At 45.6% G+C, this 144179-nt stretch overlaps 2 protein-coding genes across 2 annotated transcripts; both read left to right on the forward strand.

Moving 5' to 3' along the window:
• Positions 1-5484: 5484 nt before the first annotated feature.
• LOC143929925 (uncharacterized) lies at positions 5485-15962 on the forward strand. Its single transcript, XM_077453863.1, has 4 exons — positions 5485-5593; positions 9800-10474; positions 12339-12389; positions 15746-15962. The coding sequence occupies exons 1-4, from the start codon at positions 5554-5556 to the stop codon at positions 15877-15879; spliced, it is 900 nt and encodes a 299-aa protein (XP_077309989.1). The 5' UTR covers positions 5485-5553; the 3' UTR covers positions 15880-15962.
• Positions 15963-54980: 39018 nt separating this feature from the next.
• Positions 54981-92005, forward strand: CNPY3 (canopy FGF signaling regulator 3). The gene is made up of 7 exons (XM_077454765.1): positions 54981-55117; positions 63499-63598; positions 65087-65213; positions 75120-75216; positions 83751-83873; positions 87985-88102; positions 89711-92005. Exons 2-7 carry the CDS (start codon positions 63508-63510, stop codon positions 89911-89913), a joined length of 759 nt encoding a protein of 252 aa, XP_077310891.1. The 5' UTR covers positions 54981-55117; positions 63499-63507; the 3' UTR covers positions 89914-92005.
• The last annotated feature ends 52174 nt before the right edge of the window (positions 92006-144179 follow it).

A 144179-nucleotide genomic window follows, 5' to 3' on the forward strand; every position in this document is an offset into this window, starting at 1 on the left:
CTTGATCGTTCTTACGGGCGGCGGGAGGGGACGCCCCCCCTCCCGCCGCCCTCCGGTGCTTCTACCGACTCACCGTTTAAAACTAAAAAAATAAAAATAAAATTAACAATAAAAAAAATTTTTTTAAGCGTCCCTGTCCCTGTGAGCTCGCACACAGAAGCGAACGCATACGTAAGTTCCGCCCACACATGAAAACGGTGTTCAAACCACACATGTGAGGTATCGTCGCGAACGTTAGAGCGAGAGCAATAATTCTAGCCCTAGACCTCCTCTGTAACCCAAAACATGTAACCAGTAAAAATTTTTAAATTGTCGCCTATGGGGATTTTTAAATACCAAAGTTTGGCGCCATTCCACGAGCGTGTGTAATTTTGAAGCGTGACATGTTGGGTATCTATTTACTCGGCGTATCCTCCTCTTTCACATTATGCAAAAAAATTGCTGCGCAACTACCGTGCGAGATAAAAAGTTGCAATGTCCGCCATTGTATTCTCTAGGGTCTTTGCTAAAAAAACATATATAATGTTTGGGGGTTCTATGTAATTTTCTAGCAAAAAAATTAGGAATTTTACATGTAGGAGAGAAATGTCAGAATTGGCCTGGGTCTGAAGTGGTTAAATAGAAAACACATCAGAGTTAAGAATTCATAGGTGTAAACAGATCCAAAAAGCTTGGAGAACCACCTTGAAGGACCCAAGTATTTGTTTATAGAATAAGAACATGATATGATTCAGTCACAATATGGGAACATTTCATGAATTGTGTGTATTGTGGAAGTTTTAATGAAATATGGTCAGTGTTCTGAAAACCTTAATTAATGGTCTTCTTTTCAATTAGACTAGAGTTCTTTAACCACTTGCTGAATGTACAGTTATGACGTGTACACGCGGCCGGACTTTTCGACAGCAAAGGTCCGACAGAACGAATCTGTCAGACAATTCGACCGTGTGTGGGTTTCATCAGACCTTTGCTGTCAAAAAATCCGTTAGTCTGTATGTTAGTCCAACGGACGAAAACCGACGCTAGGGCAGCTATTGGTTGCTGGCTATGAACTTCCTTATTCTAGTCCGGTCATACGTCATCACGGTCGAATCCATTGGACTTTGATGTGATTGTGTGTGGCCAAGTCCGATTAGATGGAAGTCCGTCGAAACTCCATCAAAAAGTCAGACGCAATTCAGTCCGTCGAAAAGTACGGTTGTGTGTACACGGCATTACAGCTTCCATATATGTATTTTAACATTTAAATGTTTGCCTGGGGTTTAAGTTGCCAGGGCATACCCAGTACATCCTACAATGACCCCCTTGGTGTATTCCTTCTCACCAGAATCTATTGTTGGATGGCTCAGGTCACTGTCTCTATTGTAGGATAGTTCAGTCTTTGCACACACTGCTGTCAACAGTACTTTCTTCAATTTTAGCAGGCTTTCAATTGCACAAAAAATTTAAAGGGAACAAGGCAACCTCCCAGCAACAGCTTTGATTGTCTCATGGATTATAATAAAACTTGATGGTAGGTTGCTTTGAGGTTGCAGTGTACCTGCAATGTTACATAGTTACATAGTTAGTCAGGTTGAAAAAAGACACAAGTCCATCCAGTTCAACCTTAAAAACAAATAAATAAAATAAAAAATAATCGTACAATCCAGATACCCAATTTTATGCCCACAATTGATCCAGAGGAAGGCGAAAAAAAAAACCAGCAGAGCATGCGCCAATTTGCTACAGCAGGGGAAAAAAATTCCTTCCTGATCCCCCAACAGGCGATCGGATTTTCCCTGGATCAACTTTACCTATGTTAGTACCTAGTTATATTATGTACCATCAGGAAAGTATCCAAGCCTTTCTTAAAGCAGTCTACTGAACTGGCCAGAACCACCTCTGGCGGGAGTCTATTCCACATTTTCACAGCTCTAACTGTGAAGAAACCTTTCCGTACTTGAAGATGAAATCTCTCTTCCTCTAGACGTAAAGAGTGCCCCCGTGTCCTCTGGGTTGACCGTACAGAGAACAACTCAACACCAAGTTCACTATATGGACCCCTAATGTATTTGAACATGTTGATCATATCCCCCCTTAATCTCCTCTTCTCAAGAGTGAATAAATTTAGTTCCTCTAATCTCTCCTCATAGCTGAGTTCCTCCATGCCTCTTATCAGTTTGGTTGCCCTTCTCTGCACTTTCTCCAGTTCCCCGATATCCTTTTTGAGAACTGGTGCCCAAAACTGAACGGCATATTCCAGGTGAGGTCTTACTAATGATTGGAACAGGGGCAAAATTATATCTCTTTCTCTGGAGTCCATACCTCTCTTAATACAAGAAAGGACTTTGCTCGCTTTGCAAACAGCAGCTTGGCATTGCATGTTGTTATTGAGCTTATGGTCTACCAAAACCCCCAGATCCTTCTCCACTATGGATTCCCCCAGTTGTACTCCCCCTAGCATGTATGATGCATGCATATTCTTAGGCCCCAAGTGCATAACTTTACATTTATCAACATTAAACCTCATCTGCCACATAGTCGCCCAATTAGACAGTGTATTGAGGTCGGCTTGTAAATTGGAGACATCCTGTAAAGACGTTATTCCACTGCATATCTTGGTGTCATCTGCAAAGACAGAAATATTACTTTTGATCCCAGACCCAATATCATTTATAAAGATGTTAAAAAGTAAGGGTCCCAGCACTGAACCTTGGGGTACACCACTGATAACCTTAGAGCATTCAGAGTAAGAGTCATTAACCACTACTCTGTGAATTCTGTCTTCTAGCCAATTTTCTATCCATTTACAAACTGATATTTCCAAACCTGTAGACTTTACCTTACACATGAGCCGTGTGTGGGGAACTGTATCGAATGCTTTTGCAAAATCCAAGTATACCACGTCCACCGCCACCCCTCTGTCCAAGGTTTTACTTACCTCCTCATAAAAAGAAATCAGATTTGTCTGACAACTTCTGTCTTTCATGAATCCATGTTGTCTGTTGCTTAAAGTGTTTTTGTTCAGCAAGAACTCGTCAATGTGGTCTTTTATTAAACGCTCCAGTATCTTCCCAGCTATAGAAGTTAAGCTAACAGGTCTATAGTTACTTGGTAAAGACTTTGATCCCTTTTTAAATATAGGCACCACGTTCGCCCTGCGCCAATCCAGTGGGACTATTCCCGTCATTAATGAGTCCCTAAAAATTAGATACAATGGCTCTGAAATTACAGAGCTCAATTCTTTTAGGATCCGTGGGTGGATGCCATCAGGGCCAGGTGCTTTATCCACCTTTATTCTGTCTAAGTATTTCTGGACCATATCACTTTTGAGCCATTGTGGATCATTTGGGGCTGTGTCACTATCACCCCCATTATGGACATGCGCTCCCCCATGCTCTTTTGTGTACACAGAGCTGAAGAAAGTGTTTAATAAATTAGCCTTCTCTTTGTCCCCAGTCACCAACTCTAGATTGTTTTGTAAAGGGCCTACATGCTCAGACTTGACCTTTTTACTATTAATATATTTGAAGAATTTTTTGGGGTTTGTCCTACTATCTTTTGCAATCTGTCGTTCGTTTTGAATTTTTGCATCCTTGATTTCCTTTTTACATATTCTGTTAATTTCTTTGTAACATTTAAATGACACTAGTGATCCTTCATTTTTATATTTTTTAAAAGCTCTTCTCTTACAGTTTATAGCTTTTTTAACTTTGGCCGTGAGCCACATAGGTTTTGTTTTTAGCCTTTTAAACTTATTGCCCATGGGAATATACTTTGCAGTGAGGTCCCCAACAGTCTTTTTGAAGAATTCCCATTTCTGTTCTGTGCCCATTGAAGCGAATATTCTCTCCCAGTCTAAGTCCTGGAGAGTAGCCCTCATCCTCGGAAAATTAGCTCTCTTGAAGTTAAGTGTTTTTATCTTACCCGTATGTATTTCTTGTTTAGCGCTAACATCAAAGGAAATCATGTTATGATCACTGCTACCCAGGTGTTCCTTTATCTGGACATTAGTAATAAGCTCTGCATGGTTTGAGATTACCAGGTCCAACAGAGCTTCATTCCTAGTTGGGGCCTCAATAAACTGGACCATAAAATTGTCCTGTAATAGGTTTATCATTTTTTGCCCTTTAACTGTCCCAGCAGTGCCATTACTCCAGTCAATTTCTGGGTAGTTAAAATCCCCCATTATTATCACTGTCCCAGCCCTTGCAGCCCTTTCCATCTGTGCAAGGAGCTGAGTCTCCACCTCCTCATTCACATTGGGTGGTCTATAACAAACTCCAACGATTAACTTTGAACTACACCCATCTAAATGCAGTTCCACCCATAATGCTTCGGACTCATCACACTCTCCATCCACCAGGTCCTCTTTCACACTTGCTTTGAGATCACTTCTCACATAGAGACAGACCCCGCCACCTTTCCTTTTTACCCTGTCTCTCCGAAAGAGTGCATAGCCAGGAATATTAATAGCCCAGTCATGTGAGGATTGAAGCCAAGTTTCAGCAATACCGATTACATCATAGCTCTCCTCATGCACCACAGCTTCCAACTCACCTATTTTGCTTGGCAGACTTCTGGCATTGGTGAACAAACACTTTAATGCATTATTACATTTTGCTCTGGTGTTTTTCATATTATTTTTAGTAGTACAAATTGCACTATAGTTTTCAATGGCTGTTTGCAACATGGGAAATTTCTTGTCACCTGCCATATCCCACCCCCCATCTATCCCCATTCCACCCTCCATTAATGTCTGACCCCTAACTGACCTGTCTGCCCAATGTACATCTGGTTCACCCTCCCCCCTCAAACCCAGTTTAAATACTCCTCCAGCCTTCCCATAAACCTCTTCCCCAGCACAGCAGACCCCCTTCCATTCAAGTGCAAACCATCATTAGCATATAGGTTGCACCCCATTGAAAAGTCAGCCCAGTGCTCTAGAAACCCAAATCCCTCCTCCCTACACCAGGTCTTTAGCCATGCATTCAGCTCTCTAATCACCCCCTGCCTTTCCTGTGTTGCGCATGGCACAGGCAATATTTCAGAGAATATCACCTTGGAGGTCCTTCCCTTCAACTTGCAGCCTAGTTCTCTAAATTGATTCTTAAGGAGCCTCCACCTTCCATGTATACGGTCATTGGTTCCAACGTGGACCAAGACTGCAACCAAGACAACCAAGACAAGGTTGTAGTTTACAATGACTGACTACAAATAACATTTTAAAATTGTTGTTAATTACAACATGTGGTTAATGATAAAAACTGCTGTTTTTAAGGAAATATATTGTTTTGTGTGGTATGTCTAAAGTCTACTATATTTATTGAAAAATTGCTGTTTAGGAAATAAAAAAATAAAAACGTGACATTTACCAGTATAAGTGCTACAGTTAACATTTCGCACTGGAGTTCTGCCTTAAAGTGCTAATTATTCATGAGTCAGAATTGATGTGGTGGTGGTTTTCTGAGCAGGTGGCTCTCCAGATGTGAACGTGGGTTAACGGAAGACTTCACAGAAGAATAGGGACATCCCTCCATAATAATACATGCCACTGATGTCCCAGTACAGACTATGTCCTCTGCTTGTCCCCTACTACTTCTCATGATATATGGTAAGTATAATATTATTTATGTGCAATTCTGTTGAGACTGTTTGGTTTATTCAGCAGTTGTAGTTGTACGTGATGTGTTTTCAGCCTCATTTATATGGAGGAGGGAAAAGGCAAGGTTACTTGATAAAATATTGCATTTAGCACAAAAGACTAAAGGAGGCAACACACAGATTGCATTTTATAACTGATCTCTCAAATATGTAATTTACTGATGTTGTTGTGTAAGGACCTATCTTAAACATTCATTAGAATTCTGAATAGTCAGTTAAACCTTCACACTGCACAGGCTTTGCTAAATTTTGTAGATGTGACAGATCAATTGTAAAACACTATCTGATGATAGGCTCAAATCACTAAAAACTATAAATCATATGCTTTTGCCTTTAGGAGATGTATTTTCGGCATATGACTGTTCTCATTGAATGGCACTCCAATGCACCATGCCGGCTCATATAAATGTGGATTGTGTGTTACCGTGTATTACTGCAACTCATAGGTGTGGAGCTAGCCTAAAAGAACCCTGCTACAAAAGAAACATGAAGACTGCTATTGGTTGACCTTCTTGTTCTAAAAATGGCAGTTGCCTTGGTGTTGTGTTAGTGCATACTTGTTAAAGGTCAGCAGGGATTTTTTTTTTTTTTACAAAGAATCGGTGCGGGTAATATCCCCTTCTGAGTCACTGCATCTCTTCCGCCCCTACCCACCTCCGAACACTGTCCCTTGGTTCCACCCTTACCCACCTCCTAGTATCACCCCTTTTGGAAAAAACAGAACAAAGTATCATTTTGTGGTGCTTTGTAACTTGTGTGGAATTTGTTAATGATAACAAGGAATGCAGTAAAATAGATTCCGTGCACCCAGCAGAAGTGGACCCCCACAAACAATAGATCCACCAGCAACAATAGATCCCCCCAGCAACAACAGACCTCCTGCCAAAAACAATACCTCCCCCCAGCAAAACAGATCTTCCAGCAGCCAGCATCAATAGACTCCTCCCTCAATAGTAGAACCTTCCCAGCAACAATAGATCCCCCACTAGCAACAATAGTCCCCCTGCAACAATAGATCCTTCCAGAGATAACGCATTCCCCAGTAGCCAGTATCAAACCCTCCAGCACCTCCCAGCACCCCTTGCCATTACATACATTCAGTGCTAGAGGTGCCCCGCGTTCCCACCGAAAAAAAGCCCTGAGGGTCAGCAACTCAGAGCTTAAAAAAATGTACAGTCAAAGTGTAAAACAAGATTTTTTTTTTAAAGGTTTTTTTATATTGTTTTGTGTATAAATAAAATATTCAATAATGTTCAATAAAAAATGATTTGACTCAAAATGTAAAGCAACTAATTGTAAATGAGATTGTGAAAGTGTACGGCAGCTTTCCAGTCTGCATAGATCTGTTAAACAATTTAAATTTACTGCACCTTATCACTGTTTTGTACAATCTCATCCCATTTTTATGGCTATGCTGGATCTCATATGAGCCCATGTTAATTAATATATCTTTATATATTTTTTTAATTTTAGTAGATTTTATAGACAGGTTGCATCATGTGCTTTGGCTTTACTGTTATTGTAAGTTTAGGCCTCTTGAAAGTGTCAACCCCCCAAGAGATATTTCCGTTATAGATAGTTGCTAGTTGGATGAATCATTAAATCATCTGTAGGCTTGTAACCAAGTGGAAGGCTTGCTCCACAACACCATAATGGCACCCCAGGTTACTGCCCAATTATATTTGGCCCAAGGTGCACAGTTGCTACTACCAAAAACTGACTTCACACAGACTTCAGTCGATGGAGGTGAGCTCAAACAGGTAGACTATGAATCAACATACAAGGAACATCAGAGGCAAAAAAATTGTTACAATTCCATCAGATATGTGATGGTAGCACAAGAAGGCCACAGTTCAGGCCAAAGGTACTGACAAGTACAGTATTTAAACATTGTTGTAACTTTGAGAGCAGTCTAGTGGAAATAAAGACTACCCGCCAAAGACTCCAATGGGGTCTTCCTGATATTCTAGCTCTTTCCACAAGCCCCATTCCACATCCCACCCCCAGTCACCTTGGAGTTTCACTCCCCCTGGTGCATTCCCTATAGCATCAACAAAAAAATTACAGGAAGATTAAACTCCTTATAATTTATGAAGCAGTGTTGAAAACTGAAATTCTTGGCAGAGGAATCTTGCCAGAGTACCAAAGAGACAGGGGAATCCTAAGAGTAGTACTAAATGAATTTTTTTTTTTACCTTAATGCATTCACAGCATTAAAGGGTTAGTTCACCTTTACAAAAAAAACTGCCTATGCAGGTAAGTTATGCCTGTAGATAAAAACAAAGGGCAGCTTTGACCAAAATTAAAGGAGAAGTATAGTCAAAGCTTTTTTGGCTATACTTCTCCTATGGATTACAGGAGTGCAGTTAGTTCTACACTCCTGTGACCAGTTTTTAGCCGACAGAAAGCTAAAGTTGACGTAACTGAGCAGGCCCAGGCTCTGAAAAGATGGTCAGGATCCACCCAGATGCCCGGACTGGCAGCTGCCACCGCCTCTCAGTGAGCCGCTGAGACCCAGAGCCAGATGTTCACGACCCCTCCACAGTCCAGTGCTCCAGTGAGCACTGAAAGGGCAGAGCAGAGAGTCGCTCATTACCAGTTTCCTGCTCTCTGTGGGCTGAAGACTGAGAGCTGAGTGATCAGCAGTGTTTAAACGCTCAAATCAGGGGAGGCAGCAGGGGACAGCTGCAGCTGGGATCGGTGTTTCAGCCATCTAGGTAAGTATGATGTTTTTTTTTTTTTTATAATCCCATACGTCTCTTTTAAATAATGCCCTTGCTAAAGGGGTAGGCCATTTACAGTTCTGCTCATAAGTTTACATACCCTGGCAGAATTTAGAATTTCTTGGCCATTTTTTTGTGAATATGAATGATAACACAAAACTTTTCTTTCACTCATGGTTAGTGTTTGGCTGAAGCAATTTATTATCAGTCAACTGTGTTTACACTTTTTTTGTGTTATCATTCATATTCTCTGAAAAATGGCCAAGAAATCATAAATTCTGCCAGGGTATGTAAACTTATGAGCACAACTGTATGTACACCCCAATGTCTGGTTGAAAAACTTCCAGAGATGAAATAATTCCCTCCGACCTTGTTACTAGGACTTTGCTAAGACACTCTCAGCCGATTCAAACCCACTTACATGCCCCCCTTCTCCACTGTCACGGTAGTTCTGAGCTCAATGGTGCTACAATAGAGGTGATAGTGGACCACACGTGTGCAGGGTTTGAAAGCTCGCTCCTGTGATGGTGGGGATGAACAGTAGTGGCTGGGAGTGTCTTAGCAACATCCTATCAACAAAACAAGATAGGATGATGCCATCACTGTCCGTTTTTTGGCCAAGCTTCAGCAAGTTCATAAATGGCCTACACCTGTAGCTAAGGTATTATCCAACTGTAGTCAATGCTGCACAGTCTTATCTACAGACCCCTTTACCTGTATTGTCAGTTTTTTGGTAAGGGTGAACTAACCCTTTAAGGTAAGAAACTCCCCATTACATTTACAACCCCCCCCCCCCCCCATCCCCAAACATCTACTGTCCCTGTCATTGCTGCCAGGTACTCCATGATTCACTCTGTTCCCCTGAACATCCTGACTATAAAAGACAGGTGAGAGTAGTAACAGGCTCCTGCAGCTTTTGTGGGTTTAGTAACACTTTAAGGGAAGGTGAGCATGTGCTGCTGGGGAAAATGGCATTCAAGAAAACCATCAAAAATGAATTTACTTTTGTTTCTATTGGTTGAACCAGATGGACATGTGTCTTTTTTAACCTTACTATAGAACACATGCATAGAAAGACTGGCAAAAAAGAGGCCAATGCAAGCCTCCCACTTTGATGAAGAGCCTAGCTTAGTGTCCCCAGAGTCCTTCAAACTCTGTATAATTTTTTTCTGAAATCAGATAGCAGCTAAGTCTCTTGTATACCACAGTTGGATACAGATGCCACTGCGACCTACCAAATGGCCGGGCAAATCAGATCTTCCTCATCACAGTGGAGGACCAGTGAGTAGTACAAGATGTAGTGAACTGCATGGAATGAACCTTGCTTTTCATCTATTGCTTTTTAATGATGGTTTAGTTTACACCTAAAGTGTTTTTATTTTCAGAAAAACTGTCTGGTAGCCACAGTATAAACAGGTCTCTTTCATTTTTAGGGTGTTGGACACTACCTCTCCCATCTACAATGACTGTGGTCTGGAGTGTGCTGGACAATGGGCAAAATCAGTTCAATCTCGTATGTTTGGTGAACAGCAGACCAGATGCTATTTTCACAGTGTGGATATCAAATGTTAATGAAACTAATAAAGGGACCTTAGGTGGCATTCAAATGAACATTATTCCGGCATCCTCTACCCAGCAATACATCTATTCATCCGGCAATGGCCAAACTCCTGTTTTTGTAGTTCCATCTCCTGGAGGACCCGCCTCACTTTTTTCTACCAGGAATGCTGGCTTTCAACTTTCCATATCTTTGTCCATTAAGAAGTTGCCCATCATTGCCCCTTTTACTTCACTGAATACGCTTCTTCATTCTTTGGTGCCCTCCTTATCTTCTAGCAAAGAAGTCAGTAATTTTGTTCCTTCACCTTTCCGTGAAAGTGGTCTCATCGTTTTGCCAGAATTAACTGAGAGCAACAATGCTGACTCCCTTACATCAGTTTCTCAACAGGACCTCAATATTCACATTGGTCAACCTGTATTAACTGGAAATCTCCAGAATTTTGCCCATTTAAGGATACCATTCGACAGCCTCCAATTATGGGACTCAGTGGGCTCCTGTTTTTTAGGTCAAACTGAAAGTGTTGACATTAATGATATTATCCTCTCAGGTAATTTATTTCCTAATTGTTTGTTACAGTAATGTCTGATAAAGTAAGAGCAGTGAGGTACAACTCATGGAAACACATCTATTTTTATTAGTCCAATGGTGGCAACAGACTAATGGAAAATGAATAATCAACAATAATATGCTCTTTCTTGTCCCTGTCTTACACAATTATATAGTATGGTCATACATATCTATGCACTAGCATTGCCTCTATTGCCATCTATTGCTTCTATAGAAGGCTAAATCAAACCAGCCAATAACTTTTCCTGCTGAAGTCACATGTGCCAATGATGTTTGCTGAGGTTTGTACTATTAGCATATACTGTATTGTAATTATTGCCTAGTCTTTGAGGGCAACCATATCCATATCTGCTAATTACATATGCAGACTCTGCTTCCTGCTTTGCAGTGTTACATGCGGTTATGTTTTACCAATTGTTTCTAAAATATAAAGCTGGCCATACACTGTAAAATCTATAAATTTTCCCCATTCACACTAAACAGCATGGATGGACAAATCTTCCCTGCCAGCTACTGTATTTTGTGAGCCAGCACCCTTTGCTGTCAGAATACAGAATAGTGGCTGCATCTGCCTGGATGCAGCAGCTGTTTGGCCAACATTTTTTTGTCTAGCCACTTTGACCTTTAGATCAAAGTATGTTGGGTTACAGGGGGGCCAAAAGGGCCGCCAGAGCTTGAATTTTGGCCAGCTTTTAGCCAACCCAATGAAATGAATGCATTTCGATTGGGCTGTTGAGTTAAAGAGTAGGTCCAGCCCCCCCCCCTCAAAAAATTTAAAGTCAGCAGCTATAAATACTGCAGCTGCTGACTTTTAATATATGGACATTCACCTGTCCAGGGAGCCTGCGATGTCGGCACCCTAGCCATTCTTTGAATCGGCTGTCAGGGGTAGCCGCCACCTTTCCTGGTAGGGGAAGCTTTTCGGCTTCACATCCAGTTCCCTACTGCACATGCATACCACACTTTCTAATTGGTCTGGTGGCAGAGGAAGGAGGAGGGGGAAGAAATTCAGAGAGACTGGGCCACCACCCAGTTTCCCGAAAGTGGGGAACGGTACCTGTCAAAAATAGGTACCCGTTCCCCCCTCCCCTCTGAAAGGTGCCAAGTGTGGCACCGGAGGGGGGGGGGGGAGACAGATAAGCAGAAGTTCCACTTTTGAGTGAAATTCCACTTTAACTTTAGTTGCTTGAAATTAGATACTTAATGTCCCCTGCAATTGAGGATGGACTGAAAATACATTATAATTTCTAAAAAACCTAATAAATTCACTGAAAATCTGAAAAACACATTCTTAAAGGTTTCATTCTTGAATCACAAATCTACAACTTTCACCTTCAACTCCTGAAGTCAAGCTCCCCTTAATAAAGAGCCTTCAATATATCTGAAAATACACACAGATGGGAATTTACACAAAATTAAGTAGACTGAATCTGGTGCAGCTGTGCCTTTTAACCAAACAGCTTCTAGCTTTAAATTTCAAAGCTTAACTAAACAACTGAAGATAAAAGCCGATTGGCTACTATGCACAGCTGCTCCAGATTCTGCCTGCTTCAATATTTGTAAATTACCCCCACAAACTCCTGTAGGTAACTGCTTGTTAGGTATGTAGTAACACAACTGTGTTCAACCTACTTGAATATATTCACTTTGGTGAATGCTAAAAAGTCATCCCTTGAAGATTCCATTGAAGATTCCATTGGGGTGATCCCTGTGATCCTTTTTTACCTGTGGGAGCCTTTATAAACTCTTTCAGCTGCATTCCTAATTTTTTTCAGTCATTGTGAAGACTTGTATGCATGAAAGAAAAAATAGTAGGTATTACTGTAACATTTTTTTGTTTCCAGGAGAATCAAGTCACTCCTTGTGCTATGATGAAGACTTTTCTACAGCGTTGGGTATGGAAATGCTTTTGTTCTCAATACATGTAATTCTCTCTCTCTCTCTCCCTCTGTCTCTCTCTCTGTTTCCCCCCTCTGTCTCTCTTTCCCACCCCCTCTGTCTCTCTCTCTCTCCCACCCCCTCTGTCTCTTTCTCTCTCTCTCTTTCTCTCCCCCTCTGTCTCTCCCCCTCTTTCTCTCTCTCTCTCTCTCTCTCTCTCTCTCTCTCTCTCTCTCTCTCTCTCTCTCTCTCTCTTTAAAAAAAATAGAACCTACTCCTCATTCTCAACATGTACAACATGTTCCCTACTGCGCATGCGCGAGTCGCGCTGCGCTGGTTCCCCGCTGTGTCTCTGGGAACTGTGTGTTTCCCAGAACACAACGGGAGGGGCGGAGCCATGCGGCGGTGGGCGGAGCCATGTGGCGGTCTGGCCGGAAGTGGGTGCAGTTACCTGGATTATCCAGGTAACTGCACCCCCCTCCCCCCCGAAAGGTGCCGATTGTGGCACCGGAGGGGGGGAGGCATAATACTAGCGGAACTTCCCCTTTAGGGTGAAGAACCGCTTTAAACAGTTCCTAACTCAAAGTAACAGTTCTCTCAGCTGTACTATAACTTCTCCTTGTAGTTCTTCAGCCCCTTGAGCTCCGGTCTCTCACGAGGCCCTCGGATTCACTGACTCTGAATCCTCTGAGCTCCTCAAGGCCTTTGCGGTGCTATCTCCCTCAAGCATCACCCACGCTTCCCTGCTGGGTCCCTAGCTTGGCACTTCAGATACGTTCAAGCAGAGGCACAACTAGAACCTTCAGGGCCCCGGTGCAAGAAATCATGATGGGCCCCCCTTCCATCCGAGCCCCGGGCTTCCAGTTTTGGGAGGGTGGCCATGGACATCACCCATGCTTCCCTGCTGGGTCCCTAGCTTGGCACTTCAGATACTTTCAAGTTTTACCCCTGCTGACCAGCTCTGTCCCTAGTTTGGCACACAAGGCTGTTCTACAAGCGTCACCTCTGCTGGTTGGGTCCCTGACTTGATCACCGCCTAAAGTTTTCCGATTCTCCACCGTGCCAGTTCAGTGAGAATACTGCTCTGGTACTTGCTTCAGTTACTGACTATAGTCCCTGGTAAAGGCGATCGATCCCTTATTGGCGACAGCTTCCCTTCTACCTCTGACTACGACAAGTACTCCGGCCGGCAGAACTGGCACTTTTGGTTGGACTATAAGCTGCAGTCCTAACCCTGCGCTGCCCTCTTACTTCTGGATAGGCCCTCACACAGCCTGGTAGCCTGATGCCCCCAGGATAGGCCCAATCTCCAGCCTAGCAGTCTGGGGCAGATGACACCCATCCACCCAGATTGCGGTCTGGGTGGCACACAAGAACCTGGATCATCTGACCTCACCCGGATAGATAGGCTCTCCCAGCTGCCAAAGAATTAAACAAAATCCCTGCCCATTGATTGACATACCCCATATACCTATAACCTGACCTTGAGTTGTCCTTCTCAATCTAATACCTCCAAGTGCCCAGCCACCTGGTGGTAGAAGAGGAAAGTACAACCAAGCGAAACTTAGGGAGCAGGCAATGGATCTCAGATAATTGACTACAGTAACTACTCCTGACTAGGAATTTGGTGAGGAGCTACCTTACAAAACTCCAGGGCGTTACACACAGTCAACGACAATCTGTCTATGTAAACAGGGAAGATTGTCGTTCTGTCTGTTCTGCTAAGATGGAACACGGATCTTTGCCTTCCACTAGTCAAAGCACCTCCCCCACAGTGAGTAAGCACATCCCAGGCACACATTTATCCCTTTGGATCGCCTCTGATGTTAACCCCTTCCCTGCTAGTCATTAGCACAGTGACAGTGCTTATTTCTTTTAGCACTGATCACTACATTAGTGTCTCTGGGCCCCAAAAAGTGTCAGTTAGGTGTTCAATTTGTCCACCGCAATATCGCAGTCCCGCTATAAGCCAATGATCGCCGGCATTGCTAGTAAAAAAATTATATATATATATATATATATATATATATACATATATATATATATATATATATATGTAGGTTAATTGGCCTCTATCCAAAATTGGCCCTAGTATATGAATGGGGACCTTGGATTGTGGGCTCCTTGAGGGTAGGGACCAATGTGAGTGTGCAATGAACAGGGATAGGGACAATTGTAGACACTCAGGTTGAACTGGATGGACTGGTGTCTTTATTCAACCTAACTAACTATGAAACTATATATATATATTTCATAGTTTGTAGACGCTGTAACTTTTGCACAAACCAATCAATATATATATATTGTGTTTTTTTTTAACCAAAAATATGTAGTAGAATATATATTGATCTAAATTGATGAAGAAATTTGATATTTTTTTACATGTTTTTATTGGATATGTCTTATAGCACAAAAGTAAAAAAATATTGTTTTTTTTTTCAAAATAATTAGTCTTATTTTTTGTCTTATAGAGCAAAAAATTAAAAACGATCAAATACCACCAAAAGAAAGCTCTATGTGTGGGAAAACAAAAGAACAAAACTTGGATTTGCATACAGTGTCGCATTACTGCACAATTGTCAGTTAAAGTAACACAGTGCTGTATCGCAAAAAAATGGCCTGGTCAGGAAGGGGGTAAAACCTTCCGAATCTCAAGTGGTTAACATAAGCAAAATTTTCCCACTTTCCCACCCCATGTGATAGATGCTGGAGAGGCAGAATGAGTGTCCCATGCTCCCCATTTCCAGGGGTACCAGGTATTTCTTGGTTCTCTGATGGCAAATTGGAGTAGCAGGCACACTCAGAGATAGCAAATAAAGTATGGTGCTTCCCATGAAGCAAACCTGGTAAATTACCTGTAAATTACCTAGTATTGACAAAGTGCAAGGTCACTTTAAAGCAGAAAATAGCTCAAACAATATTTTTAATACCTTTTATTTAAAGTAGAGAAGGGTAAGATCTACTGTCAAGTTTTTATTACTGCCTGTGTCCCTGTCTGTGGGATTTTCCTTCACTTCCTGTCCAAGTGACTCCCCTGACATTGCCAAGAGCTCACTTCCCTGTTTTCTCCTCTCTGGAGTGCATTCCCTAAATGTATCTACAGGAAATCTACTAATCAGCCAATCACACTGTCACCAGACAGCAGTAAAAACCTGGCAGGGGATCTAATGCTTTCTCTTGCTATAGAAAACTGAAAACAAAAGGTTTGGCCTGGAGTTCAACTTTAAATATATAGGGAGGTGGGTATCTTAGAAGTTAAATAAAACAGCATTATACTGGAAACTTTGCTTTATGATTCTAGATTCATGAAATTACTGTTCACAGATATTAAAAACCTTGAATTTATGTTAAATAACTCTTGTGTTTTTTTTAGCTCTTCATGTGAAGCAAGATTTCCTCTTTGTCTTGGCCATCAGAATAATCGTCTTCAAACTCTTCATTTTCGACCTGCTGGTGACCTGGATTGCCGTGTTGCAATTGTATTCGCCTGTAGTCACTGGCTTGTAAAATGAATATGCTGCTCCCTGATGTCAACCAGAAAGATAGAAGGCAGTATATCTTACAATAAACTAGTTTGTAGTATTTCTAAATCATGCGTTAATGTATGTTATGTTTATGTTACAGTATGCATTATTATTTAGGGTTGCACCATCCGATACCAGTTTTTTAAGACCGAGTATGAGTACTGATACTTTCCCTCATGTACTCGCCAATACCAATTACTGATACCTATTTAAAAAAAAAAAAAAATTTTTTGATCAATGTTATTGCTATTACAAGGGATTATCAACATCTCGTGTAATAGCATGGGCCATGACAGTTTGTCATGACAGATTTTTATGGAGAGATCTGGGGTCTATTAGACCCCAAATCTCTCCTCTGGCCTCCAATGCAACCTATCACACACAGATCGGTCTGAGTGTCCACTACACTGACCACTACACTAACCTACCTGATTCCTATACTTACCTACCTGATCCCTACACTAACCTACTAACGACTACACTAACCTGATTCCTACACTGATCTACCTGATTCCTACTTCCTGCACTACTCCCCCCCCCCCCCCCATGTACAATGTAGATCGGTGGATTTTGCTTATCTCTGGTGGGATTGAAAGGAGGAGGCGGGGAAGGGAAATCCCACTGACAGCTGAAACGTCATCGGCCCTGCTCCTTAACGACCGATAATTGCTGGCATTCTATTGTATACATTTCAGCAGTCAGCGGGGGAATCCCACTGACAAATGAACGCAACGAACCTGAAGGTATCGATTTCTAATATCGGTGCATTTGCACGAGTACCGATACTCGTGCAAATGCTTTGTATCGGCACCGATACCAGTATCGGTATCTATGCAACCCTAGTATTATTATTTACTGTACAGTATATGAATATGTTATGTATGTACCAAGAGAAACCAAAAATTTTATTTCTTTATTTTTTTTAAAAAGGATGTTGGTTTTTAAGGGCTCATTCACATCAAAACACGGGAAACCCTTGTTCTCTGAGTGTTTCTCACACTGCGTTCAAAATGCGATTCAGGTGTGAACCGACACTTAAAGCAGTATTAAATCTAAAAACAAAAAATGTTATACTTTACAGTTTACTAATCGTTCAGAGCTTGTTCCCACATAATGTGGTGACCTGTGTTTTATCACACTGGATGAACGCAGGTCACTGCTAGGACACACAGAATACAAGTGAGTCCTATTCACACTGCAATGCAGCCCGGAGGTGCAGTGCAGTGAGCTGCAATAAAATGCAGACATGCTGGATCAAGAGACATCTCAAGATGCATCTCTATCTCAAGTGTTGCTTTTTGCAAAAGGCATACATCAGCTGTGCCTGCAAACCAGCATTACCTTACCTGCTATAGCGGCTTCCTAATTATTACCACAGTCAAGGTAGTATTTGCAGCAGCTTGACATCTGGTGCTGACAGGGAAGACTGTATGGAGCTTTGGTTCACCATCCTTCTTACAACATTCCTTTGGGTTTCTGCTCAAGCTTGCCTAAAAGGTTACGATTCATGCATGAACAAGTAGTGAGCTATAAAACCAGAAGCCATACAGGCGAGCTATAATTTATATTTACAGGCAATGGGTGGTTACCAATCCAGAATGGTGGTCATGCTGAGCCAGTGTCTTTAAAACCCTCTGATTTACTAACTCTATTGCTCTATTGTTGTTTGAAACTGGGGATTCCTCTATAGTTAGAATACACTGATCAGTAACACAGACAATTGGTTGCAGGCCAAAATATATCAGCAGTTCTATTCATCAGGAACCAGGTGACTCTTGATCAATCTATGCACGTTCCGACTCGCTAGGAGTCAATCTAAGACCCCCTTCACACTGAGGTGCCTGAAAATTGCCTCCCATTCATTTGCATGGATGCTTTCAACTGGAGAGGTGCACTTGCAAGATGGTAGAAAAAGTTACATAGTAGGGGAGGTTGAAAAAAGACATCAAGACCAACCTATGTGTGTGCAAGCAGCATCTTTGGGGTATGTTTGGAGTGCTATAAATAGCGCTTTAATAATGCCCCGTCCATTGAAATGAATGGGCTTTCAAAGTGACGCAAAACGTGTCTTTTTATCACAAGACCTTAAAAATAGCTCTACGTGAGCACCTAAAAAGTGCCGCTAAAGCACCGCAAAAATGACCGGTGTTTTAGCGGCTGTTTTAGCAGCAATTCAGTGTCAAAGAGGTCTTGTGATCGACTCCTCTTGAAAAGGACTACTGGTAAATTTTCATTCAATCAGCTGCAGCACCTATCAGTGTACCCTGTTTCACATTCCATTGGGTAATAAATTTAAAAGAGCAAACAATACTCCTGGATGGCTTAACTCCAATGTAAAAATGCATATAAAAGCCTTAAGGCCTTAAAAAAAAATACACGGTTGAAGGATCATCATCAGCATTCAGACTTTATAAAGAATGCAACAAGAAATGTAAGGGTGCAATAAGGACGGCTAAGATAGATCGTGAAAGACACATAGCGGAGGAGAGCAAAAGAAATACCAAGAAATTCTTTAAAGTGGACGTAAACCCAATTTTGTTTATGTCATAATGTAGAGTATAAGATTTCCTATCATTTGAGCCTGGTCTGGCCACAAAGAGTTAATCCAGCTCTGAGCAATCCTCTTTTATTGTTCAGTGAGATAAATCTTGACAAACAGAGAAAAACATTGTCAAATCCTCCCCCTTGCTGTGAGTGACAGGTGATTTACATATCTCGTGCACTAGCCTAAGAGAATTTTTTTATAAATCCCTCCCACTCCTTTCTTCTGCTGCTCTGCAAGGAATGGCTGTTCCACATCTCAGCATGATTTGGCATGCTGAAGTCATGTGGGAACTTTTCTGGGTTTTGACTGGATGTTAGTGATCATAACAGAAGTTCAGTGTAAGGCCGCGTACACACGGGCGGATTGTCTGCCCAACTAAGTTCGTCAGACAATCCGACAGACAGTCCGTTCAACTTTTGAATGAAAGGACTTGACCACACACGATGAGCAGACAGTCCGCCGAAAGCTTGTGCGATGACGTGTACGGCACGTACGACGGGACTAGAAATTTGACGTCCAATACACTGCAATGCAACCTTCGGCGTGTAAATCCTTTCTGAGCATGCGCCATACTTAGTCCGTCCAACTTGCCTACACACGAGCGGACTGTCCGCTGAAACCAAGTTTGGACGGACAAAATTACGGAAATTCCGAAAGACTTAGTCCGTCAGACTGTCCGCTGAAAAAGTCCGCTGAAACCCACACACGAGCGGATTGTCCGCTGAAACACGGTTCAGCGGACTAAGTTGGGCAGACAATCCGCCCGTGTGTACGCGGCCTAAGAAATACACAGGAGAAAATGCATGTTGATAAGGGGAGTGTAGAGGTGGGCGGGGAGTCTACTGACATCACGACTCCACCCACTGAGCCCTGGAAAACAGACCCACCCACAAAATCTGCAGTTTTTCGGGTCTCATAGCAGACAGTGGGGAGACATTTGACAGTTAAGCATACATGCAGGAGTCATGTATATCCTTCTAGATAACCAATATTGCAGTAGTTTAGAAAGGATAAGAGCATGTTTACATCCACTTTAAGTATGTAAACAGTAAAAAAGGGAGGACAGACCATATTGGCCCCATAAAGAATGAGGAAGGACATTTGGTTACAAAGGATGGGGAGATGGCAAAAGTATTGAATTCATTCTTCTCCTCAGCCTACACAAGGGAATTGGGGGAGGCTTCAGTAACCAAAACTGCAGTGTTTATCCTCATGACACATCACAGGAAGCACCTCCATGGTTAACAGAGGACAGAATTAAAATTAGACTTGGGAAACTTAACATTAATAAATCACCGGGTCCAGATGGTTTGCACCCGAGGGTACGTAGGGAACTCAGTCAAGTAATTGCCAGACCATTGTTCCTAATTTTTACCGACAGTCTACTCACTGGAATGGTACCAGCTGATTGGAGAAAAGCCAATGTAGCACCAATATTTAAAAAGGGCCCAAAATACATCCCTGGGATAAAGGAAGGTCCGTAGAGGTGGGGTATCTGGATTTTGCAAAAGCATTTGACACAGTTCCCCATAAACATTTACTGTACAAAATAAGGTCCATTGGCATGGACCATAGGGTGAGTACATGGATTGAAAACTGGCTACAAGGGTGAGTTCAGAGGGTGGTGATAAACAGGGTGGGTAGTGGGGTCCCTCAGGGTTCTGTGCTGGGACCAATCCTATTTAATTTGTTCATAAACGACCTGGATGATGGGGTAAACAGTTCAATCTCTGTATTTGCAGACAATACTAAGCTAAGCAGGGCAATAACTTCTCCGCAGGATGTGAAAACCTTGCAAAAAGATCCAAAAAATTGAATGGGGTGGGCAACGACATGGAAAATAAGGTTCAATGTAGAAAAATAATAAAAATAATGCATTTGGGTGGCAAAAGTATGAATGCAATCTATACACTGGGAGGAGAGCCTCTGGGGGAATCTAGGATGGAAAAGGACCTGGGGGTCCTAGTAGATGATAGGCTCAGTAATGTCATGTAAGATGAGCTTCAGAAAGTCCACATGTGCAGTGTGTCTTCATTCAGCATAAAAAGGTGATGATGTGATCCCTTCCACCAAAGAGCAAGATGGACTCCCACCTCAAACACTGGACCCCTGATAAATCAGACAGGTCAAAAAAGCATATTCCCACCAAGGGTTAATCACAAATATCAGCATACAGACAGGAGTGCTCTGGAAATGGATCCTTTTCATGTCCCATATACCAGCATAATTCCACATGAAAGTACAAAAAGACGAAATCTAGTGCTCTCCATTTCCAAAAGATTTATTAAAAAAGTACAAACAGAATGGTACACTCACATGCTTTTGCACTGATCTCCAGTGCCGAGTAGTAAGCGAAAATACAAATACAATGGATATAATACAATGGATTATGTGCGCATTCCGGCTTCTGGGGTCACGTTGGATACGTTCACCCTGTGTGGTTGACTTGCGCACAGATGTTTTTTCCTATTGGCTATTGATCAGTGTTGTTAGCTTAAAAGCGGCTGTTCGACGTCACGCCGTCGCCGCTGATGAAGTCCCGCCTACTTTCGGGGACGCAACGCGTACGGACCACGTGACATTAGACGTGACGTCCCCGCAAGCCACAACGCTGATCCGTGCATGGATATCCATTGTATTTGTATTTTCGCTTACTACTCGGCACTGGAGATCAGTGCAAAAGCATGTGAGTGTACCATTCTGTTTGTACTTATTTAATAAATCTTTTGGAAACGGAGCGCACTAGATTTCGTCTTTTTATACTTTCATGTGGAATTATGCTGGTATATGGGACATGAAAAGGATCCATTTCCGGAGCACTCCTGTCTGTATGCTGATATTTGTGATTAACCCTTGGTGGGAATATGCGTTTTTGACCTGTCTGATTTATCAGGGGTCCAGTGTTTGAGGTGAGAGTCCATCTTGCTCTTTGGTGGAAGGGATCACATCATCACCTTTTTATGCTGAATGAAGACACACTGCACATGTGGACTTTCTGAAGCTCATCTTACCTATCCTATATTTCGTTTATTTATAGATTTATCTATATATGTTATATATATTATTTTGTTAGTATAATTTTGTTAGTTTTTATCTGCGCTGTACTGTTTTTTTTTATTTTTATTGTGGGATTTGGTATTTTGACCTATAGTATTCTAGCCGCAGTATTTTAGTATATATTTTATGTATCTTAGTTTATTTGTTCAGCGCTGATTGATTTCGTTTAGAGTCAGTAATATCATGCAATGCCAAGCTGCTGCTAACAAAGCAAACAGAATATTGGCATGCATTAAAAAGGGGATCAACTCCAGAGATAAAACGATAATTCTCCCACTCTACAAGACTCTGGTCTGGCCGCACCTAGAGTATGCTGTCCAGTTCTGGGCACCAGTCCTCAGGAAGGATGTACTGGAAATGGAGCAAGTACAAAGAAGGGCAACAAAGCTAATAAAGGGTCTGGAGGATATTAGTTATGATGAAAGGTTGTGAGCACTGAACTTATTCTCTCTGGAGAAGAGATGCTTGAGAGGAGATATGATTTCAATATACAAATACTATACTGGTGACCCCACAATAGGGATAAAACTTTTTCGCAGAAGTAAGTTTAACAAGACTCGTGGCTACTCATTAAAATTAAAAGAAAAGAGGTTTAACCTTAAACTACGTAGAGGGTTCTTTACTGTAAGGCCGCGTACACACGGGCGGATTGTCTGCCCAACTAAGTTCGTCAGACAATCCGACAGACAGTCCGTCCAAATTTTGAATGAATGGACTTGACCACACACGATGAACAGACAGTCCGCTGAAAACTTGCGCGATGACGTGTACAGCACGTACGACGGGACTAGAAAAACGACGTCCAATACACTGCAATGCAACCTTCGGCCGTGTAAATCCTTTCTGAGCATGCGCCATACTTAGTCCGTCCAACTTGCCTACACACGAGCGGACTGTCCGCTGAAACCAAGTTTGGACGGACAAAACCAAGTTTCAGCGGACAAAATTACGGAAATTCCGAAAGACAAAGTCTGTCAGACTGTCCGCTGAAAAAGTCCGCTGAAGCCCACACACGAGCGGATTGTCCGCTGAAACACGGTTCAGCGGACTAAGTTGGGCAGACAATCCGCCCGTGTGTACGCGGCCTAAGACTGGCAAGGATGTGGAATTCCCTTCCACAGGCCGGGGGCATTTCTTAGTTTCAAGAAACTATTAGATAAGCACCTGAACGACCACAACATACAGGGATATACAATGTAATACTGACATATAATCACACACATAGGTTGGACTTGATGGACTTGTGTCTTTTTTCAACATCACTTACTATGTAACTATGTAACTATTTCCCCAAAAAGAAGCCCTGCCCAGAAAATAAGACCTAGCGTGTTTTCAAGGATGGCTGCAATATAAGCCCTACCCCGAAAATAAGCCCTAGATAAAGTGCTTGTAAAAACATGTAATCCCTTTTGTAAAATAATTATATAATGTGTAGTGTTTCTCCTTGTGTTACTTTATTGTGGAAAATACCTTATTTACTGCACCGCTGGGCTCTCACATGACCCACCAGAGATCTTCCCGTCTACTCCCAGCTGACATCAGTGGCCCATCCCTCTGCAGTGCTCGGAGCGGGGCTGATGTCATCGGAGATCTTGGTTCCTCCCTCTGCAGTATTCAGAGTGGGAAAGAAGAACTCCGGTGGGTCAGGTGAGTGCCCAGCGGAGCTGTAAACAAGGTATTTTTCACAATAAAGTTATACAAGGACACTGTACCTTATATAATCTTTTAACAGAACGGATTTGATAATTGTACAAGGACTTCAATCAAGGTTTTGGGGTAACAGAATGTCATAATGCTGACTCCGGAGCTGACAGGGGGAGAGGGGGAAAGAAGACAGGGGACATAGGAAAAAAATATTTTATTGTTTTATGCCAGGTTTTTTAGAATATAGAGAGTGATAAATGAAACAGTACAAGCACTGTGCAGTTTATCATGCTTTAAAGGATCAGGGTATTTTTTTTTTCCCAGAAGAGGACATGACTGTATTTAGATTATTATACATACCGTAAATAAGACATCCTCTGAAAATAAGCCCTAGTGTGTTTTTTGTAGCCAAAATTAATATAAGACCCGGTCTTATTTTTGGAGAAACGTGATATTCTGACAACAGTGGAGTCCCTGCTGTGAGAATACAATATCACAGAAGGGAGGATTGCTCCATGCACCATGCTTGTGTGGATGGAAGAATCTGTACCGTTTATATCGATCAGTCTTTATTTTATTGGGATTTTATGTGATAGACCAACACAAAGTGGCACATAATTGTGAAGTGGAAGGAAAATGATAAATGTTTTTTCTTTTTTTTTACAAATAAATATGTGAAAAGTGTGGCGTGCATTTGTATTCAGCTCCCTTTAGTCTGATACCCCTAACTAAAATCTTGTGGAACCACTTGCCTTGAGAAGTCACCTAATTAGTAAATAGAGTCCACCTGTGTGTAATATAATCTCAGTATAAATACAGCTGTTCTTTGAAGCCCTCAGAGATTTGTTAGAGAGCATTAGTGAACAAACAGCATCATGAAGGGCAAGGAACACACCAGACAGGTCAGGGATAAAGTTGTAGAGAAGTTTAAAGCAGGGTTAAGTTATAAAAAAAAATACAAGCTTTGAACATCTCATGCAGCACTGTTGAATCCATCATCTGAAAATTGAGTAAGTATGGCACAACTGCAAACCTGCCAAGACGTGGACATCCACCTAAACTGACAGGCCGGGCAAGGAGAGCATTAATCAGAGAAGCAGCCATGAGACCAATGGTAACTCTGGAGGAGCTGCAAAGTAAACAAAAAATTATTTAAAACTATCAAATAAGCCTTATTTAAAGTATCAATAAACACATGTACGGTCAGATCAGTGATTATGGCTTAGAGATGGGCTGGACCTCCCCCCCCCAGTTCAGTTTGCGCCAGAACTCTCGATAATGGCAAAGGTTTGGACTCAAACTTGAAAAATCATAAGTGTCAATTTTCAAGGTTTATATGCAAGTTATTGGCCATAAAAAGGATATGGGGGCCCGAGTAATGCAAAAACATTATTTTTTTGTTAAAAAGATCATTTTTAAAGGAGAAGTCATTTTAATGTTGCTTAAAGTGAAACAATAAGGATGAAAAGTTCCTTTAAATATTGTGCCTGGGGGTCCCCTTAATCTGCCGGTAAAGCGGTGCACCTGTACCGTGTATAGAACCTGCAGCAGCAAAACTGACATATATAAAGAAAATAAAATTATATTTAAATTGATTTTCCCTGTAATCTTTCTTTCCTGACAGACTCCATGGCACCCTACCTATGGGTTAATCCCACCTCTCATACCTCATAGGACCCTTCTCCCATAAAGCTTTGCTCCTAGCCAGAGACTGTGTTCCTTTTTTATCCTCCTCCTAGGACCAAGGTGAAGTCTTACCTTGTGAAGATTTCTGCGATCCAGTCCTGGCATTTGCACGTAAAGTGATGGATCAGGCGTTTTTTTTCTGGTGTCCAGCAATCCCAGCTATTAGCAGGGTAGACATGGCGATAAATGTGATGCCATAAAGAGCTTACATGCCTGGTCATTGGCAGGCAAGTGGCAATGCAGACAAACGTCCCAGCTATTTGCGGGTGGCCCTTCCTGAACGCCCTGGTTGTGCAATGAGGGCAACACAGCTCCCAGTCCCAGGCCGTGGTCAAGGTTGTGCCATGGTTGTAATGTATATATATGATCACACATGGCAGCAGTGTATGTATTTGTGGTATTGTTTGTCTCCTTTCCTGCTCTGGCTCCTGTTTATGGCTATGGCGGCTGAAACGCATCTGCGTTCCAGTCCACCATTTCAAGGGTCCCAGGCTGTCTGCGCAACTGCAATGTGAGATCGAGGCTTGGTTTGCACATGCGCAGTCCCAGCAAGATGGAGGCAGTCACGCATGTGCACGAGCACCGCCGGGCAACGTCGGTCCCAGTGCAGGCAGGCTGTGGGGTGTGGTGACGTCATCATCAGTGGAAAGTTTAAATAGCTATCAGAAGAGGGGCGTGGCCGGACGTGTATGGCGGCGGATGTGTATGAGGCTTGCTCCTAAAACCTTCGGAGCAATCCGCCGCCATCCGCACCACCGCTGATGATTTTTCGCCCGAGACCTGCATCATCGGGTTCGGGACACTCCTCTGCCTCCCCCCGGGTGACTATTGCGGGGCTTCTCACATCGCCACGTCCCGCGGAGCTGCGAGGAGAACCGGCACCGGCCGCCGCCATCTTGCCGCCCCCCGAGGCCTCCCGGCCGCCGCTGCACCGAGCCGCCTGGGCAGGTAGGAGACTTTCATCCTTCCCCCCCTGCCACGCATCCATCGCTAGCGGTCCGTCCTGTGGTGTTTTGGGGCCCAAACAGTACTCGGGGAGGCCGCGGCAGGCTCCGGCCTAGTGCGGCCTAGTAAGGCCTGTGGATCCCCGGCCTTTCCTAAACTCGACGCCCACGGAAGTGCACCGAGGCCGGCCCGGCCTCCTACTGTGAGTTCAGCCCTGCCGAGTAGCCGTCCTGGGGGACGTGGACTGATGATGGCCATGTGAAGACACACTGTTTGGAGCTCTGCAGGAGCTAGCCAGAGAACCGACCGCAGACTCGCCAGACGTGGTGAAAGCTACATGCCAGGAGCGCGCAGACACCGGCGGGGCTCGGGGACACCGTCAGGACAGGGCATCAGCAACGACTTTCTTCGCCAGCCCAGGCTCGACTCTCCTGCCACACCGGCCAAGATGGCGCCACAGCGTCTTTCATCCTCTCAAGGTATCGCTCCGCAGGGGTCGGGTGGTGCGGTGGGGGCGGCTTCATCCCACCCAAACCCCCCTCAGGCAGAAGAATCGTCTCCCCTGGCCCCCTCCCCTGCCTCACGGCCTCTCCAAATATGGACATTCCCTGCAGTTTAACAGGCGGGGGGGGCACGGGGGTTGGAGCGGATGGCCCCTGGCGGGACTTAGTGGCGGGCCTGCCGTCCAAGCAGGACCTGCAGGAGATGGCAGCTTCCATAGTCAGTGCCCTTTCTCGCGAGCTCCATGACCTGCGCCAGCAAGTGGACACTGTTGAGGAACGGGTCACTGTTCTAGAGACCTCCAGCTCTTCCTCGGAAAACCGCTTGGCCGCCCTTGAGTGTGGGCAGCGAGCCCTGCAGCGACACTTGATTGAAATGCAACTCCGTGTGGATGACGGCGAAAACAGAAGTCGGAGGAACAATTTGCGCCTCCGGGGCATCCCTGAGGCGACCATGGGATCTGACCTACGTGCTACAGTGGTGGCCCTGCTGAATCAGGTCCTTGGGAAGCCCCCGTGTACTGACCTAGAGCTGGACCGGGTCCACCGAATCCCAGGCCCCAGAGTGACTCCGTCAACCTCCAGGGATCCAGTAGCAGTGGACCTACCCCGCGATGTGCTTTGCAGAGTGCACTTTTTTACTGTTAAGGAGGAAATCCTACGCCTCGCCTGGGAAAGGGGCCCTATTGACTTTGATGGAGCTCTTATTAGGATCTATCCGGATGTCTCCAGGCAAACCAGAGCCCTGCGGGGCCTTATGCGCCCCCTTCTTGAGGTGATCCGACTGGCCGAAGCTACCTACCGATGGGGTCACCCCTTTCATCTAATCGTCCGGAGGAAGGGAGCAGAGTTTTTTCTTCGTTCTCCTGACCAGTTGCCGAACCTCTTCGAGTTTCTTGGCAGGCCAGCTGTTTCGGTCCCTAACTGGTTTGACTACTTCTTTCTACTACTACTACTTGCTTTCTCAGGAGGCGCTCGGACCACCTTTGCCACGGCCGCAGCGGGTGCGCCGTCCACGGTCCCGTGCACCCAGCAGAGAGGACGCTAGACGACATCCACTGGCTTCTAAGGACTGATCCTACCCCTGTCCGGGGTTGGGTAAGCAGCTGAACTTTTGTCTCATTGCCACTGTGCTACTTAGTACATTCCTTGGTGCCCAGGACTTTGTCAGTGAAGATCTGTGGGATGTTTTTGTAATTTTTACTGTCTGTCCTTTCCCACGTCTCCCTTGTTGTTTGGGGGTGTGGCTGCTCTTCTGTGTTGTGGGGGGGGTTGTATTTTTGGTGGGGGGTGAGGGTGGTTTGTGAGGGGGGATGGGTCGGTCCGTCACCCACGGCGTAGCTGGGGGCCCTGTGTCCTTTCCCTCCTCCCCCGTTGGCCGATGGTTGGGAGGCCCTTGGTCACCCCATGGGGCTCTCAGTCACCCTAACATACTTGGGTCTTACCCGACGGGTTTTGGGGTTTTGGCCCCTCTCCCAGCCCCTCTTGCCCCTCCCCCTCCCCAATTACCGCTGATTGAAGTTTTGAGAGCCACCCCCCCACTTGCGCCGCCGTGGGCCCGGACTTACCGATCATCCCCGGTCTGTTGACCATGCTGGAATTTTCATGCTCTGTGTGGGCCGCTCTTGCCCCACTGTCTCCGGTCCCAGTGAGGGGACCCGGGACAGTGCCCTGGGTGGCCGGGTATGCTATGTTATGTTCTGCCAATGTTGCCACCTGTTATGTTTTCATGTATTACTGCTATGTTTGCTATGTAGTTTTCTAGATCTTAGTTCTTATTGGCTAGTCTCCTGCATCTCCATTGTTACTGAGTTTTATCTCTCTACGTTTTCTCGTTTGGCCATCTTCAGGAATCTCAGCATTTCTTTTCCCCCCGTTAGGGTAGGCCCTGGTGTGGACACCTAGTGTGCCCAATCGTAGGGCTGCAATTTTGAGTAGTGATCACCGCAGATTCTTTTTCTTCCCATCCCTCCACCCCCTTTTTTTTATCTTTCCTGTCCCGCTTGCTCTTGCCCCCTTTTCTCCCTCTCCTTTGTCTTTATCTCTCCCGGTGATCCCCTTCTCCTCCTTTCACCCCTATTTCTCCTTCCCCTGTACTTTCTGCCCACACTCTTCTAGGGCCGCTGTGGGTTGCTCCCGCGCCGTGGGGGGGGGCTGTGGGCAGGGGACTTGCGAGCTCCATTGCCGTTGATCTCCAGTGAGGTGGAATGGGTCTCCTTAAGGTCACTTCCATGTACGGGGCCTAAACACCCCAGAGAAGCGCTCACAGCTGTTGTTGAACCTGCATAGAGGTGGGCCGCAGGTAGCATTTTTGCAAGAGACGCATTTTTGCGCGGGTTGCACACCCAGACTTACCAATGGGGCCTTCCCCTGGGCTTACCACAGTGTTTCTCCGATCTCCAAGTCAAAGGGGGTGAGTATCTTAATAGCCAAATCCGTTCCTTGGTCGTTCGAGGCGCAGCAGGCGGACGCACAGGGCCGTTTCATTTTTCTGAAAGGGACGGTGTTTGGTAGGCAGGTCACCTTTGCCAACGTGTACTTTCCTAACACTGACCATGTGCAGTTCTTGCAGAAACTTATCCCTGAGCTGCTGGAGTTTTTTAGATGGGCTGCTGGTTTTTGGCGGGGACCTAAACTTTGCCATGGACCCAGCACTTGATGTCTCTAGGGGGGCCTCCCACTTGTCATACGCGCACTTAAAACTGCTGAAAACGGATCTTCAGGCGCTGCGCCTGGTCGACCCTTGGCGGTTGTTGCATGCTCAAACCAGAGATTGTACCTTCTTTTCGCAGGTACATCATACGTACTCTCGTTTGGACTACTTGTTAGTGTCGCATAGGGACTTGCCTGCGGTGCTATCCAGCTCTATCGACGTTATTTCATTTTCTGACCATGCGCCCGTCCACCTCACCCTTCAGTTGGGGTCAGTAGCGCGCCCTCCGCCGTCATGGAAACTCAACGAGGTCCTCCAGTCTGAAGATACTCGCTTGGAGATCCAGACGGCGTTGCGGGAGTACTTCTCTATTAATGGTACTTCGGTGGCCAACCCCCTTACTGTATGGGAGGCTCATAAGGTGGTGATTAGGGGTGTGCTGATGAAAATAGGGGCCCGTCTTAAACGGGAGAGGATGCGGCGCACAGACGAACTCCTAGCCACGATCCGGAGGCTGGAGACGCAGCATAAGGCGCACTTGGCGCGGGCTGTTCTTCAGGACCTTCTTAAGGCTCGTGAAGAGCTGCGCTCACTTCTTTTCCAGAAGACTAAACAAAAGCTGGCCTGGGCCCGACGGAATATGTTTGAGTACTCTAACAAACCGGGGTCCTTACTGGCAAGGGCCTTGAGGGGCCCGCGTGCCCAGACTTACATTCCCCATATTAAGTCGGCGTCTGGTCGGAAACTGAACGTGTCAGATGACATAGCGGCGGAGTTCCAGGCCTTCTATGAAGGCCTCTACAATCTGAAAGGGGCGCCTGCTCCTGGCTCCCCTGAAGTAGCGGGCCCGACCCCTCGGTCGTATCTAGCTGCCTCGGGTATGCCCTCCCTCCCTGGGGAGGTGCGGGACGAGCTGGAGGAGCCCATTTCGGTCGAGGAGCTGGGGGTGGCACTGGTGGAGTCAAAGCCTAGGAAGGCTCCAGGCCCCGACGGCTTCACACCGACATACTACAAGACCTTCTTTGGGATACTGGGGAAGCCCTTGGTCACTGCCCTCAACTCCCTTACCGAGGGCTTTTCCTTTCCGGTGGACTCCCTCAGAGCTCATATTTCCCTCATTCCGAAGGAGGGCAAGGTTCCTCTGTGTTGTGGAAACTACCGCCCAATCGCACTGTTGAATTCTGACCTGAAGCTCTTTGCCAGAATTTTGGCGAACAGGTTGCTCCCGCACGTCCCTAGCCTCATCCACAGGGACCAGGCAGGGTTTGTCCCGGGGCGCGAACCCCGGGACAACACCATTAGAGTCCTCAACCTGCTCCACGCGGCCAGAACTTCTAAGCGAGCTCTTCTCTTGCTGTCAACTGACGCGGAGAAGGCCTTTGACCGCGTGGACTGGTCGTTTATCCGAGCTACTCTGGAGCATATAGGACTACGTCACTCCATGCTCCATTGGGTTTTGTCCCTTTATTCGAGCCCTACTGCGGCGGTTAAGGTGAACGAAACAAGGTCTCCATACTTCTCTATCAAGAACGGCACCCGGCAGGGTTGTCCCCTGTCCCCACTGATTTTTATTTTGTCTCTTGAGCCCCTTCTGTGCCATATTCGGTCAAATACAGACATTGTTGGCTATGCAAAGGCGTTGGGTATCCATAAAGTGGCCGCATTTGCAGATGACCTAATTCTCTCTTTTTTTTTTTTTTACAAACAACGTGGTGGTTTATTGAGAATACAAAAAAGAGAATGTACAGACATTGGTCAATACAGAGATCACGACAGCGGGAGAGTTAGAAGAAATACATTCGGTGTGGCAGGGGGGGCGCAGGTCCCCAATATATCAATATGAGCAAGAAGCTGAAAGAAACTAATAAAAAAAACAGACATAAATAGCAGGGGGAACAAGTCTATAAGGCAAATCCAAGGGGACACTACATCAGGGGATCACAAGTTTCAACATTGCAGTATCATCATTGCGCAGTGCAGTCCCGACCCTCCCCGGTCCAATTATGCAGGATCACCTAGCCCCTGTGAGGGAAGCTCATCGCATGTGGCGGCCTCATTCAACCATGTGTCCCAAACTTTAGCGTATTTAGAGTGACAACCCCTATGGGCATATAGTTCTTTCTTGTATGGGAGTACTTGATTAATCGCAGCCACCCATTCCTGAGGCGTGGGGGGCTGGACTTGTAGCCACTTTCTCGCCACCAGTAACCTAGCCATAAATAGAGATTCATGCAAAAATATCTTGTGGTACTTGTCCGAGTCCGGGTCAGGGAAAACACCCAAAAGGCACTGTTTGGGGCATAGCGTCAGAGGCGATCCCATTTTGTCGTGGATAAATCTGACAATTTGAGACCAGAAACACTGGATCACCGGGCAAGACCACAGGATATGAAAAAAGGTGCTTTGTAGGCTACAACACCTGGGGCAAAGGGGGCTGTAATCCGGTTTATATTTAGCAATGCGTGTCGGTGTCAAGTAGGTTCTATGTAGAATATTCAGGTGAGTGAAGCGATCTGAGAGTTTAGGTGAGACCTTTTTATCAGTGTCCAGGGCTTCTTCCCATTCGTCATCCTCAAGTCCCCCAACATCCTCCAACCATCTCCCCCTAAGGGCCTCTGTCAATACAATCGCCGGGGGTCTGATCAAAAGGTTGTATATACTAGATATCAATTTGCGTGGGTCCTGCCCCAAGAGCACATCCACTACCGCCAGGCTACTCACCCCAGGTGGGGATTGCCCAAATTGCGCCTGAAGAGCATGGCGAAGTTGGAGGTACCTGTAGAGCATGGAGTTCGGGAGCGCAAACTCCTCCTTGAGCTCTTGAAATGATTTCAGCACCCGCCCTCGATATAAGTCAGAAAGAAATCTAATCCCATGTATGAGCCAGATCGAGTATCCAGGAAGCAGGCGCAATTCACCCAAGCCGGGGTTATCCCAAAGCGGGGTGTGGGAGTGGGTCTCAGGAAAAACCAACTTCTTACCAACCACCTCCCAGATCCTGCAATGTGCATAAAGGAGTCCCCTGCGATTCCCCCGGAATTCCGCTGAGGCACAGGCTCTAAATATCAATTGGAAGGGATGGGTGATCACGTAGCCACGCTTGGGGCAAATAAATGCCAAGTATCTATCCCTGTCCTGTTTATCTAAGTGGTAGAAGTGGGACACCTGGTCCACCAGGTAGTACAGGGCAAAGTCTGGCAGGGCCGCCCCTCCCAGATCCCCAGGGCACTTCAATGCTTGCCACGATAGTTTGTGTCGCTGCGAGCCCCAAACAAAGGAGTTTAGCAGGGCTTCTATGGATTTAAACAGCCGTAGGGGCAAATAAACAGGGGATTGCCAAAACGCATATAAAAACCCCGGTAAAATAACCATTTTTACCAGGTTTATTCGGCCCAGAACGCCTAGAGGGAGCTTGGCCCACGCCTTAATTTTGACCTTCATGGAAGCCACCAGGGGATCTATGTTTAGCCTGGTGTAATCCTCGGGGGATCTGGTGACATAGATACCTAAATATTTTATCTTACTTACCCGTAGGAGAGGAGCAGAAGCCTCAACTTCGGAGGGGACACTCAGATCCATGGGCAAAATTTGGGATTTCTCCCAGTTGATTTTAAGCCCCGAGTGTGTTCCAAATAACTGGATCGTCTCAAGAGCCGCCCGGAGGGAGGGGCCTGTATCCGCCAGATACAACAGCATATCATCTGCATACAGGCTAATCCTCTCCTCCAGGCTGCCACACTCAAGCCCCCTGATATCAGGGTGCCCCCTGAGAGCCGCCGCAAGCGGTTCCACCGCTATGGCGTACAACAATGGGGATAAGGGGCAGCCCTGCCTAGTACCCCGAGAGAGAGGGAAAGGGGACGATACCCGCCCATTAACCAAGATCCTGGCACAAGGGCCGCTATACAGGAGGCAAATCCATTTAATAAAACGGGGTCCGAAGCCAAGGTGCCGTAGACAGCTCCACAAATACCTCCACTCCACTGAATCGAACGCTTTGGCTGCGTCCAGAGACACCACCGCTCTAGCCCCCACCAGGTCATGCCGCGCCTGTAGGTTCATGTGGAGCCTCCGCAAATTATAAGCCGCATTTTTGGATGGCATGAACCCCGTCTGGTCGGGATGGATAAGGTCTAGGATAACCGCATTCAGACGGATAGCCAGGACCTTGGCCAGGATCTTGATGTCCAACTGAAGCAAGGAAATAGGCCTATAGGACTCTGGGAATTCCAAATTTTTCCCGGGCTTGGGGATGAGGACTATGTAAGCCTCACGCATTGAGGGAGGAAGAGATTCCGACTCGAATATGTGAGAGAACAGTTCTTGCAGCCTAGGAGTCAGGGTATCAGCATATTTTAGGTAAAATTCGAGGGGAAGCCCGTCCGAACCAGGAGCTTTGGACAAGTTTAGCAGGGACATCGCCTCCGCGATATCATCGGTGGTAATAGGGGCCTCCAGGAGCGTTACCTGAGCTAGCGTAAGCGAGGGTAAGTCAAGAGTTTCGAGAAGCCCATCCACCCCGTCCCCAGCATTGGTGGCTACCAAGGAGTACAATGATGCATAAAATGTTCTGAACTCCTCAGCTACCGCGTCGGGATCAGAGATCAGCACTCCATCAGAGCCACGTAAGGAGACCACCGTGGGGGGCCGCTGGTCCACGTGCGCCAGGTAGGCCAGCAGGCGACCAGCCCGCTCCCCGCACTCATACACCCTTTGCTTGATATGGAATATATTTCTATCCGCCCGCTCAATATGCAAGCCGTTCACCACTCTAGATTGCAACTTGAGAAAATCAGCCTTACTCGGGGATGGGTCTCCAACGAACTCCCGTTCAGCAACAGACAGTTGGTGCTCTGCCTGAAGCATCGCCTCGGCAGACGACCGACGATATTGCGAAATTTGGTGGGCCATGAACAGCCGAGCATGTGCTTTGAACGAGTCCCAGACCAACGTAAAAGGGGCCGTACCGCGGTTCGTATCGAAAAATAGTTCCCATTCCGACCCCGCATCCTCCAGTCCAGGGGTCACCCCCAACCAGAAAGGATTCAGTTTCCAGGAATAGGACTGTGGAGGGCCTGGGAGACGCAGCACGACCCAGTACGGGGCATGATCCGAAAGCACCTGCGGGTTAAACCCCACCTCCCCCAAATAAGGGAGAAGGGGGCGGGAAATAAAAATAAAATCAATCCGTGACATAGTAGAATGCGACGCCGAAAAACAGGAGTATTGTTTGCCCGTGGGGAAACTATGTCGCCAGGTGTCCACCAGCGCAAGCTCCAGGAAGAACCTGACAAACCTTGTAAGCCCCGGTGACAGCGCGGGTGGGGGAGTCAACACAAGCCTGTCTAGATCTCTGTGTGCGACATTGTTGAAGTCCCCCAGCCACACCGCCGGGACAGTAGGGAATTGGGACATAAACGCTAAGCCCTCGTTTAGGACAGTAAACTGAAAGGGGGGGGGTATATAAATAGCCAAAAGAAGAAGTTCCTTACCATTAATTCGGGCATGTAAAAAGAGAAACCTCCCCTCAGGATCTAAATTGAGCAGGATGAGTAAAAATTGCACGGACTTGGACACCAGCAGCGCTACACCCCTGGAGTTAGCAGAGAACGGGGCCTGGTATACCCAACCCAGCCCACCCAGGGTTTTTTAAGCGTCAGTAGCAGGTGGCCAGTAAGGTGAGTCTCCACCAGGACCACTATGTCCGCTTTCTGAGCTTTGAGATAGGTCAGGACTGCACTGCGCTTCTGTTTCGCCCTGATCCCCCTAACATTCCAAGTGAGGCATTTCAGGCTACCCATTACAGAAATCTCATAGATGTATTAGAAGAGAGGAACCAGCACCCCCTCCCGCCACCCACAACACAGAAAAAAACCAACAGAATACCCAGCCCACTGTCACAAAAATACACCGACCAACATTCAATTGTCATAAACTGGCACAGCCCATACCACCATAGAAAACTTAAGAAACTAAGCATGAATAGATATACAATATAACATGCACCGGGCCGTTCGGCGCGGCCCCGGCCCGACCAAAAGGCCAAAGCCAGGGGCCGACACCTAATTTTCTTTTTAACGGATCCCCTTACGTCACTGCCTACTCTGCTGTCCTCTTTGGCGGAGTATGGCTCTCTCTCCCTTTTCCAAATTAATTTAGCTAAATCCTCCATCCTTAACATCACTGTGGGGGGAGATGTGGTTAGACGTTTACGGGGGGCATACCCGCTGAGGTGGGCTATGAGTCATATTCGCTACCTCGGTGTTGATGTTACCCCTGACCCGGCGTCCCTATATACAGCTAATTTTGTGCCATTGGTGGACCGCTTAAGGGCAGATCTCCTGCACTGGCATTCACTAACGCTGACGTGGTTTGGCCGGTGCAGTGCACTTAAGATGACTCTGTTGCCAAAAATTTTGTACCTGTTGCAGGCATTGCCCATTTACCTCCCTCCCACCTTTTTCAAATGGATAGATTCCCTGTTCCGTGCTTTTATCTGGTCGCAACGGAGACCACGTCTTAGATTACAGCTTCTGCACCTGCCTAAGCACAGGGGTGGAGTTGGTCTTCCAGACGTGAGGGCATATTACAGGGCGGTTCATCTGACCAGGTTGGTGGACTGGCATTGTCATGAGGGGGCGAAGCATTGGGTGGCCATGGAGGGGGAGGACTCTGGGGGCACGATTGGAAGCAGGCCCTGGCTATCAGCGCCCCTGCCAAGGGCTATTTTGGATCACCCCACACTGGGGGGTACCCTGCGGGTGATAAGGGAGGCCTTTCGGAACTCGGTGTCCCCAGTGCCCTCCCCTATGGTGCCGGTTCTGGGTAACCCGGACTTTGTACCGGGCCTCCAGAATCCCTGCTTTCGTCGTCTGCAGATGGGCGACAGGCGGCGGTTGTGTGACTTTATAGGCCCGGATCGCCTCGGAGGCGGGGCCAAGAGCGGTGGACCCTCCACTGGACTTTTGGAGCGGCCTGCAATTGCGGAATTTCTTACATAACTGTTTTACGTAACTGTTTGCGGACGCCGAGTATCTCTCGCCCCCTCACGGAATTAGAGCGGATTTGTCATCGGGGGGAACCGGTGCGGCACTGCCTCTCGCTCCTCTACTCTGCCCTGATTCGTCCGGCTGAGGGGTATGCCCCCCCATTCGTGGCCAAGTGGGAGGCGGAGCTCTGCACCCACTTTGCTCCAGATCAACGGCAGAAGATCCTTCATTTTGCGCAGAAATCCTCTATGGCTACACGGGCTCAGGAGACGTGCTACAAAATCACCTCTAGATGGTATAGGGTCCCATCCGTTCTCCACCGCATCTTCCCCCAGGTGCCTGCCTGTTGCTGGAGCTGTGGGGAGGCGGAGGGAACCATGTTGCATGTCTTTTGGGCCTGTCCCAAGCTGGTCCCCTTCTGGCGCGGGGTGATCGACACGATTGGTCATCTGACGGGTGTCTCCCTGGAGGGGAACCCTGCGGCCTGCTTGTTGCACCTGTCGGAGCGATCCATCAAAAAGTATAGGAACTCTTTGACTATTCAACTGCTGAATGCGGCTAAAGCCTGTATCCCTTTGTGCTGGAGATCGGAGAACCCGCCGGCCTTGGCTTTATGGTTCTCTAAAGTGAACGAATTAAGAGATATGGCAGACCTCACAGCGACGCTTCACAATAAGGAGGAGGCCTTTCGTGAGACTTGGAGACCTTGGCAACATTTCACCTACACTGAGGCCTACCTCCGGGTGGCCGCGTTAGCTGCCCGTTGAGAGAGGATCGCTGTATGCTGGCTTCTGGCCCCCCCCCCCCCCGCGGCTTGGTGTCGCCCACGGTCATTATTCTGCTCTTCCGTGTTTGGCTCTTTTGCTTCATCCTGCCTGGAGTCTCTTCTTTGCCTCTTCTATCTGGTCTGTCTCTCTGTCTTGCTCTCTTTTCCCTTCTCTCGGGCCCCCCCTCCCCCCTCTGTCTCCCCCCCTGTAGTCCCTTTCTTCCGTAACCCCTTTTCCCTTCCTCCCTTCACTTCCTCAGTCCTTTTTCTTTCATGGTTAGATTTTGCCGACTAGCCCATGCAGGATGTGGTGGGTTGCGGGCTCCCCCGGGAATGACCAGTCTTTAACAATGTATGTGCTGCCCGCTAGGGGCCCGGCCCATCACCCATCTCCCTCCTTTTCCCTTTCTTTATAAAATAACAAAATCCGTGCTTCTCACTGTAATGCATGGCCATGTGATGATTACCGCTCACCTGGGTGGGGTCAGATTGCTCATTTGGTCTCAGAGGTCATAGAGGGGAATTATAGCCCCCTGTTCGGGTATGCTTCTATGTTTAGTTTCAGCTTAATATTGGGGGTGGTCCCTATATCTCCCACCCGGGTGCTACCGAAAGGTTTATGTTTTGGAATTCTGTATGTTTTATTGAAGTTGTCCATGCGCCTGTTATTTTTTCTGGCATTAAATAAAGGAATTACAAAAAAAAAATAGCTATCAGATACAGCTATTTCTTGGATGCGCTTAGGTGCCAGCTTCGTCAGGCATATATTTGTTGGTGCCAAGGTATGGGGATTATATTGCACTTCCTGGCTGCTGATAATGGTCTGAATTATGGCATTTCCCTTCTTATGTGCATTATTGATTCTTTTCAGCTACCAAGCTATTTCTGCCACGGGCCTCACAGTGTCTGAAGATCATTGGCACCATGGTGGCCACAGCGCCTATGGTGAAATGTTTGTGAGATGCGGCCCTTCCAGAATCGTTTTCTCCAGCAGTGGGATCATTCTGTCCGGATAACCCCGTCCATGCGGGAGAGCCTTTCTTGGTGGCTGCATTGGAAGAATCTCCTCAACTGTCACTACATAGCACCCGTTTTTTGGATTACGGTTACAACAGATGCCAGCAATAGAGGCTAGGGCACTCTCTGCTTGGCGAAAGTAGCCCAAGGCAAATGGAGCTTTCCATCCCGAGGGGTAGTCTTGAATATTTTGAAGCTACTGGCAGCGTTCTGCACTCTACAGGCATTTCACCACTTGACCGCGGGAGCCTCAGTCCTCCTGAGACTGGACAACACAACAGCAGTCTCATACATTAAGAGGCAGCACTCACAGTCTGTCACTGCTTAAGGAAGTGGAGCCTATCATGACCTGAGCCCAGGTGAACTTGGCAAATCTTTCTCCCTGGAGATCAGAATGTCCAGGCAGACTCTCTTTTTCGAGAGTATCTCTGGACAACAACGAATGGGCTCTCCACACCGAGGTCTTCAAATAGTGCAATTCCAAATTGAAGAGGTATCACACAAGGTGTTGTTGTCCTCAGGCCTTCAGGGTGGATGCCCTGATGAACCAGTGGAGTTTTCACAGGGACTATGCTTTTCCCTCAGTTCCTGTCATTCTCTGGTTCCTGTCAAGACTCAAGTGGGAAGAAGCGGAGATAGTGGCAATAGTCCCGTACTGCCCAAACAGACCATGGTTTCCTCTGCCAATGCAACTCAGCTTCCGGGACCCAGTTCCTCTGGCCTCCAGGCCAGATCTCCTGTCGCAAGGGATAACTCTACATCCATGCCTGGCCCATCTGTACCCAATGGCTTGGTTTTTGAGAGGGCAAGGCTGCAGGTCCTAGGTTATCCAAGCAGGGCTATCTCTACGTTGCTGAATGCCAGAAGAGCAGGTACCAACAGAGTTTACCAAAGGACCTGGTCAAAAATTTCAGACTAAGTTTCCACCATTGAAGGTTCCTGCAATAACCCAAAGATACAGGATATCCTAGGTTTTCTACAAACGAGCCTGTATCTTTCCTTGTCAGTCAGCTCCTTATGGGTTCAAGCCTGTGCAATTTCTGCCTTCACGGGCATATCCTGGGCTAGACATTCTCTTACTAGGCAATTCTTTAAAGGAGCAATATGGCTCAGACCTCAGAGAGAGCCAAGATTTTCCAAGTGGGATCTTTCACTTGTCCTGGACTTCTTCTCAGGGAGAGGTGGAACACATGGATCAGTTTTCTATCAAGGAACTTTCTCTAAAGGTTGCCTTCCTGGTGGCCATAACATCGGCCAAGAGGGTCTCCGAAATTGGCTCTCTAGGATACAAAGAGCCATTCCTAATGTTTTTCCCTGATTGAGTAGTTTTGATTCCTATGCTGGGTTCAAACCCCAAAATATCATCTATCATTCATGAAAATCAGGAGCTGAGGACTTTAGTGTTCACCCTCTAGATTTTTCGCCAGTCTGAGCATCTGTTAGTTCATTCAGTGGGCCTATAGGGCTAAGGGTTTGGCACCTCCAGAGGTGGTGACCGTTCCTGACACGTCCCAGAAGTTATTTGCAAAGCGCCCTCATAATCTTCAATTAATACGTTCATGACACACTACTGCGCTGCACATAACCGGCCTCTCTGTCTTCGATTAATTTTGGCTTGCATATTTTGTCTGTTGACGTGCCAATTAAACCTTTTTTTCTTTGACCAACATTTGTCCCCTCTGGTGTGTATGGCTAGTTTTTTCCCATACGTAGGCTGCCATCGAGTCTGGCAGGAAAATGGAAAATTTCCTATCAAATATTTACCTTAATTTTCCTTTCCTGATGGACTCCATGGCAGCAGGAGTTCCCTCCCATTTGCTGGAGTAGGCTAAGTTATGGAACACAGCCTCTGGCTAGGAGCAAAGATTTATGGGAGAAGGGTCCTGTGTGAGGTATGAGAGGCTGGATTAACCCATACTTAGATTGCCATGGAGTCCATTGGGAAAGAAAATGACGGTAAGTATTTGATAGGAAATTTTCTGTTTTATTTTGTAAACAATGGCTTGGGGAGCCAGTCTGTTTAATTAGGCCACAATTTAGTGCACTCAGAACAAGATTAGAGATGTTTTGGATAAATTCTGGTGTCTTTGGATGGAAAAAAAAGGGGGGGGGGGGTTGACACCAACATTGCAGTCAAAAAAACTGCATCTGACAATTTAAAGAAAAGGAAGTAGGCAGGGGACAAAAAAAAGACAAAAAAAACAAAAAACTTCAAGCTGCCAAAAAAAAATATAAAAAAAAGGGGGAAGCACTGTATACAGCACTAAATGTTATGTAATGCTGTGTTAAACACTGCTCTACACTAACACACTACACTTTACTATACTCACACACTATGCTCACGCACTATACTACACTCAGGGCAGCCATCCCAAATTTTTGGGCCCCTTACACAGCTTTAGGCCTGCCCCCCCCCACAAGCCTGACCACCAACATTCCCCAGGGCTTGCCCATGGGCCATCCTACTGAATCCGCTCACCGACCACCTCACCTGTACGCATTCAGCCCCCCCTCAATCCTGTGTATATGTCAGCCTTCCTCACACCTGTATCTATGTCAGCCCCCCTCACACCTCTATAAATGTCAGCCCTCCCACACACCTGTATATACAGTATCTCACAAAAGTGAGTACACCCCTCACATTTTTGTAAATATTTTATTCTATCTTTTCATGTGACAACACTGAAGAAATTACACTTTACTACAATGTAAAGTAGTGAATGTACAGCTGGTATAACAGTGTAAATCTGCTGTCCCCTCAAAATAACTCAACACACAGCCAATAATGTCTAAACCACTGGCAACAAAAGTGAGTACACCCCTAAGTGCAAATTGGGCCCAATTAGCCATTTTCCTTTCCTGGTGTCATGTGATTCGTTAGTGTTTCAAGGTCACAGGTGTGTTAAATTTGGTGTTATCGCTCTCACTCTCTCATACTGGTCAATGGAAGTTCAACATGGCACCTCGTGGCAAAGAACTCCCGGAGGATCTGAAAAAAAAAAAATTGTTGCTTTACATAAAGATGGACAAGGCTAGAAGAAGATTGCCAAGACCCTGAAACTTAAACTGCTGTATGGTCTTGGCCACCATACTGCAGCTCAGTTAACAGGACAGGTTCGACTCAGAACACACCTTGCCATGGTCGATCAAAAATGTTGAGTGCATGTGCTCAGCGTCATATCCAGAGGTTGCTTTCTGGAAACAGGTGTATGAGTGCTGCCAGCATTGCTGCAGAGCTTGAATGGGTGGGGGGTCAATCTGTCAGTGCTCAGACAATATGCCACACACTGCATCAAACTGGTCTGCATGGCTGTCGTCCCAGGAGAAAGCCTCTTCTAAAGATGATTCACAAGATAGCCTGAAAACAGTTTGCTGAAGACAAGCAGACTATGGACATGGATTACTGGAACCATGTCCTGCAGTCTGATGAGACCAAGATAAAACGTATTTGGTTCAGATGGTGTCAAGCATGTGTAGCGGCAACCAGGTGAGTAGTACAAAGACAAGTCTGTCTTGCCTACAGTCAAGCATGGTGGTGGGAGTGTCATGGTCTGGGGCTGCGTGAATGCTGCCGACACTAGGGAGCTATAATTCATTGAGGGAACTATAAATGCCAACATGTACTGTGACATAATGAAGCAGAGCATGAGTGCTGGTGGTGTTCAGTCGAGAAGTGCCCCCCATCAAATTATGCCCAGGATGTACTGCGAATGCGCAGGACAGAACAGCACAACAGCTGATTTGCCAATCAGCTGGGCTGACATAAACACGGCGCAAGAGCACATCATAGGAGGTATCTCTCGATGGGAGATACCATTTCACATGCACAATTTAAACTTATACAAACCTCGAAGGAGACCGTAGTTCTCAGATTGTGCATCACTGCTGCTGGAGGGCCGTTAGTGCCTGTGTTGAAGAGCTGGTTTTGTCTGTGTTGCAAGCCAACCTTTCACACAGGCAAAACCGGGAGTTCAACACAGCAAACCCGCCCTGCAACACAGACAATACCGGACCATCAGCACACTGTAAAGCCACCCTGCAACAACGAGCCACAATGTGAGAAATACGCTCTGTTTGTAAAGCTTTCAATTGTGGCTGTAAAATGGTATCTCCCATCGAGAGATGCCTTCTATGATGTGCACTTGTTCCCTGGTCACGTCATTCCATCTGATCGGCAAATCAGCTGAAGTGCGGCTCTGTCCTGTGCATGCACTATTCAATTGGGGGCACTTCTCGACAGAACACCGGCACTGGGGAGCTACAGTCCATTGAGGGAACCATGAAAGCCAACATGTACTGTGACATACTGAAAGCAGAGCATGAGCCCCTCCCTTTGGAGACTGGACCGCAGGGCAATATTTCAACATGACAAAGACCCAAAACACACCTCCAAGATGACCACTGCCTTGCTAAAGAAGTTGAGGGTAAAGGTGATGGACTGGAAAAGCATGTCTCCAGACCTAAATCCTATTGAGCATCTGTGTGGCATCCTCAAATGGAAGGTGGAGGAGCGCAAGGTCTCTCACATCCACCAGCTCTGTGATGTCGTCATGGAGGAGTGGAAGTGGACTCCAGTGGCAACCCGTGAAGCTCTGGTGAGCTCCATGCCCAAGAGGGTTAAGGCAATGCTGGAAAATAATGGTGGCCACACAAAATATTGACACTTTGGGCCCAATTTGGACATTTTTACTTAGAGGTGTGCTCACTTTTGTTGCCAGCAGTTTAGACATTAATGCCTGTGTGCACACCCACTCAGGGTCGGTTCACACTGGGACGACTGGCCGCCTGACAAGTAGCGTCCCGTTCTGTACAATGGAACCGTTCTAATCGGAGCGACACAAGTCGCTCCGACTTAGAAAAAGGTTCCTGTATGACTTTGGGGGTGAATTGAGGCGACTTGCATTGACTTCTATACAGAAGTTGTTTTGCAAGTCACCGCAGTGGTCGTGTCCAGGTCGCCTGAGGCAGTCGCGCTGTAAGTCGTGCTGCCTCATTGTGAACCGGACCTCAAGCTGTATACTCACTACTTTACATTGTAGCAAAGTTTAATTTCTTCAGTGTTGTCACATGAAAATATATAATAAAATATTTACAAAAATGTGAGGGGTGTATTCACTTTTGTGAGATACTGTATGTCAGTGCCCCCCCCCTATATATGTCAGCCACCCCCACACATACCTGTATATATTTCAGCTCCCCCCCCACACACCTGTATATATGTCAGCCCCCCCACACACCTGTATATATGTCAGCCCCCCACACACCTGTATATATGTCAGCTCCCCCCCCACACCTGTATATATGTCAGTGCCTCCCCCACACACCTGTATATATGTCAGCTCCCCCCCCACACACCTGTATATATGTCAGCTCCCCCCCACACACCTGTATATATGTCAGTGCCTCCCCCACACACCTGTATATATGTCAGTGCCTCCCCCACACACCTGTATATATGTCAGCCCCTCCCCCCCCACACACACATGTATATATGCCAGCCACCCCTCCCCAACACCTGTATATATGCCAGCCACCCCCCCCCCACACACACCTGTATATATGTCAGCGCCCCCACACCCCTGCATATATGTCAGCGCCCTCCCCCACACACCTGTATATATGGCAGCACCTCACATACACAAACCTGTAAACACACAAGGCTCTGGCCCCTCTCTGTACACAAACAGCCTCCCTCCCTGTCCCTCACAGCCCCTACTTGTAAAGAATGTCTCCCTACCTAGTCTCCCACCTCATTTTCCAGACATCTCAAGTCTCCCGCATTTGACAGCGGGCTCACGGACACCCGCGAGTGTGTCACAATCTCCCGGCTGAGCCTGCCTGCACTGTCACTCACTGCCACAGGAGGCATTTGAACAGCAGCTGCGAACAAAGCTCCTGAGCTTGGCCCTCATTGGTACATGGGCGGTGCCTGCGTCAGCGAGAGGAGGGAAGAGGGAGGCTGGCCCGTGCGGTGAAATCATTCCCATTCGTGCACCACGATTGGTTGCTAAGCTCGGCTAATTTGCCTAGCAACTGAACATATTGAGGTGGGTGTACAGAAGAGTATGACGGTGATTGGATGGCCGTAGAAGATGGGGCGTTGCTCAGGCTTCTTTTGTCCACTTTACCACGTTCAGTGATGGCCCGGAGCAGAGGGCAGCTGGATGTGTGTAGTGTTGGGTGTATACTATTGTCACCAGAGAGGAATAATAGCATGGTTTGCCATGTGTGCAGCTTATGTCCTGGCACTGAGTAACATATAATAATGACAGTCAGTACAAAAAAAAAAACTTGCCCTTATTTGCCCAGCACCCTGTGTAGTCACTAGTCACAGAAAAACATAGAAAACATAGAAACCATAGGCCTCATTCACACTGGCAGCATGGACCGTTTGTCGGCGGCATAGTGGTGTAGTGGTTAGCACTCTCGCTAACCAAGGGTCGCTGGTTCAAATCCTAACCACGACACTACCTGCCTGGAGTTTGGTTAGTAGGCTAATTGGCTTCTGTCCAAAATGGGCCCTAGTATATGAATGGGATTGTGGGCTCCTTGAGGGTAGGAACCAATGTGAGTGTGCAATGTACAGGGATAGGGACAATTGTAGACATTCACTCAGGTTGAACTGGATGGACTGGTGTCTTTATTCAACCTAACTAATTATGTAACTATCTGCCCCTCACCTACATGAATGTGTCTCAGCAACATGAGACAACAGCTGATTGTAAACTCTGTTCTGCGGCTCTGTACTGTGCATGCGTAGAAACATCACGTGGACCTGCCACAATACCCTCAGTTTCTAGGCAAACAGGCAAACTAGACAAGCCTAGCAACCAATCGCAGCGAATGCACGGGAACGATTTCACTGCACAGGCCCGCCTACCTCTTCCCTCCTCTTGCTGACGCAGGCACCGCCCATGGACCAATGAGAGCCAAGCTCGGGAGCTTTGTTCGCAGCTGCTGTTCAAACGCCTCCTGTGACAGTGCAGGCAGGCTCAGCCAGGAGATTGTGCTGCACTCGCAGGTGTCCGTGAGCCTGCTGTAAAATGCGGGAGACTCCCATGAGTCGCAGGAGACTTGAGATGTCTGCACTGGTATAGCTGCATTTAATTGGCACTGATCAGGCTGTATTTAATTGGGGTGGGGGGAGTGTTCGACGCCAGCATGAAGTGTCACCTCCCTGAAATTAGTTTTCCACCTCCCTGAAATGAGCTTTTGCAGGTTGGGATGTTTGGTTTTTTAGAAAGCTGACATGTTGCTGAGAAGCACAGTGCAAATCACACAAGGGGTGCACATACACATAGTAGCCACAGGTGGCAGTAAAGAGCTGGATGCCTGAGCTCAGTGACACGAAAACAGCAGAAGCTGTGAGATCGTTTTACTGCACAGCACGGATCCCCTTCACCCATCCTGCCTTCTTCTGGCCCAGGCGGGCCCCCTTGGGCCCCTTACAGTTGTGATGGCTGTACCCCCCTGATGGCGGCCCTGCTCACACTATACTATACTGACACACTATACTAACACTACACTTAAAACTCTACACTCAGAGTCACAATGAACACACTAACTTGCTAGCAACAAACTGAGCCCTGCTCTGTCTATCTCCACTCCAACAACACACTGCAAAAGCTTCCTATGGGAAGGAACCTTTTATAGTGTGGGATGGAACTATGAGCACTGAACTGTGATTGGATAAAGTTATCATCACTTTGCCCTAATTGGCAAAGTCTTCCACCTGACCAGTGGTCTAATTAGGGCCCTAGAATGCACCGTGAAGCGTGTAGTGCATTGTTGGGAGCTCGGTGGGCAAACATCCCGTCAAGCGCCCCGCCAATTTGGGTGTTCACCAAACACACAATGTTTGGGCCAAACTTTTGCTTGCGCTACCTGAACTAAATACAATTAAAGTGCCTTATACTTGTGTAGATAAGATAAGATAATAGCAGTATTATTGAGTGATAACAGTATTAATAATAATCTATCTATAAACCATAGGACTATACTATCCTAGATACAAATTAAGGTGCCTTGTGCTTATTGATAATATTAAGTGAGTGACACACTCATAACAGCAAAAAAAAAAAAAAAAAATGATTTAAATTGTTCCACCAAGTTAATCAAAAAACAGGAATATCCAATGTGTTATAAATCATAAACTCCAAAAGTCATGTGTTTTATATAAACATAAATATCTCCAGGTAAAAGGGAAAATATTCCATAAAGTAAAATTCCTTATATTAAAACGTGCAATACATAATGCATGCTTAGACACAGAAAGTTATATAATACAGTCTTTGGTGAAATTAAATAGAGTGACCAGTGATTGTTAATTCCGTGATCTTCTTAATAAGGAGAATAAAAAAGAAAGCAGTCTATATGTGAGCTGGAATGAATAAAGTGCCCAGTGACTTGTTCAGTGCTTCTCAAAAACAGGTGCCAGCAATCGTGTTTTGTGATTCCTGTGTCTCCAGTATACACGGCACACCAGGTAGAATGGCCCCTTACCTTACTGCTGTAAGGTAAACAGCAAATCAAACAACCAACAGGGTCCAGGGATTCTATCCTAATTCCTAGCAGATGGATATTGGCCCCCTCAGTTGAGTTTTTTCCTCAGATAGTTTCCATATGAATCTTTGGCTTCAATGTTACTCCATCTGAGGAAAAAACTCAACTGAGGGGGCCAATATCCATCTGCTAGGAATTAGGATAGAATCCCTGGACCCTGTTGGTTGTTTGATTTGCTGTTTACCTTACAGCAGTAAGGTAAGGGGCCATTCTACCTGGTGTGCCGTGTATACTGGAGACACAGGAATCACAAAACACGATTGCTGGCACCTGTTTTTGAGAAGCACTGAACAAGTCACTGGGCACTTTATTCATTCCAGCTCACATATAGACTGTTTTCTTTTTTATTCTCCTTATTAAGAAGATCACGGAATTAACAATCACTGGTCACTCTATTTAATTTCACCAAAGACTGTATTATATAACTTTCTGTGTCTAAGCATGCATTATGTATTGCACGTTTTAATATAAGGAATTTTACTTTATGGAATATTTTCCCTTTTACCTGGAGATATTTATGTTTATATAAAACACATGACTTTTGGAGTTTATGATTTATAACACATTGGATAGTCCTGTTTTTTGATTAACTTGGTGGAACAATTTAAATCTTTTTTTTTTTTTTTTTTTGTTGTTGCTGTTATGAGTGTGTCACTCACTTAAAGTGGAAGTAAACCCACTTTTTTAACTTTTACCTACAGGAAAGCCTATAATAAGGCTTACCTGTAGGTAAAAAAAATATCTCCTAAACCTGTACGGTTTAGGAGATATTCCCCTCGGTATGCGCCGCTGACTGCAGCGGCGCATGCGCACAAGGGGGTTCTCTCCGCGAAAATCCGGCAGCGCTCGTCCGGCCGGATTTAAATCTCCCGCGCGCATGCGCGGGAGTGACGATATCGCGGCTCCGGCCACTCACAGCGCCGGAGCCGCGATACCCGGAAGAGACGCCGAGGGAGCATGTCGGCTTCCTCGGCGTGGATCGGGCGAGATGTCGGGGCCTCGTTCTAAGGTAAGTATTTCATAATGAGCTAGTATGCGGTGCATACTAGCTCATTATGCCTTTTGCTTTGCAGGTTTTTAAAAAAAAAAAAAAAAAAATGCGGGTTTACTACCGCTTTAATATTATCAATAAGCACAAGGCACCTTAATTTGTATCTAGGATAGTATAGTCCTATGGTTTATAGATAGATTATTATTAATACTGTTATCACTCAATAATACTGCTATTATCTTATCTTATCTACACAAGTATAAGGCACTTTAATTGTATTTAGTTCAGGTAGCGCAACACCATCTGTTTGATTTTTAATTTACTATCTGGGGGTTAGGGTTTATACCCCTGCCGGTAGTTTGCTGCAACCTACCCTTATAAATAGTTTAGGCCCTTGACGACAGCGCAAGGATACTCTAATCCAAACTTTTGCTTGGCCCAACCTGTTCACCCAACTCTGCATTAACCACTTCAGCCCCGGCGTATAGTCATATGATGCCCGCAGATGGGATCTCCCATCCTGGGTGGGTGTCATATGACATCCTCTGATTGCCGGCTGTCTAGGGAGCGCGCGCTCGGGACCCAGTGCATGTGCCCGACAGCTGCGATGTCCACCAGACTCCCGCAATTGCCTGGGAACACAGCAGGACTGTGGATCTGTGTATGTAAACAAACAGATCCACGTGTTGTCAGAGGAGAGGAGACCGATGGTGTGTTCCCAGTAAAGAGGAACACAGATCGGTCTTCTCCCCTTGTGAGTCCCCTCCCCCCACAGTTAGAATCACTCCCATAGGGAACATATTAACCCCTGAAGTGCCCCCTGGTGTTAACCCCTTCCCTGCCAGTCACATAGCACCGATCGCTGCGTAAATGTGAATGGTCCCGAAAATGTGTCAAAAGTGTCCGATGTGTCCGCCATAATGTCGCAGTCACGAAAAAAATCACAGATTGCCGCCATTACTAGTAAAAAAAAAAAAAATGCCATAAATCTATCCCCTATTTTGTAGATGCTATAACTTTTGCACAAACCAATCAACAATCGCTAATTGCATTTTTCTTTACCAAAAATATGTAGAAGAATACGTATCGGCCTAAACTGAGGAAAAAAAAAATATTTTTTTAAAATAGGATACTTATTATAGCAAAAAGTAAAAAATATTGTGTTTTTTTTCAAAATTGTCGCTCTTTTTTTGTTTATAGCGCAAAAAATAAAAAACGCAGAGGTGATCAAATACCACCAAAATAAAGCTCTATTTGTGGGAAAAAAAGGACGTTAATTTTGTTTGGGTGAAACGTCGCACGATCGCGCAATTTTCAGTTAAAGGGACGGAGTGCCAAATCGCAAAAAGTGCTCTGGTAAGGAAGGGGGTAAAATCCTCTGGGGCTGAAGTGGTTAAGGGCACATGGGTGCCACTCCCTCTCTGCTGCCACCCCCTCTATCACTAATATATAGATTCAAGCATTGCATGAATCTATCTATGGTAGGCTTGCCACCTGTCCAAGATTCACACGGACAGTTTGGGTTTGGAATCATGCGTCCAGGTTTCAGACTGCCTGAACACATTATTTGGACTGGACCATGGCTTCCCAGCAGGGTTGCTGGCTGCGTAGGTTTAAGCTTAGAGTGTCTGCTACACTCTCTTTCATGCTGCCCAAAGCCAGCACTGTAGTGAGAGGTGCTTACTGCTAAGGGGTGACTGAGCTACCCATCCATCCCTGTCTGTGACTGAAGTCTCCCCCTTTGCTCTCCTGCCTTTGAGTGAGTACACTAAGGAAAATCAGAGTTCTCAGTGCATCCCTTACGTTAGAGTCCCCAGAGTTCTCCAGTGTAAGGGAACTCTGCGAGTTCAGATGTAAAAGTGGAACTCTGTGGACTCTGATGTAAAGGGGGACTCTTGTTATTAACTTCATATGATTAGAATGTTATTTGTTAGCAAAATATATGTATAAAAAAATTGATGTGCGTCGCTAAAGTGTTCGGGTTTGACTTGAAGAAAAGGTAGCAACCCCTATCTATTGCCACCGCTACCACCCTCTATTCAGGCACCCAGCTGATTGGCTGAAATGACAGGAGTTGCGATTGGATGCCAGGCGTCCAATCATAGCAGAGGATGGGAAGAAAGGACAGGAGAAGACATGGAGGAACATCGAGGAGCTGTCCCACCGAAACAGATAAATGCAGACGGCGGGCCGGCGGAGGGCACACTGGCAGCATTTGATATGGCACAGTGGCTGCGTTTGATGGGGCACAGTGGGAACAATTGATGGGCACAGTGGCAGCAATTGATGAGCACAGTGGTGGCAATTGATGGGCACCGTTGGTGGTGATTGATGGGCACAGTGGAGGCAATTGATGGGCACAGTGGGAGCAATTGATGGGCACAGTGGCTGTGTTTGATGGCACAGTGGCTGCGTTTGACAGCACAGTGGCGGCAATTGATGGGCACAGTGGCGGCAATTGATGGGCACAGTGGCTGTGTTTGATGGCACAGGGGCTGCGTTTGATGGGCACAGTGGCGGCGTTTGATGAGCACATTGGCGGCATTTGGGCACAGTGGCTACGTTTGATGGCACAGTGACTGCGATTGATGGGCACAGTGGCTGCGATTGATGGGCACAGTGGCTGCGATTGATGGGCACAGTGGCTGCCTTTAATGGGCACAGTGGCTGTGTTTGATGGCACAGTGGCTGCAATTGATGGCACAGTGAGGCTGAAATTGATGGGGTTTTTTCAGAATTTTTCTGTTTGTTTGCGCCCCCCCAAAAATTTTGAGCACCAGCCGCCACTGTAACTAACTAGCACTAAACAGGAAGGGAAAAGCGCCCCAGTGTGAAAGGGGTCTAAAGAACTCTCTACGCAGTTTAACTACTTTCTGACCGCCGGCGCACCTATTGTGGCGGGAGGCCGCCCTTTAAACAGGGAATGCACGCGATCGTGCACGCGCATCCCTGTTTCTTCGGTGGCGACGTGTCACAAAGACACCGCACGCCACCGATGGGGGTGAACAGCCATTGGTTATGGCTGTTTATCATGTGATCGGCCGTGATGAAGTCACGGCCGATCACAGATGGTCACACCCCCACTGTGCATGGCGCATGCACGCGAGCGCGCTACGCGTCGGTGGCGGTGTGTTCCCCGGGAACACTGCTCATCACCGACGCTGGTAAACAGCCATAGGCCAGCTGTTTACCCACGTGATCGGCTGTAATCCTTTCACAGCCGATCACTAAAATGTAAACAAACCGCGGTAACGAGATGTTACCGGGTTCTCCTCCTCACACACCGATTGTGTGTGAGGAGGAGATTGCGGTAACATCTTGTTACCGCCTACAGTGTACACCAATCCCACTGATTGCCCCCCCCAATAAAGAGGACCTGTCACCACCCCTCATAGTACCTGTCACTAACAGTCCATCAGAGTACCTGTCACAGTCCATCAGAGTATTTGAGTACCTGTCACAGTCCATCAGAGTACCTGTCACAGCCCATCAGAGAACCCGAGTACCTGTCACAGTCCATCAGAAGACCCGAGTACCTGTCACAGTCCATCAGAAGACCTGAGTGTACCTGTCACAGTCCATCAGAGTATTTGAGTACCTGTCACAGTCCATCAGAGTACCAGAGTATCTGTCACAGCCCATCAGAGTACCCGAGTACCTGTCACGGCACATCAGAGTACCCGAGTACCTGTCACGGCACATCAGAGTACCCGAGTACCTGTCACGGCCCATCAGAGTACCCGAGCCGAGAACCTGTCACAGCCCATCAGAGTATCAGAGTACCCGAGTACCTGTTACGGTCCATCAGAGTACCCGAGTACCTGTCACGGTCCATCAGAGTACCCGAGTACCTGTCACGGTCCATCAGAGTACCCGAGTACCTGTCACGGTCCATCAGGGTACCCGAGTACCTGTTACGGTCCATCAGGGTATCCGAGTACCTGTCACGGTCCTTCAGAGTACCCGAGTACCTGTCACGGTCCATCAGAGTACCCGAGTACCTGTCACGGTCCATCAGAGTACCCGAGTACCTGTCACAGCCTATCAAAGTACCCGAGTACCTGTCACGGTTCATCCGAGTACCCGAGTAGCTGTCACAGCCCATCAAAGTACCCGAGTACCTGTCACGGTTCATCCGAGTAACAGGGTACCTGTCATAGCCCATCAGAGTACCCGAGTACCTGTCCCAGTCCATCTGAGTACCCGAGTACCTGTCCCAGTCCATCTGAGTACCCGAGTACCCATCACAGTTCATCTGAGTACCTGAGTACCTGTCCCAGTCCATCTGAGTACCCAAGTACCTGTTACAGTTCATCTGAGTACCTGTCACAGTTCATCTGAGTACCTGAGTACCTGTCACAGTTCATCTGAGTACCCTAGTACCTGTCACAGTCCATATGAGTACCTGATTACCTGTCACCGCCATTCAGAGTACCCAAATACCAGTCACCAAGCCATCAGAGAACCTGTCACCAGGCCATCAGAGTACCCGAGTACCTGTCACCAGGCCATCAGAGTACCCGAGTACCTGTCAGTAGGCCATCAGAGTACAGAGTACCTGTCACCAGGCCATCAGAGTACTCAAGTACCTGTCACCAGGCCATCAGAGTACCAGAGTACCTATCTGCAGCCCATCAAAGTACCCGAGTACCTATTCGCAGACCATGCCTCATAGAATATACATTGGGGTGTTTGCTTTCCAAAATGGGGTCATTTTGTGGGTAATTTCACTGTCCTGGTGGTCCAGGACCTTCAAAAGTGTGATGGGTAGGAATGAAATGAGATGTGTCATTTATGCTCCTAGAACGCCTGAACATGTTCGGCCTCTCTATGTGGCCAGGCTGTGTAAAAGTCCTACACATGAGGTATCATCATACTCGGGAGGAGTAGCTCCAGGGCTCCAAAAGTGTAAAAGTGTAATAGGTGGTTGAGAAATGAGATGCGTCATTTTTGCTCGTAGAACGTCTGAAGGTACTATATCAATGTTGGTGCTCTGTATGTGGCCAGGCTGTGTAAAAGTCTCACACATGTGGTATCGTCGTACTCGGGAAGAGTAGCAGAATGTATTTTGGGGTGTAATTTGTTGTATGCATATGCTGTGTGTGAGAAATAACCTGATAATATGACAATTTTGTAAAAAAAATAATAATAAAACAAAAATCTTCATTTTGCAAAGAATTGTGGGAAAAAATGACAACTTAAAAAAACTCACCATGCTACTTACTTAATACCTTGGAATGTCTACTTTGTAAAAAGGGGTCATTTGGGGGGTATTTGTACTTTCCTGACTTGTTAGTGTCTCAAGAAATGAGATACACCTGATGTACTGAAGGCCTAATCAAATGTGATCAATTTTCAGTGATTGGCACCATAGTTTGTAGACTCTATAACTTCACAAAGACCAAATAATATACACTAATGTGGGTTATTTTTACCAAAGATATGTAGCAGTATAAATTTTGGCCAAAAATGTATGAAGAAAAATTACTAATTAGCAAAAATGTATGACAGAAACTGAGAAAAAGGCATTTTTTTCACAAAAGTACGTATTATTTTATTTATAGCACAAAAAATAACTAAAACCCACTAGTGATTAAATACCACTAAAAGAAAGCTCTATTTGTGTGGAAAAAAGGACGCAAGTTTCATATGGGTACAGTGTTGCATGACTGAGTAATTGTCATTCAAACTGTGAGAGCACCGAAAGCCTAAAATTGGTCTTGTCAGGAAGGGGGTGTAAGTGCACTGTATTGAGGTGGTTAAGGTTAAACCTCTTTTCTACTAATTTTAATGAGTGGCCACATGTCTTGATAAACTCCCTTCCACAAAAAAGTTTTATCCCTATTGTGGGGTCACCAGTACAGTATTTGTATATTGAAATCACATCTCCTCTCAAGCGTCTCTTCTCCAGAGAGAATGAGTTCAGTGCTCACAACCTTTCCTCATAACTAAATATCCTCCAGATCCTTTATTAGCTTTGTTGCCCTTCTTTGTACTCGCTCCATTTCCAGTACATCCTTCCTGAGGACCGGTGCCCAGAACTGGACAGGGAGAATTATTGTTTTATCTCTGGAATTAATCCCCTTTTTTATAGCATGCCAATATTCGGTTTGCTTTGTTAGCAGCAGCTTGGCATTGCATGCCATTTCTAAACCCATCATCTACTAGGACCCCCAGGTCATTTTCCATCCTAGATTCCCCCAGAGGTTCTCCCCAGTGTATAGATTACATTCATATTTTTGCCACCCAAATGCATTATTTTACATTTTTCTACATTGAACCTCATTTGCCATGTAGTTGCCCACCCCATTAATTTGTTCAGATCTTTTTGCAAGGTTTCCACATCCTGCGGAGAAGTTATTGCCCTGCTTAGCTTAGTATCGTCCGCAAATACAGAGATTAAACTGTTTACCCCATCCTCCAGGTCGTTTAAATTAATTATGTATATTATTATTTCTTTTTTTGTGCCTGAATATTGAATTTGATATTGAACATTTTTAGGTTGTGCACTTATATACTTTTTCTGTACTAATGAACAATAATAACCTGATGTTGCTCAATAACAGGTGGCACCAATAGGTGACACTGATAAACAGCACTGATAGGTACTGGTAGGCAGCACTGCTAAGTGACACTGATGATGAGGCACTGATTGGCAGTACTGATGGGCACTGATAAATGGCACTGGTGGGCACTGATTAACAGCATTGCAGCGCACTAATTAGAAAAACTGGTGGGCAGAAAAGGGGCTGATGTTCCTCTAACTGTTCTAACAGTAGTTGGTAATGCCTTTCTTTTTTTCTTTGTGCTGACAGCGTGAGGATAAAAAAAAGCAGATAACCGACTTCTCTTTACTTCCATGATCAGTTGTCATTGGCTGACAGCTGATCACATGGTAAAGGGCCCACTGTGATTGGCCCTTTTCCCCCAATCTTTGATCAGCCGAGTCCCAAGGGCAGCGTGAGAACGGGAGGACGCCCATGTATGCCCTCCTGGAATTTTAAGCCTGCGCTGCAGCCATCTTACGACTATACCGCAGGTGCCAAGTAGTTACGTTTTCGAAGTGGATCTCGATATGTTTTACACCCATAGACCTATTATATTCTATATTAAGGATGAGCTCAGGCGTGTTTGCAAATACACGTGCCCGCACCCACCCTGCCAGGAAGCGCTAATCACAGCCGCGGATTGGGAAATGACTCACTGCCTGTGATTAGCACTGCGGAGTCCCAGATTCCTGGTGGGCACGGTCATGTGTAGTTGGTGAACAAGCCTGAGCTCATCCTCATTCTATATCACTATATCATTCATTTATATTTTACTGTATTATTATTTGCTATAATACTATATTAAATAATATTTTCCATATTATTATATTATTATATATTTAATTTTGCTATATTGTTATATTAATATTTTACTCTACATTACTATATTATATTCCATGTTACAATGTTATTACATTATTATTTTATTATATTGTATTATTTTGAACTTGCAATCTCTATCTCATGATGGAGCTAAAGGGAAAAATAAAACTATTTTACTTTCTGTATTCTTTTGTCGTATAGTTGATATAATGATATGGTGTTCATGAATAAACTATCACAACAGGTGGAAATGTATTCTCTAGCTGTGTTGGTCGCAGTAAGTCAGCGGTCGCCGTGGGCTACAACAAAATGGCCGCCCTGTGTCTCTGTGCACGGGAACTAAGGACATTCTAGAATTTCTTGGCTCGCTGGCCAGTAAAAGAACCTGATGCTGCACGTTGGAGGCTGCGATTGGATGAGACATATCAGGTTATAATTGGACTGCCAAGTCACATGACGGCTGAAGAGGGGAAGTTAGCGGAGAAGATCTGGAACGGTGAGATGAATGCCAGACTTGTGACCTGGAATTCTGTGTGATCGGCCTCACAGGGAGGGGGTGGGCTTTGTGTATCTTCCCGGTCATTAACTGTCTGTGTGTTGTCAGGTGATGGAGATTCCATTTCTATGGTTTGTTGTTTTCACGTCTGACGTCTTCATCTGTATGACTGACCCTATAGACGGGCAGTGTGAGGACTGGATATATACTGAATGGGGATTTATAGGAATAGTGGAATATCCTGGAAAATCTGTTATTGGTCTACAAACTGCACACATGTGGCCCTGTGCTAGCCTTATTTGGCCTTTGGGTCGCTGTTGCTCCTGCGATGGGTCGCTGTTCCTCCCGCCGGCTCCTGCGATGGGTCGCTGTTCCTCCCGCCGCCGGCTCCTGCGATGGGTCGCTGTTGCTCCCGCCGCCGGCTCCTGCGATGGGTCGCTGTTGCTCCCGCCGCCGGCTCCTGCGATGGGTCGCTGTTGCTCCCGCCGCCGGCTCCTGCGATGGGTCGCTGTTGCTCCCGCCGCCGGCTCCTGCGATGGGTCGCTGTTGCTCCCGCCGCCGGCTCCTGCGATGGGTCGCTGTTGCTCCCGCCGCCGGCTCCTGCGATGGGTCGCTGTTGCTCCCGCCGCCGGCTCCTGCGATGGGTCGCTGTTGCTCCCGCCGCCGGCTCCTGCGATGGGTCGCTGTTGCTCCCGCCGCCGGCTCCTGCGATGGGTCGCTGTTGCTCCCGCCGCCGGCTCCTGCGATGGGTCGCTGTTGCTCCCGCCGCCGGCTCCTGCGATGGGTCGCTGTTGCTCCCGCCGCCGGCTCCTGCGATGGGTCGCTGTTGCTCCCGCCGCCGGCTCCTGCGATGGGTCGCTGTTGCTCCCGCTGCCGGCTCCTGCGATGGGTCGCTGTTCCTCTCGCCGGCTCCTGCGATGGGTCGCTGTTCCCCCCCCCCCACCGGAGTTCTGCCGTATAGTGTCCGGCCATGAAATAGTGTCCGCTCTGTACTGCGCATGCGCAGTACGGAGCAGACGAAGCTTCGGAAAATCTCTGAAGCTGAACGGCGCCGTGAGTGGAGGTGGTAGCCCCACCATCCAAGCGGACATAGGGTTGTGAATTTTAGAGGGCCCCTCGCGGGCGAGCTTCGCTCGCCACGCTTCGGGCTCAGCCTTGCTGCGCTCGGCTCTTTTTTTATTCTGACTCTATGTCCACTTGGATAGTGGGGATAGAACCATGACTCACGGCGCAGGCGCCGTTCATCCTCGGCAGTTTTCGTAATCTGTGTTGCGGTGTACTGCGCGTGCGCAGTATGCAGCGGACACTATCCGATGGAGGACGTTATTTGACAAGACCCCGGCTCCTGCGATGGGTCGCTGTTCCCCACGCCGGTGTCTTGTCAAATAACATCCTCCATCGGATAGTGTCCGCTGCGTACTGCGCATGCGCAGTACACAGCAACACAGATTCCGAAAATTGCAGAGGATGAACGGCGCCTGCGCCCTGAGTCCAGGTTCTATCCCCACTATCCAAGTGGACATAGAGTTAGAATCAAAAATAGCCGAGCACAGCGAGGCAGAGGCCGAAGCGTGGCGAGCGAAGCTTGCCCGCGAGGGGCCCTCTAAAATTCACAACCCTATGTCCTCTTGGATGGCGGGGCTACCACCTCCACTCACGGCGCATGTGCCGTTCAGCTTCAGAGATTTTCCGAAGCTTTGTCTGCTCCGTACTGCGCATGCACAGTACGGAGCGGACACTATTTGATGGCCGGACACTATAGGGCAGAACACCGGCTCCTGCGATGGGTCGCCGTTCCCCCCCCGCCGCCTCCTGCGATGGGTCGCCGTTCCCCCCCCCCCCCGCCGGCTCCTGCGATGGGTCGCCGTTCCCCCCCCCCCCCCGCCGGCTCCTGCGATGGGTCGCCGTTCCCCCCCCCCCCCGCCGGCTCCTGCGATGGGTCGCCGTTCCCCCCCCCCCGCCGGCTCCTGCGATGGGTCGCCGTTCCCCCCCCCGCCGGCTCCTGCGATGGGTCGCCGTTCCCCCCCCCCGCCGGCTCCTGCGATGGGTCGCCGTTCCCCCCCCCCGCCGGCTCCTGCGATGGGTCGCCGTTCCCCCCCCCCGCCGGCTCCTGCGATGGGTCGCCGTTCCCCCCCCCCCCCGCCGGCTCCTGCGATGGGTCGCCGTTCCCCCCCCCCCCCGCCGGCTCCTGCGATGGGTCGCCGTTCCCCCCCCCCCCCCGCCGGCTCCTGCGATGGGTCGCCGTTCCCCCCCCCCCGCCGGCTCCTGCGATGGGTCGCCGTTCCCCCCCCCCCGCCGGCTCCTGCGATGGGTCGCCGTTCCCCCCCCGCCGCCTCCTGCGATGGGTCGCCGTTCCCCCCCCCCCCGCCGGCTCCTGCGATGGGTCGCCGTTCCCCCCCCCCGCCGGCTCCTGCGATGGGTCGCCGTTCCCCCCCCCCGCCGGCTCCTGCGATGGGTCGCCGTTCCCCCCCCCCGCCGGCTCCTGCGATGGGTCGCCGTTCCCCCCCCCCCCGCCGGCTCCTGCGATGGGTCGCCGTTCCCCCCCCCCCCGCCGGCTCCTGCGATGGGTCGCCGTTCCCCCCCCCCGCCGGCTCCTGCGATGGGTCGCCGTTCCCCCCCCCCGCCGGCTCCTGCGATGGGTCGCCGTTCCCCCCCCCCCGCCGGCTCCTGCGATGGGTCGCCGTTCCCCCCCCCCGCCGGCTCCTGCGATGGGTCGCCGTTCCCCCCCCCCCGCCGGCTCCTGCGATGGGTCGCCGTTCCCCCCCCCCGCCGCCGGCTCCTGCGATGGGTCGCCGTTCCCCCCCGCCGCCGGCTCCTGCGATGGGTCGCCGCCCCCCCCCCCCCCGCCGGCTCCTGCGATGGGTCGCCGTTGCCCCCCGCCGGCTCCTGCGATGGGTCGCCGTTCCCCCCCCCCCGCCGCCGGCTCCTGCGATGGGTCGCCGTTCCCCCCCCCCCCGCCGCCGGCTCCTGCGATGGGTCGCCGTTCCCCCCCGCCGCCGGCTCCTGCGATGGGTCGCCGTTCCCCCCCCCCCCCCCGCCGCCGGCTCCTGCGATGGGTCGCCGTTCCCCCCCCCCGCCGCCGGCTCCTGCGATGGGTCGCCGTTCCCCCCCCCCGCCGCCGGCTCCTGCGATGGGTCGCCGTTCCCCCCCGCCGCCGGCTCCTGCGATGGGTCGCCGTCCCCCCCCCCCCGCCGGCTCCTGCGATGGGTCGCCGTTCCCCCCCCCCCCCCGCCGGCTCCTGCGATGGGTCGCCGTTCCCCCCCCCCCCTGCCGGCTCCTGCGATGGGTCGCCGTTACAACCCAACCCCCCCCCCCCCCCCGCCGGCTCCTGCGATGGGTCGCCGTTCCCCCCCCCCCGCCGGCTCCTGCGATGGGTCGCCGTTCCCCCCCCCCCGCCGGCTCCTGCGATGGGTCGCCGTTCCCCCCCCCCCCGCCGGCTCCTGCGATGGGTCGCCGTTCCCCCCCCCCCCGCGCGCCGGCTCCTGCGATGGGTCGCCGTTCCCCCCCCCCCCCCCGCCGGCTCCTGCGATGGGTCGCCGTTAGCCCCCCCACCCCCCCCCCCTCCGGCGGCTCCTGCGATGGGTCGCCGTTGCCTCCCGCTGGCGCCAGTGATGGGTCGCCCTTGCCCCCCCCGCCGGCCTCCCGCTGGCGCCAGTGATGGGTCGCCGTTCCTCCCGCTGGCGCCAGTGATGGGTCGCTGTCCCTCCTGCACATGCCAGGGATGGGTAACTGTTCCTCCCACCGGTGGCAGCGATTGGTCGCTATTACTTTAATTGGCACCAACGATGGTGCACTGATCCTCCTACTGACTACAGGCGCTACGTAATTTATTTACTCCCATTGACCAGTAAGCCTGAGGAATTATTTATTTCTATTGAATCTGGGACATTTTCTACCTACATTGGCCACAATCAACCTCCCCAAAGCTTTAAAGTGGATGTAAAACAAATGTCATCCTTTCTAAACTACTGCCATAGGGGTTATCTAAGGATATACATGCCTCCTGCATGTATCTTTTACCTGTCAAATGTCTCCCCTCTGTCTGTTATGAGAACCGAAAAACTGCAGATTCTGTGGGCGAGTCTGTTGGCTGGAGCTCGGTGGGTGGAGTCGTGATGTCAGTAGACTCCCCGCCGACCTCTACACTCCCCTTATCAATATGCATTTTTTCCTGTGTATTTCTTACACTGAACTTCTGCTATGATCTCTATCATCCAGTGAAAAGACAGGAAAGTAACCACATGACTTCAGTATGCTCAGTTATGCTGAGGTGTGGAAAATCCAATCCTGGCAGAGCAGCAGAAGAAAGAAGTGGGAGGGAATTAAAAAATAATGCATGTCTCTTAGGCTAGTGCACGAGATATGTAAATCACCTGTCACTCACAGCAAGGGGGAGGATTTGACAAAATTTTTCTCTGTCAAGAATTATCTCACTGAACAATAAAAGACGATTGCTGGATTAACTCTTTGTGCCAAGACTGGGCTCAAATGATAGGAAATCCTATACTCTACATTATGACATCCACTTTAACCACTTGCCGACCGCCGCACGACGATGTACGTCGACAGAATGGCACGGGCAGGCATATGGGCGTACCTGTACGTCCCTGCCTTCCCGCGGGTGGGGGGGCACGATCGGGCCCCCCCCCCGGTGCTAGGGGCGGTCGGTATCCGTGCAGGAGCGATCCGGGATGAGGGGGTGGCCATTCATTCATGGCCACCCCCTTGCGATCGCTCCTGACGAATGGGAGTGAAGCATTGCATCACTTCCTCTCCTGTAATGTAAACACAGGAGAGGAAGTGATGTAATCTCTCCTCCGTGTCTGTATTTTTCGTTCCGGCACCGAGGAGAGAGGATCGGTGAGTTGCACCAACACGACACTTCACAGTAGAACATGCCAGGCACACTCACACCCCCCCTTTACCACCCGATCACCCCCCAATTACCCCTGCCCCCCCAGTCACAGTGACACCAATTGCATTTTTTTTTTTTTTTTTTTGCATTGGTGTCATTTGTGACTGTAATAACTGTTAGGGCAGTTAGGGTTAGCCCCCTTTAGTTCTAATGTACCCCCCTAACCCCCCCAATAAAGGTTTAACCCCGTGATCACCCCCCGTCGCCAGTGTCACTAAGGCTGGGTTCACATTGCAGCGGTTTATGAGAACGGATGTGATTCGCACCGCACTGCAGTGCAAATCACATCCGATCTCTGTGCGATTCGAGTTCAGCCATTCGCCGCACCCGCCGCAAATTTGCACAGGACCCTTTTTTTGGTCCGCAGCAGAATCGGATCGCATGGGTGTTCACACCATGCGATCCGAGTTTGCAGATCGCACTGCGATATGCGAACTGATCTGGGGATGTCATTAACATTTCACTGACACTCCCAGCAGTTCGCATAGGGCAGTGTGAACTGCCGCCGGGAGGCATGCGATGTGGGAACCCGCCGCGGATTCGTGGCGTTCCCGCATCGCTCCAGTGTGAACCCAGCCTAATAAGCAATCGTTTTTCTGATCGCTGTATTAGTGTCACAGGTGACGCTAGTTAGGCAGGTAGGTATTTAGGTTCGCCGCAGCTTTTTATAGCGCCAGGGACCCCCATATACTACCGCATAAAGCCCCCTGATTGCCCCCTAGTTAACCCTTTCACCAGTGATCACCATATAACTGTTACAGGTGACGCTGGTTGGTTAGTTATTTTTTTATAGTTTCAGGGCACCCGCCATTTATTACCTAGTCTCACTAGTGTACCCCTAAATTTAGGGGTGTCTACTTTCCAAAATGGGGTCATTTGGGGGGGGTTTGTGCCATCTTGGCATTTTATGGCCTTCAAAACTGTAACGCCCTTAGAAAGCCTGAAGGCGGTGCTTGGTTTTCGGGGCCCCGTACGCGGCTAGGCTCCCAAAAAGTCCCACATATGTGGTATCTCCGTACTCAGGAGAAGCAGCAGAATTTATTTTGGGGTGTCATTTCACATATGCCCATGGCATGCGTGAGCAATATATCATTTAGTGACAACTTTGTGAAAAAATAAAATAAAAAAGTTTGTAATTTTCCCGCAACTTGTGGCAAAATATGAAATATTCCATGGACTCAACATGCCTCTCAGCAAATAGCTTGGGGTGTCTACTTTCTAAAATGGGGTCATTTGTGGGGGTTTTGTGCCATCTTGGCATTTTATGGCCTTCAAAACTGTAATAGGTAGTGAGAAGTGAAATCAAAAATTTACGCCCTTAGAAAGCCTGATGGCGGTGCTTGGTTTTCGGGGCCCCGTACGCGGCTAGGCTCCCAAAAAGTCCCACATATGTGGTATCCCCGTACTCAGGAGAAGCAGCAGAATTTATTTTGGGGTGTCATTTCACATATGCCCATAGCATGTGTGAGCAATATATCATTTAGTGACAACTTTGTGTAAAAAAAAAAAAAAAAAGTTTGTAATTTTCCCGCAACTTGTGGCAAAATATGAAATATTCCATGGACTCAACATGCCTCTCAGCAAATAGCTTGGGGTGTCTACTTTCCAAAATGGGGTCATTTGGGGGGGTTTAGTACTGCCCTGCCATTTTAGCACCTCAAGAAATGAGATAGGCAGTCGTAAACTAAAAGCTGCGTAAATTCCAGAAAACGTACCTTAGTTTGTAGATGTGACAACTTTTGCGCAAACCAATAAATATACAGTTATTGACTTTTTTTTACCAAAGACATGTGGCTGAATACATTTTGGCCTAAATGTATGACTAAAATTGAGTTTATTGGATTTTTCTAATAACAAAAAGCAGAAAATATCATTTTTTTTCAAAATTTGCGGTCTTTTTACGTTTATATCGCAAAAAATAAAAATCGCAGAGGCAATCAAATACCATCAAAAGAAAGCTCTATTTGTGGGAAGAAATGGACGCAAATTTTGTTTGGGTACAACATTGCATGACCGCGCAATTACCAGTTAAAGCAGCACAGTGCCAAATTGTAAAAAGACCTCTGGTCATTGACCAGCAAAATGGTCCGGTCTGAAAGTGGTTAAGGACCATAAACTGGCCCTTTGCTTTGAAAGTTTGGAGACCTCTGATATGAGACCATTTAGAATGTTAAAGTGGACTTTCAACACCCTCTCCCATCCTTTTCCACAGTTGTAATTTTTTTTCTGTGCTGTAAATAGCTTTACATTCACAATGCTCACCTAGGCGAGGTTTCTGTATCCTGCCTCCTGGGGTGCCTTTGTCACTCATCCCAGGGGGCCGTGCACCAGATTCCGCTCATGTACCGACCCACTGCACTACCAGCTATTTGACATGTCCCAGCTGCTTGTCTGCACAGGTGTATCTGGTACATGCTCAGACCAGCTGGGGGTCACTGCCAGGACCCATATACCGCAGTGTGCTTGTGTATGCGCTGGGTCTTGGTTAAAGATGGTGGCGCAGGAGAATGGCAGAGCAAGCAGAACTTCGCCTGTATGAAGATAACACTGGACTCCATGGACTAGTAAGTAACTGGGGAATTCATAAAGAGTGTCTATGACATTCTTTAGAATTCCATCATGCCTCCCCATGACAAATGTTGGTATGGGTGACTGATTCATGTATGTGCTGAAAACAGGTACATGAATTACAGGGCACCCACTGCATGTGGAGGTGCACTGAGACCAGAGTGTCCATACTGGACACTTCATCCTCCAGACAGCTGAGCTCCCTTCTCCCTCTGTACCTGTCACACAGACAGCGCGGTAAGGAGGAGTTTTGTAGCTGGGTGAGCAAAGTTCTACATCAGGTCCAATCTCTTGTGATTGAGAGCAGGCACTGGGCAGATCCATAGTCATTAGGACAGACAGCTATTGGATATAGAATTCATCCACTGCCTTTTGTCAATTACAAGGAAAGAGTGGACCTGATAGGGAACTAGTGCCTCAGTTTTCTCATCGGGTTCCCCCACTGTCAGCTTTGAAGCTGACATAGTCCTTGCCAACTAGTGACAGGTGGGTAGGGGAGAAGGGGAGCGGCAGCAAACATGTCTATCCTTGTACACCAACTTACAGTGGGCCTTAAAGCAGATCTGAACCCATCAATTTAAAGCAGAACTTCATCTTAACAGGGTGAAGTCCTCTTGCCACTTGTTCTCCTCCCCATCCTCTAACACTTTGGGACATTTTTTGGGTGGGGAGGAGTGGGTACCTTGTTTTGATAGGTACCTGCTCCCACTTCTGGTTGGATCGCCTAATGAAATTCATAGTGTGTGTGTGTGTGTGTGTGTGATGGCCTAGAAAATGGCATAGCTTGTGTTTTTTGTGTTACATAGTAGGTGAGGTCAAAAAGTCCATCAAGTCCAACCTATGTGTGTTTATACCTGATTACTAATTCGATTTTCTGTACTGCCTTGCTTTCTTGCAGCCTTCAAACATGTGGTTCCTGCTTGTTCTGCTTCCGTTACAAGTTGGACTGGGTGGTGCAGTAGATACTGATTGGGTCCATTTACCCAGTAAATGTGAAGGTATGCATGCCTGTGATAAATGCAAAATGTTAGTATACTGAATTCTCAGATTAGAACTGGCAGCGTTGTAGCTTTTATCATAACTGACCTGTTTTTAGCCATTATCAGCCACCACAAGAAGAAAAAAAATCTTCTATCTAGCAGTTAAGCCTAGGTCAGTAAGGCAAACCATAGATGATGCGATTTTCTTTCTTGTCACCACAGGTAGCAGGAAAGAAAATTGCTTGGTTTCCCCCATCAACAGTCATTGCTAGAGGCCATAATCTCATGATAGAAATCAGACATGCTGGTTGTACCCAAGTTGATTGATTTGGGTACAATTGGCCTACCCATAGATGGGTCGAATTGCCGAGATTCGAGCCATCGTTGGCCAGCCTAAAGGATAAGTACCCATATTCAGGGTGTAACATGTTTTGAATGCAGTGGCCCCTGATCCCCGCTGTGACAGCAGACCAGGGATCTCATCCCTGTGTGTGCTGCCACAATTCGAAAAAAGACACGGCCATCTTTTGAAAATGGAAAACTACAAGGTCCAGCAGCCTTTGCGGCTGCCAGCTTGTAGTTTTCAGTGAACTACCGTGGCGTGGTGAGAGCTGTAGTAGTTCATTATAGGCAGAAGGTTTTTTTTTTTTTTTTTTTTTTTTTTTTTTTTTTTTATATCTTAATGCATTGTATGCATTTAAATAAAAAGTCTTCTGTATGTGGCAGCCTCCTAACACATACCTGGGGTCCCTCTCTGTCCCTCTACTGTCCCTCTACTGTCCCTCTACTGTCCGAGATTCTCCCACCTATTTGGCTGAGACACAGCAGCAGCACCATTGGCTGCCGCTCCTCTCAATCAGTCAGCTAGCCAATCAGGGGAGAGGGGGTGGGACCAGGTCAAGTCTCCGTGTCTGAATGGATACAGGGAGCTATGACTCAGCTTGAGTGACCCCATAGCAAGCTGCTTGCTGTGGGGGCACGTGGCAGGAGAGGGGGACCAGGAGCTCCAGCCAGGGACCCGAGAAGAGGAGGATCTGGGCTTCTCTGTCCACTGCAACAGAGCAGGTAAGTGTAACATGTTTGATTCTATAGGCAAAATAAAACAAGACTTTACAATCACTTTAAGTCTTCTAGTCAGAATGTATCGGCTTCCTTGTACGAGTAGCCCAATACATTCAGAATTTTGAAAACAATGATAGAAATGCTATTTCAGTATAAATGTCAGCAAAGGTTAAAAAAAAAATCCGGGACAAAATGCAAGTCTTTGTGTGGTTTAGCTTTTAAAATCATAATTTAAGTCTGGGAACAGGTGCACTTTAAGAAAACCTTTGTCATGACAAATAATACAAATTATGTCTGGACTGATCTCAAAGACACATCGCTCTCTTCCTTTCACGTAAAACGAATGTTTACTGTGACGGCGCAAGATATTGAATAGAACCATCCTCTCTTTTATGGACTGTAACATTCACAGTATGACTCAACACCTGATGTTTTCTATTGCAGTTTGCAAGTATGTTGCTGTAGAACTGAAATCCTCTTTTGATGAGACATCTCGGACACATGAAGTGATTGATACCCAATATGGATTTATAGATAACAGAAATAAGAAAAAGATCAAATACACAGACTCGTAAGTTCCTCTTATAATCCATATTTGAAATAAATCCTAAATTGGTCTGTTGTGGGAAAACGGGATTCCAGATTGCTGCAACGACATGACTAATGCTCTGACATTGATTGTCTGGCTTCTTTTGAATGGAAGGAGTGTGCTGATTGGCTGTCTCTTCCAGAAAGTCAGTTCTCCAAGTCCCCAAAGAACTTCAGTAGTTACCATGTGACCAATGTTGCATTTTGTTAAGAAAAGGTGCATCCATTTCACAGCTTTGTTTAGCATTCATTTGTAGGTGAAACAAGTAGCTTAGATTATTGGAGCCCAGGATGGCTTTAACCACTTCCCACCCGGCCAATGCACATATACGGCCGGGTGGGAGCCATCTACTTCTTTTTTTTTATTTTTTATTTTTTTTTGTTTATTTTTTTGCATCAGTATACAGCACGTCATGGTCTCTCTTCATCAAATTGTGGCCAACTTTGCGCCCTTGTTACCTTAGTTCCTTCTTCTTATCGCCACCATTTTGCCTATTGGCAGTGCTATTTTCACATCACATGCAGACCCCTTTTTATTTTTTATTTTTTTTTATTTTTTTTTTTAACACTTCCTCTGTTTAATTCTTTGTTTATTTTATTAAGGTTTCAAAGAAGAAGTATATTACAAAAAAAAAAATATACTACCCATTCCATTTTCGTATCTATCCCCGGCCCCCCTCCCAGACCCGCTCCCTCCCTCCCCTCTCTCTCTCTCCAACTCTCCCCCGCGCTCCCCCCCTCATTTCCCCTCGGATCCACTCATTCTGAGATATTCCCTTGTTTTCTTATACTCCAGCCATTTTTCCCACTTACTGAGGTAGGATTCCACTTGGTCCCCTCTTCTAGATATTGATTCCTCCATTTATCTTACCCACTCTATTTTGCCTAACCATTCCCTCATAGATGGGGGTTCGGGAGTGCCCCATCTCTTTGGGATCAGGCTTTTTGCTGCAATCAGTAAGTGGGGGGTCAATGAGTTTTTATATTCCCCCAGTGTTTTGTCAGTGTCGTGAAACAGGCATGTCCATGGTTCCTTCTTTACCTCTTCCCCTGTTATTCGGAAAATATTTTCTATAATTTTCTCCCAGAATGGGCCAATCTTTCCACACTCCCACCATATGTGTGCAAAGGTTCCCACCTTATCGCAGCCCCGCCAGCATAGTGCTGATATACCTGCTCTCCTCTTATGGGCTCTTTGTGGGACAACATACCATCTTGCCATTAATTTAAATGACATTTCTAATGACATATTGTCCCTAGATATTGTACCTGCTATTCTTAAGATCTTCTTTCTACGTTCCTTATCCCCCACGGTGCCCAACTCTTCTTCCCATTTTTTCAGGTATAGTGGTTCCCCTGGGTCCTCTTCCTCCTGTAAGATTTTATAGATTTTGGACATACTTTTTTTCTTGCAGCTCGAGTCCGAGAGCATTCTCTCCATTGGTCTGAGATCTCCTGTCCCTCGGAGTGGCTTAGGCAAAGTCTGAACAAAGTGTTTAATTTGTGCATATCTCCAGCTATCTAAATTCCTACTTCCCCATCTTTGTCTTATTTCTCCTAAAGTGCAAAATCTGTCCCCGTTCATCACATCTTTCAGTAAAATATCATCTTTTTTTGCCCATCTAGTGAAGTAAACAAATTCCTCCTTCCCTGGTTTAAAAAAACTTGTGTCTAATAAAGAAATTAAAGGTGAGTTGTACTGCCAGTGATTTGATTCGCCCACTTTATCCCATGTTTTAAACAAATTAGTAGTTAGTGGATTAGTGCTCCTCCCCAAATCGCGAAAATCCCTTGGTATCCAGATCCTCTTTCCTAGATTAACTCCACTTTGTATTTTCTCTATATTTACCCACCCTTTATCCCCTTTATCATACACCCAATCCACCACTCGTGAGATTACTGCTGCCTGATAGTATCTTCTAAAGTTTGGGGCTGCTAATCCTCCTCCTACTTTCCCCCTTTCCAGAGTCACATAAGAGATCCTGGGATTCCTACGTCCCCATATGTATTTTAAAGTTAGAGTTTTAAGTTTCGTGAAGAACTCCTGCGGAACTTTTATTGGGATCATTTGGAACATATATGTCAATTTTGGCAAAATGAACATTTTTAACGCATTTACTCTCCCTATTAATGACAAGGGTTTATATCTCATACTTTTAAAACATTCTTTAACCTTATTTAATATATATGTATAATTGGCCGCGTATACAGATGACAATGTGGGCGTAATTCTTACCCCCAGATAACTCAGCTCCTCCCTACACCAAATGAAGGGGAAAGAGCTCTGGAGTTCCTCTTGTTCTTTTTTAGGTACTGTTATGTTCAGAATTTCGGTTTTTGATATGTTGATCTTAAAATTTGTCAACCTCCCATATCTATGGATCTCCTTAATTATATTTGGGAGAGTCACCCTGAGTTCTGAGGCATAAAATAATATGTCATCTGCATACGCAGACACCTTATACTCTTCTCTACCAATTCTCACTCCCCTTATATCTTCATTTTTCCTAATCGAGACCAACAAGGGTTCCAAGGCCAGAACAAACAGCATTGGGGACAAAGGACACCCCTGTCTGGTTCCATTATATAGCTTTACTACTGGGGAAAGGTTACCGTTAATTTTTATTTTTGCCGTCGGGTGGGAGTAAAATGCTTTTATCCATCGCAATGTTTTTTCTTTTAATCCCAGATGCCCTAAGGTCTCGAACATGAAGCCCCAGTCGACCCTGTCAAATGCTTTTTCAGCGTCCACTGATAACAGGGCGACTGGGGATCCGCTGCTTTCCACTCCGTGGATCAACATGAGGGTTTTAAGGCAGTTATCTCTACCCTCCCTTCCCATGACAAACCCCGTTTGATCGCTATGGACCCATTGGGGTAGTAATGGTTTTAGCCTTTCTGCTATTACTTTTGAAAATATCTTCACATCCGTATTCAGAAGAGAGATCGGTCTATAACTCCCCGGGGTTGTTGGGTCCTTCCCCTCCTTTAATATCAAAGTTATGTAAGCCATCAATGCTTCTTCCCTGAGTTCTTCCCCTTCTGCGACTGCGTTCATATACTCGCATAGTTTGGGCGCCAATATTTTTTCAAACTTTTTATAATAAAGGATTGGAAACCCATCCGGGCCTGGACTCTTCCCGATTGCCATCCCCCTTATTGCCCGCACCACCTCGTCTACCGTTACCGGGGCGTCTAACCTCTCTAACTCATCCTCTGGAACTGTAGGGAACTCTATTCCTGTTAGGTACTCGATAGTATCTTTTTTATTCCTGCTTTTCTCCTTTCCCTGTCCTACCTTATATGGCTGGCTATAATAACCATGGAAGACCGCTGCAATTTCGGGAGTGGAATGCTTCATTTCCCCCTTTTCATTTTTTATTTTTGATATGAAGGAGACATTTCTTCTCTCCCGCACTACTCTTGCTAACCATTTCCCAGATTTATTCCCCTCCTGGTATCTTATACTCTCTGCCCAGTGATTGACTCGCACCCTTTCCTTCTCCATGAGTCCTTCTAATTCTAGCTTCTTATCTTTTAGTTCTACTCTCTCTGGGATCCCCTTTGGTCTTGTTCGTTGCTCCAATTCCCAAATCTCCTTATTTAACTCTTGTAACCTTTTCCCTGTTTCCCTCTTTTTCCCTGTCCCGATGCTTATTAAAATTCCTCTTATAAATGCTTTGTGGGTCTCCCATATCGTACCCCTCGTAACCTCTGGGGAGTCATTTCTTATAAAGAACTCTTCCAGCTCTGTTTCAATCCTACTTCTAGTCTCTAGGTCCTGAATTAGCGCTTCATTTAATCTCCATGTCTCTCTTTTGGCCTGGTCTGTTGCTAGCTCCAGCTGTACCATAACTGGGGCATGGTCAGATAGGGAGATAGGTTTTATTACTATATCTTTGAGTGCTGGGAGCATTTGATGTTCAATCAGTACATAGTCGATTCGTGTAAATGTCCCATGCACCGATGAGTAGAAGGTATAGTCTCTGCTATTTGGATGTTTAATCCTCCAAGCGTCGACCAGCTGAAATTCTAAAAGCGTAGCCTTTATCTTTTTATATCTAGGCCCCGACCATCGGGGGGACCCCGCAGAAGAGTCCACCCGAGGGTCGAGGCACATATTCAGATCCCCCGCCACTATCAATTTACCTTTTCTGAACTCTGCCAATAAATCCAGGGCCTTCCTTAGGAATTTATCTGGGTCCCTATTTGGGGCATATATGTTCGCAAAAGTGTATACTCCATCCAAGATTCTTCCCCTTATGAACAAAAATCTCCCTTCCGGATCGGCCATTTGTTTCTCAACTTCAAACCTGACACTCCTCTCGAATCCTATTGCTACCCCCCTCGCGTAGCATGTAGTAGAGTCGCCATAGAACCATGTAGGGAACTTCCAAGATGTCAGTCCCCCTCTGGTCTCGTGTGACATATGCGTTTCCTGCAGACAGATCACATTCGCCCCATATAATTCTAGCTCCTTGTTTACTCTAAACTTTTTTTGGGGAGTGCTTATACCCCTCACATTGTATGTTATCAAATTCAACCTTGTCATATCTCACTCATCCTCCTCCCCTCCCCCCACCCCCCGCCCCCCGCCGGGGGGGGGCAAAGGCCCCCCCCCGCCGGGGGTCGACGCGGGGAGCGAGAGGAGGGGGAGACGAGAGAGCGCGAGAGAGAGTACATGTCCCCTATTTGAGAGAGAGATTGCCCCCCCATCCCACCCCCCCCTTCCTCCCACCCGCTACCCAACCCCCTCCCTCCCTAACCCTCCCCCATCCCCCTCCCCCCCTCCTCCCTTCAGAGGAGTGAACAAATTCCATTTTTGTTCCTCGCATAGGTGTCCCGGTGACCCGTAGGTCACCTTTTTGCCCGCCTAGCTTTCTTTGGGAGGGCCGCCTCAATCACAGCCTATCGAAGCACCCGCGCCCTCCCCCCCCACCTCCCGCCCCCACCCCCCGCTCCCCAATGATGGTAATTATACCCCGTCTCTCCCCCCCCTATCCCCGACCCTGGACCACTGCATAGCCCCACTATTTCCGTTGTTCCCCCCCCCCCTCCTCCCATCCTGGAATTGGTGGTGGAGGGATTTCTAGCCTATTACAAAAGTCCGTTAAGTCCTCTGGAAACCTTAATACTGCAGTGCGGCCGTCTCTCCTTCCCCTAAGACATGCTGGAAATCCCCATTGATAGGGAACGTTTAATGACCTCATCAGATCTGTCAGGGGTTTAAGGAGCCTTCTTCTCCTCAATGTTTCCCCCGCCAGATCTGAGAATATCTGTATCTCCGATTCCTGGAACATAATCTTGTCCTTCCTTCGGATATTCCCCAGTACTAGCGCCTTTTCCTCATAGAAATGAAATCTGATTATTACATCTCTTGGTTCTCCTGTGGCTTGGGGCCGATAACCCAAGACTCGGTGCACTCTATCTATTTTTAGTATTTCATCCTCCGCTCTTCCTAGGATAGGATTAAACAGGTCCCGCATCACTTTAGGAAGTTCTTCATTTTTAAATTTTTCTTCCAAACCTTTTATCCTTAAGTTTTTCCTTCTTCCGCGGTTTTCCTGATCCTCGATTTTATATAGGATTGTCCTATTTATTTTTTGGGCTGATTTCACTTGTTCGCTTAGGTCCCTCAGTTTCTGTTCATACCCATTCATTCTTTCCTCCATTTCCTCGACCCTGCCTAGTACTAGACCAATGTCCGCCCTTATCCCAGCTATATCGGATTTAAGTGAAGTTTCTACTTTAGTCAATGCCTCTGTAAATATCTCTTTCAACATGCCCAAGGTCGCTTGTGGCTCCGCCAGCACTGGGTCTCCTTCTATGTCAAATTGAGTTTCAGGTTGAGTTTCGGGTTGGGGAGGGGCCTCTCCTTTTCTCCCCAGTTCTTCCCTTCTTTTGACCTTATCTTCTTCTCGGGAGCTAACCCCCCCCATCCTAGTGCGAGTTGAGCATAAGTCCTTAGGTTTTTCCGCTCCCCGCCCCTCTCCCATCTCCATAGTTTTACTGATGCCCGCGCCTGATTTTCTTAGTGTCTTCTGGCTGGGGGTTTCCTGGCTGTTTTCCGTCGTACTTGTTTCCCCCACCAGATATCGTTGTATCCCCCCAGGACTAGTAGGTCCCGCCCCCTCCCCTTTTATTCATTTTCCCCCGCATACTCCTTTTGTAGTGGGTCAGCTCCAGAGACTCAAGGCCTTTTTCAGGGCCAAGGTCCTTTTCCTTTTCCTGTAACTCTTTGTGGGGTACCGGTTGCTTACATCACTTTCTAGGAGCGGGGCACTTCTATCAATCAATTAGGGAGAGGTGCTGAAGAGAATTATTTTGCGTGGGAGTTTTTTTTTTTTTTTTTCCTTTCTTCCCCTTCCCCGTTCCTTCTTTCACGAAGTGGGGGGCGCACAATGATGTAGTTCTTCCCCCTTATGCCAGTCTGCCAACAGGCGACAGCAGATGGGCAGTGGGCTTCCCTTTTTGTCACAGGTATATGGCGTAGTTCAGTTCCCGCGTCAATACCAGCATTTACCACCTGTGTCTGCCTGCCGGTCCACTGTCGAGTAGGCAAGGGGGAAGATAGTCGCAAGCGAGCGCTAACCGTCCTCACTACTTTATGCCTCTGTATGAGAAATGTATGCAAAAGAGAGAGAAAACTCCACACTGCATGGCTGTTTGTCTGCCCTTCATATATCCATCCACCTCACACAACTTCTCGTCCTACAGGGTTTATATCCAACTGATCAGACAAGATTAATAGCAATCCAGTGGTCTGGTAGTGAGCGTCACACTGATAGCATTCATTAGGAGGGTTATAACTATTCGCCTTATCACTTTAAAAAAAAAAGAAGCCATTTTCATCGGTACTTTCAGTCAGTTTTAGTGTGTAGCGATATATAAGAGATCAACTGTCCATTCCCCCTTCTTTCATCCAGATTACTTGCTCACCTCACCGCTCCGCTGCTCCTCTGCTCTGTCACTGTTATCTGATCCGAGACCTTACCTGCGCGTGAGGGGGGGTAAAGATGTCCGTGGAGTCAGGTCGGCTCAGTGGAGAGGGGGGGGGGCACAGGGCTCCGCACATTGCTGCCGTCCTACCGCTGTGTCCCTGCTTCACAAGGGAACGCTCGCTCTGCTCGCTCTCTCTGTGCTGTCTTCACCTGGGGCGTCCGCTCTGTCTCGTACAGGCGAACAGCTGATGGCAGGCGGGCGGTGCGGTCGACACGGAAGGCGGGAGGCGGGGACGACGAGGGAAGAGGACGCACGCCGCTCCGGCGGCTGCTACGTGTCAGCGGCTCCTCCCATCCCCTCCCAACAGCCACAGTCTAACCTCGAGCCATCTACTTCTGATAGGACGTTCAGGAATGCCCTTCAGAGCGGGATCGCGTGCGTGCCCGCGCAGCGGCGAGATCCCGATGTGCTCGTGTCACCCGGACACGGCGCATCTCAGATCGGCAGAAGGGGTTTTGTGATTGGTCCTCCTGATCACATGATGGCCGTGTCCAATCACGGCTGTCATGTGATGTAAACAAACAGCCAGTTGCTAGGCAATCGGCTCCTCCTCTCCTCACACAGAAGTCATCGCTGAGGAGAGGAGAGCAGATCGCTGCAGCCGGCTGATGATCAGTGAGTATGAGCTGCTTTTTACTCACTGATCATCAGTCTAGTGTAAACACTCAACACACAACACACCACACAGTATAAACACAATGTCCCCACACGTGTCCCCAAAACACACATGTCCCCTAATAATAAAAACATGTCCCCACATATGTCCCACTAAAATCACATGTCCCAATGATTATCTGCACACATATGTACGTGATCACCTGCACACATATGTACATGATCATTTGCGTACATATGTCCGTGATCACACAAACCAATTATTATACACTTAACGGAATTTTTTTTACCAAAAACATGTAGCAGAATACATTTTGGCTTAAATTTATGACAAAATTTGATTTTATTGGATTTCTTTTAAAATAGAAAAAGGAAAATATTGTTTGTTTTTTTTTCCAAATTTCCGCTTTTTTTGCGCTTATATCGCAAAAAAAAAACAGTCGTGAATAAATAACACCAAAATAAAGCTCTATTTGTGCGAACAAAACGATAAAAATTTCATTTGGGTACAGTGTAGCATGACCGCGCAATTGTCACTGAAAGCGCGAGAGTGATGAAAGCTGAAAATTTGTCTGGGAAGGAAGGGGGCGAAAGTGCCCTGTATTGAAGTGGTTAAAGTCCAGCTCTATAGGTGGCCATAGATGTTAATTGATTTTCTGTCATTCTGGCTGTTGTCTGGTGGTCAGAATGTATCTGCACATTCAACCATTGTATGGCAACCTTGAAGTATTGGCAGAAGTTGAAAATGATTGTCGAATCCCCCAAGGCCACTCAGGGCACATACTAGCTCTTGGTCCTGTTCAGATCCTTGCAGAAATTGCATTGTTTTGTTGGCTGTGCTGTGCTGTAACTCATTAAAGCCCAAATTATGACTTACAGCAGACACTGAAGCCACCATCCCATCTTCCTTATGTAGCCCCATAACTCTTCTTCTCCCTTGACCTTATTTTTTCAGTAAGAAGAAAAAATAAATAAAAAAAAATAAAAAAAAATGTCATTGTACTGAAAGGGGAGACTGAGCCCAGCCACCAGCTAGTCAGGGGTGAGAGACTACAGTATTAGCGCACTGGAGAGGGGTGCATAACATATGCCAGTTACTACTATAGTCTCTTGGACAAAGCATGAGCAGCTGATCGCTGGGCTCAGTCTTTACTTTCAGTACAATAAAATATTTTTAGTACAGTTGACATCAGAGAAGGCACTGGGCTCCAAGATTAGAGGGAAGACTGCAGATGATTCTGGTTGACAGTGGTTGTGCAAGCTCTGTGTGCGTTGAGTTATGCCCCCTTTCCTTTGCATGCATTTGCAGTCAGAACTAATTAAAGTGGTTGTAAACATCCAGAAATATGAACAAAGCATATCCTTCTATGGTGTGTACTTGTCTCAATTAGGAGCCCTAGTGTCATTTCTGTCTGCTGCTTCATTCCTCTATCAGCGTGTCACTTCCAAGTTTTCCTGACACCAAGAGCAACAATTTGACTGGGATGGAACCTCCAGCTGATTCACAGCCTCAGCTCTGTTCTTGTGTGCTGTTTTTCAGAGGGGTGTATCTCTTCCCTCCAATCAGCTCTCGGAGCTCTCCTCACTGAGCTCTGAAGAGTTTAATTTCAGCTCTCTGCCCCCTTTGTTCTGATGGCTCAGGCAAGTTTTTTAAAAAAGAGAACAGAAGACCTCCATTAAACAGGTACAACTTTTATGTAGGAGGATTTGTTTCATCTCTGTGATTTTGCTGGGTTGATGTAAGGGTTTTCAACCACTTTAAAGTGGCTTTTTTTCTAACTTTTAAGTCCTGCTAGATGACTTCAGGGTGACTCCTTTTGCAGGTATAGTTATGTAAACCCTTTAAAAATATGTTTCTTTACTATTTAAAATCCAATAATATACGGTCTCACCCTGCTCTGCACATGAGGTGTTGCATTCAAAGTGCTTAATGGGATCTGGCTTGGGCTTTCTTCTGGTAATTCTTTAGTATATATGTAATAGTACAGCAGAAACTGTTCTAAGCAACATACAGTACAGATAAAGTGGCATTGTCATCCTTGGAGCACTAGTTATTGAGAAGGGCCTTTTCTTCTATTGTAAGTTGCTTTTAACCATTCTGCATTTAATTTTTTATTTTTTTATTTTTTATGCTGTTTTGACCTAATTTTCATTTTATCGGTGTTTGGCTGCAGAATGACCCCAGCACAATATTCTCTGTACAGATTTCTGTTATCCAAGTCTTCCCTCTCTGACAGCAAAAGTAACGGGAATCTGTTTATCTTGTTTGCAGAGATATCCGTCTGATCGACGTCACAGAAGGTCTCTGTCAAAGACTGTTGGAGTACAACCTTCACAAAGAGCGGACTGGCAGCAATCGCTTTGCTAAGGTATTTTAGTGCACAAAGTCTTCCCTTTTTGTTAACGTGGAACTTTAGTGCTTTAAAAACAAAAAACAAAACCTGCGAACAGGCTATGTCTCTTCTGCATTAAAGTCGCTTACCTGTCTGTCCGCACTGATGACAGATGATGGAACTCCCGCGTTATGTGCGGAAATTACGTCATCTTGGCCCAGTCAATGAAAACAGCCAGGGATCGATTGCCAAAAGCCCCTGGGCTGAAGATGTCAGCGGCTGGGAGAGCCAGGACATCACAGCGACGCAGAGGAGGTGAGTATAGTTCTGCTTTAAAAGTATCTGTGTTTTAAAAAAAAAAAAAGTGACAAAATGTATGTATGTATTTTCAATATCCTCCAAATATATTCGTAGGGCTTTTGAATATTGGACTGCAATAATTGTGTAAAAGACTCCAATGGTCTTTTCCATCAGTGGAAATTTTCAGTAGATTGCTGTCGGCTGTCTGTAGACAGCCAACATGGGTTGCAGCAGAATCTGAAGGTTCCCAGGTTACCATAGCTATTTTATTCATTTGTATAGGCATTGCAGATGAAGAGGAGCATCAGTCTGCTTGTCTAGAATTACAAGTGTGTACATTCTATAGATTTTTTTTTTTTTTTTTTCCAAGCTCTGCAGCCACATTCTTATTAAATGTGTAACTGCTATTAAGGCCAAAGGTACAATACAGTACTGCAGAAGTTTATACTCCTGATTTTAACATTTCCAATTTCTGCCCTCTCCTTAAGACATTTTGCCATGTATTAATGTTCTCTGGGTGGTTTACATTTTTTTTTTTTTTTTTTTTTACATTTTGAATTTCAATTTAGAGTGTATGTACACCCTAGCAACGAACGTCCCTTTTTTTTTTTTTCCAGTTGAAAGTGTTTTGTTATATCTGAATGATAATGGGTATAAATACCTGTTGATCTTCACATAAATCCAGGGGACTGATACCTTTATGTGCTCTTTGCTGCATCTTTAATGGTTAGACTACATGCCCATGGACATCTTAAAAAAACAAGCTGCAAAGCTAGTACAGATGCCAGGAAAAAAGCGGCGTTAAAAAAATGATTTTTTTTTTTTGCATTGGCGTCATTACCCGGTTAGCCATGCTAGCTTTCAGCCGCATTTTTCTGTCTCGGTCATAAGTATGGTATAGGTCTTCTCCCTCTATTCTTCCGATGTTGATTTGGACGCGATCTCCCGGTTTAATGCTGGGTCCGTGTACAATGACTTATATTGGCATGGGGAGGGGCCACCTGATGATGTAGTTAGAGGACACACCCCTTGTGATGTCTTCAGCCGATGAATAGAGAGAGAAATGCGGGATGGTGCATAACGCTGTGTATACAGAGTTAAGCCCAGTTAAATTATGTTTAACACCTTTTTCCAGCGTCTGGCATTTTTTACAGCTCTAGCGCTGGAGCGTCAGAACGCACTGGTCCTGGGGTTTTTTTTGTAGCTTAAAAACGCCTTTGCCACTTACAGCTCAAAAACGCCACGGTGGGCATGAGGCTAACGTGGAGAGGCATTTTTAAGCTACAAAAAACGTTCAAAAAAGTGGCTGTAAAAACATCCCTGGGCATGAGGACTTAAAGTTCTTTGCAGCTCTACCTGTGGATTACTGAATGTTATGGAGTGAGAGGTGTTCTGTAGTCCTAAAAAAACTTGCCATTTTAGGGTTACAACACTATATGCTTCTAGGTCAATTATTACATTTCTTGGAAACCATTTTGTAAGCAGTGACTTTTTTTTTCCAGTTGTTTGAAAATGTTATTAGAACGCACCATACTGATGTTGGATCTCGGTTTTCTTTGTGGCAGCCTTATATATTTTTTTTAAACAGGTCATTTTTATTGAACATTTTTCAACAACCATGAAAAAAGAAAACAAAAAGCAGAGCAATAAAAAAACAACTCATTCATTACTACATACAAATATATTTTAAAACAAATAATGCCCATATCACATTGTTTATAAATAATACAGTAAAAGAAAAATAAATTTTTTTACAGGAAAATATAAAGCTCCCTGAACGTGCAAATACATTAGGAAAAGAAACACGGCTCCTCCAAGTGCAGTATTGGTAAACCATTTAAAGATAAGTCAAAAGTGAAACTACTCACAAGAGGAGAATAAACACGAGCATGATAGTAATCCTGCAACAAAATCCAGGGTTGGTTTTCTCGTAACCGTCAGTATCTCTGAAGTGCAGGTGGATTCCAGTATTCGCAGCCTATGAGAACAGGGAACACAGGGGCCATCGGAGATGGCGTCACTTCCGGGTGCAGGGTGAGAGGAGGTGGCTTTGTGTTCGGAGCATGCTTGCTCCTTTCTCAGGCTATCATATTTTTTTTGTGTGCAAATACATTGGAGCTGCACGATTCCAGGTGAAAACATTTTCAGATTATACAAAAAATTGGGCTAACTTTACTGGTTAATTTTATTTTTTATTTTTTTTTATTCATTAAAGTAATTTTTTCCACAATATAAGGCTTTGGATGGGGTGGGTTAGGGGGATCCAAATGCTCTTAAATAAGTTATGTCCTCGGGCCACTTGGCACTGTATTACTGTTTTGTATTTTTATTTTTGAATATGGATATTTGGACTTTATGCGTGAACTACTGAATAAAGTTCTTTCTGGATATAAAAAAAAAATAAAATTTTTTTCCAAAAAAATTACATTTGAAAGAGCTGCATAAATAGTGTGACATAAAATATTGCAACAACCACCATTTTATTCTCTAGGGTCTCTGCTAAAAAACAAACAAAAAAAATGTGTATGTTTGGGGGTTCTAAGTAATTTTCTAGCAAAAAGAATTGATTTTAACTTGAACTTTCCTCCATTTACACACCGAAGTCTATTCCTTTGACAAATTGTTACAATGTTTAGCCTTAGTTCCACTGCCAAAAAATGTTGTGATACTTGGCAGACAGCCGTTTTTTTTTTTTGTTTGTTTGTTTTGAGGCTGTGTCATTCAGCTCAAAGAGAATTCTCTGCATAGAAAGAATTGGGAAATACTTTTGTCAAGATCTCAACGGGAAAAAAATCGCAATAACAATTAATCGTGCAGCTCTAAAATACATGCAGTTTCTCACAAAAGTGAGTACATCCCTCACATTTTTGTAAATATTTTATTATATCTTTTCATGTGACAACACTGAAGAAATTACACTTTGCAAGTAGTAATGTAAAGTAGTGAATGTACAGCTTGTATAACAGTTTAAATTTGCTATCCCCTCAAAATAACACACAGCTGTTAATGTCTAAACCGCTGGCAACAAAAGTGAGTACACCCCTAAGTAAAATTGTCCAAATTGGGGCCAAAGTGTCTATTTTGTGTGGCCACCGTTATTTTCCAGCACTGCCTTAACCCTCTTGATCATGGAGTTCATCAGAGCTTCACAGGTTTCCACTGGAGTCCACTTCCACTCCTCCATGACGACATCACAGAGCTGGTGGATGTCGGAGACCTTGCACTACTCCACCTTCCGTTTAAGGATGCCCCACAGATGCTCAATAGGGTTTAGGTCTGGAGACATGCTTGGCCAGTCTATCACCTTTACCCTCAGCTTCTTTAGCAAGGCAGCGGTCGTAATGGAGGTGTGTTTTGGGTTGTTCTCATGTTGGAATACTGCCCTGCAGCCCAGTCTCTGAAGGGAGGGGGGTCATGCTCTACTTCAGTATGTCACAGTACATGTTGGCATTCGTGGTTCCCTCAATGAACTGTAGCTCCCCAGTGCCGGCAACATTCATGCAGCCCCAAACCATGACACTCCAAATCACTATGCTTGACTGTAGGCAAGACACACTTGTCTTTGTACACCTCACCTGGTTGCCGCCACACACGCATGACACCATCTTAACCAAATAAGTTTATCTTGGTCTCCTCAGACCGCAGGACATGGTTCCAGTAATCCATGTCCTTGGTCTGCTTGTCTTCAGCAAACTGTTTGTGGGCTTCCCTGTGCATCATCTTTAGAAGAGGCTTCCTTCTGGGACAACAGCCCTGCAGACAAATTTGATGCAGTGTGCGACGTATGGTCTGAGCACTGACAGGCAGATCCACCCCCCCTCAACCTCTGCAGCAATGCTGGCAGCACTCATAAGTCTATTTCCCAAATGTAGCATCTGGATATGACGCTGAGCACGTGCACTCAACTTCTTTGATCGACCATGGAGAGGCCTGTTCTGAGTGGAACCTGTCCTGTTAAACTGCTGTATGGTCTTGGCCACAGTGCTGCTCAGTTTCAGGGTCTTGCCAATCTTCTTATAGCCTAGGCCATCTTTATGCAGAGCAACATTGTTTTATTTTTTTTAGATCCTCAGAGTTCTTTGCCATGAGGTGCCATGTTGAACTTCTAGTGACCAGTATGAAAGAGTGAGAGTGATAACACCAAAATTAACACACCTGCTACCCATTCACACCTGAGACCTTGTAAAACTAATGAATCGCATGACATCGGGGAGGGAAAATGGGTAATTGGACCCAATTTTGACATTTTCACTTAGGGGGTGTACTCACTTTTGTTGCCTGCGGTTTAGACATTAATGGCTATGTGTTGTTGTTTTGAGGGGACAGAAAATTTACACTTTATACAAGCTGTACACTCGCTACTTTACATTGTAGCAAAGTGTCATTTATTCAGTGTTGTCACATGAAAAGATAATAAAGTATTTATGAAAATGTCAGCGTTGTACTCACTTTTGTGAGATACTGTACATAAAACATCAGATTCCAAAAAATGACTCACAATGTCTGTCTCCATACAGACTGAGAAGAGTTCCAAATAGATTAGCATTTGGTACTGCAACACTGTGTTTTGTTGTATCTCACTTAGCAAAAAGGCAAGTAAGCTTTTATCACATGGCATCCAGCCCCTGAGGTATAGAGAAGTGTGTTGATTCACTGAATCTAGCCACAGCGAACAGATTTTTGCACTTGCTTTTCTTAGGGCAGCCTCTGTGTTTATACGTCAACTCCTCTCCTCATAGAGTAGAGTTAAGTATATCATACCACTGCCACAATAGCCACAATAAATGCATGTCAACCTAAGAAAAATTTCAGGCATTCCTAGGGTGGCAATTTGTGGATCTACCAGTGCCTACGTTGAACAGATGGTGTTAAAGATCGAAACAATAGCCTCACAGTAATGGTGGCGATTGGGGACCGCACCATAACATGTGAAGGAGGGATCTTTAGGCCGGTGTATATCTTGGGCACTGTGGAGATGTCACTTTCCCCCAAGCATAGCTGAGTCAGGTGCTGCGAAGGGGATAAACAGACCTTCAAGTGTTCCAGTGCCTGGATCCGCTCCTCGTCACTCAAAGAATCCAAATCCTGTTGCCATGCCCGTAGGCTATTAACAGTATGTGGCTGCTGTTTGAATAGTAAAATATGGTGTCAGAAGTGAAGGTCGCCTTAGTTAAAGCCACAGAGGGATTATATTTGAACTGGTAGGTAGACACTTGGTACTGTAAAACGTGTTGTAATTGAAGGTATTAAAAATAATTTTTTGGGCAGCTGGTAACATTCTGGGAATTTATTACATGGTGATATATCGTTGTCATATAAAGCCTAAAGGAATCTATTTCCAGCCTTTTTCCACAAGTCAAATCCCTCTAATTTACTCAGCTCTGGTAACCCTGGATTATCCCAGATCAAGATATACTGTGTATAGCCTTCGTGCATTGTGAGATTTCATACTGTTTCTCACGTTTAATGGATTAAGTTGAATGTAGATGTAGTACATTTTGGTATAAAAGTATTGAGCCACCATCAATTGGACAGGTGGAATTTCTGGGAATTGAGACAGGACAGCATTCGGAATGGGGTCTTGCAAGTTTAAGTTATTCAAACCATACTAGTGTTGCATTTGGGATGCTGAAAAATAAAATCTAGCATTAAGACGGCGCTGGACCTCCCTTATATTTAGGTAATTGCAGTGTGGAGAGCCATCTTCTAGGATGTCTGTACTTCCAAATAGGGTCTGATTCCCCTGAAAAGGGAATCTTTTGCACAAAAAAGACGAAGCGAAATCCATACTGAGCAATTATGGAGAAGGAATAGCAGCTGTGGCATCCACACCATTTTTACAAGCTTGGCTCTCCCAATTAGGGTCTGTTCACACAGGGGCAACTCGGATCTGACTTCAGGTCGCCCCTAGTCACCTCAAGTTGCGCTACATGTAAAAATCAATGTAAGTGAATGAGAGCCGTCTTAATGCACACTACTGAAGTCGCTCCAACTTCAGAAAAGGTTCCTGTACTACTTGTATCCGACTTGTAGGGGACTGGTACCCATTGATTTCAATGGAAGTCGCCTCCAAGTCGGATCTCTGTCTATACGGAGGCGACTCTCACAGAATTATCAGCTTCGAGAGAGGGAACTCCACGCCAAATTTATACCCCTACCCATTCACCTGTGGGGAAAAAAATGTAAAAAAGAAACACAACACAGGGTTAAAATAGTTTATTGCACAGCTCCGGGGGTCATCTTCCGTCTTGGGGGGGGGGGGGTCTTCTCGCCGGACTCCTCCGGTATCTTCTGCTTGCTCTTTTACTAGCGGAGGAGCCCGGCTTTCTTCTTGGCCGCCGCCCTCTTCTTCCGACTTCGGGGGTCTTGTCCCCCTCTTCGGTTCTTCTTGCCGGGCCACCGCGCCTTCTTCTAGTTCTTTTACAAGCGGTGGCCCGATCTTCTGTCGCCGCTGTCTTCTGGCCTTCTGTTCTTCTCTTTTCTTCTGGAGATGTTGCCTCGTCGCTGTCTCGGGTCACAATGACCGTACACGCGATGTGCGGCGACTTATATAGGGACATCACCGGATGATGTCCCCGCCCATTATGATGTCACAGTCCCAGCATCCTCTTGGACTGTGACATCATAATGGGCGGGGACATAATCCGGTGATGTCCCTATATAAGTCGGCGCGTGTCCGGGCATTGTGACCGGAGACAGCGACGAGGCAACATCTCGAGAAGAGAACAACAGTAGGCCAGGAGACAGCGGCGACAGAAGACCGGGCCACCGCTTGTAAAAGAGCTAGAAGAAGGCGTGGCGGCCCGGCAAGAAGAACCAAAGAGGGGGACAAGACCCCCGAAGTCAGAAGAAGAAAGCCGGGCTCCTCCCGCTAGTAAAAGAGCTAGTAGAAGATAGCGGAGTCCAGCGAGAAGACCCCCCAAGATGGAAGAAGACCACCGGAGCTGTGCAATAAACTATTTTAACCCTGTGTTGTGTGTTTTTTTTTTTTTTTTTTTATATTTATTTATTTCACAAGTGAATGGGTAGGGGTACATTGTACCCCATACTCATTCACATAGGGTGGGGGGGGCCGGTATCCGGGGGCCCCCTTATTAAAGTGGGCTCCTGGATTCCGATAAGCCCCCCCGGCCGCAGACCCCGACAACCAACGGCCAGGGTTGTCATGAAGAGGCCCTTGTCGTCATCAACATGGGGACAAGGTGCTTTGGGGGGGGCCACGCGCGCCCCCCCCTTCCCCAAGGCATCCCCCCATGTTGAGGGCACGCGGCCTGGTACGGCTCGGGGGTGGGGGGGGGCGTGCTTGCTCGTCCCCACCCCCTTTCCTGGCCGGCCGGGTAGCGTGCTCAGATAAGGGTCTGGTATGAATCTGGGGGGACCCCCCACGCCATTTTTTCGGTGTAGGGAGTTCCCCTTAAAATCCATAACAGACCTGGTATGCTCTCGGAGGGGAACCCATGCCATTTTTTTCTTTTTAAATTTGGCGTGGAGTTCCCCCTTGAGAGCTCATTCTCTGATTGGCCACGGCAAAAGTCGCCTGGCCTGGGGCGACTTAAGGTCGTGTTGTAAGTCGCCCCAGGTCGTGTCTAAGTCGTGTCCAAGTTGCCTCCAAAAGTCGTGTTGCCCCTTTGTGAACCGACCCTTACTGTCAGAGGAAGCTTACTCCTCCAATTTTTACCTGTTTGCTTAAAGCGTGTGAGTAAAGGGGTCAAATTTCTCTCCACATAGTCTTGGACTTGCGCGGTAACCACAACTCCCGAGTATATAAAAGATGTAACGGCTGCAATTTGAGATGCTGTTGAAGGGAGTGTAGTTGGGACAGGGTCTAAGGCTGGGTTCACAGATGTCTGGAGTTCAGTGCGGGTTTGAGCACTGATTCAGGTGCAAATGTTTACTTGAATTTGCACCTAAACCGGACCGAAAATCGCACGGGATCCTTTTCAGAAAAAGGGCCAAGCTCGCCCCAGACATGTGTGAACCGGCTCCATTTTAAGCTGCTGTGATTCACATGTTGAGCAAATTTGATGCGGTTAAAAATGCATCCAATTTGCATATATGTGAACAGAGCCTAACGGTAACAGGACCTACTTGTCCTGAATAGGAGCCTGAAAGGACATAATAGTGGCTAATGATGACAATGTATCTCCCACAAACGATACGGTGTCATCTGCATAATGCAATGCTATTTTATCTATGAAATCCAATTATGTCAGGTTTTGTAGCAGTCTTTAATGGAAATTGGGCTTTGCTTGTCTCCTTTTCTTGCTCAGGGGATGTCTGAAACCTTCCAAACTTTGCATCACCTCGTCCATAAAGGAGTGAAAGTCGTGATGGACATTCCATATGAACTCTGGAATGAAACTTCCGCTGAAGTTGCTGACATGAAGAAACAGGTAAATGAGAAAAGCAGGTAATATAACAGGATTGAACTACTACATTTGAAGCACAGACTGTCAAAGATTTAGATGCACTGTATGGCCACGCATATCGGGACTGCTGCCTGTCCAATGTCTCATTCTAAAATTAAGAGTTTTAGCATGATGATAGTACGCCCTTTGCTGTGTTGGCAGTCTCTGCTATCCTGAGAAGGCTTTTCGTGAGATGTCGGCCAACTTGGTACAAATATGGTTTACATGATGAAAAAAAGGTATAATTTATGGGGGGGGGGGGGGGGGAGCAGGGTTATCTAGTTAGAGATATTCTAATACAGCAGAATGTCTCTGCAGGCTGTGAAAAGCACTCCCTTGCTTGTGACTTCTTATTCCCATTCATGTTAACACCTGTTTTTCCATCTGAAAACCCTTCAGATAGATGTCCAACTTGGAACCATCCGTTTGGGTTTCTTCTTAACAAATATGCAAGTAGATTGCCAAGCATTTAATGCAGAATATTTAAACCAGTACCAGCTTGAAGTCTAATTGAACCCTTCATTGAAATTGCCTAAATACATTCCGAGTGAAATGAAAACCGTGTTCAGTATGTAACCATTAAGTTTCTTCCTGTTTTCTTTCTAGAACAGCTATAGTTGCCAGGGGCTGCAGAGTGGGGCCTTCACTCTCTGTGGAGAAGCAATCGTCTCTCTGTAGAGGTCCGACATGTCCCCTTCTTAGTTATCACAGCTCTGCAATCAGCAAAGCTCGCTGGAGGGTTTGCCTCTTAATCAGCAGGTGGCATGTTTGACTTCTCTGACCACTGTGCAGCATGCTGAAGAGGGGGGCAGGCTTTTCTTCTCCAGCTATAGCTGCCTTAGAAAATTAACTAAAATATTGAGCACCTTTTTTGGTTTGATGGACCTTGGATGTATTTAGCTGATTTAAACTGAGGTATAAGTTGGGCATTATTTGTAATGTGCCTGCTAAAAAATATAAAAGATGTAAGCCACACTCTAAAACATACTCTCTTCTTTCTGTGTTTTTAATAAAAAATAAGGCTGCATATGATATCTGCACCTGAAACCAACCTTCTCTGATGCGTTTCACCACTGCTGGCTTGGTCACAAAGATGGGGGACATCCCTTATCCTTGTGAGCAAGCCAGCAGTGGTGAAGCGCATCAAAGAAGGTTGGTTTCAGGTGGATACATTGCATGCATTCTTTTTTGACAATTCTTAAACATAGAAAGGAGCGTTAAGTTTTTGGAGTGTGGCTTACATCTTTCATATTTTTGACTGGGAGTAGACGCTGGCTGTGTTATCCAGCACCCGGGTTGTTCATGTGTAATGAAAGGAGCAAGTCTTTAGCAGAGCCATGGCTTTGAGTATGTTCCAGTTTACCTGTTAGTATGTTTTTTAGTGGGGTGGTTTGTAGGGGAAAATCAGGACCAGGCTAAAACAGAACATACAAATTACATGACCATCGTGTCTAAATTGGGAATCCACCCCATGACCCCAGCACCACAAGGCCAGGTCCCCATACTGTCCATTTGGTTGAAACTTGCAAATATTGTATTTTGCATGTGGCTAGCCATCATTTTGCCGTTTGGTGTTGTGGACCTTGCTCAATAATTTTACATATGAATTGATATAATAAATAATAGTAGTGTGACTGTTTCATTATTTAGAAATGTAGTCCTCATGCACACAGGACAATTCAAACGCCGCTTTTGGAGGAACTAATGCCCCTCAATGTTGGCCCATTTGTCCATGCACACATAGGGTTTTAGAGACGGGCTTTCAGAGGCAGAAAAAACTCATAGCCAGTGCATTCAGGAGAGCAGCGTTTTACCACCAAAAAAAAAAAAAGGATTTACGCGTATTAATGCTAGATGCGTCAAGCGTTTGTTCATTTCAGGGGCCAAAATTATTTTTCTGGCCACTGAAATGAATGAATGCCCAAGCACTTTACAATAATGGTTTTTTGGTGCATTTTTGATACTACTTTTCACCTGACATTTAGAAAAGCTGGACAAACCTCCAGCTCACTATCAGAAAACACTGATCTGCAGCTGGCTGATTAAGAAAGTTTCCAACAAGCCCGTTTTTGACAGAAATTGATACAGCGATCAGCTTCTGTTGAAATAGGCTTGGCTGCACATGAGAAAAAATTGGTGTAGCGCTGGTGAATCAAATGGTGTAAAACTCTAAAGCTATATTTGAAGGGGTGGTAATAAAACCAATACTATAAAACACACATGTGAAATAATGTGCAAAGGTAAGTGAAAAATAATATAGAATGAAAATAGGTGAAATTAATAATTCATTAAGTATATGGATGCATTATATAAATGCACACAAATATTAATGGGTATCAGCAACTGAAATATAAATCCCAGCAAACAGTCCACATATGTTAGGTGGTAAAAAATATCAATGTTGGTCTTCCCAGCAATGGAATCAAACGACCACACAGTTCAATTCAACCTGGAACAGCAGCTTGTCTGGAGTAAATTAAAGAGAATTGAATACTCTTACCGGAAGAATTGGACACATCTGTCATATGACAGTGGGTCAGAAGCGCTTGAAATCCTAGATGGTATCAATCAGGTATTATGCTTTGTTGGCAGGTCCTGGTTAGTCACCATATTGTCTCCGGATTTCACGATCACTGGGACTCCTGATATGAATGGCTGGATCATACGTCTCCAGGCTCCACAAGGTCCAAACATTCACATTGGAATGCCATCCAAAGTATGATAGATCATATAAAAAGGGGTTCAAAAAGAAAAAAGCCATTATATTGCATCCATATACTTCATGAATTATTAATTTCACCTATTTTCGTTCTATATTATTTTTCACTTACCTTTGCACATTATTTCACATGTGTGTTCTATAGTATTGGTTTTATTACCACCCCTTCAAATATAGCTTTAGAGTTTTACACCATTTGATTCACCAGCGCTACACCAATTTTTTCTAATTTTCAGTAAACTTTGTTTGGGTGTTAGCTGCTGACTCTGAAGCTTTTGGCTTCAGCGCAGTGTTTCCCCCCCCCCCCCCCCCCCCCTTCTCTCTTGGCTGCACATGGATCAATCCATCCATCCCTTGCTGAACCAGACAGATTTTGATCTATCTATAGCCAGCTTAATTCTCCAGACTGGTTGGCCAGAGATACAAACCCTTTAGCAGGTTAAAGCGGGAGTCTGCCGTTTTTTTTTTTTTTTTTTTAAAGCCAGCAGCTACAAATACTGCAGCTGCTGACTTTTAAAATAATGACACCCGCCCAGCGTGCCCACGATGTCGGCACCCGAAGCCGATCTCTCGATCGTCTCTCGGGTGCTGCTGCCACCATTTTGGGTATGGGAATCAGGAAGTGGAGCCTTGCGGCTTCATTTCCCGGTTCACTACTGCGCATACGCGAGTCTCGCTGCACAATAAGGATGGTCCCCGCTGTCTCTGGGATCCGTGTGTTTCCCAGCAGACAGCGGGGGACCTTCGGAAAGGGGCGTAGATTCTGCAGAAAGGGGCGTAGCCACGTCACTTGCCACAAGTTGTGGATTGCCACTTGCCACGTCACTTGCCACAAGTTGTGGATTGTCCACCTGCCACAAGTTGTGGATTGTCCACTTGCCACGTCACTTGCCACGTGTTGTGGATTATCCACTTGCAATTTTTTTAAATATTTTTTTAATGGTTTTTCATCATTTGCAATCATTTTTGAGATTTTTTATGTAAAAAAAAAAAAGGTCACCTTTAAAAACGCTTATAAACGAAAACGCGGCAAAACGCAGTAGCGGCGTTTTGCGTCTGAAACTTGGAAACGTTTGCGTCTGAACCCATTTTTTTTTTTTTTTTTTTGCTTCTGGGAAAACGAGGTTAAACGCAACTGCATAAAAACGAGACTGTGCACATGGACACATAGGATAACATTGAATGAGTTTAGGGGCAGTTGAAAAAAAGTCCAACTGCCTCTGAACACGCGTTTAACAGCGTCTCGTGTGCATGAAGCCTAACGCAGACAGACATAGAAATTGCTTTCTGTACTGAACTCCTATTTTATAAACACATTTTCTATGCCAGGACACTATTACTAAAACCTTTTTTCTTTCTTTCCTTTTTCACAATTAGTGTGATGCCCTGATTGAGCAGTATGATGATGTCATTGAAGACTGGTATCGAAACCACCAGCAAGATGATCTTACAGACTTTCTGTGTGCAAAACACGTCTTAAAGGGACAGGACAAAAGTAAGTTTGACTAATCTCTCTTCTGACCTCTTTTACAGTGCAGTGCATCTTGTGCAGTTTTCCATAAACAAAGAGAGTGAACACTTGCCTCTGTTACCCCTAGTGATCAGTCACATTGCAAGCTGTCATTCTTCCAGTGCAGGTAAATTAAATAAGTCTGTGTTTGTAAACTTCAGCTTGGGCTATTGAGCTCTGTAATGGACTTATTTTTTACAATAGGGGAAACTGGACACCCCGCTAAACAAAATGTAGACTGATCACACAGCTTACATGATTTTGGTCCAATGTCCTCTTAGGTTTACAGACAACTGTGTAGAGGAGATGTGAGTGTCTAATCATTCTCAACAATTTCACATAATCAGGTTTAAAAGATTGTTTGTAAATCCAGATGAGATTGTACAGTGTGTTATGAGTATGGCCAGCAAAACTACTATGATCTGCACAGAAAGTGATGAAAAATCAGACTGCAGCAAAATAAATTTGCCACTGGGCCATTTTTTTTTTCTTATCCTCTTGTCATATTGCTTTAGGCTCCATGCACACTGAAGCTCAAAAAAGCTTTTTCTGGACACCAGATTGCTGGCAGAAAACGCTGGTTGAAAAACTTGCTTTTAACAGCGTTTTGTACTAGCGTTTATGAGCGTTTATTAGCGCTTATGGTCGTTTTCAATAAAAATACACAGAGGACACTCCAAAAATCCCACAGTACATTCCAAACTCCCACAATGCATTGAAAAAATAGAATGCCGAACACTAATTAACGAGCGTTTATAAGCGTTTATCAGCATTTGTAGTTTTTTGGCGGTGAAAAACGGCACTTTGAACGCGAATTTCTGGCGTTCAGAAAAAAGCCCATAAACTCCACTGCTCATTAAAGCTGAAAAACATCCATGTGCATGGACACATAGGCTAACATAGAGTGGAGTTTATGGGCTTTTAAAAAAAACACCCAAACTCCAATAAACTGCAGTTTATGAGCTCCAGTGTGCTTGGAGCCTTAGAGTGAACGCAGCAGAACCTGCTTACTTTTCAGACGTTCTCTGTTAAAAAACAAAAAACAAAAACACACCCCCATCTAAACGGGGGATGGAGAGATGGGCTGCAGCTCTGACTCATTTATTTATGTAAATGTATGCTATTAAGCTGTATATATACAGAGCAACTAAGAAAGGGTAAATGGGTGGTGGGGAGAGCCCAATGCATTACTGATTTGAAGTGAAAATACAAAATGGTGTATATGCAGTATTTCATGTTTAGCTGACAATGTTTTAGTACTGTGCATACTAATAAAGGCAAATACACTTCATATATGTTCCCTTTTTTAATATGACCGTTCCATGGTTCTCTGTAGTCAAATTAAACTTAGAGCTGTCACATGCTCTTCCATACATGGAAGTATTGGGAATTTCCTTTTTGGCTTCCAGAGGTAAACAGAAGTTTGGGAGAATGAAGGAAATGTAAGTATAGACTGCTAGGGGTGGATAGGTTACAGTAAACAATACTGATAAGGTAGGTAACACACACACAAAAAAATATTAAGTTCCCTTTTTTATTCATCCCTTTTTTTTATTTTTTTATTTTTTTTTTTATCTTGACTGATTGTACCAGGTTGCCTGGATGAAAAATGGTCCGGTAAGAAGGGAGATTCTGCTCCTTCCTCTGGTAAAAAGAAACCATCAAATAAGGGGGGCAAAAAGAAAACCAAGAAATCCAAAGAAAACTCAAAGAATAAGAACCCTGAAAAGCCAACAGAAAACCTAGAGGTACCTGAGATGCAGACTTCTGAAAGCAGGCCTATTGATGAACTTTGACACAACTCGACCAAACTTGGGTAGGTTACATGAACCGCTTCATCTCAGACATATCTCTGGGATTTGATGCTCCATTCTTCCTGCTCAGCTTTACAGATGTCCTTCACAGGAGGGAAATGAAAGAACATTACAGTATATCACTGCTGCGTGCTTTGTGATTTTTGGCTGTTACATTCAAGGATACTGTATGACTTGTTGGTCTCACCTTTTTTGACTATTTAACATGGACTCCTGTATGGATGAAAAGGACCAAACCTATTGCTATCCAGCCAACTCTGTATTTTTTTTTTTTTTTTAAGGGGTAAGCCCACCCACAATTAAAATGATTAAGTTGTGTGTTTTTTTTTTTTTTGTTTGTTTTTTTTTTGGTTCTTTTTGGTTTTTTTTCCCCCTATAAAAATAACAAACCTGTTAAGCTTACCTGCTCTGTTGAAGTGGATTTGCACAGAGCAGTTCGAATCCTCCTCTTCCCAGGCCTCTCTTCTGTGATCCTGGCCCCTCCCTTCTGTTTAGTGCCCCCACAGCAAGCCACTTGCTATAGGGGCACCCAAGCCGAGTCACAGTTCCCTGTGTCCATTCAGACTCTGAGACCTGACCTGGCCCTGCCCCCTTTCTCCCCGATTGGCTTAGCTGACTCTGACAGCAGCGGCAGCCAATGGCTGTGTCTCAGCCAATTAGGAGGTTGAATCTCAGATGACTAAGACAGTTGTGGACATCACTGGACATAGAGGTACCTCAGGTAAGTGTTATGGGGGCTGAGAGGGGTTGCTGCACACAGGCTTTTTATCTTGATGCATTAGGTTAAAAAAACCTGTCTTTACAACCACTTTAATATTTCAGCTCTGAATGAGTACCTGCAGTATACATCGCTCACCAGCCTCTTAATCTATTTGGAAAATATCTGTGTACCAAGCCTCCCAGCTCTGCCATTCTGCTAAACTTGTATACACAGCTACCAGGCTTCTGAGTCCAGAATCTCAGCTGTACCCGTCTGTCATGGCTGTTATGAGATGTGTGTGTGTTTTTTTTTTTTTTTCTTTTTCTTTTTCTTTTTTAAGCCCCATTGCTGTAGTTAGCAAACTATTAGAAGCTTGTGATTGTGGGACCTTTTCTGTGGTTTTCCTAAAAGATATACAAGTAGCATCTAGGCAGGCTATTATACTGACCTCTTTCCAAAATTGTATTACCATTCGTGGATGGAATTTGACTTTAACAAGCTTTCTGACTCATAGCAGACGTTCATTCTCTTTTTTTTCATATTTCTGACTCCTATCAGTGTTGTTCCTTACTGAAAAATCCCTACAGCTAGCTGGTCTTGGCTGTCCTCTACTTCTGGCAATCCATGCCCAAAGCTGTCCCCTTTCAGTTCTTTGCAAGGGCCAGTACATTTACACCTTACGTTTAAGGGTGAGGGTTTGTAGGTCTCGTCATTCACTGAATTCTTGCATCTCTTTGGGAGCTTAGGTAGTAAAATATCTGCACCAAAGTTCCTCGCTCCTGCCAAAGTGTTTCCTTTCGAAGGATTCCTATTCTTTGTAGAGTTAGATCTGGTAGAAAGATCTCCCTGTTAGGGGGACCTCCTGAGAAATGGATGTTCGTGGATGATTTAGCCCATGTGTCCTCACATAACCATAATGTTGGCTTTTTTTGTAAAATTACCCTTTATTTTCATTTTAACCCCCACAAGCTGTATCCAGTATCATGTTACTGTATTTAAATGATGCTTTTTGCAATCGCGCCTGTACTATATATAGACTTTTGTTCCTCCAAATATCTTGGGATGGCCCCTGTGAATTTTTGCAACTAATCGGCTTCTAACGTGTTACAGAAAACTTAAGGGGAGAAGCTGGTTATTATGGAAAATACATTTATTTTAGATTCCTACCGTCAAGAAGCTTCCATGTCTGGGTCCTCCCAAATTCGCATTTTGATCATGTCATGTACTCTGCAGTCCAAAATACTGATACAGTTTGGCTAACTTGCATTACCATTGATGATGATGGCTAAAAGATATTTTGTTATATCAGTCTTGCAGGCTTTACAAGTCTTCTTATTTTCTGAAATTACGTAAATAAATGGATTTTATTGACTAGTTTTGTCTCAGTATATTTACTTGTACATTTGAGGTGGCTCAGTCACAAATGCTTTTACAAAATTTTTAATTAGATCTTTTGTTTTAGAATCTGTAATTTTACATGTTGGTATGCACGCACACACACAGCAATCTAAGATTAATTACTTGCAGACTTTGGGCACGTTTTGCCACATCCTCAAAAATGTCATTGTATACAGGGTGTGTAGCATGTCCAGTCTCTCAGCCCTGCTTCTGGTGACCCCCCCCCCCCCCCCCCCCCCCCCCCCCCGTGTAACGTTGTAATTGTTGCCTGTGGTTAATCAGAGTCTGCATTACAATATATTCAGAGAACTGTCAAAAAAGCAGTCTGAATCAGTGTTTATAAACATCACTGCTCCAAAAGATACAAAGTAAGATATATTGTTGCATTTTAAATCTTTCTGTTCATTCATCTGCAGGGTGACCTTAGAGCTGCAGATGTCAGTTAAAGCAACCTGACAAGTAAAATTGTATGTATGTATGTATGTGTATATGTAGATCTCTCTCTATCATCGCTATCATTTTTTATTTTTTTTTCTCAAATAAAATGGTTTTCTGTTTAACCTCTTATTTTAACTCCTTTATTTTACTCTAGATTATAACCCCTTAGTTTACTCTAACTCCTTAATCTCCTTCTCTTTTCAGCTATTTCCCTGATGATTTTTGTTTTCTATTTTATAAACTTTAATATTTTTAAACTTTTTTTGTCAATATTTTTACACATTTAACATATTTACACATTTGCCATTTTAAAAAAGTGCTAAATTCAAGTTTTTTTTTTTTTTTTTTTCTTTGTAAATGACTTTGTAATGCTTTGTACCAGAATCATAATTTTAGTGGCAAAATAAACAAGACAAACTACAGAATAAAATATGCACACTTTATGTGCAGTAACACGATTTATTTTTAGGCCTCATGCGCACTGGACGTTTTTGAACGTTTTTACAGCAGCTGTTTTTGGCAGTAGACTTTTTTTTTTTTTCTACAGTCATTAACCACTTGCCGACCGCCTCATGCATATATATTGCGTCAGAATGGCATGGGCAGGCAGAGTAACATATCCCAGTCCCCCCGCCCCCCATTGCCTGAGGCAGTCAGCATCCATCCAGGAGCGATACGTGCTGAGGAGGAGGCCACTGATTCATATTCATATGGCCACCCCCTCACTATCGCTTCTGGCAAATGAGATTGCTTCCTCTGCTTCTGTAATGTAAACAGAAGCAGAGGAAGTGATGTCATCTCTCCTTGTGTCAGTCTTTTAGTTCCGGCTTCCGAGGAGAGAAGACGTCAAGTAAGTGCACCAACACTACACTTACAGTAGAACACGCAGGCACACTAATCACCCCCTGTCACAGAGACACCAATAGCAGTTAGCTTTTTATAGCATCAGGTACCCCCATATACTACCTAATAAAGGTGTTAACCCTTTCACCAGTGATCACCATATAACTGTTACGGGTGACGCTGGTTAGTTAGTTTGTTTTTTATAGTGTCAGGGCACCTGCTCTTCATTACCTAATAAAGGTTTTACCCCCCCTGATCGCCCGGCGGGTGATATCAGGTTTTAGGGTCTGCGTCGCCCAAGGCAGCGGCAAGTTAGTGCCAGTACCACTAACACCCACGCACGCAGCATGCAGCTCCCTTAGTTATATAGTATCTGAACGGATCAATAGCTGATCAGATCTATACTAGCGTCCCCAGCAGTTTAGGGTTCCCAAAAACATATTGTTAGCGGGATCAGCCCAGATACCTGCTATTGCCTGCGTTTTGAGCCTCCGCCCAGCCCATCCAAGTGCAGTATCAATCACTGTGTCACTTACACTAAACACACATAACTGCTGCATTCGCGGGGTCAGGCCTGATCCCTGCGATTGCTAGCATTTTTTTTGGTAGCGTTTGAATCAGTCGCTAACAGTCAGGAGCTTTTTTACCTGTGAATCTCACTAGTGTACCACTAAATTTAGAGCCCAAATGGCAAATCGAAGATACACTAGTGAAGAGGCCTACATGTTTCTGAGCATGACGGATAGTGAAGAGGAAGTCACTCATCTGTCAGATTCAGGCTCAGAATATGATCCTGTCATGGAGCCGCTGACGACAGTGGCTCCATGACAGATAGCTCTGACTATGGAGTTTTTGGTCCCTGCCAAGGTCAGGTGAACCAAACCCCGATCTTCCAATCTTCTGCTGTTGAGGTGCAAGGGCTCTCGTATGGAGCAGAGAAGTACTAGCGCCTATTCCTTCTGGTGAACTGGCAAGCACCAGCGGCCTAGTACACCCTGGTTGTAAATCTAGCACTGCAGTAACACTTGGTGACGTGGCGAGTCCCATAAGTGCAGTTCAAGCTGGTGAGGTGGAAAACACAAGTAGTATCCCACTGCAACCAAGAAGAAAAAGACCAGCCCGTCGAGCCCATAGAGCCATTCCTGCTGCATTTGCCAATCCTAATTGGGAACCTGCCACTTCTGCAGCACCTGTACTTCCCCCATTCACTGGCCAACCCGGCATTCAGGTGCAAACAGTTGATTTTACATCACTTGATTTTTATTCACTGTTTTTCACCGAAGGTCTCTATAGATCTATTGTGGACCACAGCAATGGTCAATACATCGCCACTATTCCCCAGACCAATTACGTCTTCTGAATTTAAGATCTTTCTGGGCCTTTCCCTCGACATGGGCTGAAATGGGTATGTTGCCTTCATATTGGGCAACACTGACCAATTTACCATATGCCCGTCTTCTCTGCCTCCATGACAAGGGCACGATATGAGCGGATCTTGCGGTTCATGTATATCAACAACAATGAACTCTGTTGTCCTCATGGAGACCCTGGATACGATCGGCTCTACAAAATTTGGCCCCTCGTAAACCACTTCAACCAACGCTTTGCAGACTTGTTTACTCTCCATCAAGTTGTCTGCGTTGATGAGCCCTGATTACGTTTTCTGGCCGCTTGTCATTCAAACTTGTCAAGATGTATAAGCTCTGTGACAGGGCCACAGGCTATACATGTAGTTTTATGGTTTACGAGGGAAAAGATAGCCATGTAGAGCCGCCAAACTGCCCGGATTACATAGGGAGCGCTGGCAAGATTGTGTGGGACCTGGTGTCACCCTTATTTGAAAAGGGTTACCACTTGTACATAGACAACTATTACACGAGCGTGACACTTTTTAGTCACTTGATCATCAGATTGGAGCATGTGGCACCGTGCGACCTAATTGCCGGGGCTTTCCCCAGCGGCTTGTAGATTCCCTTTCTTAGGCTGGAGGAGAGGGCCTGTTTCAAGTGTAATAATTTGCTTGCTATGAAGTGGAGGGATAAAAAGATTGTTTTCGTTCTTACCTCCCTTCATGCAGACACGACAGTCCAAATTCCTACGGCGACTGGTGTTGTGGAGAAACCCCTTACAGGCGGCACAGTGATGTAGTGGTTAGCACTCTCGCCTAGCAGTAAGAAGGGTCGCTGGTTCAAATCCCAACCACAACACAACCTGCCTGGAGTTTGCATGTTCTCCCTGTCCCTGTGGGTTTCCTCTGGGTACTCCGGTTTCCTCCCACAATCCAAAGACATGCTGGTAGGTTAATTGGCTTCTGTCCAAAATTGGCCCTAGTATATGAATGGGGACCTTGGATTGTGGGCTCCTTGAGGGTAGGGACCGATGTGAGTGTGCAATGTACAGGGACAATTGTAGACACTCACCCAGGTTGAACTGGATGGACTGGTGTCTTTATTCAACCTTAGAAACTATGAAACTATCTTCGGTGTGTATATATGTATATGTATGTGTATATGTGTGTGTGTGTGTGTGTGTGTGTGTGTGTGTATATATATATGTATATATGTATACCGTATATACTCGAGTATAGGCCGACCCGAATATAAGCCGAGGCCCCCAATTTACCCCCAAAAAAACTGGCAAACTTATTGACTCGTGTATAAGCCGAGGGTGAGACATGCCTGTCCATCCCTGTGTGTGTGTCCGTCCATCCCTGTGTGTCCGTCCATCCCTGTGTGTCCGTCCATCCCTGTGTGTCCGTCCATCCATCCCTGTGTGTGTGTGTGTCCATCCATCCATCCATCCCTGTGTGTGTGTGTGTCTCCATCCATCCATCCATCCATCCCTGTGTGTGTGTGTCTCCATCCATCCATCCATCCCTGTGTGTGTGTGTATCCATCCATCCCTGTGTGTGTGTGTGTCTCCATCCGTGTGTGTGTGTGTGTGTGTGTGTGTGTCCAGCCTACCTGTGTCCCGAGCCTTTGTCCCGAGCCTCCGTCCCGTGTCGTGCCTTGCCTTGCCTTGCCTTCGTCCCGTCCCGTCCCGTCCCGTCCCGTCCCGTCCTGTCCCGTGCCGTGCCGTGCCGTGCCTTGCCTTGCCTCCGTCCCGTGCCCTCTTCGTCGGCGGCCATTGTAAAATTCAAAAGCCGCGCCTCCTCCTTCGCCTGTGATAGGCGGAACACTGAATTTCCCAGCAGCCTGTGTTCCGCCTATCACGGACGTCGTATCATCCTCGTCCGTAGTACGAGGATGAGAAGATGCCCGTGATAGGCGGAACACAGGCTGCTGGGAAATTCAGTGTTCCGCCTATCACAGGCGAAGGCGGAGCCGGAGGCGCGGCTTTTGAATCAGAATGGCCGCTGTCTGTCTGCTCGACACGCTGATCGAGCGGGCAGACAGCGATGACTCGAGTATAAGCCGAGGGGGGCACTTTCAGCCTCAAAAAAGAGGCTGAAAATCTCGGCTTATACTCGAGTATATACGGTGTATATATATATATATATATATATATATATATATTTTCTAGGCACAGATTGCGTTTTTAAATGTTTTTTTTTTTTTTTTTGTTTTGTTTTTGCTTTGCAGGTATGGTATGTCTTACTGTAATGTTACTTTGTTTTATTGTTAACGATCATTTGCTTAGCAAGTAAGCGATTTAGTTGCAGCGCGGTTTTATTATCCTATCAGCAACAGCGTTTGCTCCCATGATGCATAAAAGCCGTAACTCCAGCGCTGTCGGAGGTGATTTCACCACCACAGTTAAAAACAAGATGGTGCATGTATGGCCATCATTAGAAGTGGGTGGATGAAGGGAGGTATTCCAATGGTGGGCATACCCACCGATCATTTTTTTTTTCGTTCAGCCCACAGGCTGCATGAAAAAAAAGATTACAATATATGCCCAACAAGGACCAGCAACGTACTGGACTGTGTTATACCAGAATGATGCCTGCGGGTTCAGGTATCATCTTGGTATCATTCTTTTCAGCTAGCAGTCAGCTTTTATGTAAAAGCAATCCTAGTGGCTAATTAGCCTCTAGACTGCTTTTACAAGCAGTGGGAGGGAATGTCTTCTATGGTTTTCTCTAACTGAGAATGCAGCCGGTGTTTCCGCCAGCTGACCATAGAGCTGATCAGAGATCAGAATGGCTCCAATCATCTCTATGGCCTAAGAAACCAGAAGCTACGAGCATTTCATGACTTCAATTTCACCGGATGTAAACAGCGCCATTGGGAATGCATTTTATCGATCTTGGTGTGGTCAGATGCTTTAAGGGCAGAGGAGAAATCTAGGGTCTAATAGACCCCAATCTTTTCAAAAAAAGAGAGTACCTGTCACTACCTATTGCTATCATAGGGGATATTTACATTACCTGAGATAACAATAAAAATGATAAAAAAAATTACAGTTTTCTAACAGTTTAAAAATAAGATAAAAAAGCAAAAAAAATAACACACCCCCCCGCCAGCCTCTGGTGTCAAATGTAAACAGCAATTGCACTATGCATGTGAGGTATCACCAGGAAGGTCAGATCGAGGGCAGCAAAATCTAAAGTGGTAACCTGTAAAGGCTTTTAAAAATGTATGTAGTTTGTCGCGACTGCACGTTTGTGTGTAATTTTAAAGCATGTCGTGTTTGATATCCATGCACATCTTTTTTATTTCATCCAACATTTTGGAACTATAGTGTGTTTTAGTGCATTAAAATTTAAAAAGTGTGTTTTTTCGCAAAAAAATGCATTTGGAAAAAATCGCTGTGCAAAAATAAATAAATACCCACCCTTTTAATCTGTAGGGCCTTTGCTTTAAAAAAATATATATATTTGGAGGTTCAAAGTCTTCAAGTTGGTAGAAGAGTAGGTGATGTGTGACAAAGACCCCATTTTGGAAAGTAGACACCCCAAGCTATTTACTGAGCGATATGTCAAGTCCATGGAATATTTTATATTTTGACACAGGTTGCAAAAAAACACAATTTTTTATTTATTTTTTGTACAAACTTGTCAACAAATGTGCACATACATACCCTGTTTCCCCTAAAATAAGACCTAGCATGAGTGTCGGTGATGGCTGCAATATAAGCCCTACCCCCCAAATAAACCCCATCCTCTTTCCCCAAAAATAAGCCCTACCCTGAGAATAAGACATAGAAGGACTTTAACTAGGGATTATTTGGGGGGTAGGGCTTATATTGCAGCTATCGTCGACAATCACGCTAGGTCTTATTTTAGGGAAACAGGGTAGTAAGGTTGAAAAAGACACCAGTCCATCTAGTTAAACCTGAGTGAGTGTGTGTGCATGTCCACAATTATTCCTATTTATTTAAGGTACCCATATAGTGCTGTTAATTTATGCAGCACTCCATACATACATCACACAATCCCATCGGTCCCTACCCTCAAGGAGCCCACAAGCCAAGGCCCCCAGCACACATTCATATATTAGAGCCAATTTTGGACAGAAGCCAATTAACTTACCTGCATGTCTTTGTAGTGTGGGAGGAAACCAGAGTACCTGGAGAAAACCCACGCAGGCACAGGGAGTACATGCAAACTCCAGGCAGGTAGTGTCGTGGTTGGGATTTGAACCAGCAACCCTTTCCCACTACACCACTGTGCCGTCCTTTTATTTTTAAATGTAGAGGACGCTACACTTACAGCCAAGGAAGCTGCCATCTTGGCACCCGTTGGCTCTGGAGTGGCCATCATGGTGCTGCACCGGGATACCATGTTATCAGTTATGACATATATATATATATATATATAGAGATATATTGCTCAAACATACCATGGGCATATGTGGAATTACACCCCAAAATGCAATCTGTTGCTCCTCCTGAGTATGGGGATACCACTTGTGTGACCTTTTGGGAGCCTAGCCGTGTGCAGGACCCCGAAAACCAAGCACCGCCCTCAGGCTTTCTAAGGGTGTACATTTTTGATTGATCACAATTTCGGAGGCTATGGAACGCCCAGATGAGACAAACTCCCCCCAAATCGCCCCATTTTGGAAAGTAGACACGCCAAACTATTTGCTGAGAGGTATGGTGAGTGTTTTGCAGATCTTGCTTTTTGTCACGAAGTTTTGAAAAAAAAATAAAACATTTTCTTCATTTTCAAAAACAAATGAGAGCTGCAAAATATTCACCATGCCTCTCAGCAAATAGCTTGGGGTGTCTACTTTGGGGGGGGTTTGTGCTATCTTGGCATTTTATGGCCATCAAAACTGATAGGAGTGAGATCAAAAATGTATATAGAAAAAAGTTGCTCTAAACAGTGAAAATAAATGTATGCAGATCAAATATGGCCTATGTAAGTATAGAATTTTTCGGCCTACTACACAGATAATAGTTATACTATTTCAATTGTGCATATATATATATATAAACAATACACATGAATAAATAAAAAGTTTGCAAAAATTAAAGTCCTCGAGTGAATGTTGATACAGTATTTGTCTAAGGGACCATCAATAATCCCCCTTAGTATGATGAAAAGTGAAAATATCTTCCAAAGTGTCCGATATATAAAGTATTCACCCTTATGTGAACCCCGCCACCTGGAACAGATGTAGGCTTACCGAACGCCTATGACCCAAACGAACATACACCCGAAGGGTCCAGAACGCTTTGGTTCAAAACGACTGTGAAGCCCTCAAGCCGACACACCGTGAAGCATGGAACTGGTTGATGTAAAACTCCTCCAAAGCCAAGTCACCCGAAGCCAGTATCTTTCAATCAAAGAACAGGTCACAATCCCCGGGAAGAACATGCGGGATAAAGGAACGGGACCAAATTCCGTAAAAAGATATTGAATTTATTAAAAAAGTATCAAACTTACATTTGAGCAGTTGATAAAGCGCTTTCACATACAAATGGCAGCAGTGGAGTTCTACCGACGCGTTTCGTCTCCTTGGACGTCGTCTGGGGTGTCCCTCCACTGCTGCAGTACTCATATATATACATTTGTGTCCAATGGGCTAGAATTCCGCCTCTCCGTGTCACCACAAGTCACTTCCGGTTTCGGCTAAGATGGCCGCACGGCGTGCATTTCAAGCCTCCATTTGGAATTTCATTATAGATTTCTCCAGCCAATAGAATTTTATATCGTCCAATTGGTTAGAAGTTTCGCCTATAAAATACCTGGTGTTCTCCGATTTTAATTATTGATTTTAATTATAGTGCGGTTCAGCATGTCAAACAAATGATAATTAGCTGAACCGCACAGACAAAACGGTGAAAGCCATGTTCCGCCTTACATATAGTGACCCTGAGTGACGGGGATCACCATTGTTCATCACTTCCGGATCACGCCAGCGTGGAACGCAATATACCCAGCATTCGTTCCTTCCTCGGAGGTGACGTCACCGCCCGCTTAACGTCGCGTTCGGTCCCTGGAGCGCAAAACAGACAACCATAATAGCGGACATGACACAATGGGCAGCATCATAGCACCACCCAATGAGGCCAAACGGAAAAAGGTCCTTATATATTCCACACCATTACGATCGAATGTAACTTATATTTATATTACAATCTTTTAAAAGGCCTGTTCTTTGCCCCTCTATTTAGTTTCTATATGAAAATGCAACCAGTTTTGACAAGGACGGCGGGACCCAACCCACCTGCACACATCATACAAATTTAATATAGGCGAAACTTCGACCCAATTGGATGATATAAAATTCTATTGGCTGGAGAAATCTATTATGAAATTCCTAATGAAGGCATTAATGTCCCACTCCACGTTTAGGCCATACGGGGAGTGGGACTGGAGCTCATATATTCAATATGTCTCCAAACGGGACACCCCTTTTGTCAAGGCTCCTCCCCTCCAGGGGGGCACAAACTTGTCTATAGCAACAAACTGTGTACCCCTTGGATTACTATCGTGGAATTCTTTATAATGTCTGGGGACGGTATGTTTAGTGTCTCTCGCTTTAATCAAAGCAATATGTTCACCCACTCTGATTGAAAAGGTCCTTGTGGTTCGTCCCACATATTGTTTACCGCAGGGACGGGTAATTAGGTATACCACATAACGAGTGCCATAGGTACAGAATGTTTTAATGTTATAAGTCTTTTTCATAACAGTTGAGATCAAAAATGTACACCCTTAGAAATCCTGAAGGCGTTTTTTTTTTTTATTTGTCATTATTCAATCACTTGGGACAAAAAATATATTCAATGGGCTCAACATGCCTCTCAGCAATTTATTTGGGGTGTCTACTTTCCAAAATAGGGGTCATTTGGGGGGGCGGGGTTGCACTGCCCTGCCATTTTAGCACCTCAAGATGAGATAGGCAGTCATAAACTAAAAGCTGTGTAAATTCCAGAAAATGTACTCTAATTTGTAGACGCTATAACTTTTGCAGAAACCAATAAATATACGCTTATTGACTTTTTTTTTTTTTTTACCAAACACGTGGCTGAATACGTTTTGGCCTAAATGTATGACTAAAATTGAGTTTGTTGGATTTTTCTTATAACAATAATTTTTTCCCGTTTTTGGTCTTTTTCCATTTTATATCGCAAAAAATAAAAATCAGAGAGGCAATCAAATACCATCAAAACAAAGCTCTATTTGTGGGGAAAAAAAGGCGCAAATTTTGTTTGGGTACAACATTGCATGAACGCGCAATTACCAGTTAAAGCAGCGCAGTGCCAAATTGTAAAGTCCTCTGGTCTTTAGGCAGCCTAATGGTCCGGGTCTTAAGTGGTTAAACTCTCCATCATGTCATTCTATATGTCCATGCACACATAGGCTGTTATCAGCACTTTTGGACAGTGGCATTTTTGAGCAGTAAAAAAAACCAAAAAACTAGTGGGTTCTGAGAGACTTTCAGCTGTAAAAACGCTCTAACATTGATAAACGCTCAAAAACGTCGCTCGCCAGCATTTAACGTTATTGATCCATTGAAAGAAAAAAAAAACGTTGAAGAAAGTTGAAAAACTCACTGCAAAGCTACTGCCGTTTTCATAACGTTATTTTAATGTCCAGTGTCCATAAGGCCTTAGGCCTCATGGACACTGGATGTTTTTGGATGTTTTTACAGCAGGTGTTTTTGGCAGTAGACGTTTTTTTTTTCCTACAGTCATTAAACTCTCCTTCATGTTATCCTATGTGTCCATGCACACATAGGCTGTTGTCAGCAGTTTTGGGCAGTAATGTTTTTGAGCAGTAACACTGCTAAACAGTGGAAAAACGCTAAAAAACTCTATTGCAAAATAATTGAAAAACTCACTGCAAAGCTGCTGACGTTTTTATAATGTTATTTTATTTAAAAAGGTGTGTTTAGTTTTGTTGTTGCCTTTTTATTGTTTCAGGATGGGGGGGGGGGGGGAATCATTGTTGCAAGACAATATCATAAAAAAAAACCTTGTTTGTCCTTTAAAAAAATGGACAGGTTTAGCAACGTAGCTTTTTCATTTGTTTGTACTTCACTAGCAACTTTTTGTAGGTATACATGTCGGTATCTTCTCCAAAAGGACCCTGCAATCGAAAGTACCTACCACCAGGAGCTGTTGTAGACCAAATGGTAAGGTTGGGGCACGACGGGGAAGAGATTTTGTCTTAAAAGTTGTCTTTTGCAGAATAATGAGGAGAAGGGTTTAACCGCTTACCCACTGGGCACTTAAACCCCCTTCCTAACGAGACCAATTTTCAGCGTTCAGTGCCCTTACACTTTGACAATTACTCAGTTATGCAACATTGTACCCATATGAAAATTTTGTCCCCTTTTTTACACAAATAAATAGAATTTGATGGTATTTGATCACCACTGGGTTCTTATTGTTTGCGCTATAAAGACCAAAAGTTTTGTAAAAGAAAAATGCATTTTTCTTTTTGGTCATAAAATATGACAAATTTAGTAATTTTATTTTTTATATTTTCTTCATAAATTTTGGCCAAAATTTATACTGCTACATTTCTTTGGTAAAAAAGGACCAAAATACGTGTATATTATTTGGTCTTTGTGAACGTTATAGTCTCTACAAACCATGGTGCCAATATCTGAAATTGTATCACACCTGTCACATCACACCTATCATGTAATGATCTCATTTCTTGAGACAATAACAAGCCAGGAAAGTACAAATACTCCCCCAAATGACCGCTTTTTGGAAAGTAGACAGTCCAAGGTATTTAGTATGAGGCATATTGAGTTTTTTTACGTTGTCATTTTTTCAAAATTAAGATTTTTTTTTTTGCCATGGATGAGCACGGCTGGGCATGGAATGAGGATGGATGGGCACAACAACAGCGTTTCTGCACTGGACTCCTTCCTCTCCTCCCACACTGTACCAAATAGTGAGGGGGCAGGAGCTGAACTGGACATTCTCTGATCTGTTGAAATCATTAGACTGAGCGATCATGTGGTATAGGGCCACTGTCATTGGCCCTTTACCCTGTTCCCTGATGTGCCAGGTCTAACAGACTGTTAGAGAATGGACAGTCCAGAGGGCACATGACAAAGGGGGGGCTGGTTCTGGAAAGAAAGGCAATAATAATTTGTTTTTGTGAATTGGGCTGCTGACAGAAGGAGAGTGCCAGGTGGGTGGAAGTTAGATGGTGGAAGTCCAGGATTAAGGTATGTATCCCCAGAAGTTAGGAAAAGCAGAAAGGTTAGGGAGGTAAAATGGGAGTGTGAGTTATACGAAGGCACATTCCCCAATGGTCTGGAGGTTTTGTCAGCATTGATTACAAAAGTCTGGGTAACCCTTGTCATATATTCTCTATATACTTACAAGAGAGACCAGAGTCCGGTCAGCTAATTGTTCAGACAAGGCAAAAAAAATATATGGACAAGTCTAACATTTCAGCATAGCAATGATTTCCCCAAGGCAAAATTGATAGCAAGCAATCTGTTTCAATTAAATATGGATATATATAGACAAGACAAGACTGTTCACACTAGTTAAGTGCTCCTGGTACTCGTTCAAGATGGTATATGCTAATGCCAACAGTCTATATATTCTGTTTAAGTTTGTGTTAGGATGTTTTATGTGCCAAGCACATAGTAATAGTTATTATGTATAGTTACATCTTGAAACCTAATTTGTGTTACCATCCTATGCATGGCTTAACTTAATGTTGGGACACAGTTACATCATATGTGTTGGGCAGCATTGTCCAATGTAGTCCCAAGGCATAGAAGACGAAGCAATTTGCCTTATGTCCTTTGGTTTCAGTTCACATTGACGTACTTTGTTGGTGTGTGTAGGAAAAAAAGTAGGACAGGATGCATTTTTATGCAGGATGTTGCAACAGTCTACAGCACATTGCGACATGCTGTGGTGCATAACATAAAAAAAAAAAAAAGTCTCCCTGTGACATTTTAAACAAAAATAAATAAATAAAAGTAAACAGGTTGATGCATTATAACGCACACAAGTGGGTGCATGTTACGCAGAATGTGCGCCTGTTAGAGTGAATGTGTCCCTTTTATAGTAATGCAGACCAGGTGAAGCACACACCCAGCAGTGACCTAATGAGGCATGTGCTTGATCAAATGTCTGTATGTTTATGGCACAGAATTTACCAAGGCCGATGACATCAACTTGCTTTAAAAAAAGTTTAAATCCTAAACCTATCACACGTACCTGCTCTGTGCAATGGTTTTGTACAGAGCAGCCCCAGTCCTCCTATTGGTTGAACTAGATGGACTTGTCTTTTTTTCAACCAGACTAATGTCTCTTCTCTGGTCCCCTACTGGTGCTCCTGCCCCCACCTCCACCATCAAGTTCCCCCATAGCAAGCCACTTGCTATGGGGGCACTGGTCCATGCCTGCTCCTGAGTCATGTCTGTGTGTCCATAGCTCTGTCCCACCCCCACCTTAGGCTGCTTTCACACTGGGGCGGTATTCAGGCGTTACAGCGCTAAAAATAGCGCCTGTGTAACGCCTGAAAAAAACCGGCCCCTTTAACTCCAGTGTGAAAGCCGGAGGGCTTTCACACTGGAGCGATGCGCTGGCAGGACGGTGAAAAAAGTCCTGCTAGCCGCATCTTTGCAGCGGTGAAGGAGCGGTGTATTCACCGCTCCTATACCGCTCCTACCCATTGAAATCAATGGGACACCGCGGCAATACCGCCGGCAAAGCGCCGCTGCAGCGGCGCTTTGCGGGCGGGTCTAACCCCTTTTCGGCCGCTAGCGGGGGTTAAAAACACCCCGCTAGCGCCCGCACACCGCCGCTAAAACTACGGTAAAGCGCCGCTAAAAATAGCGGCACTTTACCGCCGACGCCGCTCCCGCTGCAGTGTGAAAGCAGCCTTACTGACTGTGATTGACAGCAGTGAGAGCCAATGGCTCCTGCTGCTGTGTCTCAGCTAATGAGGAAGAGATCAGGGAGAGCTGCTGTTCTTGTGCTGGATCGAGGTGAGGGGAGGGTATTGGGGAGGGGTGATAAACACAGAAGGTTTTTTTTACCTTCAGGCATAGAATGCCTGAAGGTAAAAAAAAATACTTCAGCCTTTAGATCCATTCACACTGGGGTGTTTTTCAGGCGTTTTTCATGCGCTTTAGCGTTAAAAACAGCGCCTGAAAGAAGCCGCAACTGCAATCCCAATGTAAAACCCTGAGTGCTTTCACACTGAGATCCCTTTCACACTGGGGCGTTTTTCAGGCGCTTTAGCGTTAAAAAAAAGCGCCTGAAAGAAGCTGCAACTGCAATCCCAATGTAAAAGCCTGAGTGCTTTCACACTGAGGCACTGCGCTGGCAGGGCGTCAAAAAAAGTCCTGCAAGCAGCTTCTTTGCAGCGCTTTTGGAGCGGTGAATACAACGCTCCTAAAGCGCCCCTTCCCATTGAAATCAATGTGAAGCGCCTGAAAAGCGCCAGAAAAACGCTATTGGCAGCAGCATTTTGTGGGCGCTTTTAACCCTTTATTTGGCCACTAGCAGGGGTTAAAAGCGCCCCAATAACGCTCAAAAAACGATGGTAAAGCGCTGCTAGTTTAAGCGGCGCTTTACAAGCGTTTTTTGGGCGCTGACATTGTGAAAGGGCTCTTAAAGCACTTGGGCTTTCACATTGGGACTGAAGATGAGGCTTCTTTCAAGCGCTTTACAGGCGCTTTTTTTAACGCTAAAGCGCCTGAAAAACGCCCCAGTGTGAAAGGGGTCTTACAACCACTTTAAAAGATAAACGCCCTCTTTTTTTAAATTTATATATATATATATATATATATATATATATATAGCACTGGTACAGCATAATATGTAGCCTTAGGTTTTTAATAAAAAAATATATACCCTCTTTTTAAGAAAATAACATGCCCCGAAAGACCAGCGCCTTACACACACCAGCATACTATGTAATAAGTACTGTGCATCCTTGTGAGCTTTAATGTTTTTTTAGCCTTAGGTCAGTTAAAAATATCCCTCACAAAGGATTGATGTTTCCTGCACTTTGTGTTTAGTTATTTCACAGCATAACAGCTAAAATATGTGTTAAAAAATGTTGGCTCTTTAGCCTTTTGTTTTTAAATGGAAGAAAGATGCAGTCATTACTGAAGCTTCCAGCTCAAAGGAACAAAGATAAAGTGCTGCAGGAATCACATACTGGGAACACTTTTCAAAGTCAAAATGTGGTACATACACACTATCAGATTTTCTGCTGATTTTTTTTTTCCTTCAGATTTACCAAAACCATATAACATGAGGTCAAACCTTAGGAGTTTCAATGTGTATGCCAGGGGTGTCCAAACTTTTTTCAAAGAGGGCCAGATTCGATGAAGTGAACATGTGTGAGGGCCGACCATTTTGCCTGACATTCTTTGAACCATTAAAATTCGGTCATTCGAGCACTCATACCTGGCCCAACAAAAATTCTCGTGCCTTTGTCGCGCTCGTTTGCCTGACACACAGACGAATGCTCTGTTCTTTGGGGGTACCGTTAAGTCTTAATGGTACCCCACACATTGGAAACATGGGGTGCTTTTGGTGCAGCGCAATAAAAAAAAAAAAAAAAAGCTCTGGGACTTCTTTCCCTGCATTTTTGTGGGTATGGAAGCCCATTGAAATGCATGGGCTGCCCTACACACAGCATGCAGCCATGCAGATGTGAACCAAGGGCTTATTGGAGGGGCAGTAAAACTACATGGTTAAGCTGTTTTTACCACCCCCAACTTCTCCCCCTTTAGCTGCAGAGGGAGCAGCTGGGGGTGTACACATGCTGTGGCTGCAGCTGGAGGTATGCTCAGGGTGAATGGGCCTGCACTGCAACTACCCCGCAACTGTGTAGACTGCACAGTTGCGGTATAGTGATGCTACATTTACGGGCTTAAAACAGGTGGTGAGGAGGCAACATAATGCCTCTTTACCACCTTTCAAATGCCTCTGAAAAGCGATCTGTATATGGATTGCTTTTCAGAGGAGCAGCAATCCTGGCTGCTATCACACACACAAGCACCACAAAAGCAGTTCTGATGGTACAAGAATGGGGGGGGGGGGTCTGGATTAAAAGTAACACACATGCATACACATACACACAGACATACACACATACAGACACATGCATACACATACAGACACATGCATATACTTACATACATACAGACACATGCACACACACACATACAGACACATGCACACGCATACATACAGACATACACGCACACGCATACATACAGACATACACGCACATACACGCACATACAGACATACATACACACACACACACACACACATACATGCACACAGATACATACAGACACACATGCTGCACACACATACAAACACACATACATGCACACACATACAGACAGATATACACGCACATACATACAGACACACATGCACATACGCATACATACAGACATACATGGACACACACACACACACACATGCAATCATACATGCACAGACACACACACACATGCACATACAGACACACATACACACACACACACACATACATACATACAGACAGACATGCACACACACACACACACATATAGACACACATGCACACACATACATACAGACATGCACACACATGCACAGACACACATACATACATACATACATACACACATGCACACACATGCATACAGACAGACATGCACACACATACATACATACAGACATGCACACACATACATACATACAGACATGCACACACACACACATACAGACAGACATGCACACACACACACATACAGACACACATGCACATACATACAGACATGCACACACACACACATACAGACACACATGCACATACATACAGACATGCACACACACACACATACATACAGACATGCACACACACACACATACAGACAGACATGCACACACACACACATACAGACAGACATGCACACACACACACATACAGACACACATGCACATACATACAGACAGACATGCACACATATACATACAGACACACATGCACACATACAGACACACATGTACACACATACATACATACAGACACACATGCACACACACACACACACACACACACACACACACATAAATAAAGCCTTTTTAAAACGAATCTAGCTTGTAGTACAGTACCTTTCCATTCCATTTCCTCATTCAGCCGGGTACTGCACTGTAGGGGGAAGCAGAGAGCACAGCACACTCCTCTGCACTTTACTTTCACTTTTGAAGCCGACGGAGCTTCACACAGTGCCGGGGATCGGCTCATTTGACAGCCCTGATCCCGCAGCACACCAGGCGGGCCGTTCAAAACCGGACTGCGGGCCGCGATTGGCCCGCGGGCCGGACTTTGGACATGCCTGGTGTATGCAATCAGGCAGGCCCTTGTACTACATGGTTTTGGTAAATCTGAAGGCAAAAATCGGCAGAAAATCTGATGGTGTGTATGGGGCTAAAGGGAAACCATCGTACATTTTTAGTGATTTCCTATTTTGTGTGGCTGAAATGCAGCATCCCCCCTGCAAGAAAATTGGTTAGAGAATAATCAAAAGCATTTTTTTTTTTTGTAAGGCTCAACATAACTCCTGTCCTCCAGGCACCCCAACAGGTCATGTTTTCAGGATTTCCATTATTTTGCACAAGTGATTTGATCAGTTTCACTGCCTTAGCAATTACCACAGCCGTTTCATCTGAGGGAAATCCTGAAAACATGATCTGTTGGGGTGCCTTGAGGACTGAATGTGATTTACTGTATAGAGCACACTGCTCCTATACTGTATCAATCAAATATGGGTCAACAAGTCTAGCATATAAATAATGTACATACCTGGCTTTATTCCAAAATTCTTAAAAGCTAATAACAATTTAAAATGTATATTTATGCCAGATATGTACCCAAATCTAGTGTAATATCACACAGTATATCCAAATTTGCTATAGAAAGAGAGATGCCAACCCACCAAAAGTGTAGTACGTTTATTGTATAACAAAATAATTATCCAATTAAAAGATGCACTCACAAACATTCATTTAAAGCGAGCATGTAACTAGCTCCAAAGTTATCGTCAATGGAGAGTACGATCAAGGCTGAAGCCACCAGGGTGACAGGTCTGCTGCAGAGCTCCATGCAGAGGTATCAGTAATGCATCAGGAAGTTACATAGTAGGTGAGGTCGAAAAAAAGACACGAGTCCAACCTTTGTGTGTGATAATATGTCAGTATTACATTGTATGTCCCTGTAAGTTGCGGTTATTCAGGTGCTTATCTAATAGTTTCTTGAAACTATCGATGTGACCACCGCCTGTGGAAGGGAATTCCACATCCTTGCCGCTCTTACAGTAGTTCTTCTAATTTTAATGAGTGGCCATGAGCCTTGTTAAACTCCCTTCTGTGAAAATGTTTTATCCCTATTGTGGGGTCACCAGTACGGTATTTGTATATTGAAATCATATCCCCTCTCAAGCATCTCTTCTCCAGAGAGAACAAGTTCAGTGCTCACAACCTTTCCTCATAACTAATATCCTCAAGACCCTTTATTAGCTTTGTTGCCCTTCTTTGTACTCGCTCCATTTCCAGTACATCCTTCCTGAGGACTGGTGCCCAGAACTGGACAGCATACTCCAGGTGCAGCCGGACCAGAGTCTTGTAGAGTGGGAGAATTATCATTTCCCTAATCGTCTTTCAGGATAGCCACTACGAGAGATAAGCCGCGTACACACGGGGCGGACTGTCTGGCCAACTTAGTCCGTCAGACAATCCGACCGACAGTCCGTCATACTTTCGAATGAACGGACTTGCCCACACACACCACTTTTTGAGCGGACTAATACGGCGTACTAAGTCCGCCATACTATCCGCCCTACTTTTGAAATGAACGGACTCGTCCACACACGCGGAGGAAAGTCCGCTCATTTCGAGCGCGTCTCCAGGTAGGCGGGGCCCGCGAGGGAGACGTCGCTGGCCCCGCCGCCTGGTATGGACTTAAACGGGAACCCCAACGCCGGAAAAAATCGGCGTGGGGGTCCCTCCCCCGTCCACAACAGACCCTTGTCCGAGCACGCTACCCGGCCGGCCAGGAAAGGGGGGCGAGCGAGCGCCCCCCCTCCTGAGCCGTACCAGGCCGCGTGCCCTCAACATGGGGGGGTGCCTTGGTACCCCAAGGCACCTTGTCCCCATGTTGATGAGGACAAGGGCCTCTTCCCGACAACCCTGGCCGTTGGTTGTCGGGGTCTGCGGGCGGGGGGTCTTCTCGCCGGACTCCTCCGCTATCTTCTTGTAGCTCTTTTGCTAGCGGAGGAGTCCGGCTTTCTTCCTCGCCGCCGGCCTCTTCTCCCGACTTCGGGGGTCTTGTCCCCCTCTTCGGTTCTTCTGCCGGGCCACCGCGCCTTCTTATAGCTCTTTTACAGGCGGTGGCCCGGTCTTCTGTCGCCGCCGCCTTCCGTTCTTCTTCTTCTTCTTCTCCAGGAGATGTTGCCTCGACGATCTCTCCGGCCGGAATGCCAGGGACGCACTGCGCGGCCACTTATATAGGGACAAGGGGCGGTGTCACATGGCTTTATGTCACATGGGTTGGTCACATGGGTTGATGTCACATGGGGACTATGACATCGTAAGGGGGCGGGGTCACCATGTGACACCAACCCATGTGACATAAAGCCATGTGACACCGCCCCATTGTCCCTATATAAGTGGCCGCGCAGCGCTTCCCTGGCATTCCGGCCGGAGAGATCGTCGAGGCAACATCTCCTGGAGAAGAAGAAGAAGAAGAACGGAAGGCGGCGGCGGCGACGGCGACAGAAGACCGGGCCACCGCCTGTAAAAGAGCTATAAGAAGGCGCGGTGGCCCGGCAGAAGAACCGAAGAGGGGGACAAGACCCCCGAAGTCGGGAGAAGAGGCCAGCGGTGAGGAAGAAAGCCGGACTCCTCCGCTAGCAAAAGAGCTACAAGAAGATAGCGGAGGAGTCCGGCGAGAAGACCCCCGAAGACGGAAGACCCCCGGAGCTGTGCAATAATGTGTTTTATCTCGTGTGTTGTGTTTTTTTTTGTACTTTTATTTTACAGGTGAATGGGTAGGGGTACATTGTACCTCATACTCATTCACATAGGGTGGGGGGCCGGTATCCGGGGGACCCCTTATTAAAGGGGGCTCCCGGATTCCGATAAGCCCCCTGCCCGCAGACCCCGACAACCCGACAACCAACGGCCAGGGTTGTCGGGAAGAGGCCCTTGTCCTCATCAACATGGGGACAAGGTGCCTTGAGGTGGGGGGGCCGCGCGGCCCCCCCTTCCCCAAGGCACCCCCCATGTTGAGGGCACGCGGCCTGGTACGGCTCAGGAGGGGGGGTGCTCGCTAGCCCTCCTTTACTGGCCGGCCGGGTAGCGTGCTCGGACAAGGGTCTGTTGTGGACTTGGGGGGGACCCCCACGCCGATTTTTTTCGGCGTTGGGGTTCCCCTTTAAGTCCATACCAGGCGGCGGGGCCAGCGACGTCTCCTTCGCGGGCCCCGCCTACCTGGATACCCGCTCGAAATGAGCGGACTTTTCTCCGGGCGGGAAAAGTCCGCTCATTTCAAAAGTACGGCAGACTGGCATACACACGGCCGGATTGTCCGCCGAAATTCGAGGCCGACGGACAGTATTACGGAAATTCCGAAATACTTAGTCCGCCAGACTGCACGCTGAAAAAGTCCGCTGAAGCCCACGCACGAGCGGACTGTCCGCTGAAATGTGTTTCGGCGGACTAAGTTGGCCAGACAGTCCGCCCGTGTGTACGCGGCTATAGTATCCTCCTCTTCCTCTGGAAACACTGCGCCAGCCCATAAATTCTTACTTCCCCTGCCGGACCCCAGTTATTAGTGTTTCCTCCGGCAGGGAGACACTGTGCAGGGACCAGGCCGGTCAGTCAGGGAGGCTGTGGCCATTTTTTTCATCAAGAACCCGGTTAAAAGAAGCAGGGGCTTCGTAAGGAGAAACTGGGTTCAAGCCGTTCGAATTGACGTTTGGCTTACCTCACCAGGTATTGCCACCCCTTCCTAGTCGAGCGTGGCTTCAGGTCATGGGGGACTCCTATCGCGTCTACAGGGAAGCAGCTGGCAAACCGTTTGGATTTCCCTGTACAAGGGTACCGCCTTTTTTTCTTGGAAGCGAGTGGGCCGAACGACGGGCGGCATCGTATCCGGCGGAAACAAAGGCTTGACCTCGAATGCGATCGACCTCCGGTTCCGGGTCATGGAGCTGATAGGAGGGCCGGGGCACAAGCTGGAGACGAGTTGGGAACGCGCACAGGCAGCGTGAGACTCGGTAGTAAGCAGCCACCTGCAGTCATGTCGGAAGCTGATGCTCAACCAACAGACACTACCTCCAGCATTCCTAAGGTAAGAGCACCCTGGGGAGGGGTACTCTCTATCTAGGATCCCCCCCCATGTATGGTTCCTATCAATGGGGAGGGCAGACCCTCTAGGTGGCCTGGGGGAGGGGAGGCTCAGATCCCTGCTTTTTTACTTATTTTCAGAAAGCTACGGAAAAAACTAAGTCCACACATAGCTCTAAAAAGAAGTGTGCCTCATGTAGTAACATTTTAGGGGAATCTTGGACAAAATTGTTGTGCAGAGACTATATAGACTCCCTTGTTAAGGAAAGGGAATCTGAACAGTAGTCAGGACTAGCAGCTTCAGTCAAAGAGCTCTCGTCCACCTTCTCTTAATTTAGATCCCTGTTTGAAAAGTTTCAGCTTCCCACGGGTCCAGCTCCCCAGGATACAACCCCACCTCTAGCACAGAGTTCTGCTCCGGTTCAACCTGCTACGACAGGGGGGACAGAGGTTGCAGGCCCTTCAGGGACAGGAAGGGGACTTCCAGACAGTTCCTCTTCTGATTCCCAGGAGGGTTCAGAGGGGGAGGACCAGGACGGGGGGTCCAGGAAAACCTCCAGATATAAATTATACCTTGATGAGGTAGAGGACCTCTTAAAAGCGATTTATACAACCCTCGGTATCCAGGCGGATAAGAAACCCCTAACACTTCATGACCAAATGTACTCGGGTTTAGGGGAACAAAAGAGAAGGGTGTTTCCAGTACACGAGGTACTGATGGAAACAGTTAAAAAGGAGTGGAAGGATCCTGAGAGAGCCCTTCTTTTCTAGATCCCTTAAAAGAAGATTCCCATTTTCAGAGGACCCGGCATGCATTTGGAATAAAGTGCCAAATTAGATGTCGCCTTCTGCCAGGTCTCCAGACACACGGATCTGGCGTTTGAAGACACGGGGGCCTTGGCAGATGTCATGGACAGAAGGATTGACTCTCTGCTTAAAAAAATGTGGGACTCCACTATTGGCAATGTAAAGCCTGAAATGGCAGTTACAGTAGTGGCTCGCAATTTAGAGCACTGGCTCTCACAGATCCAACAACATATTGAGGAAAACACAGATAAGCAAACCATTCTGTCGTCCTTCCCTACTATGCTGCGAGGTGTCGCTTACATAGCAGACGCCTCTGCTGAGTCTGTCCGCATGTCAGCCAGAACAGCGGCTCTAGCCAATTCGGCCAGAAGGGCCCTCTGGCTAAAGACTTGGCCTGGGGATAGCGCCTCCAAGGTAAAACTGTGTGGGATACCTTTGACGGGGGACCTCCTTTTTGGCCCAGGGCTAGAGACTGTTCTAGACCGCACAGCGGACAGGAAAAAATCCTTTCCTCTTAAGCGGAAAACCCCCATACGAACAAAAAAGGGGTTTCGTCCGCAAGGGCGCAGGGAAACCCAAAAACCAGAGGGAAAAAAGAAAACCTGGCCCCAAAAAGGCAGGGGCAGAGGAGGGACGATTTTTCGCCCTCCTGACCAGCCCCGAAAAACCCAGTGACGTTCCAGTTACAGTGGGAGGAAGACTGGGGGCCTTTCTCCCACAGTGGTAGGCAATATCCCCCGATCAATTTATTTTAGGGGTGATAAGAAGGGGGTACCTCTTGGAATTCTCAAGACCACCCCCACAAAGATTCCTTGTCACGCATATACCCAGGTGCATGGCAAAGGCCGAGGCCTTGCTGGATACACTGAGGGAATTAGAGAATCAGGACATTATTCTCAGAGTCCCAAAAGCGGAAGAGGGAAGGGGGTTTTACTCTCATGTCTTTGTAGTAAAAAACACCTTCAGGAAAATTCAGATTAATTCTGAATTTAAAGCCCCTGAACAGGTCAGTGGCATACAAAAGATTCCGCATGGAGTCAATCTTTTCAGTAAGAGCTCTACTACCCCGCAACTGTTTCATGGTATCTTTGGACCTAAGGGACGCGCATTTACACATCCCTATAGCGGATGCCTCTGCAGAAGTTTCTACGCCTTGCCATAGATCTAGGGGGAGAAACAGTACACCTTCAGTTTCAGGCCCTGCCATTCGGGCTATCCTCATCACTCCGCATTTTTACCAAGGTCCTGGCAGAAGCCATGGCCTTTCTTCGGCTCCAGGGGATATCTATAATAGCAGGGGAGGGCTGGCAGCCTTAGGCCTGGGGGGCAAGTCCAGTCAAGTGGCCCATTGAACCACTGAATCAGCTCACCACCCATCTACACCACATTCCCCGTACAGAGAGAGAGGGAGACTGCTCCACATTGCCCTAAAGAGAGAGAGACTGCTTGACACTGCCTGCACAGAGAGAGACTGCTTTACACTGCCTTCGCAGAGAGAGACCGCTTCACACTGCCTCCACAGAGAGAGACCCCGCTTCACACTGCCTCCACAGAGAGAGACCCCGCTTCACACTGCCTGCACAGAGAGAGCAGTCACTTTCTGTGCAGGCACTGTGAAGCAGTCAGTCTCTGTACAGGCAGTGTGAAGTGGAGCAGTCTCTCAGAGAATGGAGCAGTCTCTAAGAGACTGCATGATTGCCCCCAGAGAGACTGAGAAAAAGAGCTTGCCCCTTCCCCACACCCAGTACACAGAACAATGAGACTGCAGGAAGATGAAGACTAAAGACTGTGCTGTCACTGCCACCACACTAAGCACTACCTGAGTTCTCTGGTGAGTAAGCACCACACCACTGGGCAAGCCAAGCAAGCAGAGTAGCTGAGAGTCACAGTGAGCGCAGCAGGCTAAACACGCAAGTCCTGCTGTCTCCCCGGCATGAACACCAGATTCACCAGGGTGCAGGTTCCTCCTGTCTTAATTGCGGATAGTAAGAAATGCACATGCAGGCGCATGCCGGAGCACCGGCCAGATTAAGGGCATTGTGGGCCTGGTGCTGCAGTGGAGCAGGTTTAGGATTGGCAGGGATATGAGGTAAGTAATATCATATCCCAGCTCTTGCCCAGACTTGGTCACAGCCCCACAGGGCTGTAATGTTAGGGAAGCCCAGAACTGGAATTACCAAGCTTCCGTAAGAGCCGTGCGTGGGTGTGTGCTCTGAGGTGAAAGTTTCCAAGCCATCAGAATACAGTGATCACTGCTGGCAGCTATAGCAGCCAGCACTGATCGCTAAAAAACATAAAGACACACTGGTTGTACTGTCAGTTGATGGAGTCAAATTCTGTACAACCAGTCTGCACAGAGATAGATTGAAATGTCTACTGAACTTCAATCTGTCTATTGTGGCCTAAGTCCACCAGTCTCTGGGTTTAATAATATCCTCAAATCTTCTGAAAGGGGGGCTCCACTTAGGTGTAGAAATTCACTTTGAGTGAATACAAGCATTTAGGCTCACACTGGTTTGCTGCGGTATGGCTGCAGTGCGGGTGTACTGGCGGGTGTCGCACCCCCTCAGACTTGTTTTAGGTTACTCATTGTTGCTGCATGTTCTGAAAGTGCACCAAACATGCAGCATGCAGGACGTTTTGTGCACTTTCAGAACATGCAGTAAAAATGTGCATCCTCTATGTCCCAGGGGCAACATGCAGGATGACTGCAAGTACACCAGCACTGCAGCATGTCAGTGAGAGCCCATATCATACCACCTAGCCCTAGGAGGGCAAGGTACTGGCACAGGCTGCTAGAAAAAAACTCTATGGCTGCAGAGAGGAGGAGAGAGGAAGAGCTCACTTACTTGGATGGTCCCGGCCTCCCAGGAGCCTCACTGGATTCCAGCCAACTGCTCAGATTGAGCAGAGAGCAGGTCCAGCCTCTGCCAGCCAATGGTGTGGAGTAGGGAGGGGCTGGGCGGGGCTGTGCTGTGTAACACAGACTGTCAGCCCTGACATGAAGACATCGCTGGCTCACAGTACTGGACTCGGCCAGCTCAAGAACTGTGCATGTTGCGGTATTGAGCTGACGACACAGCAGCCTTTGCCACCACATATCAGAGCAGCCCAGGGGGCAATTGCATCCCTGCCCCCTGGCCCAGCCCTCCCCTGTATAATAGCCTACCTGGACGACCTGCTCTTATTTGCAGCATCCCCAATACAGTTAGTCAAGGATCTCGACCTAACCAAAAGGGTCCTTTACAGACCTGGGGTGGCTACTAAACTTGGAAAAGTCCAGCCTGATCCCCTCGCAACAGATCTCTTATCTAGGATTCCTGTTGGACTCAACACTGTTGAGAGTTTTTCTGCCGAGAGAGAAGGTGCAAAAGCTGGACAGAGCGGTGGCCTCTCTTCAGAGAAACCAGCTGTTTTCCATAAGGTTTCTGATGATAGTATTGGGTCTACTTACATCTACCCTCCCAGCAGTGCAGTGGGTGGGACTACATTTTCGTCCCCTACAGACCTTCGTCCTAGGAGTGTGGGATCACAGTCAAGAGGCTCTAGACACCCTAGTACATGTTCCACACCAAGTAAAGAGATCCCTCTGGTGGTGGAGGAAAGTGACAAACCTGTCGCAAGGATGTCTGTGGCTCATCACGGTTTCTCGCGTATGTTACCACAGATGCAAGTGGCAGAGGTTGGGGGGCACATTTGTTTTCCCTTCTAGCTCAGGGCTCTTGGGAACACGACAAGCTGTCTCAGTCGTCCAACTGGAAAGAACTAAGGGCAGTGGGACTAGCCCTCAGGTTTTTCAAAAAAGAGCTCCTGGGCCACCACATTCAGGGCGGAGCCCTGTTGTCTTTAGCAACAGAGATCCTGAGCTGGGACGAGACCTACACCCTTTCACTCCCAGCAGTTTTCCTGAGAGGAGAAAAAAACATGGTAGCAGACTTTCTCAGCTGAAAGAGGCTAAGGGAGGGCGACTGGGTTCTCAACCAGGAGATCTTCAATCTCATAATAAAGAGATGGGGGCCTCTGGAGGTGGACCTTGTCGCCTCCAAAAGCAATGCAAAAACCCCCTGTTTTTTCTCCCTGAGAAGGGGAGAGGGAGCTTTAGGTGTGGATGCTTTGAACCAGAGTTGGAACTTTAGAACTTGCTATGCCTTCCCACCTCCGGCGTTGTTGCCAGCAGTTCTGAGAAAGTTTCAAATGGAAAGCACATCTCTGATTCTGGTGACACCGCATTGGCCCAAGAGAGCATGGTTCTCAATACTGAAACAGTTGGCTGTAGAACCTCCCTTATTCTTGCCCCCTCGGGATGATCTCCTCTCTCATGGGCCAGTCCTCTGTCCACGAGTACGCCAGTGGAAGTTAGCGGCCTGGCTACTGAGGGTATATTAAAGCTAAGGGGTTTTCAGAGAGGCTAGTTTCTACCCTCCTTGACAGTAGGAAAAAGGAAACTCACCATATCTATGAAAAGGTCTGGCTCCGTTTCAATAAATGGTGCGTAGGAAGCTCTTTCCCAGTACGGAGCTCCTCTGCAGTTTTGGAATTTCTGCAGTGTGGGGCAGATAAAGGCTTATCCATTAGTACCCTCAGGGGTCAGCTGTCAGCCCTCAGTGTTTATTTAGAAGAGTATCTGGCTGCCAACCCGTGGGTAGTCAGATTCTTTAGGGCCCTGACTAGACAGAGACCGGTCCAGGGTCTGCCTTTTCCCAGTTGGGATTTATCCTTAGTTTTACAAAGCTTAACGGGACCCCTCTTTGAGCTTTTGAGTGTTTACTAAGAGAGCTTACTTTAAAGACAGTTTTTCTGGTAGCGGTAACAACTGCCAGTAGGGTCAGTGAGATGGAGGCCTTATCAGTCAGGTCTCCCTTTTGCGTTATTTTCCCCGACCAGATAGTTTTAAAGACCGATCCGGCTTTTATAGAAGCCAGGAAAATAGTTTTACCCTCATTTTGTCCCAATCCCTCAGGTGAGAAGGAACTGAAATTTCATTATTTGGATGTTAGGAAATGTATCCTACACTATTTAGATCTGACCAAGACATTTAGAAGGTCATTTGTTTTGTTTTCCGGGGCCAGAAAAGGATGTAAGGTGTCCCGACGCACTATCGCTAGATGGCTCAGAGTAGCCATCGAGCAGGCTTATTCAGTTGCAGGGAAAGAAATCCCAGTGGGTATTAAAGCACACTCTACAAAAACTATGGCAGCCTCCCAGGCAGAAGGAGCAGGAGCAACGCCAGAACAGATTTGCAGGGCAGCAATATGGTCCAGCTACTCCACTTTCATTAAACACTACAGAGTGGATCTGGTGTCGGCAGGTGAGCAGGCCTTTGGGCGAAAGGTTTTGCAAGCTGAAGTCCCACCCTAACTGGTAAGTGCTCGTTTATCCTCTCATAGTGGCTGTCCTGAAAGACGATTAGGGAAAATTAGAGTTACGCTTACCGGTAACGTCTTTTCCAGTAGTCTTTCAGGACAGTCCTAGTTAGCCACCTGAAGATTGGGGGGGGGGGGGGGGGAGTCTTACAAAAGACCAGAACACAGCAGGATAATGTATTTGACAATGTGTTATTAATGTGTTCTTGTGTTTCCCCAGCTGGCCAGAGGTAATCTCGATATAAACTGAGGTCCGGCAGGGGAAGTAAGAATTCATGGGCTGGCCCAGTTTTTCCAGAGGAAGAGGAGGAGACTATCTCTCATAGTGGCTGTCCTGAAAGACTACTGGAAAAGACGTTACCGGTAAGTGTAACTCTAATTTTTATCTCTGGAGCTGATCCCATTTTTAATGCATGCCAATATTCTGTTTGCTTTGTTAGCAGCAGCTTGGTATTGCATGCCATTACTGAGCCTATCATCTACTAGGACCCCCAGGTCCTTTTCCATCCTAGATTCCCCCAGAGGTTCTCCCCCCAGTGTATAGATTACATTCATATTTTTGCCCCCCAAATGCATTATTTTACATTTTTCTACATTGAACCTCATTTGCCATAAAGTTGCCCATTCCATTAATTTGTTCAGATCTTTTTGCAAGGTTTCCACATCCTGCAGAGAAGTTATTGCCCTGCTTAGCTTAGTATCGTCCGCAGATACAGAGATTTAACTGCTTACCCCATCCTCCAGGTCGTTTATGAACAAAATAAATATGTTCACAGACATTTTTGGGAAAGTACGGTAGGAATATTGTGCTTCCACTGCTCCTAAACGCCAGAGTCTCAAGCACCAGGGATAAAAGGCCAGTGTGCATGAGGCCTAAGGCTGGATTCACATCTATGCATTTTTAGTGCTTTTTTCATTTTGCAGATTTGCACTACAGAACGTGTTCCATAGGAAACCATGTTAAATGGACTGTAGTGCAAATCTGCAAAATGCAAAAAGCACTAAAAATACATAGGTGTGAATCCAGCCTAAAACTGTATATATGAAACACAGTAATCACAATACAGAACAACATACATGTAAAACGTTCAAATAAATTGTACTTTCTAGGTAGGTAATGGCTCAATAAAAACTCAGAATCTCAATTTCCTAAAAATATCCTGCCGTTCTCTTTTTAGGAACCCCCGCCCCCCCGCCCCCCAACTTACCGACAGATAAACTTCATTATTCTTTATTATCAGCTCCAGCTAATTATGTCCACTTCCTTAAAGGCCGACAGGAAGTTCCTATCTGAAGTTCACAGCTCGGTTCTAACCTCTTGTGAATGCATAGTAAAAATAGTGACAAGAAGGTAAACAGATCATTCTGGGGGGTGACGCTGATAAGCATGTCCTTTCATTTTGCAAAGTAACTAATTAGAAAGAAAAAAAAAACCATAAAAGCCTCCAAATATAACTACAATGTTCCACTGCACTAATAATATAATCACTATGAACATTTCAATACAACCATGCTGGATTTACATATATCAATTTATTCTCCTATAGGAATCTGAATTTGCATGCCAAAAGGAAGCAGCGTGTAACATAAATCACGCTATTGCGTCTGGATGTATGATGTACAGTTGTACATGTTGTAGAAAAGTCACTCTGCTAAATATTTGAAATGACTTGGGTAATTTCTGTACATTATACACTCACCGGCCACTTTATTAGGTACACCTGTTCAAATGCTTGGTAACACAAATTGCTGATCAGCCAATCGCAATGCATTTAGGCATCTAGACGGCTTTCTGAAGTTAAAAGCGAGCATCAGAATGGGGAAGAAATGGGATAAAGTGACTTTGAATGTGGCATGGTTGTTGGTGCTAGATGGGCTGGTTTTAGTATTTCAAATAGTGCTGATCTGGCATTTTCACGCACAACAACCTCTAAGGTTTACAAAGAATGGTCCAAAAAAGAGAAAATATCCAGTGAGTGGCAGTTGTGTCAGGGAGAATGGGCAGACTGGTTTGAGATGATAGAAAGGCAACAGTAACTCAAATAACACTCATTACAACCAAGTTATGTAGAATACCATCTCTGAATGCACAACACATCGAACCTTGATGTAGATGGGCTACAGCAGCAGAGAAGTTATTGCCCTGCTTAGCTTAGTATTGTCCGCAAATATAGAGATTGAACTGCTTACCCCATCCTCCAGGTCATTTATGAACAGAATAAATATGTTCACAGATGTTTTTGGTAACGTGCGGTAGGAATATTGTGATTCCACTGCTCTGCTAAAGCCAACAGCCCTCAAAGAAAGGAAAAAAAAAACAACAAAAAAATGGGCAGTCTGCCAAGAATCACAACATTCTTTAGCAGTGGAACTTAAGTAAAAACATTGTAATGATATATATATATATAGCAGAGACCCTAGAGAATAAAATGGTGTCAGACTGTATTTGCGCAGCAGTCGTTCCAATGCAATTTTTTGGGAAAAAATTGCACTTTAACCCCTTCCCGCTGAGCGTACGCAGATGTGCGTACTCGGCTTCCAGGGGGTATACCGGACCCCCTTAACAGGGGGTCGCTGGGGATCTGGTAAGCCTCCATTCATTATTGGTTTACAGAGGTGAAGGGTCCACGTGGTCAAGCATCATTATTGTTGTTTTGAACAAACAAGATTAATCACTTTTTGTTTCATATTTCACATGGGACTTTATATTGTGTCACATTATTTTTTATGATTATTTGGCTTTTTAGTTTGTTTTTTCACTCCATTGGACATTTGGGTTACAGACAAATGTCTTTTGACTTTATTGGACATCTGGGTTTTGAAAGTATGCTTCACTAATGATTTTTTCACATTATTTAGGTTTTTCACACTATTTATACATATATAATTTTTCTATTAAGTCACATTTATATTTATAGGCTAAGCGCTGCATTTTTACTTTCTCAAAAAAATATATATAATGTTTGGGGGTTCCAAGTAATTTTCTAGCAAAAAATATGGATTTTAACTTGTAAACACCAAATGCCAAAAATAGGCTTAGTCATGAAAGGGTTAATTAATGAAAAAAAACGAACAGGTAAAGTTAGCCCAACTTTTATTTGTGAAAGATTTTACACCGTGAGAATCGTGATGTTTTTATTCTAAGCAAAAAAATAGTGATTCTGCTTTTGACTAGAATTGTGCAGCTCCATGTAATACTGTATATAGTTAAGGTTATTGAGAAACGTAGGATGTAGATGTATGTAATGTGCAGCAGTTGAATGATAACATTTCATTGGTTTTAATTGTTTAGGGCTCATTCATTTAAGGGCTTGCATTAATTTGCACAGTACAACATAGGCTCAAAGCAAGGGAATAAAGAATACAATTGTTTTCTGTGTCCTGTTCACACCACAATGCTCTCCTAAAATAGGTTGCGGCATACAGACATGCAGCATTTTTTTTTCACCCCTCATCTAAAGGTCGACAATATTTGGCATTTTTTAATTAATCGGCATCAGCCGATTGTGCTGATAAAAAGGCCGATTATGGGTCCTTTCACACGGGGCGGATCAGTTCTGATCCGCCCCGTGCATATCCGTTTGCTCAGCGGGGATCACTCCGCCGATCCCCGCTGAGCAGGGAGATGACAGGTCTGTCTCTGCACACTGCGCAGGGACGGACCTGTCACAGCGCCGCTCTCCCCTATGGGAGATCGGATGACGACGGACCGCAGTGCCCGTCGTCACCCGATCCGATCCGCAGACGGATGGAAAAATAGCTTTTTCCTCCGTTACACTTTTTCGGATCGGAGCGGGTCGGATGTCAGCGGACATGTCACCGCTGACATCCGACGCTCCATAGACCTCTATGGAGCACCCGTTCAGGTCCGCCTGAAAAACTGACAGGCGGGCCTGAACGGGACGTCAGTGTGAAAGAGGCCTATATGTTCAGCGCGACTTGCAAAAGACTTCTGTAATAGAAGCCAATGTAAGTTGCCTGAAGTTTATCAGTGAAGCGCTTTCCTCCTCTCTTGGCAGTCTGCCAAGAAAAGAGCAAAGTGATACAATGTTTCTTCTTCAATGGACTGAACTCCCTGTGTAGGAGATCTCAGTTTAACCATTTAAATACTAAATCTTTTCTGCCACTTGTTGCTTACAAGTAAAAATCCTGTATTTTCTGCTAGAAAATCACTTAGAACCCCCAAAAATTATATATATATTTTTTAGCAGGGGCCCTAGGGAATAAAATAGCGTTTTTTGCAATATTTTAGGAAATTTTGGAAAAAATACACCAATTAAAAAAAAAAAACAGTAAAGTTAGCCCTTTTTTTTTCTTCCAAAAGTTTTGAGTACCTGTTTTTGTGTATTTAATATATAGTTTTTTTTTGTTTTTTTAATCTAAATTATACATACAAGTGAACTGATTGGAGGTTTGTTTTGTTTAATAAATGTTTAAATGTAAGAAATTTTCTGTATCACTTATTACTGAAGGCTGCTTTCACACTGGAGCGGGCAGGCGTTGATGGTAACTGTAATTTTATCAGTGCTATTCGGCTGCTAGCGGGGCACATATAACCCAGCTAGTGGCCGAGGAAGGGGTTAAATGCACTTGTGAAGCGCTGCTGCCAAATCGCATTGCAGGCGCTTCAGCAGTGGTGCCCATTCATTTCAATGGGCAGGAGTGGTGGAGGAGCGGTTTACACCGCTCCAAAGATGCTACTTGCAGGACTTTTTTTTTTTTAACATCCTGCCAGTGCATCTCCTCAGTGTGAAAGCACTCAGGCTTTCACACAGACTGCAGGGGAGCCGTTTTGAAGGCAATTTACAGGCACTATTTTTAGCCGAAAAGCGCCTGAAAAACACCCCAGTGTGAAAGGTGTCTAACTTAGATTTTATGAGATGAAGGGGAAAAAAATCGGCATCATATATCAGCCATTGGCCACCGCAATTTCAAAATATCGGCATCGGCCAGAGAAAAACCCATATCGGTCAACCTCTACCCTCATCTCATGTCCCCGCATCTCACTGCATTGCGATGCAGTGAGATAAATCACTTGTTTCCATTTTTATAAAGTAAAAAAAAAAAGTAAACGGTGCCGCCCTTGCCGCCACCTCACAACAATGTCCTCTGTATTTTTTTTATTTTGATAAGTGTGTAGCGTCAATTAAGTTTATAAAATGTAGTTAGAAGGAATATTACGGACCTTTGTTTTCTATAGTGTGGTGTTGCAAGAAAGCCAAGAGTACACTAGATGGCGCTACGTGACATGCAAATAAGATGTGCAACGCCAAGGCTTACAGGCTCCATAGATTTAAAAGCCCAACTCCAAGGAAGAACATTTCTGCAGTTGTTAATTAAGGGGAATGTTTACAATTTGCAAAATTAAAAGATCATAAAAGAGAGAATCATTTAAATTATTACTTAGACTTTTGAATTTAACCCTCCCAACTAGTAATCCTGGATGAATTCTTAAAAAAGGAACTTCTAAAGGTAAAGTGAGCACCACTACTATAGGGATCATCATTAGCTTTTATTAATTTTAGTGCACACAAACCCAATATAATACCACATTTTTGGTAAAATATAAAAGATGACGCTACGCTGAGTAACAGATACCTAACATGTCACGCTTTAAAATTGTGCATTTCTGGAACGCCAACATATTACAGTACTTTAAATTATCCATAGGTGACATTTAAAAGCCTTTACAGGTTACCAGTTTAGAGTTGCACAGGAGCTCTGGCCCTAGAATTATTGCTCTCATTCTGACTTTGCGGTGATACCTCACGTGTGGTGCGAATACTGTTAAAGCGGAGGTCCACCCTAAAGTGGACCTTCCGCTCATCGGAACCCTCCCCCCCTCCGGCGCCACAATTGGCACCTTTCAGGGGGGAGGGGGGTGCAGGTACCTGTACAGTACAGGTATCTGCACCCACTTCCGGGATAGCTCTCTGCGGAAAGGGGCATAGATTACACCCCTTTCCGAAAGTCCCCCCGCTGCCTGCTGGGAACCACACAGATCCCAGAGGCAGCGGGTCCATCCTTATTGCGCAGCGCGACTCGCGCATGCGCAGTAGGGAACCGGGAAATGAAGCCGAAAGGCTCCACTTCCTGATTCCCATACCCAAGATAGCGGCGGCAGCACCCGAGAGACGATCGAGAGATCGGCTTCGGGTGCCAACTTCGCGGGTGCGCTGGACAGGTAAGTGTCACTATTTTAAAAGTCAGCAGCTGCAGTATTTGTCGCCAGTCGTTTCTTTACTGGATTTTTATTTTTTGCGATTTAAATGGAAAAAGACCGAAAATTTTGAGAAAAAAATATATTTTCTACTTTTTGTTATAAGAAAAATCGAATAAACTCAATTTTAGTCATACATTTAGGCCAAAATGTATTCAGCCACATGTCTGTAGTAAAAAAAAAATGTCAATAAGCGTATATTTATTGGTTTGCGCAAAAGTTATAGCGTCTACAAACTAGAGTACATTTTCTGGAATTTACACAGCTTTTAATTTATGACTGCCTATTTCATTTCTTGAGGTGCTAAAATGGCTGGGCAGTACAACCCCCCCCCCAATGACCCCATTTTGGAAAGTAGACACCCCAAGGAAATTGCTGAGGGGCATGTTGAGCCCATTGAATATCTTTTTTTTGTCCCAAGGGATTGAATAATGACAAAAAAATAAAAATAAATAAAATGTTTACAAAAATTTGTCACTAAATGATATATTGCTCACACATGCCATGGTTATATGTGGAATTGCACCCCAAAATATATTCTGCTACTTCTCCCGAGTACGGGGATACCACATGTGTGGGACTTTTTGGGAGCCTAGCCGTGTACGGCACCCCGAAAACCAATCACCACCTTCAGGATTTCTAAGGGTGAAAATTTTTGATTTCACTCCTCACTACCTATCACAGTTTCGAAGGCCATAAATGCCCAAATAGCACAAAACCCCCCAAAATGACCCCATTTTGGAAAGTAGACACCCCAAGCTATTTGCTGAGAGGCATGTTGAGTCCATGGAATATTTTATATTTTGCCACAAGTTGCGGAAATATTACAAACATTTTTTTTTTGCACAAAGTTGTCACTAAATGATATATTGCTCACACATGCTATAGGCATATGTGAAATTACACCTCAAAATACATTCTGCTGCTTTTCCTGAGTATGGGGATACCACATGTGTAGGACTTTTTGGGAGCCTAGCCACGTACGGGATTCCGAAATCCAAGCACCGCCTTCAGGATTTCTAAGGGCATTCATTTTTTATTTTACTCCTCACTACCTATAACAGTTTTGAAGGCCATAAAATGCCAAGATGATACAAAACCCCCCCAAATGACCCCATTTTGGAAAGTAGATACCCCAAGCTATTTGCTGAGGGGCATGTTGAGCCCATTGAATATTTTTTTTTTGTCCCAAGGGATTGAATAATGACAAAAAATAAAAATAATTTTTTTTTACAAAAAGTTGTCACTAAATTATATATTGCTCACACATGCCATGGTTATATGTGGAATTGCACCCCAAAAATTTTGCTGCTTCTCCTGAGTACAGAGATACCACATGTGTGGGACTTTTTGGGAGCCTAGCTGCGTACGGGGCCCCGAAAACCAATCACCGCCTTCTGGATTTCTAAGGGTGCAAATTTTAGATTTCACTCCTCACTACCTATTAGCCCTTGTACACACGGTCGGAGATTCCGATGACCAAATCCGTTGGAGTTATTCCAACGGATTCATTCCGGACCAGGTCCGGAAGTGATGTTGCATACACACGGTCGGAGCAATTTGTAGGAATTTGCAGTTGCCACGAACGCGGTGACGTAAGCCGTGTACGGCAGGCCTACAAAAGCGAAGTTCAGCACCACGTCCGGCACCCCTTGGGCTCCTTCTGCTGATCTTGTGTCTATCGCGTGTTAGTAGAAGTTTGGTGAGAGACGATTCGCTCTTTTCAGATTAGTGATTCAGATCGCTACTGCTCTTCGGTTTGTGCTTGTGTTTGCGTATCTGATAATCAGTGCGTGCAGTCAGTAAGTATTTGTTTCTCATTGTTGACTATATCTTGGTATAGTATGCTTTGAAAGGCATTTCTTATTGTCTGCTTGCTTCTGCTATTCAGGTCGTTCTTTCAGGCCTTGCTGTTTATCGGTGCTTTCTGTTGTCCATTCTGACCAGCTGACCGATTTGAAACCATGTTTCGTCTACGTAATCGTCGTAGAGTTTGTGCTGTGCAGGGGCTTCGTGTTGGGGTTGTTACTTTGACACAAGCCCGGTCCATGAACAGGGAGGGGAGGCGTTTGTGGACCAAGAATTGGTTGCACCAGCGTGACCAGTTCTCACACATGCCTTTGCTCCGTGAGATCCGGGAGAATAATCCTGATGATTTCAGGAATTATCTCCGGATGACGGACCCCGTTTTTACCGTCTGCTGGCTTTGCTGACCCCTTATATCACCAGGCAGGATACCTGCATGCGGCAAGCCATCACTCCGGAGCAGAGGCTCATCCCCATGTTGCGCTACTTGGCGACAGGGAGAAGCCTTCAGGACCTCAAGTTCTCTACAGGCATCTCCCCCCAGGCTCTGGGGTCATTATTCCAGAGACCTGTTCTGCCATCATTCAGGTCCTGCAGAAGGACTATATGAAGGTAAGTTTTATCCTTTAACATCACATTCTATGTATTTCATGATTGCTAAGGTCTTGCATTTCTTTCCTCATTCCCTAATTACCATCATTGCAATATGCTCTAATTCATATACTCTTCCCCTTTGTCCTCAGGCATATATGCCTCACTAACTTCCCCGCCATGCTCTTCTTGGCCCATAAAACTATAGTCTAGTCACTTACCAATGTCTTTTGTCAGCTCCATAGTATTGCTTTCCCCTAAAACACCCCCTAAAATCTCTACAAATGTGATTTGTGTGCTTCAATTCATGCAGAGTGCTTTTTTTTGGGGGGGGGGGGGGGTTGTGCCAAACTCATTAGGAACCCCCCTCCAGCCAACTGCTAGCTCAGCTGATAGCAATCTTCTATCTGATGACTTTACCAAACCCAATACACACTCTACCTACCTTTTTGATGATCACATTTATGGACAAATTCACCAAAGCATGTAGTGCAAGGGCCTGCCCCAATACTTTCAAATGCTTTTTAATTGTTTGTTTTTTTCCCCTATTAATTATCTTGATATGTGATAGCAGAATGTCAAAATGTACTTCCATTTTTTTCATATTTTTGGTGTTATGATACTTCTTACCTGTCTGGTGGGCTGCCAATAGTGTAAGTAAGGAGGGGCTTCCCAAAGTATCACACATTATTTAGGCATTGAGCTCTCAATCAAGTGGAGAGGGTTACCTGTCCAAAACATCCCCCCCTCATTTTTTAGCAAGGGCCCATCAGATGGGGGGGATGGGGGGGTGATGACTCTCATAAGGGGACCTTATACTTTAGGCTTTAAATACTCATTTCCCAAAATGTTATACTAATTTAGACCAAAAATGTTTGTGTCTAATCTGCTTGCAATGTTGATTTGTCAAATTACTAATTTTGGTTCTTGTTTCACTCCACAGTGTCCTTCAACGCCACAGGAATGGCAGACTGTCGCCTCCCACTTTGCCAGTCGTTGGGACTTTCCCAATTGTGGAGGAGCAATAGATGGGAAGCACGTCCGCATCGTCCCACCACCCAACTCGGGGTTGTACTATTATAATTATAAGGGGTTTCATAGTATCGTGATGTTGGCGGTGGTGTCTGCGACATATGACTTTTTGTATGTGGACGTGGGGCAAAATGGACAGATGTGGGATGGTGGAGTCTTCGCATGGACGGAGTTCTGCTGGCGTCTCTAGAGTGGCAATCTGGGCTTGCCACCCCAAGAGGAGAATCGGGAAGGACTCCCGTTCGTCTTCGTCGCGGATGAGGCGTTTTCCTTGGCGAACCATCTGATGCGGCCTTTCCCGATGAGGACCCTCACCCCAGATCAGAGGATTTTTAATTTCCTCCTGTCCAGAGCCCGAAGAGTGGTGGAGAACACTTTTGGTATACTGGCCAGCCGGTTCCGCCTTTTTCTAACGCCTATTCACATGGCGGAATACAAACTCAATCATATAGTGCTGGCGTGCTGTGTTCTGCACAATTTTCTAAAAAAAAATTTCTGTGAACTATGCGGTCTCAGTTGGCCAACAAGAAGCAGACTTGCTGGAAAATGATGCTAACCTCACGGGCCTTGAACCTGCTCATCCTGGCTTGCCCCCCCAAACCGCCCGTGAGGTTAGAACCCAATACATGGACTACTTTGTGGGTAGGGGGGCCATTGATATGCCAGAAAATGTCTGAGAGGCATTTTCAAAATACATTTTTCTTTGAAACTCCTTCATTTACTGCTTGGCTTGCTTTTAGGTGTCTCCTAGGTAAAAAAAAATTTTTTCTTGTTGTTCCTTTTTTCACCAACAGTGCAAACCCAAGTTCTGAGTGAGATGAGGGGACAGTCTCTTCTTCAGATAAGCTTATTATGTTGTGTGTCTGCTACATTACTGACCAAAATCGTGCTAATTTTCAGCACCATGGCAGGAAATTGGCATGATTGTCCAAATTTACACATCACTGTGGGTGTTTTTTACTAAAGGCACATCCACTATGCACTACAAGTGCACTGCAAAAGTACACCTGAAACTGCTTTTGGAGTGCAAAGGGGAGTTTCCTTTAGTAAATAACACCCATTCTCACCGCAAACTAAAATTTTACTCCAAATACATGTTTGGCACAATGAAAAAGGAAGCCACACATTGTTGATAATTTAACTTTTTATTTTCAATGTTTTATTGAGTTTTTTAAACCGAATTCAATACAGCAATACAAAAGAAAATTTTTCAAACACATATATCGTACTCTTGGGTCGGAGAGTGTAGAATTATAGTCCAGTATACAATAATCAATACAGAATACATGAGACAGTTTCTCTTATTTCCTTGATAATACAACGAGATGATACAGTAATGTATGTAATTATATAATAAAAGTATGCATTACCAATCCTTCAGCCTTAAAATTTGTGGTCGTAGGAGAGACGAGCTACTAAGGGAGAGCCTCCTCTCCACCCCAGGGGGAGCACACTGTGGAGAGGGAACCCACCCTAACCCAGTCTCTGAGAGTGACATAGAGAGTCTGAAGGGGGCTGCTAATACCCCATCTACTAGCTTCTGTAATACGCATACTTAAATGCCATTGTGTATCTTGTTTTGAAGAAAACAGAATCACTGCACTCATTTAGAAAGTTGAGATATAACAGGTTAAACCATCGTAAGAACAAGAATACCCAGCTACACTGGTAGACCCATACCATCTGTGTAAATCTCAAAATGCGAGACTGAAGCACTGGGGAAATTTTGTATTAACCCAAGAGCACAGCAAAAGAGAGGATCGTAAGAGGAGCAGGATTAGAAAGAATAAGAGGGAGAGCAGATCCATAGGAAAGAGGTAGCATAGAGAAGGAAGGAGGGAAAGAGGGAACGAGGGGGAAGGTCACCTAGGTGAAGAATAGCGTACCCAGACTCCTAAGTCCCTGGAATAATAGGGATTCCGATGTAGTTAGCCCATGGTTCCCAAACCAATTGAAATTTGTGGGTTTTGTCTAGAAGTTTACTGACAATCTTTTCCTGGGCCATGATCCACGAAATTTTCAGTTTCGCACCATTCAGAGGTACCGTGGGCCTTTTCCAATTTTTAGCTATGGTAATTCTAGCTGCTAAGAGCATGTAAAAAATTAAGGATTGAGTGTGTTTGGGGATCTTATCAATGCTGGCATTAAGAAGTGCTATTTCAGGTATCTGTGGGACAGCCGTTCCCGTAATTTTTCTCAATAGGTGAAAAAAACTGTTCCAAAATTTTCGTATCCTAGGGCATGTCCACCATATGTGGAGAAGGGTGCCCGTGAGTCCACAACCCCTAAAACATAGGGGGGAAGTGTTCGGAAACATCTTAGCCAGAGAGGCTGGGACACGATACCAACGCATCATGATCTTAATGCTAGCTTCCATTAGTGAGGTATTCATAATGCCTTTGAATGATCTGCCGAAAAGCGAGTACCATTTGGTCAAGTCCCACTCTATTGCCAGGTCTTGTTCCCAAAGTCGGGCGTATAATGGTTTGTTAAGAGCCTTGGCTAGAGAGTTGTAAACAATGCAGATGCCTCCCCTCTGATCCTGTATGTCAGCACACCATATTTCATATTGAGTCGGTGAAGGGGGAGTAGAATTGAGGGGCCATTTGGAGCGTAGAAAATGGGAAATCTGAAATAGTCTATAGCTTTCGGTAGTGGGCATCTCCAATTTACTCACACAGTATCCCGGTGTGAGAGGTCCAGTGGCGTGTAGGAAGTGGCCAATTCTATATAGCCCCTTGTCCACCCACCATTTAAACGCTAAAATATTTTGACCCGGTGGGAATTCTGGATTATTAAAGAGGTGTGCAAGGGGGCGCAGGGGAGAGACCAGGGCTGGGAGCTTTCGTAGTTTGTCCCACAAAGACATAGTGTGAGATAGTGTAGGGGCCAATATTGCAGGGCGAAGTTTTGGTGTCGACCAGAGTAAGTAATCAATCGTGTATTTCGGTATCGCCTCCCTCTCCATTATAAGCCAGTGGGGCTTAGGGCCCTTGGAATATACTACTGAGATTTGAGCTAACTGAGCGGCTTGGTAGTACCACCAAACATTGGGGAGAGCAAGGCCACCCTGGGTCTTGGATCTATAAAGAATCTCCTTGGAACATCTGCTGCCTTTAGAACCCCAGACAAACTTTAAGATAGAGGATTGGAGCCGCATAATTTGGGCTTTTTTGATTGGGATTGGAAGAGAACGGAAGAGGTATAGCAAGCGAGGTAAGAGGGTCATTTTAATAGAATTAACCCGGCCCAGCCAGGATAGATCATATTTGGACCACATGGCCATTTCCGCTTCGAGTTTTTTGAACATGGGGGGGTAATTGCTAGCAAATAACTTGTCATGTCTGTCGGTTAAGTTAACTCCCAGATACGGGATGGCTGAAGAGTTCCAAGTAAACGGGAAGTGAGCCTGAAGGCGCGTGAGAAGGTTTGGCGAGATGGATATGTTCAGTGCTGCGGATTTTGAAACATTGACTCGAAGTCCTGAAGCGACTGCAAATTGTTCTAAAAGTTTGATAATGTTAGGAGTAGAAATGAGGGGGGATGTGATGAAAAGGAGTAAATCATCGGCAAAAAGGGCACATTTATGTTCCCGCCCACCACATGAGACTCCTCTGATATCCGGATTTGTACGTATGGCTATGGCTAGGGATTCGATGGCTAAGGCGAAAATCAGGGGCGATAAAGGACATCCCTGTCTAGTCCCCTTCTCAATGGTAAATATGTCAGAATATCGTCCTTGCAATCGTACTTGGGCGCTGGGGTTAGAGTAAAGTGATTTTAAGGTACCTAGGAAATATGGCCCTATGCCCCACCTACGAAGTACTTCGAAAATATAAGGCCAGGTGACTGTGTCGAACGCTTTTTGTAAATCCACAGAAAGGAGGAACCCTTCCTGAGGGGGTCCACCATCCCATTGCGAATTAAGGAGGGACACTATGTCTATGGCTCTTCTTACTTGGTCTGGGCCCTGTCTCCCCGGGATAAAGCCTGCTTGGTCCTGGTGTACATACTGAGCTATGAAGGAGGATAAACGATTTGCCATTATTTTCGTTAAAAGTTTGAGATCGTTATTGATCAATGAAATCGGACGATAGTTGCACACCAAAGACGGGTCTTTTCCAGGTTTTGGAATGACCGAGATGTATGCTAGGTTAGAGGCTTTATCCAGGGGAGTACCTTGGCGAAGAGAATTAAAAAATCTCGCCAAGTAAGGAGCTAAAGTGTCAGAGAATTTTTTGTAATATCCGGCTGAAAAGCCGTCTGGGCCGGGAGCGGAGCCTAGTTTGAGTTTCTGTATGGTTTCCTTGACCTCCGAAGAGGAAATGGGTTGTTCAAGGAGCTCCATATGCTCCCTAGAGAGTTTGGGCAAGGGTAAGGAATCTAGAAACTTCTCGACGCTTGGGAGAGGGGTGGGATTGTTGTCTTTGTAGAGGGAAGAGAAAAATTAGTGGAAGCATTTTAGGATGCGTTGTGGGTTTTGTGTCGGGATGCCCGACGGTAGCCTTATCTTGGGTAGAGCCATTATCCGTGATTTGGGTGACAGTTTGGTGGCCAATTTAGAGCCAATTTTATCTTTGTGTAAATAAAACCTGGCACCAGACCATCGGAGGTGTTTTTCTGCTTCAGTGGTGAGGGCTAAATTAAGTTTGATTCTTGAGTTTTCTAAATCCCGACGGGAAGCTTGTGTACGTTCACGTTTGTTACGTTTACATGATGCCTGGAATTCGTTAGTGAGTTTGGTTATTTCGGCCCTATGTTCCTTTTTCAGTTGGGAGGAGAATTGTATGATTTTGCCCCGTATCACGGTTTTATGGGCTGCCCATAATGTAGCGGGGGAGACGTCTGCAGTGTCATTAAGTTTAAAGTATTCCCCTAAGTCCCGTTCCAACATGGAGCAGTGAGCTGGATTACTAAGAAGCGATTCGTTGAGACGCCACTTGAATTCCCTATTCGTGTTACAAGAGTTGCAGAGGGAGATTGTAACCATGGAGTGGTCTGAGATAGGGGAGTCTCTAATAGTGGACTTCAGCGCTAGCGGAACGTTAGTACCTCGTAGAAAAATATGATCTATCCTGGCGTACGATTTTTGTGGGGCTGAATAGTGGGTATGGTCTTTGGCGCGGGGGTTAAGTTCCCTCCAAATATCCACTAAACCCGTGTCAAAAAGGAGTTTGGCTATCCTAGTACTTTGTTTAGAGGGTTGTTTAGGACGATGCAGGCCAGATCGTGATTTATCTAATGACAGATCGAATGTTACGTTCGAATCCCCCCCCAAGACTATAACTCCGTCCAGTTGCGGGGAAAGGGTGGTTAGCATTGAAGTGAAAAAATTAGCTTGACCTTTATTGGGTGCATAGTACGAGACAAAGGTATAGACTGTCCCGTCTATGGTGCCTTTAACCAGGATATATCTGCCCAGCGGGTCAGTAATAATCTGTGACATGGAAAAATTTAGATGTTTAGAAAAGCAGACAGCTACACCTTTCGTTTTGTTTTCCGCATTGGAGAGATAGAATTGGGGAAAGTGTTGGTGAAGAAATGAGGGATGGAATGATTTAGGGAAGTGGGTCTCCTGCAGCAGGAGAACCGCAAATTTTTGTGATTGGTATAGTTTGAACAATTTCCGCCTTTTAACAGGGGAATTTAGGCCCTGGACATTATGTGAAACTATGGAGATGGGAGGTGAAGCGGTGTTATGAACCGACATGGAACAGGTGGGAGGCATCATCTAGGAGAGAGTGGGACTTACCTTGTGTAATGAGGACGGTAACCGCCAAATTCTGAAAACACACGTGGATAGGAGACCTTCGGGAGGAACAGGTAGGATGAGGGATGGAAAAGAAAGGTAGAGAGATGGATCTGCTAGGAAAAAAATAGGAGATAAGCGATATGTCAGAACATGTAAACAATAAACAGGCAAACAAGAACACCCAGATGAGGTGTGGGAACCCATTCCCGCACCTCACATACCCTAACCCCAAACCTAACCGTAATATCGCACCACCCATGAGTGGGGGGTGCGCGAGATCTCCAGTCCAACCGAGGAACTCAACTGAGTCCCCCTTTTGGTTAGAGATACGTGGAGGTACAGGACAGCCGCCCCGGCCCTCTCCAGGAGCTTTAATGAAAAAAAACAAATAGATCATGAACTGAGCCCTAAATGTCCCTAAGGACAAAATGTTGCAAACCGTTTGATTACCTCACCAGCTATTGACCTACAAATGATGACGAGGCTGGAATAGTCCAGGAGTTTCGTGAGAAACCCTTAAGTTAAACAGAATAGTAGGTCTAAGAAGGACTTAAGTGGGGAAACTTAACCTTCGAAATTCAGTGATGAATCTGAGAGGAGCCTATTTGTGTAATTATCATCTAACTTAGAACTCTATCCAAAGATATGAGATAAAAAGTCAAAGAAAACCATGACCATGTGAGCAATGTAGAATACAGGAACAGTACAAAAAAAAAAAAGGGGGGGGGGGGAAACCACCCCCCCCCCTTTTTCAAATAGTCAAAGAGGGTCCTGAGTATATCCAAGGATCCGGATCAGCCGGGATCAAGGAGCAAGACACGGGTCCACAACCGAACCCGGATCAGAAACTGTCATTAAGGCGGCTTGGAGTCCTTGGACTTCTTTGAGAGGCGCTTCTGCCATGCTGGGGCGATTGGGCTCGAAGGCGGAGGTCTCTTAGAGGACACATTCGGGGTCTTGTGAAGAGGAGACGATGAGTCAGGTTCCCTTGAGATGAGGCCAAGTTGAAGGAGGAGTTTTTCACCGTCTTGAAATGATGAAAAGCCGTAAGATTTAGAATTAAAGGAGAATGAAAGCCGAAATGGGAAGGACCATCGGTATGCAATCGATTTCTGGGATAGTGCGAGAAGCAGCGGTTTCAAAGACCTCCGTTTTTGGATGGTATAGGGCGATAAGTCAGCAAAGATTTGTATGGGGTTGCCCTGGAACATAAGAGGTCCTTCGCCCCTCGACCGTTTCATGACCTCCTCCTTAACCTTGTAAAAATGTGGTTTTACTATGATGTCTCTCGGGAGCCCATCTTGGCGTGGAGGTTGCAGCGCCCTGTGAGCGCGGTCCAGCTCAAGGCGATGATCAGGTATGTCTGGAATGAGCTCTTTTATGAATGATTGGACCACTTGTGCCGAGTCCTGGAAAGACTCAGGGATTCCTCTGATACGGAAATTGTATCTCCTCGAACGATTCTCGAGGTCGTCTATTTTGGAAAACGCAGTTTCAAGTTGATCTTGTAAATCCTGTATTCGTGTGGTATTTTGATTTACTCTGGAGACTGTTTGATCTGTTTTGAGTTCGATCGTTTCAATTCTGTTGCCTAGTTGTTGTAAGTCAGCGTGAATGGCTGAGGTGATTTGAGTGGCAGTTTGGGAGAGACCCCTGGCTAACATGGTGCCGAACATTGCAACCATAGAGGGAAAGTCCTGAGGTGAGGGGAGATTGCTAGGCATAAAGGCCTCGCTGCCTCCTGGGCTTGCTGTGATGTCCCCCAGGGGTGAGAGTGGCATCTCGTCTAGGACCCTGCCTAGGAGGGATTCGGTGGAGGAGGGGGACAGGCAGACATTGAAGTTATTACTCACTGTGGTAACTGTCTGTCCCGCAGAGTGAAGAGGTGGATCTGCTATATTGTCGTCCTCCTCCTGTATCTCCCCTCGTGCTGCGGCGCTCGGCGCCATTTTGGTTGTGAGCGCGGGTCCCGGGCCCGTGTTTAGAACACGGGAAAGGTCTCTCCGAGCCGTTCCTCCGGCCATCCCGGACTGCTCGGGTGTTTCCCCCGTCCGCCGGTGATACTTGCGGCCGAGGCTCGCTGCTTGAATCAGCGCTGGAGTGGTTGTAGGGCCGGGGCGGTGCGGAGCTCGCGGACTAAGCTGCCATCCGACGAGCTCCCGCGCATGCCTAATTTAACTTTTTAATACAAGTACATTCACATGTGCGTTTAGAAATGTTTTTTACAACAAACCAAGAAATTGTGTGTATCAAAAACAGACTTTCTGGTAATTTTTGTTTACTTGGTGTTTTGGTGTAAACAGGCATATATCAAAGCGTAAAATATAGAACACAGGAACTTACAAAGTTCAACTTTGAAAAGTGAAGACAATATCAGACATGAGTATGTACAAACTGGGCTGATATTGCCTTCATCACATGGGGTGTCACCCCTGAAAAATCCAAATTTGGAAGATGCACACAATGTGTCAACATGTGCTATCTCCCATCATGGGGGATCAATGTACATGCTTTGGGGCTGCAACCCCTTCATCTCAGCCACATTACACAAAACGCGTACATTGATCCCCCATGATGGTAGCTAGCACATGTTTACACACTCTGTGCATCTTCCAAATTTGGTTTTTCTAAAAATACAAAAGTTGTGTTTTAAAATATCTATACTAAAACCCTAGCTAGTTTTTGGTGTTTCACACTCTCCCCAAAACATCAATGATGTTCTTCATTTTATTTTTAACATCATTGATGTTTTGCTGTATATTTTCCAAATCCCAATTGCACCCCATTATCTCCCCAATCAGGATCTGGGCACTTTCACTGGTAAAACGGGAATCTTCTTCCACATCACCTACAAAACAAAGCAAAAAAAAACACACCATGTAATAAAAATATGGTGAGATACATTGATGAGCTTACCTGAAGCTGTGTTCTCCGACACTCACCTGTTGTGGTGACAATTTGCCCAACCTTAACAATCTCTCCTTCCTCCTCCTCCTGCTCCTCTGCTTCTGGTTTTCGAGATTGCCCTTCTTTGGGAGGGGTGTGGTCCCTGGTGTCCTCATACTTGCCGAGTCTTCTCTCCCCTATGAGAATGTAAAAAAAGAATAATTAACACACAGAGGGCAGAAATAGGAATATGAAACATTGCTTGGAAGTGTTGTACAATTGTGTTTTTTGGCCGAGTTCCAAGGTGAGAACATTATTGTGGACACTTTGTTAAGCTGGAATACTTACCTGCAGAACGATGTTTCTTACGAACGAATGAAACCATGAACTTGAAAGTGGCCATTTTAAAATGCACAACATGAAATCAAAGCACATGGAGCAGTATGCAAGCAAGAATAATCATATGAACACACGACAACTACTTACTTTTTTGAAGAACACGCTTGATCCTTCTGTACTGCCCGTGCTCCCTCAGTTTCAGGTCTGACCAGCATTTTCTCAGTTGATCCTTGGATCGGCGTACCCCAAAATTCTTCTGAAGACTCTTCACAACTTTATTCATGATCTTGGCCTTTCTGATATTTGGGTTTGGGTAAGGTCCATACTTCCCATCATAGTCGGTCCTGTTCAATATGTCGACCATCTCCAACATCTCTCCAAAAGACATATTTGAGGCCTTAAATCTTCTCTTTCAGGCTCCGGGCTTTCCTCACCCTCCTCCTTGTTAGTGGAACTGTGATTGCGCACCTGTGTTCTCTCCGCCATGTGCTCTCCCCACTGCGCCGAAAGCGAAGGGGCGGGGAATAGTCTAGAAAGAACGTCAGGGGCGGGCGGAGTTTCACGCATGCGCACTGTATATAAAATGCAACACGCATGTGTCGTACGTACGATCTGGGAACAGAGTGAGGCGCGGATGCGACGATCGTGCCAACGAAGGTAAAATTTTGAACTTGGTGCATCACTAGACTAGACTGCTTCTATCTAGGCCGATGTTGGGACAAGATTAGGAGGGTTTTTCATGGCATTATTAGTATTTTAGGGTTTGTCTTGTGTTGTGTCTTGCAGATAAGATGGATCCATTCGGAAACCCAAATTTTATGGGGCTATTCCTCCAACTTTACAAGGAGATGCCCTGCCTGTGGGAGATCAACAACCAGTTTTATCACGACAGAAGAAAGAGGAAGGCAGCGCTGGAGAAACGTCTTTCTTTGGTGCAGATCATGGTCCCCACGGCAGACATGACCTATATGAATAGGAGAATTGGGGACATAAAGATTACATATCTCAGGGAGAGAAAGAAGCACCTGGAGTCCTTGAGATCAGGAGATCCAGATGCCGTTTATTACTCCAGGATGGTTTACTTCGACAGGCTGCATTTTCTGGTAGACCAGGGGGTACCCAGGCCACCACTCTCCAGTCTTTCTTCAAGGCATCCTTCACCCCCAGCTGAGGCTTCCAACGTCCAACCTGGGCCTTCCAGGCAGCAACATGTGGTGGGGCCCAGCTTGAGACAGGTATTGCATTGTTGAACATATTTCTTGTCGTACATTTAATGATGTCACAATAAGAGCTGTGAAAATGTGGAATAGACTCCCTGCAGAGGTGGTTCTGGCCAGCTCAGTGGATTGCTTTAAGAAAGGCCTGGATTATTTCCTAAATATACATAATATAACTGGGTACTAACATTTATAGGTAAAGTTGATCCAGGAAAAATCCGATTGCCTCTCGGGGGATCAGGAAGGAATTTTTTCCCCTGCTTTAGCAAATTGGATCATGCTCTGCTGGGGTTTTTTGCCTTCCTCTGATTCAACTGTGGGTATATGGGCTGGTATGATATTTATTATATATATATATATATATGTGTGTGTGTATATATATATATATATATATATATATATATATTATATATATATATATATATATATATATATATATATATATATATATATATATATATATATATATATATATATATATATATATATATTTATTTATATTTATATATTTATTTATTTATTTTATTTTTATTTTTATTTTTATTTTTTGTGGTTGAACTGGATGGACTTGTGTCTTTTTTCAACCTGACTAACTATGTTAACTAGATGTTATTGATCAGTAAGTTGTGATTTAACAAAGTGGTTTACATCTCAATAGACAGTAGTGTCCAAAAATGATTGGGACGGGAATGAAAAATGCTGGGCTCAGAATGATAGTCTGTTCTATTTGGTAACATTCAATTTGCAAAAGTCAGGAGCTCAAAATGGTGTGGTTGATGAGCAAAAAACTAAAACTATGTCCCATTTTCATACACAGGAAGACTTCAGCCGGGGGGAGGCTGTGGCAAGTGGCAGTCAGGAGGTCGACCATCGCCCTCCTTCTCCTCCTCCTGCCCCAACTACAGGAGCCCAGCCACAGCCTCGAAGGATGCCTGGTGGGAAGTGTCTAAGGAAGACGAGAGAGTGATGGCCTGGGTTCAGTCTGGTCTGCCAGAAGATGCAGCCTCTTGAAGAACCACATCCTGGGGACATAAATGGCATCTGATTTTCCTGATCTCTAGGACTTCTGGACCAGACTTCTCTCCCTGAGATATGTACTCCTCAGGCCACCAATTTTTCTTATTCTAATTTGTTCATGTCTGCCCTGGGGGCCAAAGGCTGCACCAAAGTAACAAGTTTCTCCAGCACTGCCTTCCTCTTTTTATTTTATTGCGACCAAAATAAAGGGTTTTTTTGTTTGATGAAATACTTGCGTATGTGTTTTCCTTCCAAAAGGCCAGTTTATTTGTGAGCAGGCAGGTACATTTCACAAAAAAAGTAATGAAAAGAAATGAATAACAAGGGGTACCAACACTAAACAACCTCCTGTAAATTAAAAAAGAAAATCTAAAAAATATAATAATGTTGTTGTGGTAAGTTTACACACAAAACACACCCCAAAAAATGGAGAAATGAGCAAACTGTCAAAAAAGGAGATGTTTAGGAAAAAAAAAAATGCATCCAAAAAAAATAAAAAATAAAATTGTGTAGATGTGACGAAATCCAAAATTGTATTCCAGAAATGGTTGAAAAAGAGTCAGGGAATACGTTCGGGAGAAGTGTGTGTGACTATGAGCATCTGAAGAAGTTCCTTCTTGCAGCATTGTAAAGAACAAGAGAATGCGCTTCATGAAAGAATTTTTAACATTGCAGTGTGACGAATGTGCTCTATCGATTACGAGCAGTAGTTTTACCTGAACGAGCGCTTCCGTTTCGGAATTTGAATGTGAGCATGCGTGGCACCTTGTCTGTCGGAGTAGGCTACACATGATCGGAGTATGTCCGATCGGAGCAGTTTGTCGGAAAATATTTCAGGCAAGTTACGGAAACAGTCCGATGCATACCACACACAGTCGGAATATCCGACAAAACGCTCCGATCGCACACATTCCGACGGAATCTCCGACCGTGTGTACAAGGGCTTACAGTTTCGAAGGCCATAAAATGCCAAAATAGCACAACCCCCCCCCCCTCCCCAAATGACCCCATTTTGGAAAGTAGACACCCCAAGCTATTTGCTGAGAGTCATGTTGGCTGAACGAAAAAAAGAGATTGATCGGTGAGTATGCCACCATTAGAATACCTCCCTTCATCCACCCAGTTCTAATTATGGGCATACATACACCATTTATATATGCCGAAGCATGGGGGCATCCTCCCACAAAAAAGTTATGCCACGTACACACGGTTGAACTTTTCCACGGGCAAGCCCTCCGTCGGAATTTCGACCGTATGTATGTGGCATTAAGAGCAAAATCGCTCCTCCGCCCCTGCTGCCCCCATGCTTCGGCATATATGCTTTTTTTTTTTAACTGTAGTGGTGAAATCACCACCTACAGTGTTGGAGTCACGGCTTTATGTATCGTGGGAGCAAACGCTGTTACTGTCAAGATAAATAAATTTGCGCTGCAGCTGAATGGCGCACCTGAAAACAAAAAAAAATGGTTAACAATAAAACACAGTAAACAGTAAAGTATAAAAAAATTACATACCTGGAAAGCAAGCATGATAAAACATAATAAAATATTGCAGAATAGAATACAGTAAAAAAGAGCAACAATAGAGAGAGAAGAGAGAGAACAATAAAACAACAACTATTTTTGGTTTTTATATTTTATATATATATATATATATATATATATATATATATATATATATATATATATATATTTTATTTTTTTTATTTTACTTATTTATTTATTTTTTTACACTTTTTTTTGAACTGTAAACTGTAACGGTTCGGGTCTCTCAAAATGCGATGGCATCGGGGGGGGCGTGGCTAGCCGGCGGAGCGGATGGACGCTCAGTGAAGAGCTCCTCGCACACACGGGCCAAAAGGGGGAGATTATCCGTTTTTCAAGCCTCGTTTCCTGGCGAAATTCACCTCAGGAGGAGCGGGCAAGCCTGGAGATGCCTCAGCGCAAAAGAAAAAGCGGTGGAAAACCGAATAAGCTGCCAGACTACTTCCTTACACAGCGGAGGCAGACGGAGCAAGATGGCGGCGGTGCACGAGGTGGAAAAGAGCATGGCGCTTACACAGCGTCCAACAGACAGGTACCAACTCCGAACCTCCCAGACCATCCACACCGCTATTCAGGGAAATCCACTAGCACTCCCTCGTTGTCGGGGGTGACTAGCCCTGCCAAAAGCAAGCCGAGGCTGGATAGTGGTGACAGAGAGGAGGCTGAAGCAAGTCTGGATTCCTCTCTGGAAGACACCAGAGAGCTGCAGGATTCCCTGTCAGAATTCCCCACAGCGAATGCCCCTATTCTGGACACAACATTGAAAGACATGCTGGTGTCACTGCGCTCCACGATCCATGCTGACATTCAGACTCTCACTAGGAACTTTAAATCAGAATTATCCTCAGTGTCGCAGAGAGTGTCTCATGTTGAATCTAAAATGGGTGAATTTGCTACAACTTTCAATGACCTGGTGGATGCCCATAATGACAGGGATGAAGAAATGATGCTCATGAAACTGAAATTAGCAAATTTGGAGGATAGGTCTAGGAGGAATAATATTAAAATTCGCGGCATTCCTGAATCCGTTAAACCTCCAGACCTGAAACATCACTTTTTACAGATTGCTAAAACAATCCTCCCAGAGGCACCGCTGGAAGACTTACTTGTGGACCGCATCCATAGACTTCCCAAACCTAAACATGTGGCTGCGCATCTTCCGAGGGATACCATCGTCCGTATCCATTTCTACCACATCAAGGATCAGTTTATGGCAGCAACAAGACGCAGAGAATCCCTACCAGAAGATTTGCAGGAATTATCCTTCTTTGCTGATCTGTCGGCGTTTACGATGCAACAACGCAGACAACTATCCACCATCACGAAAGCGTTACATAACCATCGCATTCTTTATAGGTGGATCTACCCTGCTCGCTTACAAATTGTTCGTGAGGACACTACTCATACCATCTCTACCTTGAAAGAAGGTCTGCGGCTCCTAAAGGACTGGCAAATCCTAGAACCAGAACGTGCGGACGACTCAGATTAAGGATGAGTATGCTTATTGCCATGTGTTCAAGAAAAGGACACGAGCTCAATAGTTTCTAAGTTCTTTTTTATATTCTCCCCCTGATGGCCCGACCGCCATGTAGCCGTTTCAGTTGATCTACGTTTATTTTGTTAGATTTCTATTTCTGTTTGCAGAATTTACTGCCTTTTGAGTCCCCTGTAAGTTGAGCGGTAAATTTTACTGCACTGGTCTGCAAGTAGTTCGCTCACGTACGTGGCGGATTCCTTCCATTGACCGATCTACTCTGCACCATTTTGTGGTCAGTTAATAGGTTTATAATCTCTATTGCACTCTTATCTGTGTGGTATTGTAAACGAGCCATAATTACAGTGTCCTAACCTTATCTCAGGTGCTCATACGGACTCAGTTTTTATTTTTTTTCTGTTTAACGGGTCCTCTTGAGTAGGGAAATAAGTCGTAATAAATTTTACTAGTTTGACTAAAAGAAGGTGATTCCCCTTCGACACCATGCCTTTTCGCATCTCATCACTCAATGTTAAAGGCCTTAATAGCCCTTTCAAACGTCAGTTGGCATGGAAAGAAGCTAAACGCTTACATAGCGATGTCATTTGTTTTCAAGAAACCCACTTTGCTACCCACAAAGCACCTGCGTTCCAAAACCGGCAATTCCCCCATGTCTTTCTAGCGAATTTCTCTAAAAAGAAAAGAGGGGTGGCTATCGCTGTTAAGAATACAGTCCAATTTAAACTTATAGAGGTTCTCTTAGATGACTTAGGCCGTTATGTTGTGCTAGTATGTGAAATCAATAATATGACAATAACTCTGGTTAATGTGTATGCACCGAATGTCAAACAACTCTCTTTCTTGAACAAACTATGGAAAAAGGTGTCTGCAGTTAAACAGGGGAGGGTGGTGTGGTGCGGAGATTTTAATGTGGTTCCTGGGGGGGAGATGGATCTCTCCAGTACTGGTAAACGTAAAAAAAAAAGGGTATCTCTGGGGAGCTTCATCTCTCGCTCAGAGCTTTTTGATGTATGGAGGTGTCAACACGCATCTGAAAAAGATTTTACTTTTTATT

This window comes from Lithobates pipiens, unplaced genomic scaffold, assembly GCF_037356315.1.
Source record: "Lithobates pipiens isolate NorthernLeopardFrog02 unplaced genomic scaffold, aLitPip1_a1.2 Scaffold_25, whole genome shotgun sequence".
In the NCBI taxonomy this organism is placed as follows: domain Eukaryota; kingdom Metazoa; phylum Chordata; class Amphibia; order Anura; family Ranidae; genus Lithobates; species Lithobates pipiens.

Coding starts and splice junctions, on each gene's coding strand:
- CNPY3 (XM_077454765.1), top strand. CDS start 63,508: ATGTGGTTCCTGCTTGTTCTGCTTCCGTTACAAGTTGGACTGGGTGGT. Junction 75,217..83,750: donor GCAGCAATCGCTTTGCTAAG/GTATTTTAGTGC, acceptor TTTCTTGCTCAG/GGGATGTCTGAAACCTTCCA. Junction 88,103..89,710: donor CTTAAAGGGACAGGACAAAA/GTAAGTTTGACT, acceptor TGATTGTACCAG/GTTGCCTGGATGAAAAATGG.
- LOC143929925 (XM_077453863.1), top strand. CDS start 5,554: ATGTCCTCTGCTTGTCCCCTACTACTTCTCATGATATATG. Junction 5,594..9,799: donor ACTACTTCTCATGATATATG/GTAAGTATAATA, acceptor TTTCATTTTTAG/GGTGTTGGACACTACCTCTC. Junction 12,390..15,745: donor AGACTTTTCTACAGCGTTGG/GTATGGAAATGC, acceptor TGTTTTTTTTAG/CTCTTCATGTGAAGCAAGAT.